Source organism: Molossus molossus, unplaced genomic scaffold (genome assembly GCF_014108415.1).
Source record: "Molossus molossus isolate mMolMol1 unplaced genomic scaffold, mMolMol1.p scaffold_m16_p_6, whole genome shotgun sequence".
In the NCBI taxonomy this organism is placed as follows: Eukaryota; Metazoa; Chordata; class Mammalia; order Chiroptera; family Molossidae; genus Molossus; species Molossus molossus.
Window position 1 is genome coordinate 56,426,305 of NW_023425399.1, and position 144,179 is coordinate 56,570,483.

A 144,179-nucleotide genomic window follows, 5' to 3' on the forward strand; every position below is an offset into this window, starting at 1 on the left:
GTTTACAAGAGACCCACCTCTCAACAAAAGACTCACATAGGTTGAAAGTGAAGGGATGCAAAAATTTTTCCAAGCAAATGGAAAGCAAAAAAAAGCTGGGGTAGCAATTCTCATATCTGATAAAATAGATTTCAAAATGAAGACCATAACTAGAGACAAGGAAGTCCACTATATAATTGAAAGGATCTATCCAACAGGAAGATATAACCTTGATAAACATATATGCACCCAACATAGGAGCACCAAAATATATTAAACATCTTCTGGAGGACTTCCAAGGAGAAATCGACAACAATACAATCATAGCAGGGGACTTCAACACCCCATTGACAGCACTGGATAGATCCTCTAAGCAAAAAATTAGCAAGGAAACAGAGACTCTAAATAAAGCACTAGACAAAATGGATTTAATAGGTATCTACAGAGAATTACACCCCAAAACTAAAGAATACACATTCTTCTCAAGTGCACATAGGACATTCTCAAAGATAGACCACATGATAGGACACAAACTAAATCTCTACAAGTTCAAGAAGATTGAAATCATATCAAGCATCTTCTCAGATCACAATGGCATGAAACTAGAAATCAATTGCAACAAGAACATGCAAAGACATTTCAACACATGGAGGCTAAATAGCATGTTATTAAACAATGAATGGGTCACCGAGGAGATCAAGGAAGAAATTAAAAACTTCCTGGAAACCACAGAAAATGAACACACAACAACACAAAATCTATGGGATGCAGCGAAAGCAGTTCTGAGAGGGAAGTTCATAGCACTACAGGCCTACCTCAAAAAACAAGAAAAATTTCTAATTGACTGTTTAACCTCACAACTTAAAGAATTAGAAAGCAAACAAAAAGAAAACCCCAGAGCAAGTAGAAGGAAGGAAATAGTAAAGATCAGAGCAGAAATAAATGACATAGAGACCAAAAAAACAATTCAAAGGATCAATGAAACAAAGAGCTGGTTTTTTGAAAAGGTAAACAAGATTGATGGACCCTTAGCTAGACTCACCAAGAATCAAAGAGAGAGAACCCAAATACACAAAATCAGAAATGAAAGAGGAGAAGTAACAACCAACACCACGGAAATACAAAAGATCGTTAAGAACTACTATGAACAACTATATGACAACAAATTCGACAATCTAAGCGAAATGGACAAATTTCTAGAAACACACAGTCTCCCAAAACTATTCCCGGAAGAGATAGAAAACTCGAACAGAGCAATAACAACAGAAGAAATTGAAGATGAAATCAAGACTCTCCCAGCAAACAAAAGCCCAGGCCCAGATGGCTTCACGGGGGAGTTTTACCGATCATTCAGAAAAGAACTAACACCCATTCTCTGCAAACTCTTTCAAAAAATTCAAGAAGAAGAAAGACTTCCAAACTCATTCTATGAAGCCAGCATAATTCTAATTCCAAACCAGAAGAAGACACTACAAAGAAAGAAAACTACAGGCCAATATCCCTGATGAACATAGACGCCAAAATACTGAACAAAATATTAGTAAATTGGATCCAGAAATACATCAAAAAAATTATTCACCATGACCCAGTGGGATTCATTCCAGTGATGCAAGTCTGGTACAATATTCGCAAATGAATAAACGTGATACACCACATAAACAAAATGAAGAATAAAAACCACATGATCATATCAATAGATGCTGAAAAAGCATTCGACAAAATCCAGCATCCATTTCTGATAAAAACGCTCAGCAGTGTGGGAATAGAGGGATCATATCTAGACATAATAAAGGCCATATATGAAAGACCTACAGCCAACATCATACTCAATGGACAGAAACTAAATCATTTCCATTAAGAACAGGAACAAGACAGGGATGTCCACTTTCGCCACTCTTATTTATCATTGTACTGGAAGTCTTAGCCATAGCAATCAGACATGAAGAAAAAATAAAAGGGATCCAAATTGGAAAGGAGGAAGTCAAACTGTCATTATTTGCAGATGACATGATATTATACATAGAAAACCCTAAAGACTCCATCAAAAATCTACTAGACTTAATAAATGAATTTGGCAAAGTAGCAGGATACAAAATTAACGTCAAGAAATCGACGGCATTCTTGTACACCAATGATGAACTCACAGAAAGAGAAACTGAAAAAACAATCCCATTTACCATCGCGCCAAGAAAATTACGATACCTAGGAATAAACTTAACCAAAGAAGTAAAGGACCTATTTGCAGAAAACTACAGGTCATTGAAAAAAAAAATAGAGGAAGATCTAAAAAAGTGGAAGCACATACCCTGTTCATAGACTGGATGAATTAACATTATTAAAATGTCCATACTACCCAAAGCAATCTATAGATTCAATGCAATCCCCATCAAAATACCAATGACATATTTCATAGAACTAGAACAAATACTTCAAAAGTTCATATGGAACAAAAAAGACCCCGAATAGCCACAGCAATCTTTAAAAAAAAAAGAACAAAGTAGGTGGGATCACAATACCAGATATCAGGTTATACTACAAAGCGACTGTAACCAAAACAGCCTGGTACTGGCATGAGAACAGGCATATAGACCAGTGGAACAGAACTGAAAACCCAGAAATGGACCCACGGCAATACGCTCAATTAAATAGAGTGAGAGATAAAAATCATATGATAATATCAATAGATGCTGAAAATGCATTTGACAAAATACAGTACTCATTTATGAAAAGTGGAAATAGAAAGATCACACCTCAACTTATTAAAGGCCATATATGACAAACCTACAGCCAGCATCATACTCCATGGGTATGAACTAACATAATTTTCTTTCAGAACAGAAGCAAGATGAAAATGCCCACTTTTACCACTCTTATTAAATATAGTACTGATGCCCTGGCCAGTTTGGCTCAGTAGTTAGAGTGTCGACCTGTGGTCCAGAAAGACCTGGGTTTAATTCCTGCTAGGGGCACGTAACTTGGTTCAGTTTGTCCCCAGCCCTGGTTGGGTTATGCAGGTGGCAGCTACTTGATGTGTCCCTTTCATGTCAATGTCTCTCTCTCTCTTCCTCTCTCTCCCTCCAGATGAAAAGAAACAATTAAAGTCATCCAAATTGGAAAGGATTATGTGAAACTACCATTATTTGCAGATGACATGATATTAAACATAGAAAACTCAAAAGACTTCATAAAAAAACTACTAGATTTGATAAATAGATTGGCAAAGTAGCAGGATAAAAAATTAACATCTAAAAATTGATGGCATTTTTATGCACCAATAATGAACACTCAGAAAGAGGAATTAAAAAACAATCACGTTTACCATTGCAACAACAAAAATCAGCACTGCTATGAACATAGGAGTGCCCATATTGTCGGGAATAAACTTAACCAAGGAGATAAAAGACCTGTTCTCAGAAAACTGCAGGACATTGAAAAAAGAAATAGAGGAAGATATAAAAAAGTGAAAGCATATACCATGTTCATGGATTGAAAGAATCAACATCATTAAAATGCCATACTACGCAAAGCAATCTATAGATTGAATGCAATCCCTATTAAAGTACCACCGGTATATTTCACAGATATAGAACAAATACTCCAAATATTTATATGGAATAAAAAAAGATCCTGAGCCCTGGCTGGTTTGGCTTGGTGGTTGGAGCATCAGCCTGTGGTCCAGAGAGACCCAGGTTTGATTCCTGCTAAGGGCACATTCCTCAGTTGCAGTTTGTTCCTGGCCTTGGTTGGTCATGTGGGTGGCAGCCACTCAATGTGTCCCTTTCATGTCGATGGTTCTCTCTTTCTCTCTCTCTCTTTCTTCCTCTCTCTCCCTCCCACTCTATCTAAACAAAAAATGGAAAAATGTCCTCAGATGAGGAAAAAAAAAAAAAAAAAGACCCTGAATAGCAACAGCAATATTGAAAAAAGAGAATGAAGTGTGAGGAATCACAATTCTGAATATCAGGTTATATTACAAAGCCATTGTAATCAAAACAGCCTGGACTGGCACAAGAACAGGCATATAGATCAATGGAACAGAAAAAGAACCCAGAAATTGACCCAAGGCATTATTCTCAATAAATATTAACAAAGGATGCAAGAGCATACGATGGAGTAAATACAGTCTCTTCAGTAAATGGTGTTGGAAAAATTGGACAGGTGCAAGCAAAAAATAAAACAAAACTAGACCACCAACTTACATCATACTCAAGAATAAACTCAAAATGGATAAAAGTCTTAAATGTATGTTATGAAATCATAAAAATCCCAGAAGACAATGTAGGCAGCAAAATCTCAGACATCACATGAAGCAGAATTTTCACCGATACATTGTCTAGGGCAAGAGAAACAAAGAGAGAAATAAACGAATGGGGCTACATTTAACTAAAACTTCTGCAAAACAAAAGAAGTATCAAAATTAAAAGTGAACCCAGTGTATGAGAGAACATATTTGTCAATGATACATCAGCTAATGGGTTAATATCCAAAATATATAAATTACTCATACAATTCAACAAAGGGAAAGCAAACAATCCAATTAAAAAATGGGCAGTGGACTGAATAGACACCTTTCCAAACAGGACCTACAAATGGTCAAGAGACATATGAAAAAAATGCTCAATGTTATTAATCATCACAGAAATGGAAGTTAAAACTATAAAGTATCAATCACTTCACACCTGCCAGGATGATTGCCATCAACAAATCATCAAATAACAAATGCTGCTGAGGATCTGAACAAATGGATACTTTATTTATTTTTTTAAACTTGATGTCACATGGGCTCTACTACAATTTATTTATTTATTTTTTGGTACATGCCCCTAGCGGGAACCAAACCTGGCACTCTCTGGTCCACAGGCCAACGCTCCAACCGCTGAGCCAAACCGGCCAGGGCAGTACTTTATTTTTTATTTTACTTATTTTTTAAAATTTTTTTAATCCTCACCCGAGGACATTTTCCCATTTTTTGTTCAGATAGAGTGGGAAGGAGAGAGAGAGAGAGACATCGACATGAAAGGGACACAACCAGGGCCGGGGACAAACTGCAACCGAGGTACGTGCTCTTAGCGGGAACCGAACCTGGGTCTCTCTGGACCACAGGCCAACGCTCCAACCGCTGAGCCAAACTGGCCAGGGCCAAAAGGGTACTTTAGTGCTGTATACTGGTGGGAATACAGACTGGTGCAGCCACTATGGAAAACAATATGGTGTTTCCTCAAAAAAATTAAAAATTGAACTGCCATTTGATCCAGTGATCCCTCTTCCAGGAAAATATCCTAAGAAACCTGAAACAGCAATCAGGAACAATACAGGCACTTCTATGTTCATAGCAGCGCTATTTACAATAGTTTAGATCTGGAAACAGCCCAAGTTCCCATCATTAGATGAGTGGATAAAAAAGTTGTGGTACATTTACAGAATGGAATACTATGTAGTTATAAGAAAGAAAAATTTCTTATCCTTTGAGACAACATAGAGGGATCTTGAGAGTATTATGCTAAGTGAAATAAGCCAGTCAGAGAATGACAAATGCCACATTATCTCACTTATTTGTGGAATATAATGAATAAAATAAGCTGGCAATCAAAATAGATCCAGAGACATGGAAATAAGGAACAGACTGACAAACCTCAGAGGGAAGGAGAATGGGTGGGAGGGAAGAGATAAAGCAAAGAACTTATATGTATATACGCATTATCAATGGACACAGATAATAGTGTGGAGAAGGCAGGAAGGCATGGGGGTGGGGAGAAGGGGTAAATGGGGAAAATAGGGGGACATCTGTAATACTTTTAACAATAAATATAAAACAAACAAAAAAACAAAAATACTCCTGGGATCTGAAGTACAGCAGAGCAAATATAGTCAATAATGTTGTAATAACTATATACAGTATCAGATGGGTACTAGACGCATATTAATGTCTAAACACCATGCTATACAACTGAAACTAATATAATATTGAATGTCAAGTGTAATTGAAAAAAATTAAAATCAAAATTGGTTTAAAAATCTTATATGTATATAAGCGTAACCCACGGACACAGACAACAGTGTGGTGCAGAAGGATGGCAGTGTTGGGCCGCAGGAGCAGCGTGGAGGGTGTCAATGAGGGTAAAAAGGAGGGACATTTCTAATAATTTCAACAATAAAGAAAAAAATAACTATGTATAGTACCAAGTGGGTACTTGAAATATCATGGATCACTTTATAAAACATATGATTGTCTAACCACTATGCTGTACATCTGAACCTAATACATAATAGTATGGAATGTAAAGTGTAATTGAAAAATACATTAAAAATTAATTATCTCAATCTCTGTTTATAATCATTTTTATTTAAAGAGACCTTTGAGAAACTAATATCTCTTCTGGAAAAAAATGTCTGAATAAGTAATTTCCACAGTTACAGTTTAGCTTCTTTTCTTAAAATTTCATTTTTCTTTAAAATTAGCATGACCATATATTAGAACAGTACCTCTCTATATATACTTCTATATATTTAAATGTTTATAGAGATATTTGAAATATGGGCATGATAGCTTAAAAATAATATTTTTACTAGACTTTGGGACGGTTATTATATTTAGTTTTATCCTGTCTACTTTTATGTGTTGCTTGATTTTTTTGTGTGTGTGGTTTGTTTTTTTTTGTTTTTTTGGCACGTGCCCCTAACGGGAACCGAACTTGGGACTCTCTGGTCCGCAGGCCAACACTCCAACTGCTGAGCCAAATGGGCCCAGGCTGCTTGAGTTTTTATGCAGAAAAATAATGAATATATATTATTTTTTGCTAAATTAATATTTATTTTAACAAATAATGAAGAGATACATGAATTAAATGTACACTTAAGGAATAGAAAAAGAAAAATGAACTCCAAGGAAAAAAAACAAAGGCAAAAACAGTTCCTCATTATGCGGGCCTCTTTACAGGTGTCTTGCTGGAGGGGGAACATCCTTAGCTGAGGATGCAGAAAATGCTAATTCCCTAAGGCTGAAATGGGTGTGAAATATCTGAGGCACAAGGACCCAGTGGGGTCAGGTTAGGAGATGACACCTGAGAGGGAGCAAGCCATGCCTGTTAGTCCTGTGGTTGAGCCCCTGTCTTTAGTGGGATTTCATGCATTTGCCTAGCACAGGGGACGGTAAGTCACCAAGACGAAGTTTAGCCCTGAGGTCCTCCACCTACCCACCCAACCATCCAAATAATGGCTATAGGATTGCTGTCTGGCGCAGATGATTTCAGGGTCCCTTTTTGGTAGGCCTTCGGAATTCTACCTATTGGGTAGGGGCTTAGAGGTAGTGATTTAGGAAACTCATTTGCAAACTGCCTTGTGATGAGGAATGTAGTATTTTTATTTAGTTTGTGGGAAATAAACTTTAAAATGCCATTTTTCCTAAAGATGGCTTTATTTATTCACAATTTCCATAAGATTCAGACATCCTCGGGGAAGATTATATCTACTTTTAAGGCTCCTGGAGATTACAAGGACTGGAAAGTCCCCTACGGGAGGCCCTGGGATTATGACAGCGATAAAGATGGTATGCAGCACCGACCCATTTTTTTTTTTTTTTTTTTTTTGTGGTTAATCTTCAGCGGAGGATATTTTTTCCCATTGATTTTTAGGGCGAGTGGAAGGGAGGGAGGGGGAGAGACAGAGATTGATATAAGACACCTCAATTGGTTGTCTTCCACGTGCAACCGGACTGGGGGCCGGGATCCAACCTGCAAGTCTGGCACGTGCCCTTTACTGGGTCTCAAACCCGTGACCCTTCAGTGTGCCAGCCAAGGCTCTAACTACTGAGAACACTGACCAGGATCCATGTTTTTTTAATTTTAAATATTTTTACTGATCTTGATTTGAGAGAGAAAGAGAAAGGGGGAGCTAGAAAGAGCGAGAGAGACACAGAGAGAGAGATCCATGCCAGATCCATAGGTTGCCTCCTGTACGCTCGCTACCGTGGATGTAGCCTGTGAGCACGAATCCGTGACCTTTCTGCGCAGGAAAGTGCTCTCAACCAACTGAGCGGCAACTGGCCACGGCCCGGTGAAGCCACCCACTTTGCAAGGGTGGGTAACTCCTGCGCAGTGGCCTACTTCACATGCGCATGCGCAGGAGGGGCTTTGCGGGGGGGGGGGGGGGAGGCGGGACAAGCGGCGGTGTTGGGGATTTGTTGCAGGTGCTTAGCTTGGGGGACGTTTGCGGTTCTTCCTTCCAACCTCAGGCCCTGCACTGCGGCCTGCATTTTGGTCATTCTGAGTAGGCCAGGCCTGACCCGGCGTAACACCGAGGGCCTGGCGCAACCGCCGCCGCCGCCGCCGCCGCCGCCGCCGCCGCCGCCGCCGCCGCCCCCGCCGCTGTCGCGGGCGCAGAAGTCGGCCGGATCCGCGAAGGTGGGCGCCGTTCCCAACCGCCGCCTGGGCGTTGTCCATGGCGTGCCCATGTCATCGCTGCCGGGGCGCCGGGCTCGTCTGTCATCCCCCGGGACCAGCAGCTTGTCCCCTGAGGCCCGCGAAGAACTACGACGCCGTCTCCTGGGCCTCATAGAGGGCAACCGAGTCATGATCTTCAGCAAGAGCTACTGTCCACACAGCACGCGGGTAGGCGGGGCGGGGGCGGTGCCAGCATGGGTGAAGCTGTGAGAGCCAGAGGGAGACCGGTTCTTCCGGAGCCCCGCCTTGTCCTACCTCCTGCGTCCCTGGACCTTCGGCCTAGCGAGGCCTGTCCGCCCTCTTGTGCATACCTGCAGGCCTGGACTCTGGACTCGTTTTCTGGGATGGTTACACAAAGCCAGGACCTGGACCTTTTGCTCGGCTCCTTAGGCTCCATTGGAGAGGTTGCCATTACAGTAATTAAGAAATGGTATTTCATTGTGACTTGAATTTTACATTTCGTGATGGAGTTGAATATCTTTTCATGTGTTTATAGATGCCTTGAATTTCCTTTTCTGTGAAACTTTCAGTCCATTTGCTTTTCTTTATCAGGTGGTTTTCTTTTTGTACTGTTTTGAAGGTGTTGTTGATATGTTCGGATATTAATCCTTTGCTTATATGTACTGAAAGATATCCCAGATTTATTTTTCCTTTTTACACTCTTTTTAAAAAAATTTTAAGTTTTTAAAATTAATTAGTTTATTTTTGTTACAGATGTTTCTCCTTTTTCTCCCACTGATTCTTCCCTCCCCCTCCCTCCCCTCCCTGTCCCCAGCTTTGTTGTCCATGTCCATTGTTTATGCATACTGCATATAAGTTCTGTGGTTTATCTCTCCCCCACCACCCCCTCTTCTAGGGATTGTCAGTCTGTACTCCACTTCCACGTCTCTGGGACTACCCCATTCCTCAGACTGTTATGTTCATTGTATTCACAAATAAGTGAAATCATATGATACTTATCTTTCTCCGTTTGGCTTGTTTCGCCTAGCATAATACTGTCCAGGTCCCTCCGTGTTGTCTCAAAGGATAAGAGATCTTTCTTTGTTATAGCTGCATAGTACTCCATTGTGTATATGTACCACAGCTTTTTTATCCATTTGTCTACTGATGGACATTTGGGCTGTTTCCAGATCTTAGCTACTGTAAATAGTGCTGCTACGAACATGGGGGTGCATATATTCTTTGTGATTGGTTTCAGGCTTCTTAGGGTATATTCCTAGCAGTGGGATCACTGGGTCAAATGGAAGTTCAATTTTAATTTTTTTGAGGTAACACCATATTGTTTTCCATAGTGGCTGCGCCAGTCTGCATTCCCACCAGCAGTGTACTAGAGTCCCCTTTTCTCCACATCCTCGTCAACACTTGTTGTTTGATGATTTGTTGATGGCGGCCATTCTGGCAGGTGTGAGGTGATACCTCATTGTTGTTTTAATTTGCATTTCTCTGATGATTGGTGACGTTGAGCATTTCTTCATATGTCTCTTAGCCATTTGTATGTCCTGTTTGGAGAGGTGTCTATTTAGTTCCTCTGCCCATTTTTTAACTGGGTTCTTTGTCTTCCTTTTGTGGAGTTGTATTAGCACTCTATATATATTGGAAATTAACCCTTTATCTGATATATCATTGGCCATTATGCTCTCCCATACAGTGGGTTGCCTTTCCATTTTGATGATTGTATCTTTTGCTGTGCAGAAGCTTTTGAATTTGATATAGTCCCATGTGTTCATTTTCTCCTTTGTTGCTATTGCCTTAGGTGATGTATCAGTGAAAATTCTTCTGCATATGATGTCTGAAATTTTGTTGCCTACAGTTTCTTCTAGGATTTTTATGGATTCTTGAGTCACATTTAAGTCTTTTATCCATTTTGAGTTTATTCTTGTGTATGGTGTAAGTTGATGGTCTAGTTTCATTTTTTTGCATGTAGCTGTCTTATTTTCCCAACACCATTTATTAGAAAGGCTGTCTTTACTTCACTGTATGCTCTTGCCACCTTTGTCAAATATTAATTGAGCATATTGCCGTGGGTCCATTTCTGGATTCTCTATTCTGTTCCACTGGTCTATATGCCTGTTCTTGTCCACTATCTATTGATTTTTTTTATGGCTTGTTTGTGCTTGGCTAAGTCATTTTCTGACCTAGTGTATCTGGAGACGCCCCACTGGTTTTAGGTCTGCCTCCTAAGCTTTCTTACCTGCAGCAGATCTCCCTTGCCCCATCAGAGAACCTGGATTATGAGTTCTCTCATAGGGCTATGAGTTCAGCCTTTTGGGAGAAGTTCCTCTAGTTAATGACGGTGACCAGATGATATAGTCCAGAGTTACTATTGCTGCTCCAGCATACCTGATTTCTTCTTGGACATAACTGCTCTCATCCATGAACAGTACCTCATCTGATGATGGCAGTGGGACATCCTTGAGGTCTGATGATGGCAGTGGGACATCCTTAAGTTCTGGGTGGCCCGTCTGCACTATGTCAGTTACCTCCAGGCAGTCCTATAGAGGTTTCTCTGGGTCATTGTCTGGAGGCAGGCTGGCAGGATTGATGGCTAATGTCTTGTGGATGTGGGGCTGGCCTGGAGTGGCAGTGGCCAGCAATTGAATGATCTCTGGAGGAGATGATGTCTGAGTAGGGGGTATGGGCACTCCTGCATGACCAGAAATGAATGAGTCACACTATTTTCTCCAATGTCTATAGTCCTCTTTGAAGTCCAGAGGTAGGTTAGGGCCCCATTGGCTTGGTCAGTACTGAGACTGCTGCGCCAGTATCTACCAGGAAATGAACCAGTTTGTCCCCTATTGTCTCATATTATTCTGGGCTCCAGAGCGCTCAGTTGGAAGGAGCCCTAGCACTGTTATTTTTCTAAGTTAAAGATGGCTTTTTACTTTGTTCCTCTACACCTGACTTTGCCCTTGTCTTTTGTATCCCTAATCGGGACCTAGGCCTGCTGTCCTGGCTCTTCCTCATGTTTCCCTTTCTAGGGTGATCCTTTTCTATGGTCCCTGTTTTCCTTAAGACTGTTATTACCTTTGCTATTCTTTTATCTTGTTTTTTTCCTAGGAGTGTCTCTATTATTATATCTCTTTTTGGGTTATTTCAACCAATTGGGCCTTTAGGCCTACCAGGAGAGCATGGTGAAAAGTGTCCAAGGAAGCCCCTCCCCCACCCCCAGTAGTGTTTGGGTCCCACTGTGGGCAGAGGGATGGGGAAATTTCCTCTGACCCTAGTTTTCAAAAGGATGCAGGAAAGGGAAGCATCATCCAGTTATCCCTAGTGCGGGGTAAAGTATTTTTTAACTCTCTCCAAGAGCCTTTCATGCCCGCACCTAATTCCCCAAAATTAACAGCTCCATAGGAAATGTGCATTGTTGCACTCACTGCGCCCAAACCTGTGGGTTCTCCTGGGCTGGCACAAAAGGAACATGCCCCTTCCGCGATCTGACTGCCTTCCCTGGGGCACCCTGTGGGCCCCTGTGGCCTCTGGGTGAGTGTCTGCATGCCTGCCCGCCATCTGTTGCTCTTGTTTTCTAGGACGAGGGGTTCTCCACATTGGACCCCAGTCTCGATGCATGTCAGGGAACTCTGCACCATGTGGGATTTGAACAGCAGCCCACTGGCAGGAATGGCCCCTTTCCGGCTGCTCCCCCTTCTTGGTACATCTGCTACAGCTGTTTGTGTGTTGTAGCCAGGGCGCATGGGGGAGTTTCGCATCCTCTGAGGGGGCAGAAGGAGGTGGTCCCATCCCTATAGATTAATAGGCAAATGATCTAAAATGTAGGATTTGAAAAAGACCTAGTGTTGCCCTCAGAATCTTTCTATTTGATAAACTGTGCACTTTGTTGGGGCCTAGAAACCTGTTCTATTCCTTATAAATCGGCTATAGAAACATCTGCTCCTGTATCTAAAATGACTTTAAATTCTCTTTATTTAAAAAAAAATTTTTTTTTATCCTCACTCGAGGACATTTTTTCCATTTTTTGTTCAGATAGAGTGGGAGGGAGAGAGAGGGAGAGAGAGAAATATCGATGTGAAAGGGACACATCAAGTGGCTGCCACCACCACAACCCAATCAGGGCCTGGGACAAACTGCAACCAATGTACATGCCCTTAGCGGGAACCAAACCCGGGTCTCTCTAGACCGCAGACCAATGCTCTAACCGTTGAGCCAAACCGGCCAGGGCAAATTCTAGTCTCTTTAAATTGAGCTCTATTCTAGGGTGACCTTGGGTAATTAATTGTGCCTAATAGGCTCCATTTGTGGAGTAGAATTCTCCCTCTCCCCGAGGTTCCTTTGATAGCACTTTAGCACTTTCCCAGCCACCTGATGTGGTAAAATTACAATTTGTGCTATCCTATTTTCAGGTAAGACTTATATAATGGTTATAGTGGTTTGGGCCATAACTTTTATTTCCCCCAAATAATCGGAATGAATAACTCTTGGCAACACTTGTAACATTTTCATAGTGAGACTAATCCTTCCTAAGATTAAACCTACTGTTCCATTAGGTAGTGGCCCATAGACCCCTGTTGGAATAGCCTGTGGCCCCATCTCTGGTGTTAATACCTATCGGGCAGTGGGGCATCAGTCTAGTTCTGCACTCCCTGAGGTGGTGTGGTAGAGATTCCGGATTGTAGTTCTGGATTCCACCCTGGTTGGAACACCTGAGCAGGGGTGACAGACATTTCCCCTACTGTATAATGGAGCTGGGGCTGGTTCTACTTGCTTTTTCCCTGACTGGTTGTGGGTGCTGGCATGCTGCTTGCGCTCCCTAGTAAAATTACCTGGCTTTCCACAAGTATCACCCTTCACCGCTTCCTCCTGCCTTACTAGGGAAGAGGACTTCTTTATGGTAAAGGCTCAGCGCCTCATTGCAGGGCTTATTAGCATTCTCATAGGCAAGCTGTTTAACTATTGATGTGCTGGCTCCTTAATCACTTATTATTCCGTTAACTGCCTGTAGCAACTGAGCTACAAAATCTTGATATGGCTCTTCAGGTCCTTGTTTGATGGATGTAAGATTTAGTAAATTCTTTTTGTTGGGAGCTCTTTCAAGGCTTTCAAAGCACAAATATTAATTACAGCTGTAGGGAAGGCAGTGGGGGAGTCTTTAAGGACTCATAACCTTTCTTGGCTTTTGTCAAGTCTTTCACTACACCCTTTTTTTCTACCTTATTAGCCTCCTGCACTGCATCAAGGCAATCTCTAATTAGGGACCAAAGAGTAAATATTTGTGCCGGAACCTTGTTCGGGCTTTTGCTGTATCTCTGCCTCCCTACCTTTTCCCAGGTTTCTTTTGGGGCCCATTATCAGTATTTGTGCCCTGGTCTGGAGTACTTGGCTCTTTAACAATGGGGGTAGATATCTCATTAAATCAAGCTATTGATCAGTATAGAGGAATGGTCTGGGTGTCCTTTCTCCCCTGTGACCTGATTCCAAATTGCCTGCACTAACTCAGGGTTAAAGGATCCCATGTCAGGCAGCCCACCCCGAATGTGAGTCAATTTAATTCACAGATGGTCCTTAACTTTCCTTTAGATATTTTTGCGCCTTAATTAGAACCGTCCTCAAATTCTTCTCTAAGAATGTTTACTATGCAACCCAATGAGGTCTTTTGGGCACTAGGGTTGCTATCCATGATTAGACTAACCGTAACAAAGTTGAGGGAGACACAGTAGGGAGGCAGACAAGGACAAACAAGGGAAGACACACAATACAGAAACTTTTTACTTCTTTCACCTGGCTGTTTCCCTCATGGAGATTTAGACACCTCTTGGCATTGGCAGGCTGGTATAACCCCCTGGCATGGATCAACTTTGCAGGTGGAGACCAGAATGTCCCCAAGAATCTGATACTGCCCTTAGCTTTATGAGGTCATCATGGGACCACAGGTAAGGACTTATACAGGCTCCGTAACGAGTGTCATGGAGCACAGTCACGCACACAAAGTTATATTTAGACAGTCACATTTCACACACCAGAAGTTCCTGGGGGGTGATCAGACTCCCCTTCTGCCCCAGTGGCCAGCCAAGGAAAATTTATTATCCAGAGGAAACAATGAACCCCACCTAACATCTTAGGGGGATTCCAGAGAGGAGAGGTATGCCACATTTGGCCCTCACTGTCACCCAGAAAGACCGATCACCAGAACCTATCTCCAGAGGCTTTTTACCAGGTCTCCTTCAATCCTTTGGGGGACGTCTTGGCATCTCCCAGCCACTCATCAGAAACCTAAGTAGGATCTTTGGGGCCCTAGAACATCTCAGGTGGTACCCCCCTGAAGAACTACAGGTATCTGGTGACCAGACCAGGAGAGGCCATTCATCCTAGTGTTGTAACCCAGGAGATCGACCACACTCAGACTCCATTTTTCAGTTTTTGGGGATGTTTTATTACCTGCGCAGGGACTGCAGCCAACCTACACAGAGGAGAACTGCAGCCCCGAGCTCAGGGGGAGGGTTGCTTATATAGGGCAGGGGTCATTCAAGAGTTTAGCAGAGCAAGCAAGCTGCTTGTACAGAAGCGGAGGCAGTTAGCGATAAGCAGGAGGGAACGGAGGGGGGAGGGAGCTGAGGCGAAAGGGAACTGGGTGAACTGGGTCAGCATACATCTGTCCTGCTATTCATTCCATTATCCAAGTTTTAAAAACTAACAAATTCGAGACAGATATCAGCGGTCAGTCAGGTGCAATACACACATGTTGAACAGTTACAGTTTTATGGGGTAAAGGGAGCTTCAGTTTCTCCCTATCAGTTTCTTTACAGAGCATGCAGGACACTCTGGCCTTGGGGTCGTTTGTGTCCTCCCTTTTCTTGAAGGATGTTGCTTTTCAAATTCCCAGTGAAGGTCAAACTAGTTAATTTTTATGGGGCTAAAGCCGTCTATAACATTCCCCATTGTTCATCTTGCTGTCTCTGAGGTTGTTAATTAGGGCAGCTTAAAGACAAGTTGGATTCTAAGGACAGTGAGCTACAACACTAGGTGTCTATACCCTGGTGTCATAAAGCACCAGGGATCTCGCTGGGGCCTCCAAATATTGTAAGGTGTCAGCGAGATAACCAGAGATGCACAGCCCAATTGTAAAGGAGCACTTCATTCACCGGTGGGCTGAAGTGAGGCTCTCCCCAAATCGACAACCCTGAACCTCTTTGTTGCCCACTTATGTAGACACAAACTACAGAAAAAAACAAAACAAAAACCTACACTCTTGGTACTGCTTTTGGCACTGTTAATGGGGGGGGGGGGGTGCTGATAGAAGGGGGAACAAGAGCAGGTGTTAAAGGTCAGGGCAACCATTAACCTCTTTCTTCTCATGGTTTTTCTGAGTTTTCCAAGGCCATTATTAACCTTATAGTTTTATTTGGGTTTCTCAAGGCCCTTTTGTTTACAAAAAGAAACTGCCAGGGTTTGTATGTGCAGTAACTGAGGGTCACAATAGAGTTATTATCGCACCAGAGTCCTGCTGAAGTAAGTCCTACTCTGTGGGTTTGGCCCTAGCACAGCTAATCTTCCAGTGTTCACATCCAGTCCTCATAGCCAGTAGTCCTGGGGGTAAATCTCTCCCACTGAAGTGCCAAAAGCAGTCAAGGCTCAACTATAATAGGAGGATGCACACAGCCCACATGAGGGGTGGGGAGCACCTGGAGTGCTCAACTAAGGTAAATGGGGAGGCTGTGCCACTGGACCCTACAGGACAACCTACTACATAAGGTTGTCCAGCCCAGGAGACATAGCAGCTTTACCTAATACATAAAAACAAAAACAGGGAGGCTGCCAAAATGAGGAGACAAACTAATATGTCCCAAATAAAAGAAAAAAACTCCAGAAAAGGAACTAAACAAAATGGGAGACAATCAATCTACTAGATGCAGAGTTCAAAACACTGATTATAAGGATGCTCAATGAATTAGGGGAAGAGTAGATGAATTTAGTGAGAACTTTAACAAAAAGAGAGAAACATAAAAGTACAGATAGAAAACATAAAAAATCAGTCAGAAATAAAGAATACAATAACTGAAATGAAGAATACATTACAGGGAATTAACAGAGTAGGTAAAGCAGAGGATCAAATCAGAGATTTGGAAAATAAAGAAGCAGAAAACAACTAGTTGAAACCAAGCGGCAGTGTTTGGGTTCATTGTATCGTGAAATTGAAGAATGAGTTCATGGACCAATAGTAAATGATAGAAAAGTTTATTTGAAAGACCGACAGACTCCACACAGTGGGGAGGGGACCAATGTGGATTGCCAGTACTGCTCTGTTGTCTACGGGTAGATATGTCTTGCTAGCCTCTGATTGGACCTTTCAAGGAATTCTGCCTTAGCAACATCTATACATCTTAAAGCTTGTGTTTCCTGACTGGGTTCAGTCCTAGGTTATCTATAGGGGCCTTAGTAGCTTTACTTTTTTGATAATGTCAACTTCTCCCAGACTATTAGTGAGGAGGAAGGAAGCACCCTTTGGCAATCCTATGCTTGCTTTTGGTTTCTTTTCTAAGTCCAATTTTGGTTTTTTATCATCCTTTTATGATGACCTGGCTTTCTGCAATAAGAACTCTATAGTTATGCAGAACTCATTTAGCAATTACTTTACCTTACTTGAAACCAGCCTTTCTGGGTTTTTTGTTATGTAATTGACCTGTGCTCCTTCCAGGAGCCTTTGCATTTCTATAAATGGGGGTTGGGAGTTTCCGGTCTGGGAGCACAATGTCCGTGTTGATTTTATTTTTATTTTGAGATATGAGGTCCAAATAAACCTCCAGATATGCTGCACTCTGGGTTGCCTTCCTGTGTGCTGAGCTCCATGTCATTTCAAACTTCCCCCATGTCTCAGCCTTCCCTTCCCATCGTCCCATTTCTCAATACTTAACTTACATCTATCTCCTCACAATCACAACAGCAAAAGGAACTGAAATCCAAAAAAAATGAGGATGGTATAAGGAGCTTCTGGGAAGATGTTAAGTGTACCAATAGTAATATCATGGCAGTGCCAGAAGAAGAGAGTGAACTAGGAGTTGAAAATCTATATGAAAAAATTATAGTGGAAAACTTCCCTAACCTGATAAAGGAAATAAATGTACAAGTCTATGAAGCACAGAGAGTTCCAAACAAGATGAACCCAAAGAGTCCCACACCGAGACACATCATTATTAAAATGCCAAAGGTAAAAGACAGAGAATCTTAAAAGCAGCAAGAGGAAAGCAGTTATCTACAAGGGAGCTCACATAAGACTGTCAGTTGATTTCTTAACAGAAACTTTGCAGTTCAGAAGGGATTGGCAAGAAATATTCAAGTGATGGGGGAAAAAAAACCAAAAAACAAGGACCTACAGTCAAAATTACCCAGCAAAGCCATCATTTAGAATTGAAGGACAGGTAAAGAGTTTCCCAGACAAGAAAAAGCTAAAGGAGTTCATCACTACCAAACCAGTATTACAAGAAATGTTCAAAGGTCTTCTTTAAGAAGAAGAAAAAGGATAAAGAATATGTATAAGAAAATGGTGATAAATACATATTTATCAACAATTACTTTAATTGCATGTGGATTAAATGCTCCAATTAAAAGACATATGGAGGCCAAATGAATAGCAAAACAAGGCCCTTACATATGCCGTGTACAGGAGATTCACTTCATATTGAAAGACACACAGGCTGGAAGTAAAATGGTGGAAAAGCTATTTCATGAAAATGGGAACAAAAATGCTGGGTTAGTGATACTTGTACCATGCAAAATAGACTTGAAAACAGTGGCTGCATAACAAGAGACAAAGAAGGACTCAGCAATTTCACTTCTGGGTATTTATTTAAAGAAATCTAAAACACTAAATTGAAAAGACATATGCATTTATATGTTTGTTACAGCATTATTTACAATAGCCAAGATATAGAAGCAACCTAAATGTCCATTAATAGATGAATGGGTAAAGAAGAAGTGATGTATATATACAATGGAATATGATTCATCCATAAAAAAGAATGAAATTTTGCCATCTGCAACGACATGGATGGACATAGATAGTATTGTGCTGTAAGTCAGACAGAGAAAGACAAATGCTGTATGATTGTACTTATATGTGGAATCTAAAACAAAAAATAAACAAGCAGCCCAGAAATAGACTCAGAGATAACAGAGAACATTTTGATGATTACCTTATGGGAAGGGGTTTTTGTGGGTTGGGTAAAAAACTGAAGGGATAAAGGAGTACAAATGGGTAGTTACAGAATATTCATAGGAATATAAAATACAGCATAAGGGATATAGTCAATAATATTCTAATAATTATATGGTGTTAGATGGATGCTTGACTTATTGGGGTGGTCATGAGGTTTATAATTATCTAATCAGTGGATTGTATATGTGAAACCATTATGTAAAATAGCTGTTTCTTCCAGTCTTAGCATACTGGCTTCATTCTGGGAAGGACTTAACTAATTAGTGCAGTGTGAAAGCTTAAGATCTTCTTAGTTCTTTTCTGAGCAGTTGTCTTCCCTGGGCATTTATTTGTACTTCTCACACATGGGCTCAAATCTCCTTTGTGCATGGCTGTTTCGAAATGTCTTAACTTTTTAAAAAGCCTCCACATTGCTTCTTTTAGTGGCCTTAGCTTTGTATTCCTCTGCCTGTAATCTCTTGTCCCCAGGTGTCTTCAGATTTGTAGTTTTCTCCTGGTTTTCACAAGCAGTGCCCACTGCTTCTCATGGCTTCCCCTAACCTGAGACCCCAGCCATTTTTGACTGTCTGAACTCTGAAATAGGCATCACAGGGAGCAATCCATCAGGCAGTTCTTGAACAGGCTAGAATGTTGCAAATTTGGTCTGTATGCTCTCTCTGTGTTGTCAGAGGGAACTGTGGTCTGGCCTGTTACTTTCCTCTTACTGTGGCAGGCAGTATCAAGGAGTCAATGGGGAAAGGGCAACTACAAATATACAAAATTGTCCACCATTCAAATGTGACATTTTCTTGATTGAGCATATACTTGGTTGTTGTAGACCTTTGACCACTTTCCAGAGCTTTTGTTAAGTTATCTTACTTTGAGGTCTTTGAGCTTCCTGGATAATGTAGATGTCTGTTTTTCATCAAATTTGGGACATTTTTAGACATTCTTGAAAACATTTTTTTCCTGCTCTTTTCTCCTTTTTCTGGTATCCATGCTATGTGTATGTTAGTGTGCTTAATGGTGTCCCATGTTTCTCTGAGACTATTTTTCTTCATTCTTTTCCCCCCTGCCTCTTAAGGTTACATAATCTCTATTGATGTATCCTCAAGTTTGCTATTTCTTCTGTCAGTTTGAATCAACTGTTGAGATACTTTAGTTAACTTTTCATTTTAGTTTTAGTAATTTTTAACTTTATAATGTACATTTGTTTTTGTTTTTTTAAATTACTTCTATCTTTATATTGATATTTTCTATTTGATTAGATATTATCATACCTTCCTCCATTTCTTGAAACAGTTTTCTTCAATTCTTTGAACATACCTACAGTGGCTACTTTGACTATTTGGTATGACATCTGGGCCCCTGAGAGAGTTTCTCTTGCCTGCTTTTTGTCCTGTGAAGGGACCCACTTACCTGTTTATTTGTATGTCTAGTAATTTTTTGTTGAAATCTGGACATTTTAGGTAATATAGCGTGTTTAGATACTGAACTCCTCTTTTACTATAGCTCTTTTTTATTTGCTTGTTTATTTATTTATAGTGAGTTGTCTGGATTATTTTAGGAAAGTTTATTTTCACCCAAAGATGAAGCCTTTGATGTCACTCCTCAGAGAGTACAGCCTTGAGTATATATACACAGTCCTATATACATAGTCACCCTGGGATGACAGGGATTTTAGCAGGGAGTGTATGTTGAATTTCTGTGTTATATTTGTTGTCTCATGCTGGTATCAGATGTTACGTGCCACTGATTTCAGGCTGGTTGTGTTATTCTTTTTGACCATGTCCTGGAGTATAAATTGTTCCATACTTTTATCCAGCTAAATCTAGACCCCTTAGCAGAGATAGTTTTCATGGTAAATTTGATACTTTTCTGACTCTAGAAGTAGTATTCTTAGCTCTCTTTTTCCCTGTTTTTTTCTTTTCTTTTTTTTCTTTTTTTTCTGGTGAATTCACTGGCTTACAGGTTAACTTGTTCTTCTGGAACTACTAGCCTCTTCTTTATTACTTATCACCAATATTCTCATTATTTTCAAGATACCCTTTAGATTTGAATTTCCCTCCAGTTTTAAATAAAGTCATTTCCTTTGGGTTGAGCTTCTGAGCTTTCTGATCTTATGGTTTACCTTTTTTCCTGAGCAAAATTGCTGAGACCTTGCTCCAGAGCTGGGGATGGGGACAATGACCTGATTCTCTTGGAGTAACAACCCTGCTTTATGGGCAGAGCTCTGGGTGGGGCAGTAGCTTATGGTCTTCTTAGTTTACTTCACCCAGACTGGAACTTCATCTTACAGGTGGGCTGAGGCAAAGGTGATCAGGTCCCCAGTATTTTTATCCTGGGGTAAAGCCTTCGATCTCTGAGTGTAGACTGGTGGAAGAAGGGAGCACCCATGTTTTTGACCACACTCATCAGGAATATAGCCTTTGCCACTCAGAGCTGCTGGGGAGACCGAAAAATGCTGGTGGTCCACCCCTTTTGGTGACTAGATTTCAAGGAGTAGGAAACCTCATTTCCTTGGCTGCTCACTTGAAGTGGAACTTCTGTCAAGTTGATCTACAACAGAGGAGGGAGGGTGTGAGTTTCGACTCCCTGTTTTTATTGATATCAAGTAGATTTTCTTGAATACATGTTTCTTCATTTGTTGTGTGCCCTTAGGACAATTTTCAGAGACTTTAAATGGTTGTTTTTTAAAATAATTTCATCAGTTGTGGATGTTTTGTTAGGGAGTGAATATTGCAGGCTCCTATGCCTCCATCCTAGAATCAAAACCTCTGGACTTTATCTTGAGGACAGAGGACCTTGAAGGGTTTAAGTAAATGGTGAAAAGTGGGTTTTAAAAGACCATGTTAGCTGCAAGTTAGAGAACTAGAAGGGACAAAGGTGGATGCAGAGAGAACTCCTAGAATATTACTAAGAAATTGCTCAAATTAAGATAGTAGCTGTTAGGAACTAGAAAGGTGAACTAGTTCAACATAGAGAATTGATAAGACTTAGTAATTAATTGGATAGATGGGGAGTTAGTTTAAGGTAGGAAGATGTTGCAAAAGAGGGAGGCATTAAAGTGACACATAGTTAGTGCTTCACAAAGTTGTCAAAATGCAGGTTCTGATCCAGGGCCAGATTATGCATGTCTAACAAGCTGCTAGGTGATGCTCATGCTGCTGGTCCTTTGTCCCCTGTTTGAATAGCAAGGCCTTAGAGTTTTTGTTCAGGCCACAGTTGAATGGCGACAATGTGAATTGTCCGTTTATTTGTCTGTTTCCCCTACTAGAGGTCAGGAATTGTGTTTTACTTATTGATATATCTTGACCACATAGTAGATATTCGATGGATAAATATTTGTTGAATGATTTAATGACTGTTTAAAGGAAACAGAGGGAAAGGTATGTGGAAAAAGATGAATTTTATTTTGGGCATGTTGTAGTTGAGGTGCCTGGGGACATTCAGGTGAAGAAATATTTTTGCCTATCTTGAGTTCAGAAAAAGGATTTGGGCAAAACTTATAGAGTTGAAAATTGAGGATTCAAATTGTAAAAGAAGGGAAGAGATAGGCTGAGATTATTCTGGGAAGATGTGTAGAGGAAGGGAATAAAAAAATATAAACCTCCTGGCTGGGTGGCACAGTTGATTGGAGCATAATCCCATACACCGAAAGCTGGAGAGTTTGATTTCTGGTCAGGGAACATACCTAGGTTTTGGGTTCAATCCCCAGTTGGGGCATATATGGGAGGCAACCAATTAATGTTTCTTTCTCACATCATTGTTTCTCTTTCTCTCTCTCTCCCTCTTCCTCTCTCTCAAAAAACAATCAATAAAAACATATCCTTGGGTGAGGATTAAAATAAAAAATAAACAAAAACATAGGCCAGAGCTCATAATTCTGAAGAACATTTATTTTGGACATCCTTTATTACTATATCTGTATTTCATAACTGTTGAATCCTTGTGAGAGTAAAAACAAGTAAATTTTTGTTACAGGTTAAGGAACTCTTTTCTTCTTTGGGAGTTGAATGTAATATCTTGGAACTTGATCAAGTTGGTAAGTGGAATGGTTAGTATATACTGTTGTTTCAATAAGGGTCAACAAGATAAAGTTCTTTTTATTTGCTTTGTTCAATTCAAAGCTCTAGTCTCTTTGGGTTAGATGAGCTGTTTATGTAGAACATGAGCCTCTATATGACATATACTTTAGTGTAGATTACTTTCATTTATATATTTTTGGTATTTGAGGAGAAGGAGTGGGAGGAAGATGTATAAGCTGCTAACCTTGAAGCACTTCATTCATTTCAGATGTATCTGACAACTTTCTAGCAAAATAGATTAAGTTGTAATAAATTAAAAGAATCTGCCCCTGTTTCGTGATTGTAGCACCGGAGCGAGAGTGCATGAATCTTTTAGCTTTATGCTTTGAATTCTTGTCAGACATGCATTAATTGATCTGATATTAATTGAGCACTTTACACATGCATGTGTTTTGCAGGGCTAGGCGACAAAGTGGTGTACAGAAAAAAAATTGATGTCTGCCTTTATAGGACTTTACCAGCTCCTTAGAGCCAGGCACCTTGATAAGTGAAATGTTCTTAAATCTTTGAGACTTGTCTAAAGAGTATACCAAATAGTGTTAGGTAGTTGTGGCCTGGTTTTATTTCTAGGGATAGAGGATAAATTTTTAGACTATGATCATAAAGATTTTTCAAATATAATTGTAGGAAATATTTTCTCAGTTACTACTATTGAAGCAGATTTCATCTTGATATTTACTCTTTAAAGAGGATTTTTATCTATTTCTCTGGCATAACCATTGAATTATAAATCAAAATCTAATTTACAAGGGTTTATTTAAAAAGGAATTAGTAGATTTATCTTTATTCTCTAAAGTTTCTCGTGGAAACCTCAATGTTTTTTCCTCTTGAATCATTATTTCATAGTTATATATTACACTGACCTTGTATGGGGTTATATATGGGAGCACTTGAGTGTTGTAATACTTTATTTTGACTCACAAAGGTTTGGAACCCTTTCAATGTTTTTATATATTTAATTTTTCATTCTTTAGATGATGGGGCCAATGTTCAAGAAGTGCTATCAGAGATCACTAATCAGAGAACTGTGCCCAATATTTTTGTGAATAAAATACATATGGGTGGATGTGACCGAACTTTCCAGGTAATAATGGTATTATGTGTTTTTTAATGCTGCTTGTTCAAGTTTTGTTTTCAAATATATTTAAAAGGGATTAAGTGGTTTTAGCCTTTTGGAAGTTGTAACATAGAAAGTGTATAGGATGGTTAGCAGATAACCTAGATTATTAGTTTGATGGGAATTAGCTTTTCTGCTGACTCAACCTTCAGAAACTGAGAAGGAGAAGGTTTTGAATGAGGTTTCCAACAACCAGGTGGGCCACCCTGGAAACCTAGGTCTCTTCCTTCTAATTGGAGGAAGAAAAACAAGCACTGTTCTTTCTTTAAGATTTATTAAAATGAGGTCCATGCTCACATTCTTAGAGTAAGTCAATTCCTGTCAAGGCTGCTAACCCTGGGAGCATTGCAAAGGCCCATAGACTTTGAATTTCTAAAAATCTTTATCTTTATTGTTGAAAGTATTACTGATGTTCTTCCTTGTTTTCTCATTGACACCTTCCTCCACATTCCTGCCTCCCCACCACCTTCACCCCAATGTAATCTGTGTCCATTGGTTATGCATATATGCATACAAGTTCTTTGGTTTGCCTCTTCCCTCCCCCTCTGTCCTTTGAGGTTTTTCAGTCTGTTCCCTACTTCCATGTCTCTGGATCTATTTTGATTGTCAGCTTATTTTGTTTATTATATTCCACAAATAAGTGAGATCATGTGGTATTTGTCGTTCTCTGAAAGTATTATTTCTCTTAGCATAATACTCTTCAGGTCCCTCCATATCATCTCAAAGCGTAAGAGATCTTTCTTACAGCTGCATAATGTTCCATTGTGTATATGTACCACAGCTGTTTTATCCACTCATCTATTGATGAATACTTGGGTTGTTTCCAAATCTTGGCTATTGTGAATAATGCTATGAACATAGGGGTACACATATTCTTTCTGATTGGTGTTTCAAGTTTCTTAGGATATATTCCTGAAAGTGGGATCACTGGGTCAAATGGCAGATCAGTTCTTAAACTTTTGAAGAAACACAATATTGTTTTCCATAGTGGCGGCACCAGTCTGCATTCCCACCAGCAGTGTACTAGGGTCCCCTTTTCACCAGCATTTGTATGATGATTTGTTGATGGCATTCATTCTGGAAGGTGTGAGGTGATACCTCATTGTCATTTTAATCTGCATCTCTCTGATGATTAGGGATGTTGAACATTTTCTCTTGGCCATTTGTATGTCTTGTTTGGAGAAGTGTCTATTCAGGTCCTCTGCCCATTTTGTAATTGGATTGTTTGTCTTTTTTTTGTTGAGTCGTATGAGTACTTTATATATTTTGGAAACTAACCCCTTATTTGATGCATTGCTGGAAGTTATGTTCTCCCATACAGTGAGTTCCTTTTTCATTTGATGTTGGTTTTTTTTGCTGTGCAGAAACTTTTTTGTTTGATGTAGTTCCATTTATTATTATTATTGTTTTGTTTTTCTTGCCCTAGGCGATGCATCAGTGAAAATTCTGACATAGGTGGTGTCTGAGATTTTGCTACCTAGGACTTTTATGGTTTCATGAGTCGCATTTAAGTCTTTTTTCCATTTGAGTTTAATCTTGTGTGTGGTGTCAGTTGGTGGTCTAGTTTCATTTTTTGTATGTACCTATCCAATTTTTCCACCATCATTTAATGAAGAGACTCTTTATTTTATTATTCTTGCCTCCTTTGTCAAGTATTAATTGAGCATAATGTCTTGGGTAGAAATCTGGGTTCTTTGTTCTGTGCTAGTAGCTGTTTGTAATCAATGGCTTTATAGTGTAACCTGCTATTTGTTATTGTGATCTCTCCAACTTTGTTCTTCTTTTTTAAGATTGCTGTGGCTATTCAGGGTCTTTTGTAGTTCCATATAAACGTTTGGAGTATTTGTTCCAGATCTGTGAAATATGCTGTTGGTATTTTAACAGGGATTGCACTGAATCTCTAGATTGCTTTGGGTAGTATGGACATTTTTGATATTGTTTCTTCCAATCTATGAATATGGTACATGCTTCTACTTTTATATTATCTTCCTTTATTTCTTTTGAAAATGTCCTGTAGTTTTCTGAGAACAGATATTTTACCTCCTTGGGTAAGTTTACTTGTAGCTATTTTAATTTTTGTACTGCAATGGTAAATGGAATTTTTTTTTAGTTTCTCTCTCTGAGCATTCAGTATTGGTGTATAAAAATGCCATCAAGGATTCCAAAATGTTGGCTGAGTGAATGGAAGCTATACAGACCATCTCTAGGCACAAACTGGAATTACAACTAAAGTAAGAAGAAATCATCAGGAAAAACCAACAGAAAAGCAGCTGGAGAGGACCCGCATAATCACAAGCCTGGTAGGAACTGTGGAGGCATGAGGGGGCAGGCTGAGAGTCCACGGACAGCAGCTCTTTTAGCTATGAGCAGCTCCCTCGGGGTTAGAATCCCAAGCTGGCTCTACAGCACAGAGGACTGGGACAGAACACTAAATTAGCTATAGCCACTCACCTGGGCTCTGGCAGAAGGAGAGCAGACTTGTTTGGAACTGTGTGGAGAGACTCGAGAGCTGGGAGAGCTAGAAGAGCTGGGACAGCAGTGAGTTTTTTTGCTGACTCACTCCCTTATTGGACAGTAGACACTTACTCAAAGAGCCCCTTCCCAGAGCCCAAGGGTGAAGTGACAGCCCGTCTCTCAAAAATTTAACACCACCCAGCCAAGCCAAAGAAATGCAAATTGAGGCTAATTAACAGCCAGCAAGCACCTGCCCCAAATCTGGAAATTCTCTTACTGTGAACACCTGAGGGCTACAACCAAAGGCTGATCAAGTAACTGAGACTAATATTTTCCAGGCAGAAAGCAATGGGATATCTAAACCTTTCCTGGGCTTGCAAAGCTACCCAGGAGAGTAAGACTTGACAGTGGTATTTAATGTGGGTCTTGCCACACTCATCCAAAACCAGTAGAGAGAGCCACTGCCAGTGGAACACCAACACCCACAGTGAAAATTAGTCAGGCTCAAAAACCCACTGAGATAGCCAGGATTGTGAAACAAATAAACGATTGCCAAATGAAAGAACAAGAGAATTCACAATGAAATAAATCAGAGGGAATGTTGCAAGATATCAGAGGGAGAGTTCAGAGTAATAATCATGAGGAAGCTCAATATCATGAGTAAAGATATAGAAGCATCAAAAACCAACCAACTGGAAATGAAGAATGACATAACAGAAATAAAGAACACATTGGAAGGAATAACCAGCAGAGTAGAGGAGTTCGAGGATCAGATCAGTAATTAGAAGACAAGGTAGAAAAAATCACCCAGTCAGAGAATCAAAAAGAAAGAACAATCGGAAAACAGGAAGACAGCTTAAGAGAACTCTGGGACAAAATAAAATGTAACAACATCCGCATCATAGAGGAGCCAAAGAAGAAAACGAGCAAGAGTTAGAGAATATACTTGAAGAAATAGTGACAGAAAAATTCCCTAACTTCATGAAGGAAAAAGGCATACTTGTACAAGAAGCAGAGAGTGCCAATTAAAAACCCAAACAGTTCCACACCAAGACACGCATTAATTAAAATGCCAAAAATTAAAGACAAAGAATCTTACAGGCAACAATAGATAAGCAACAGATAAAAAGATATCTGGAGATTCCAGGGTGGCATCGGAGTGGGTGGAAGCTGCACAGACTGGCTCCCCGGACCAAAATGGAATTACAACTAAAAAAAAATGGGAGAGAGAGAAACATAGGAATTACAACTAAAACACAGACAAATCAATGGGAAAAAGCAACTGAAAAGCAGCTTGCGAAGATCATATAACGAGGGACACTGACTCAATCCTGGTAGGATTGCGGAGGCATGAGAGGGGGGCTAGGAGCCCACAGACAGCAGCGGCCTTAGCTGTGAGCAGGACCCTTGGGTTAAACTCCCAAGCTGCTCCACAGCGCAGAGCAGGGACAGGAGCTAAAATAGCCATAGCCACTCACCTTGTGCTCTGGCAGAGGGAGGACAGACGGGACTTGAACTGTGTGGGGACACTCGGGATTTGGAGAGGGCTCAGAGCTTTTGCTGAGTTGCAGCCATGCACGACAGAGGTCATCTTGCTGCTTTCCACTGCTCTAGGGAGAGGCAGCGGCCCCTCCCTCAGAGATTCAACCTCACCCAGGTGGGCCATTGAAATGCAAATTGAGGGTAACTAACAACCAGCATCTGCCCTACCCTTGGGAAATCCCCTTATGCTAAGGGAGTTTTTCATTCTACTGACAACCTAAAACTCTTCAATTAACCGCTACTGATAGCCTCCAGGCAAAAAGCTAGAAAATAACTGTACCATTCCTGAGCTAGTAACTCTAACCGGGAAAGTAAGACTTGACAGTGTTGTTTAACGTGGGTTCTCCCTTGCTCATCCAAACCCAGGAGAGGGAGCCACAAAGAGCAGAACACCAATACCCACAGGGAAAAATTGGCAGGCTCCAAAGCCCACTGTGATAGCAAAAATGGTAAAACACAGATAAAAAAGCCAAATGAAAGAACAAGAGAACTCTACTGAAGATGAGATAAATGAGGTGCAGTTAAGCAACTTAACAGAACTAGAATTTAGAGCCATGATGTTGAGAAAGCTAAACAGCATGAGTAAGGACATAAAGATGTTGAAAATCAACCAATTGGAAATTAAAAACCACCATGAAGAAATCAAGAATGACATATCAGAAATAAAGAACACATTGGAAGGTCTAAACAACAGAGTAGAGGAAGCTGAGGACCGGATCAGTGAATTAGAACACAGGGTAGAAAAAAATCAACCAATCAGAAAAACAAAAGAAAAAAATGATTAAAAAACAGGAAGACAGCTTAAGAGAATGCTGGAAAGACTGGAAATGTAATATTTACATCACAGGAGCCCTGAAGAAGAAGAAAATGAGCAAGGGTTAGAGAATATATTCGAAGAAATAGTTACAGAAAACTTTCCTAACTTGATGAAGGAAGAAGACATTCAAGTTCAAGAAGCACAGAGAGCCCCAAGTAAGAAGAACCAAGACAGGCCCACACCAAAACACATTAAAATGCCAACAATTAAAGACAAAGAGAGAATCCTAAAAGCAGAAAGAGATAAGCAAAAGATTACCTACAAAGGAACCCCCATAAGGTTCTCAGCTGACTTCTCAACAGAAACACTGCAGGCTAGAAGGGAATGGCATGAAGTAATCAAGGTCATGAAAAACAAGGATCTGAATCCAAGACTACTCTACCCAGCAAGGCTGTCATTCAAAATAGAAGGTCAAATAAAGAGCTTCCTGGACAAAAAAAGGCTAATGGAATAAATTAGCACCAAACCAGCACTGCAAGAAATATTAAAAGGACTGCTGTAATTAGTAGAAGAAATAGGAAGAAAAATATAACCAAACTAAACAGAAATGGCAATAAATAAGTACATATCAATAATCACCTTAAATGCAAAGGGATTGAATGCTCCAATAAAAAGACACAGAGTAGCTGATTGGATAAGAAAGCATGACTCATCATATGTTGTCTACAAGAGACCCACCTCACAACAAAAGACTCACATAGGTTGAAAGTGAAGGAATGGAAAAAAAATTTCCAAGCAAACAGAAAGCAAAAACAACAACAACAACAACAACAACAACAACAACAACAACAACAAAAAACTGGGGTAGCAATACTCATATCTGATAAAATAGATTTCAAAATGAAGGCCACAACTAGAGACAAAGAAGGCCATTACATAATATTGACAGGATCTATCCAACAGGATGATATTACCTTGATAAACATATATACACCCAATATAGGAGCACCAAAATATATTAAAAATCTTCTGGAGGATTTCAAAAAAGAAATCGACAGCAATACAATCATAGCAGGGGAAATCAACACCCCTGTGACATCATTGGATAGATCCTCTAGACAAAAAATTAGCAAGGAAACAGACTCTAAGTGAAGCAATCAATCAAATGGATTTAATAGATATCTACAGAGAATTACACCCCAAAAATGCAGAATTCACATTCTTCTCAAGTGCACATGGGACATTTTCAAAGGTAGACGACACGATAGGACACAAACCAAGTCTCTACAAGTTCAAGAAGATTGAAATCATATTAAGCATCTTCTCAGATCACAATGGCATAAAACTAGAAATCAATTGTAACAAAAACATGCAAAGACAATTGAACACATGTAGGCTAAATAGCATGTTATTAAACAATGAATGGGTTACCATGGAGATAAAGGAAGAAATTAAAAACTTTCTATAAACCAATGAAAATGAACACACAACACAAAATCTATGGGATATAATCAAAGCAGTTCTGAGAGGGAAGTTCATAGCACTACAGGCCTACCTCAAGAAGCAAGAAAAATTTCTAATTGACTCTTTAACCTCAAAACTTAAAGAATTAGAAAGCAAACAAAAAGGAAACCCCAGGGCAAGTAGAAGGAAGGAAATAGTAAAGATCAGAGCAGAAATAATTAACATAGAGGCAAAAAAAACCCCACAAAAAACAATTCAAAGTATCAATGAAACAAAGAGCTGGTTTTTCAAAAAGATAAACAAGATTGATGAACTCTTAGCAAGACTCATCAAGAAACAAAGGGAGAGAACCCAAATACACAAAATCAGAAATGAAAGAGGAGTAGTAACAACTGACACCACAGAAATGCAAAAGATTGTTAACAGCTACTACGAACAATTATATGGCAACAAATCCGACAATCTAAGTGAAATGAACAAATTTCTAGAAACACACAATCTCCCAAAACTAGACCAGGAAGAGGTAGAAAACTTGAACACACGAAAAACAACTAAGGAAATTGAAGAGGTAATCAAGACTCCCCCAGGAAACAAACGCCCAGGCCCGGATGGCTTCACAGGGGAGATTTACTGAACATTCATAGAAGAACTAACACCCTTTCTCCTCAAACTATTTAAAAAAATTTAAGAAGGATGACTTCCCAACTTGTTTTATGAGGCTAGCATAATACTAATTCCAAAACCAGAAAAAGACAGTACAAAGAAAGAAAACTAAAGGCCAATATCCCTGATGAACATAGATGCCAAAATCCTGAACAAAATGCTAGCAAATCAGATTCAGCAATACATCAAAAAAATTATTCACTATGACCAAGTGGGATTCATCCCAGGGATGTACGGCTGGTTCAATATTTGCAAATCAATAAATGTGACACATCATATAAACAAAATGAAGAATAAAAACCACATGATCATATCAATAGATTCTGAAAAAGCCTTTGACAAAATCCAGCATCCATTTCTGATAGAAACACTCAGAAATGTGGGAATAGAGGTATCATATCTTGACATAATAAAGGCTACATATGAATGAACTACAGCCAACATCATACTCAATGGGCAGAAACTAAAAGCATTTCCCTTAATAACAAGACAGGGATGCCCACTTTCGCCACTCTTATTTAACATAGTGCTGGAGGTCTTAGCCACAGCTAAGAGATGATATTATACATATAAGACCCTAAAGACTTCATCAAAAATCTACTAGATTTAATCAATTAATTTGACAAAGTAGAATGATACAAAATTAACGTCAAGAAATCGATGGACTTTTTATACAACAAAGATGAACTCACAGAAAGAGAAACTGAAAAACAATCTCATTTACTATCACGGCAAAAAATATTAATATACCTAGAAATAAATTTAACCAGAGAAGTAAAGGACGTATTTGCAGAAAACTACAGGATATCGAAAAAAGAAATAAAGGAAGATGTAAAAACGTGGAAGCACATACCTTGTTCATGGATTAGAAGAATTAACATCATTAAAATGTCCATACTACCCAAAGTGATCTATAGATTCAATGCAATCCCCATGAAAATACCAACGACATATTTCACTGAACTGGAAGAAGTACTTCAAAAGTTCATATGCAACCAAAAAAGAACCCGAATAGCCACAGAAATCTTGAAAAAGAAGGACAAAGTAGGTGGGATCACAATACCAGATATCAGGTTATACTACAAAGCGGTTGTAATCAAAACAGCCTGGTACTGGCACAAGAACAGGCATATAGACCAGTGGAACAGAACAGATAACCCAGAAATGGACCCAAGGCACTATGCTCCATTAATATTTGACAAAGGTGGCAAGAGCATACAGTGGAGTAAAGAAAGCCTCTTTAATAAATGGTGTTGGCAAAATTGGACAGCTACATGCAAAAAAATGAAACTAGACCATTAACTTACACCATACACTAAAATAAACTCAAAATGAATAAAAGACTTAAATGTGACCTGTGAATCCATTAAAAATTCTAGAAGAAAATGTAGGCAACAAAATTTCGTACATCAACCGCAGCAGAATTTTCACTGATGCATCACATATGGCAACAGAAACAAAGAAAAAAATGAACACATGGGACTACATCAAACTAAAAGGCTTCTGCACAACACAAGAAACAACCATCAAAATGGATAGGCAACCCACTGTATGGGAGAACATCATTGCCAATGATGTATCAGATAAGGGGTTAATTTCTAAAATATGTGGAGTACTCATACAACTCAACTAAAGGAAGACAAAGAACCCAATTCAAAAATGGGCAGAGGAGCTGAATTGACACCTCTCCAAACAGGACATAGAAATGGCCAAGAGTCATATGAAGACATGCGCAACATCATATCAATAATTCTAAATGTAAATGGATTAAATGGTCCAACCAAAGGACAGAGTAGCAAATTGGATAAGAAAGCGTGACTCATATACATGTTGTTTACAAGAGACCCACCTCACAACAAAGACGTACATAAGTTGAAAGTGAAGGGATGGGAAAAAATCTTTCAAACAAATAGAAGTGAAAAAGCAGCTGGGGTAGCAATACTCATATCCAATAAAATGGATTGTAACTAGAGACAAAGCAGGTCACTACATAATATTGAAAGGATCTACCCAACAGAAACATATATGCACCCAACATAGAAGCAACAAAATATATTTAAAAACTTTTGGAGGACTTCCAAGGAGAAAGCAACAGCAATAAAATCATAGCAGGGCACTTCAACACCCTGCTGACATCACTGGATAGATCCTCTAGTCAAAAAATTAGCAAGAATACAAAGACTCTAAATAATGCACTGGATCAAATGGATTTAATAGAAATCTACAGAGAAATACACCCCACAACTGTAGAATTCACATTCTTCTCAAGTGCACATGGGACATTGTCAAAGATAGACCACATTTTAGAACACAAAACAAGTCTCTACAAGTTCAAGAAGACTGAAATTATATCAAGTATCTTCTCAGATCACAATGGTATGAAACTAGAAATCAATTACAACAAAAACATGGGAAAACATTTAAACACGTGGAGGGTAAATAAAATGTCATTAAACAATGAATGGGTTACCAAGGTAGTCAAGAAATAAATTAAAAACGTCCTGGAAACCAATGAAAATGAACACACAACAACACAAAATTTATGGGATACAGTGAAAGTAGTCGCCAGAGGGAAGTTCATAGCACTATAGGCCTACATCAGAAATAAGAAAAAAATTTAATTGACTATCTAACTTCACAACTTAAAGAAGTAGAAAGCAAATAAAAAGAAAACCCCAGAGCAAGTAGAAGGAAAGAAATAGTAAAGATCAGTGCAGAAATAAATGACATAGAGAGTAAAAATAATTCAAAAGATCAATTAAATAAAGAGTGTATTCTTTGAAAAGATAAACAAGATTGATGGACACTTAGCTAGACTCACGAAGAAACATAGAGAGAGGATCCAAATAAAACCAGAAATGAAATAGGAAAAGTAACAACTGACACCACAGAAATACAAAGGATCATTAACAACTACTATGAACAATTATACACCAACAAATTGGACAATCTAGGTGAAATGGACAAATGTCTACAAACACACAGTCTCCCTAAACTGAACTGGAAAGAGGTAGAAAACTTGAAGAAACCAAGAACATGTAAGGAAATTGAATATGTAATCAGGAATCTCCCAGCAAACAAAAGCCCGGGCTCAGATGGCTTCACGGGGGTGTTTTACTGAACAGAGAAGAAAAGCACCATTTCTCTCAAACTATTCCAAAAAATTCAAGAAGAAGGAAGACTTCCAAACTTACTTTATGAGGCCAGCATAATTCTAATTACAAAACCAGATAAAGACACTGCAAAGAAAGAAAACTACTGTCCAGTATCCCAGATCATCATATATCCCCAAATCCTTAACAGTATATAACAAATCGAATCCAGGAATACATCAAAAAAATTATTCACCTTGACCAAGTGAATTCATCCCCGGGGTGCAAGGCTGGTATAGTATTCGCAAATTAATAAATGTGATATGCCACATAAACAAAATGAATGATATCCATCTGATTATATTAATAAGTACTGAAAACTCATTCAACAAAATTCAGCATCCTTTTTTTATAAAAACGCCTAGCAGTGTGGAGCTAGAGGGATCATATCTCGACATAATAAAGGCCATATATGAAAAACCTACAGCCAACATTAGACCCAATGGGCAAAAATTAAATGCATTTCCCTTAAGAACAGGAACAAGACAGGGATGCCCCCTTTTGCCACTTTATTTAACATAGTACTGGAAATCTCATCCACAGCAATTAGAAATGTAGAAAACATAAAAGGGATCCAAATTGGAAAGGAGGAAATGAAACTGTCATTATTTACAGATGACATGATATTGTACATAGAAAGTTCTAAAGACTCCATCAAAAATGTACTAGATTTACTTACCAAATTTGGCAAGGTAGCAGGATACAACGTTGACATCAAGAAATAGATGGCATTCTTGTACACCAATAATGAACTCACAGAAAGAGATACTAAAAAAATCCTCATTTTTCATTTACGATTGTAGCAAAAAATTTAAGATAACTAGGAATAAACTTAACCAAAAAGTAAAGGACCTATTTGCAGATAACTATAGGACATTGATAAAGTAATAGAGGAAGATATAAAAAAAAAAGGGGGAAGCATATACCTGGTTTATAGATTGGAAGAATTAACATCATCAAAATGTCTATGTTACCCAAATCAATCTATAGATTCATTGCAATTCCCATAAAATACTACCAACATATTTCAGATAACTAGAACAAATACTTCAAAAGTTCATATGGGACCAAAAAAAACCCTGAATAGCCACAACAATCTTGAATAAGAAGAATAAAGTAGGAAGGATCATAATAGCAGATATACAAAGCCACTGTAATCAAAACAGCCTGGTCCAGGCAGAAGAACATGCATATAAATCAATTGAACAGAACAGAGTATCCGGAAATAGACCTAAGATCTTATGCTCAATTAATATTTGACAAAGGTGGCAAGAGCATACAATGGAATAAAGACAGCCTCTTTGATAAATGGTGCTGGGAAAATTGGATAGATACATGCAAGAGAAATGAAACTAGACCATAACTTACTCCATACCCCAACATAAACTCAAAATGGATAAAAGACTTAAATGTGACTCATGAATTCATAAAAATCCTAGAAGAATATGTAGTCAATAAAATTTCAGACATCACATGCAGCAGAGTTTTTCTGGTACAACACCTAAGGCAAGAGAAACAAAGGAAAAAATACATGAGACTACATCAAACTAAAAAGCTTTTGCATAGCCAAATAAACAACCATCAAAATGGAAAGGCAACCCACTATATGGGAGAGCATAATTGCCAATGATACATCAAATAAGGGGTTAATTTTCAAAATCTATAGAGTACTTGTGCAACTCAACAAAAGACAAAGAACCCAGTTAAAAACTGGGCAGAGGACCTAAGTAGACACCTCTCCAAACAGGACGTACTAATGGCCAAGAGACATTTGATAAAATGCTGAATATGATTAATCATCAGAGAGATGCAAATTAAAACAATGAGGTATCACCTCACACCTGCCAGAATGGCAGCCCTCAACAAATCATCAAAGAACAAGTGCTGGGTAGGGTGTGGAGAAAAGGAAACTCTAGTACTCTGCAGGTGGGAATGCAGATTGGTGCAGCCACTATGGCAAACAGTTGTTTTCTCAAAAAATTAAAAATTGAACTGCCATTTGACCCAGTGGTTCCACTTGTTGGAATATATTGTAAGAAGCCAGAAGCCTTAAAAACCAATCAGAAGGAATATATGTACCCCTGTGTTCATAGCTGCACTATTTACAATGGCTAAGATCTGGAAACAGCCCAAGTGTCCATCAATAGATGAGTGGATAAAAAAGCTGTGGTACATATACACAATGGAATTATATGCATGCATGCGTAACCAATGGATATAGACAACAATGCTTGCGGGGTCGGGATGGGGGAGGTCACATAGTGAGGAGAGTGTCTTGTGGGTAAAAGGGGAACCATTTGTAACAATAATAAATTAATTAATTAAAAAATTAAAAAGATACAAACTTGTTTACTTTTAAAAGAAAACACCACCCATTTCTGGGAGTTCATTTTGTATTCATCTGCTTTTTCGAATTCATTCATTAAGTCTAGTAGTTTTTTATTGGTGGAGTGTTTAGGATTTTCCATGTACAATATGATGTTATCTACGAATAACGACAGTTTCACTTCTTCCAATTTAAATGCCTTTTATTTTTTCTTGTCTCACTGCTAAGACTTCCAATACAATATTGAATAAGAATGGAGTAAGTGCATTTCCGTGTTTTGTTTCTTTTCTTAAGCAAAATGCTTTTAATTTATGCCCATTGAGTTGGCTGTAGGTTTGTAATATATGGGCTTTATTATGTTGAGGTATGATCCCTCTGTTTCACTTTACTGAGAATTTTTATCAGAAATCAGTGCTGGATTTTGTCAAATGCCTTTTTAGCATGTATTGAAGGATCGTATGATTTTTATCTCTCACTTTTTTTACGTGGTGTATCACATTTATTATGCGTGTCTTGCATCCCTGTGTTAAATCCCATTTGGTCTTGGTTAATACATATTTTGATATATTGTTGGATCTAATTTTCTGATTTTGTTGAGGATCTTGGCGTCTGTGTTCATCAGGGATATTGGCCTGTAGTTTCTTTCTTTTTTTTTTTGGTAGTATCTTCAACTGGTTTTGGGGTTAGGATTATGCTGGCCTCATAAAAAGAACTTGTAAGTGGTTCTTCTTCTGGAATATTTTTTGAATACTTTTAGGAGAATGGGTGTTAGTTCTTCTTTGAATGTTTGGTAAAACTGTGAAGCCATCCAGACCAGAGTTTTGTTTGCTGGAAGTTTATTGATTACTGCTTTAATTTTGTTAGTTTTTATTGGACTGTTCAGATTTTCTGACTCTTCTTGTTTGAGACATGGAAGACTACATAATTCTAGGAATTTGTCCATTTTGCCTAGGTTGTCCAATTTATATTTTGTTAAAAATTTTTTATATTTTTGTGGTATCAGTTGTTACTTCACCTCTTTTGTTTCTGATTTTATTTGGGTTCTTTCTTTGTTTCCTTGTTAGTCTGGCTAAAGGTTGATCCATCTTGTTTATCTTTTCAAAGAACCAGCTCTTGGTCTCATTAAACTTTTGTATTATTTTTTTACTCTCTATGTCATTTAGTTTTATTCTGATCTTTATTATTTCTTTTCTTCTTCTTGGTTTTGTTTTTATTCCCTTTCTAAGTCTTGAAGTTGTAAGGTCAGTAGTTTATTAGAAATTTTTCTTTTTTGGATGTAGGCCTGTAATTGTTTGAACTTCCTTCTCAGGACTCCTTTTGCTGTGTCCCGTAGATTTTGTGTTGTGTCTTCATTTTCATTTTTACTAGTTTCCAGGAAATTTATAATTTCTTCCTTGATCTCAATGGTAACACATTCACTGTTTAATAACATGCTATTTAGTCTCCATGTATTTGAATGTTTTTCAGTGTTTTTATTTGTTTGTAATTGATTCTTAGTTTCATGTCATTGTGATCCAAGAGGATGCTTAATGTGGTTTCAGTATTGTTGAATTTGTACAGACTTAGTTTGTGTCCAAAAATGTGGTATGTCTTTTATAATGTCCCTTGTGCACTTGAAAAGAATGTTTTGGGGTGTATATTCTGCAATTTTGGAGTGCAATGCTCTGTAAACACTGATTAAATACATGTGATCTAGTGCATTGTTTAGGTTCTATTTTTAATTTTTTGTCTAGAGTATCTATCATGTGATGTCAGTGGGTATTAAAGTCCCCTACTATGTAGATTGTCAATCTTTTTCTTAATGTTGTCTAGAAGTTTTTAATATTTTTAGGTGTTCATATATTGGGTGCCTTTATGTTTACCAGGGTCATATCCTCTTGTTGCATTGATTCCTTTAATATCATGTAGTGGCCTTCTTTGTCTCTTATTGTGGTGTTCATTTTGACATCTATTTTATCTGATATGAGTTTTGCTACCCCAGCTCTTTTTATATTTTCATTTGTATGGAAAAAATTTTTCCATTTCTTTACTTTCATCCTGTGTGAGTCTTTTATTCTGAGGTGGGTCTCTCGCAGACAGCATATATATGGGTCATGTTTCCTTATCCTTTCTGCTACCCTGTGTCTTTTGATTGGAGCATTAAGCCCTTTACAGTTAAGGTTATTATTGGTGGGTACTTATTAATTGACATTTTTATTCATTATGCCTATGTTTCTCTCTATATATTTCTTATTATTACAGCAGTCCCTTTGACATTTCTTTCAATGCTGGTTTGGTGGTAATAAATTCCTTTAGCTGCTTTTGATCTGGATAGCTCTTTATTTCACCTTCTATTTTGAGTGATAGCCTTGATGGATAGAGTAGTCTTGGTTTCAGATCCTTGGTTTTCTTTGCCTTGAATACTTCATGCCATTCCCTCTGACCTGTAATGTTTTTCTTGAGAAATCACCTGACAGCTTTATTGGAGCTCCTTTGTTGGTAACCTGTTGGTTTCTCTTGTCGCCTTTAAGATTCTCTCTTTGTCTGTACTTTTTGGCATTTTAATTATGATGTGTCTTGATGCGGGCCTATTTGGGTTCTTCTTGCTTGGGATTCTCTGTGCTTCCTGAAGATGTATGCCTTTTTTCTTCACCAAATTTGGGAAGTTTTCTTCCACTATTTTTCAAACAGGGTTTTTAACCCTTGATCACCTTGACCTTCTTCTTCTGGTACCCCTATGATGTGGATGTTGTTATGTTTCATGTTATCCCTCATCTCTCTTCACCTGTCCTCCTGTTTTTAAATTTTTAAAAAAATTTTGGTTCTGATTGAGTGTTTTTTTTTCTACCCTGTGTTATAATTTGAAGATCTTATCCTCAGCTTTCTGTAACCTGCTGATTATTCATTCCAGTGTATTCTTTGTTTCTGCTATATTATTGTTGACTTCTGTTGTATTTTATTTTATTATTCATTTTATTTTATTTTATCTTATCTTATTTAATTTTTTGTTTTGATATCTTTTCTCCTGCGGTTGAACATCCTTATAATCATTTCTCTGGACTCTATATCTGATAGCTTGCTTATCCCCATTTTATTTATCCCTTCTTCTGGAGAATTCTCTTCATTTGGGGTTTGTTTCTTTGTTTTGCCATTTTGGGTTTGTTTGTATGTATTACCTACAACTCTCAGTCTGTGTACAGTGATCTTATGTCATAGGTGACACAGTAGTGTAGTGTCCTTGATCACCAGACCTGGAAGCTCTAATAATGTCCCTTGTGTGCTTTGTGTGGGCCCTTCTTCTGTCATGGAATCTTGATTGCTATTGGCTCATCCATGCATGATCTCAACCCTCTGGCTGCCTGACAGTGATGCTCAACTGCAAATACAGCAAGCAGTCCTCTGTGCAGTTGCTTATCACATGAAGTGCAATTCATCTCATCAAGGTTTGGAGTCTACCAAGATGTCCTTCACAATATCAGTGATCCAGTTTGTGGCTTCCTCTGCTGGATGTGTATGAACTGGACCAAGCTGAGCACCCAAGATCTGGTTTTACTCTCCTATGAGGCCTGCAGGCTGGCTGTTAGTCTCTGTCACTTAATGAGCCCCAGGTTATAGCCCTCTGCTAGATGTAAACTCCACCTGGAAGTTGGGGCAATTGCTTCCTTCTGTGCCAAAGCTGCTTCAATGGGAAAACTTTGCTGGAGAAAGATGGATTCTGCAGCATCGGGTAATGCCTCAACACAAGGGCCCTGATTGTGGCCTTTGCAGCTCTGTCCCTAGAGCCATAATTTCAAAAGACCATAGGACAGGCAAAGATTCAAAGTGCCCAGAGATTTGTCTCTTGCTGCAGGCTGGCTGTTAGACTCAGTCACTTAATGAGCCTCGGGTTGTAGCCCACCCCTAGACATAAACTCCAGCCAATGGGTGGGGTGAGAGTAATTCCAACAGGTGGGACAATTGCTTCTACCCAGGCTAAAACTGCTTTGATGAAAAACTCTGCCTGTGAAAGATGGCTTCTACAGTTTGGGGAAATGATTCAGCATAGGGCTTCCAGGGATTGCCTTCCCAGCTCGCTCCACAGAGCCCTGAATCCCAGACTCTCCTCATATAGTTCTAGTCCACTCAGCCTCATCTGCCACAGCCCACATGAGTGACTGTAGATGAATTTAGTGTGCTGTCCCTTCAAGAGGGTGCCAGTGTTTCCAGCTGTCTTTCCCTGTCAAACAGAACATCTAGTGCTTTTCACAGCCAGATGTTATGTGAGCACCTTTCCCGTACTGCCACTCTGGGCTGGGGCACCCAGTGTGAGATTTAGACCCTAGACTTCTCACGGGAACCCCCTGCAACTTAGATATCGCTCTGGAACTTTAGCTGTTGTCGGTGGGAGTCCAGCCAGCCCTCTCACACCTCTGTACTTCCTACCAGACTTGATGTGGGCTCCTCTTTACGTCCTTGGTTATAAGAGTTCTCTCCAGCTGGTCTTCAGTTGGTTATTTTGGCTGGTTTTTCTTTATTTTAGTTGTAATTTCAGTTTGGCCTTGGGAGAAGGTCAGTTTAGCTTCCGTTCAACTACCACCATTTTTTTTTTTCCTCTGCCTTTGAATTTTTGATTCCTAGAATGCAGAAATGAACAAGACTCATTCAGTTAAGCAGTAAGATAAAAACTGATGTCTACTGAATAAGGTTCTTATTTTATAACTAGTTACTTAGTTTTATTAAAATTCTATTCTCTTGTATTCTTTATGTATGTTTGCAAATGATAGTAATCAGTGGTTGATTGAACACTTATATATGAAATTATAATTAAGAATTATATCTTTCTTGAGGGAAAAAGAGATGATTTGCATTGTATGTTAATCTATGATTAGTATTGTTATCTAGTGACAGTTTGCTTTTAGTCCAAGAAGCTGTTACTCAGTTCACATTGTGATAAATACTGTAATCATATTCCCTAAACACTTTCAGGAGTTCTGGTCTTGCCAACCCTAATGTAGAAAACAATGACAGAGGACAAATCTGGAGATGCAGAGATATTCACTCTATTTCCAGAATAAAAGGCATAGGAGACAGATGCTTAGGAGACAGACTTCTTTCTATAAGGGCACCTAAAAGGAACAAGGCCAAAGGAGTCCTTTTCAGAATGTGCCAAAAGCCTCCATGGGCATCCATTCTTCAGTAGGCCATGTGGCATCTATTAAGTCCTGTAGTTTCATAGCATGTCCATTGTGCTTCCAAGGATGAGCTGATTCCAGCATGGTGTTTCTGAAGCCAACATAATAGGATTGAGCAACTGACTTCGTATAAAGAAAACTATTGCTAAATCACATATTGAACCTCTAACCTCATCTAAGTTACTTCTGATCACAAGGAGGACCAAGTGAAAAAGAAAATATAGTACAGAGCAAGGCTCATGACCATTGCTGAAAAGAAAAAAGAAAAATGTTTATTTTATATAGGAAATTTATTAGTAAGCTGAAAATTATAGATCAACTTATGAGAAACCATGAAAAAGTTGAAGTGCATATCCTAATGATGATACATAAGAATTGTTTTCAAAAGTAATCCTGACACAGGTGAACAAAATGTAGAGGATTTTGAAAAATGGTATTTGGCTATTTTATTGTACTTGGGTATAATATTTTAATGATTAGACCAAGGGAAAGGCCCTCATCTGGCAAATATAAAGCCATGACTTCTGGGTTACTTGACACATGCCTACTTATCAGGAGAGAATGAACAGACATGTACTTTGGTATGTAGTCTAACTAGTTGGACCTTATTTGACTACCATTCAGATAAATTTACAATTACAATTTACATGAATTATAGATTGTTATTAAGATTTAAAAAAATATTTTTTCTCTATTGATTTTAGAGAGAGAGGAAGGGAGAGGAGAGAGAGATAGAAACATTGATGAGAGAGAACATCGATTGGCTGCCTCCTGCATGCCCCCCACTGGAGATTTGGCCCACAACTTGGGCATGTGCCTTGACCAGGAATCAAATTGTCAACCTTGTGGTGCATGGGTCCATGCTCAACCACTGAGCCACACTGACCAGATTTTTATAAAAGAAATCTATGCTGATTAAACATAGGGTAAAAAGAAACAGTCTTAAAACAAGCCATACCATATTCTTTTATCAAACCACAGGCACATCAGAGTGGTTTATTACAGAAGCTTCTTCAGGAAGATTCAACCTATGATTATGACCTCATCGTCATTGGTGGCGGTTCTGGTGGCCTTGCATGTGCTCAGGTATGAAACTTGAAGATAATTTTATTGATGATTGTCATAGAATTTCTTCTATTTAAAAAAAAAGGCCAATTTTGATGTTAAAGTCTAAGCTTTTATTGTAATAGCTGGTTTAATAAAGAGAGAAGAATATGTTATGACACAAACCCAGCCTTTTTATTTAGGGAACAGAAAAATTGAGGAGTGTCAGAAAAATGACAAAATCTTTATATGTCGCCTTTTTCCCTAGGAAGCTGCCATTTTGGGAAAGAAAGTAATGGTGCTAGATTTTGTGGTCCCATCACCTCAGGGTACATCCTGGGGTAAGCTGTTTGTTATTTTTTTTTTTTTTGTCGTTCTCAGCTCTTTAAATATATTTTTGGCTTTGTTTAATGTCATTTAACCTTCACAATAATCTCAGGAGGTATAACTAGCCTGTTTCATAGGTGAGGAAACTGGGTCTCAGTGAGGTGAAGTAACTGGCCTAAGACCATTGCATAGTTAACAAATATTGATTTGGAAAGATAACATAAAAATAATTAGGGAAGATTTTCCAAAAAAAATTCCATGACCTTGTATTCCAACACTTGTCATAATAATTTTTGCACACTTGCATTAATATTTTCACTTAGTTGTGGTTGTAGTGTAGACCGTGTCATGCTCACTTATGTTTGATGTAACAGTTTTTTGTGTTTCTGCATTGATTTCATAACTGACTTTCATGGCTGCATGATGGTCAAGTAAATAGTGTGTGTGCTCATTCCAAGTCAGTTAAATAAAATGTACAGTGAGCTTCCAGGCCTGTGACTTGGCTGTAGATGAAAGTGTTCACCTTTCCACATTCTTTTACTGTAAAATAGAACACATAGATTTTGTGCTGGATATTTTTTGTTTATGCTTCAAATACAATTTTTTTTTTTTATCTTCATCTGAGGACATGTTTCCATTTTTTTGTTCAGATAGAGTGGGAGAAAGAGAGAAGAAGAGAGGGAGAGAGAGAAACATTGACATAAAAGGGACACATCGAGTGGCTGCCTCCCGCACGACCCAACCAGGGCCAGGGACAAACTGCAACTGAGGTATATGCCCTTAGTGGGAACCGAACCCGGATCTCTCTAGACCGCAGGTCGATGCTCTAACCACTGAGCTAAATCAGCCAGGGATCAAATACATTCCTCATTGTCTCTATCCTGCTCTGTGTCCCAGAAGGCTGATAAATTGCTATCCTTGCCCTCTGGCTTCTGGTTGAAGTTATTCAGTTGGGGTAATGGGAGAAGAACAGAAGGAGGGAAGGGAATGGACTTGGGACTTTTCATTTTCTTGGCTCCTTCCCTGCTGGTTGCTGCAAGCTGGCTTCATCTCCTTTGGAAGGCCACAGCCCCTCTTTGGTCTGTGGCACCTACTCAGTATGCTTACCTCTGCACATGGGGTTTGTGATGAGCCCACTGTTGGTAGTTGTTATTGTTGTTTTATCCCTCCGTGCTTTTCTTGCCTATACCCTAGTAATATGTCTCTATAAACCTTAGTTACCTAGCTTGAGGTTGTCATCAGTTTCCTGTCAGAACCCTGACAAAATATGAAAATTATTTTTAAAAATTTGAACTTACTCAAAAAATTATAGCCAAGAGTTTCAGTGGACCTATTATTGACTCAGAAGATTTGGAGTTACATAGGGTAAAGGCTGAAAGTTGGGGTTCTGGCCATTGATATAGTATGTAAATAATCTAATACATTTCTGATCCCTTTGTAGGACAGACTCAAATGAAAGTTTTGGACACTGTTTCAAGAAAACTGTTCAGATACACATCCCTTTTATTCTCATCCTTGGGCCTCCTTCACAGACCTGTGGTTAAAATGTTTGGGTTAATCATTTGCATGTTATTGTGGCCTATGATGTTGACCCTACAACCATTTGAATTTGTCATTTTCACATTTTAATAACACTGACTGTGCATGTGTGTAAAACCACACACACATACACACACAAAACAATAAAACTATTTTTTTTCCTCAGGTCTTGGTGGTACTTGTGTAAATGTAGGTTGTGTTCCTAAGAAGCTGATGCATCAGGCTGCTCTTTTGGGACAGGCATTAAGTGACTCAAGGAAATTTGGCTGGGAGTATAATCAACAAGGTGGGTAATAGTATATAAAAATAAAGATTGGGAGAAAAGAAGAAAGAATAAGTTCTTTAGAAAAAGACTTGCTACTTATATTTGTTTTTATAGCTGAGTTTAAAATTTGTTTAGTAAACACTCATTAGGAGCTTTCTGTTTGTCAGGAACAGGGACAGAGGTCTCAGAAATGGTCAAGTAAACCTGGTGGTCCTCTCATGGGCCTTATTGCATAGGAGGGAATTGTTGCAGGTATAGCCATTAAAAAACCCTTAGAAGAATGTGAGAGAATAATCCCTATTTCCAGTTTTCTTTCAAGTATAAAGAAAATAGAATAGCAAGGGTCATTATTTAGATTCCCCCCCCCCATTATTGTGATAATATTTTGTTTTATCAGTAGTTATATATATTAGTTAATGAAAGATAACAAATTCATCCAATAAGCATTTACTGGTTAGGCTTTGAGGATATAGATATGAAGAAAATATAACTCAAGCAGCACATAGTCTATTTGAAAAGAGAAGTCATTCAGCGCACTGTATTTTATGGTGCTGTTTTGAGCATCAGCTTGAGGTGCACTTAATGTAGCCTTGATGGTTGGAGGTAGGGTAAAGTGATCCTTGAGCTGCACCTTGAAGCTCACAGGGAAGTAGAACGTTTAAGACAGGAAGCAGCTTGACCCAAACTATGGAGATATGAGAACACATATGTATGGGGGGTAAGTGATGGTCTGGAATAAAGAATGTAGGAGGGATGTTGGGAGAAATGAGATTAGAGAGGTAAGCAGGTTATGAAGGCTCTGAATGCCATTTGGAGTAGTTAAATTTTACCCCCCAAACAGCAAGAACTGTTGAAGAGTTTCAACAGGAGTATAAATCTTAGTTTGGATTCTGGATCCCTCTGGTGGCACCAAGGAATTTAGAAAGCAGGAGGTAGGTAGGGGAAGGGTCAAGTCCAAAGACAAGTGAAGTGGGGAACTGTTGAATAACCCAGAGGAGAAATAATGAGGCCTAGACAAAGACCATGAAGTTGACTAGAGAGAATATGAGATGGATTTAGAGGATTTAAGGCATGAAATTGACAGGTTAGATGTGGAATGGTGATTTGTATCATGAAAATGACATACGGAGTTTTTTTTTTTGGTTGTTTTTTGTTTTTAATTACAGCAGCTTGTCTCTTGCCCTAGAGATTTTGATCCAGTAAATCTGTACATGTACATAGAGTTTCATAGATGCTTCTGATACTTACAGGTGATTCTTCAAGGCCATCCAGGTCATTGGTAAGGTAGAGGGTGAGGGAGAGAAAGGCATCCAGGAAAGGAGGGTCTGGATGAAAATGTAATGCATTCATTGAGATAGAAAAACAGGCAGGTTTGCAGCATAATGAATTACAACCGGACATATACCCTATTGACAAATTTCCCCAGGCAGTCAACTCAGTGGAGAGCTTTTGGGCAAACTATAGTACCAACTGTTTGTAGATAAAATGAGATCTCTCCACTTGGCAGTTTAATTTCTGGGTAGTCTTCACTTTCAAGAATCCTTCTACCAGAATCTTTTATTTTTTATGGATACCACTTAAGGTTTCTTCAGAACATACTGGTGGAATAGATATTTAGGGATGGTTTGTACTCGAGAATTTTGGGAAAGTAATGGTTTTAGAGTCACAGCATTGTAGGTGATAGTTAAAGTCTTAGGAATTGCTGAGAGATAGACTGGGGAGAATATATGGATGGAAAATAATAGAAGACAGAGACCGAATCTTAAGATATGTTAATGCCTAAGGTAAGTAAGTGAGGAAGAGGAAGAAAAAACAGGAGAGTTGTACCATGGAAAACAGGAAGGATTAGATTTTTAAAACAAGATTTAGGGCTTAGGGAGTTTTCAAAGAGAACTAATTTGAGTGAAATGCTGCAAAAAGACTAAATGGAATAGGATTTGAAGTATGCACATTTTGAATTGGTAGTTGGGTAAGCTCAGAAATATCTTTTTAAAATTAAAAATGTTCATATTCTGTTTCTATAATAATCATGTCCAAGAGGGGAGAAAGCATGGAATGCTTCTTTGATGGGGAAAAGGGTCATGAAGAATGGACCTCTTTCTGTGATAGAGAGGACAGCAAGGCAAGGGTATGTGTGTATGATACCAGAGAGCAGTCTTCTCCTAATTGTTGAAAATATAGGAATTTTTAAATAGATTGGAAAAATTTTAATAGATAAAAAAAATATTGTATTTCCAGTCAAGATGGTGGCTAGGTAAATATGGTACTCGCATCCTACCACAACCACATCAAAATTACGACTAAACTACAGAACAACCATCATTCAGAACATAGGGCTTTCTGGAGTTCCAGACATTCTTCTTTAAGGGCCTGCACACAGACTTCCTCGGACTGTCACTCTGAGTTCCAGTGCTGGGGCACCAGAGACATATAGGAAGGAACTGAGTAGTCTGGCATTGGAGTGAGAGCTTGGAGGGGCAGGTTTCTCCCATAAAGAAGTGCTAGTAGAGGACATTGTGGCTTTTTTTAGGCCGGCACCTCACAGAGCCAACAACGGGGCACCATATCTGAGTCTCCATCAATCTGGCTAACACTGTTCACTCCACCCTAGTGACTCCCTGAGACCCTTCCCCACCCAGTTGGCAGGCCCAACCCAAGACATTTCCAGTGGGTTTTTCATATATACAGCCTGTCTTGGCTCATGCTTTGGATGTTTCTAAGATCAAACAAGTAGCATCTGGCCTCTGTGTGCCACATACCTCTCACTAAATGGCCCCAGACCTGGCACTAGCAGCAGCTGACCTTAGTTCACAGTTTGGCCTTTCCTGGGCACCTCAAAGGCCAGCACAGAAAGCAGTTATCTGCAGATCGCCTTGTAGCTCATGCCAGGCGGCCTCAGGCAAGGCACAGATTGTGGCTGACCTTGGCTTGCATCTCCTGGGAGGTCTCATGGCCAGTGTACCTGGTGGACAGCTTCAGACCATGTCAAAGCACCACCCAACCTTTTCTACAAGTTACACACTCAGGCATAGACTCAGCAGGCACCAGAGTCCTGTTAAAGTAAGTCCTACTCTGTGGGTTTGGCCCTGACACAGCTGATCCTCCACAGTGTTTGCAGCCGGTCCTCATAGCCAATAGTCCTGGGGGTAAATCCCTCCAACTGAGATGCAATAGCAATCAAGACTCAACTATAACAGGAGGATGCACACAGGCCACAAGGGAGGCACACCTGGAATCCCCAGGTTGGGTAAATGGGGGAGGCTGTACCACTGGACCTTATAGGACAACCTATTACATAAGGTCACTTTACCTCATACATAGAAACGAACATAGGGAGGCTGCAAAAATGAGGAGACAAACAAATATGTTCCAAATGAAAGAATAGAAAAAACTCCAGGAAAGGAACTAAACAAAATGGAGACAATCAATCTAATAGATGCAGTGTTCAAAACACTAATTATAAGGATGCTCAATGAACTTAGGGGAAGAGTAGATGAATTTAGTGAGAACTTTAACATAAAGGGATAGAAAACATAAAAGTATAAATAGAAGACATAAAAAAGAACCAGTCAGAAATGAAGAATACACTAAAATGAAGAATACATTACAAGGAATTAATAGTGAAGTAGAAGCAGCAGAGGATCAAACCCGAGATTTGGAAGATAATGAAGGAGAAAACACCCAATCAGAACAGCGAGAGGAACTAAAATTAAAAAAAAAAAAAAAATGAGGATAGTATAAGGAGCCTCTAGAAAAACTTCAAGTATACCAACATTTGCATCATGTGGGTGCCAGAAGGAGAAGACAGTGAGCTAGGAGTTGAAAATAGATGTGAATAAATTATGATAGATAACTTCCCTAACCTGGTGAAGTAAATAGATGTACAAGTCCATGAAGTGCAGAATTCCAAACAAGATGAACCTGAAGAGGCCCACACTAAGACACATCATATTAAAATACCGAAGGTAAAAGACAGAGAATCTTAAAAGCAGCAAGAGAAAAGCAATGATCTACAGTGGAGCTTCCATAAGACGGTAAGCTGATTTCTTAACAGAAGCTCTGCAGGCCAGAAGGGATTGGCAAGAAATACTCTAAGTGAGGAAAAGCAAGGACCTACAATCAAGATTACCTAGCAAAGCTGTCATTTACAATTGAAGAATAGATAAAGAGCTTCCCAGACAAGGAAAAGCTAAAAGAGTTTATCACCACCAAACCAGTATTACAAGAAAGGTTAAAGGGTCTTTTTTTTTTTTTTAATATTTTATTAATTTTTTTGGTTACAGATGTTTTTCCCTTTTCCCCCATTGACACCCTCCTCCCCATCCACCCTGCTCCATCCCCAGCTTTGTTGTCTATGTCCATTGGTTATGCATACATTCATATAAGTTCTGTGGTTTATCTCTTCCCCCCCAACACCCACTCTTCTGGGGTTTATCAGTCTGTATCCTACCTCTATGTCTCTGGGTCAGTTTTATTCATCAGTTTGTTTAATTCATTATATTCCACAAAAATAAATGAGATCATGTGATATTTGTCTTTCTCTGCTTGGCTTGTTTTGCTTAGCATAATACTCTCCAAATCCCTCCATGTCATTTCAAATAATAAGAGATCTTTGTTTTTTAAAGCTTCATAGTATTCCACTGTGTACATGTACCACATTTTTTTTATCCACTCATCTGCTGATGGACACTTGGGTTGTTTTCAGATCTAAGCTATTGTAAATAGTGCTGCTATTAACATAGGGGTCATATATTCTTTCTAATTGGTGTTTTAGGCTTCTTAGGGAATATCCTAGAATTGGGATCATTGGGTCAAATGGCAGCTCAATTTTAAACTTATTGAGGTAATACCATAGTGTTTTCCATAGTAGCTGCACCAGGCTTCATTCCTACCAGCAGTGTACTACAGTCCCCTTTTCTCCACACTCTCTCCAACACTTGTTTGATGATTTGTTGATGGTGGCCATTGGGGTAGGTGTGAAGTGATACCTCATTGTTGTTTTAATTTGCATCTCTCTGATGATTACTAACATTGAGCATTTCTTCATATGTCTCTTGGCCATTTGTATGTCTTGTTTGGAGAAATTTCTATTTAGGTCCCAGTCCTTTTTAAATTGGGTTCCTTGTCTTCCTTTTGTTGAGTTGTATGAGTACTGTCTATATTTTGGATATTAACCCGTTATCTGATGCATCATTGGCAGTTATGCTTTCCCATATGGTGGGTTCCCTTTCCATTTTGATGATTGTTTCTTTTGCTGTGCAGAAGCTTTTGAGTTTGATGTAGTCCCATGTGTTCACTTTTTCCTTTGTTTTTCTTGACTTAGGTGTTGTATCAGTGAAAATTCTGTTGCACATGATGCCTGAAATTTTTTGCCTACATTTTCTTCTAGAATTTTTATGGATTTACAAGTTACATTTAAGTCTCTTATCCCTTTTGAGTTTATTCTTGTGTGTGGTGTAAGTTGGTGGTCTAGCTTTATTTTTTGCAAGTAGCTGTCCAATTTTCTAACACCATTTATTGAAGAGACTGTCTTGACTCCACTGTATGATCTTGTCACCTTTGTTTAATATTAATTGAGCATATTGTCTTGCGTCAGTTTCTGGGTTCTCTGTTATGTTCCATTGATCTATTTACCTGTTCTTGTGCCACTACCAGGCTGTTTTGATTACAGTAGCTTTGTAGTATTACCAGATATTCGGTATTGCAATCCCTTCTACTTTGTTCTTTTTTTTCAAGAGTGCTGTGGCTATTTGGGGTCTTTTTTGGTTCCATATAAACTTTTAGAGTTTTTGTTCTGGCTCTGTGAAATATGTCATTGGTATTTTGATGGGGATTGCATTGAATCTATAGACTTCTTTGAGTAGTATGGACATTTTAATAACGTTAATTCTTTCAATCCATGAACAAGTATGTGCTTCCACTTTTTTATATCTTTCTCTATTTCTTTTTTCAATGACCTCTAGTTTTCTGTGAAGAGGTCCTTTACTTCTTTGCTTAAGTTTATTCCTAGGCATCTTAATTTTTTTGCTGTGATGGTTAATGGGATTGTTTTCTTAGTTTCTCTTTCTGTGAGTTCATCTTTGGTGTATAAGAATGCCATTGATTTCTTGATGTTAATTTTGTATTCTGCTACTTTGCCAAATTCATTTATTAAGCCCAGTAAATTTTTGATGGAGTCTTTGGGGTTTTCTATGTATGGTATCATGTCATTTGCAAATAATGACAGTTTCACTTCGTCCTTTCCCATTTAGATCCCTTTTAATTTTTCTTCATGTCTGATTGCTGTGGCTAAGACTTCCAATAATATGTTAAATAAGAGTGGAAAAAGTGGGCATCCTTATCTTGTTCCTGTTCTTAAGGGAAATGCTTTTAATTTTTGCACATTGAGTATGATTATGGCTGTAGGTCTTTTATATATGTCCTTTATTATGTCAAGATATGATCCCTCTGTTCTCAGATTGCTGAGCATTTTTATTAGAAATGGGTGCTGGATTTTGTCAAATGCTTTTTCAGCATCTATTGATATGATCATATGATTTTTGTCTTTCATTTTGTTTAAGTGGTGTATCACATTTATTGATTTGTGAATATTGTACCAGCAGTCTTGGGATGAATCCCACTTAGTCATGGTGAATAATTTTTTTGATGTATCACTGGATTCAATTTGCTAGTATTTTGTTCAGGATTTTGGCATCTATGTTCATCAGGGATATTGGCCTGTAGTTTTCTTTTTTTGTAGTGTCTTTTTGTGGTTTTGGAATTGGGATTATGCTGGCCTCATAAAATAAGTTTGGAAGTGTTCTGTCTTTTTGAGTTTTTTGGAATAGTTTGAGGAGAACAGGTGTTAGATCTTCTCTGAATGTTCAGTAAAACTTCCCTGTGAAGGCATCTGAGCCTGGGCTTTTGTTTGCTGGGGGTTTCTTAATTACATCTTCAATTTCCTTCATTGTTGTTGGTCTGTTCAAGTTTTCTTTTTCCTGGCTCAGTTTTGAGAGGCTGTGTGTTTCTAGAAATTTGTTCATTTCTCCTAGATTGTCCACCTTGTTGGCATGTAATTGTTTATAGTATGTTTCGATGATCCTTTGGATTTCTATGGTGTCAGTTGTTACTTCTCCTTTTTCACTTTTGATTTCGTTTATTTGGTTTCTCTCTTTTTGTTTCTTGGTGAGTCTGGCTAAAGGTTCATCGATCGTGTTTATATTTTATAAGAACCAGCTGTTTGTTTCATTGATCTTTTAGATTTTTTTTGGTCTCTATGTTGGTCATTTCTGCTCTGACCTTTACTATTTCTTTCCTTCTGCTTGCTCTGGGGTTTTCTTTTAGTTTACTTCCTAGTTCTTTAAGTTCTAGGGTTAGAAAGTCAACTAGGAATTTTTCTTGTTTCTTAATTTAGGCCGCTAGTGCTATGAACTTCCCTCTCAGGACTGCTTTTGCTGTTTCCCATAGATTTTGTGCTGTTGTGTGTTTGTTTTCATTGGTTCTCAGGAAGTTTTTAATTTCATTCTTGATTGTATTACTTGTTGTTTACTAACATGCTATTTAGCCTCCAAGTGTTTGAATGTTTTTGTGTGCTTTTATTGTAATTGAGTTCTAGTTTCATGCCACTGTGATCTGCGAAGATGCTTGATGTTATTTCCATCTTCTTGAACTTGTAGAGACTTGCTTTGTGTCCTAACATGTGGTCTACCTTTGAGAATGTCTCTTCTGCACTTGAGAAGAATGTAAATTCTGTAGCTTATGGGTGAAACGTTCTGTAAATATCAATGAAGTCCAACTGATCTAGTTCGTCTTGTAAGGACTCTATGTCCTTGTTAATTTTTTGTCTAGAAGATCTGTCCATTGTTGTCAGTGGCATGTTAAAGTGACCCACTAAGATTGTATTGCTATTGATGTCTCTCTTGATGTCCTCCAGAAGTTTTTAAATGTAGTTTGGTGCTCCTGTATTTGGTGCATATAAGTTTACCAGGGTTGTATCCTCTTGTTGGATTGATTTTTTAAAATATAATGTAGTGACTTTCTCTTCCTCTTATTATAGCCCTCATTTTGAAGTCTGTCTTGTCAGATCTGAGTATTGCTACACCAGCTTTTTAAATTTCCATTTGCTTGGAATTTTTTTTACATTTTTTCACTTTCATCCTGTGTGAGTCTTTTGTTGTGAGGTGGATGTCTTGTGGACAGCATATGTATGGGTCATGTTTTCTTATCCAATCAGCTACCCTGTGTCTTCGATTGGAGCATTTAAGCCATTTACATTTAAGATTATTATTGATATGGTTATTAGTTGCCATTTTAATTTTATTTCTGTGTTCCTCTCTCTCTCCCTCTCTCGGTTTCTTCTTCTTCCAACAGTCCCATCAGCATTTTTTGCAGTGGTGGTTTGGTGGTGGAAATTTCTCTAGCTTTTTATTATCCGGGAAGCTCTTTATTTCTCCTTCAATTTTGAATGATAGCCTTGTTGGATAGAGTAGTCTTGGATTCAGACCCTTGCCTGGCATTACTTTGTACACTTCATGCCACTCCCTTCTGGCCTGCAGCATTTCTATTGAGAAATTAACTGACAGTCTAGTGGGAGATCCCTTGTAGGTAACTTTCTGTCTCGCTTCCTTCAAGATTTTTTCTTTGTCCTTAATGTTTGCCATTTTTTTAATGGTGTGTCTAGCTGTGGGTCTTCTCGAGTTCACCTTGCTTGGGACTCTCTGTGTTTCCTGGACTTGTGTGACTTTTTCCTTTGCCAGGTTAGGGAAGTTTTTTGTCATTATTTTGTCAAATAGGTTCTCTATTCCTTTCTCTGATTCTTCTCCTTCCGGTACCCCTATAATGTGAATGTTATGTTTTATATTGTCCCACACCTCCCTTAAACTCTCCTCCTTCTTTTTAAACTTTTTTTCCATTTGCTACTCTATTTGGGTGTTTTCCTCTACCTTGTCTTGTAAGTCTCTGATCCGGTCTTCAGTTTCTTCTAATCTACTATGAACCCTTCTAAGGTATTTTTCATAACAGCTATGTCATTCTTTATTTTCTCTTGATTTTATGCATAGCTTCTACCTCTTTATGTGTAGCTTCTACCTCTTTTCTTAAGCTGAAGTAGTTCCCAGTGAGCTCTTCATAATTCTTATTAAGTTGCTTGTAGTTCTCACCAAATTGTTTGAGCACCCTTAAAATCATTGCTTTGAATTCTTTATCTGACAAGTTGGTTTCTTCCATTTTCTATATTTCTTTTCTATTGATTCCTCTTATTCTTTCCTTTGGGTGTTGTTTCTTTGTCTTTCCATTCTATCCATCTGGTAGCTCTAGAATCAGTGAGGGATCTTTGGATGTGTAGGCAGCTCACTGTATATCAAATAAGGCTACTGTGCCTCCCAGACATTTCTGTTGCATGTTGCCTCTTGCCTGTGTGCATCCTGGAGGACTGACTACTGGGGGCTGGTATTGGTGTGTCCTGGTAGGTGCTGCTGCTGAATTGCATGGGCCCCTCTGAAGCTGTGTTCCCCACTGGTCGCTGGTGCCACCTGTAGCTGTATTGCTCAGGCCCTGCTGGAGCAGCACTCCCTGACCTCACCTTAGGCGGCTGGGTCCTATAGGCCTCTCTTGAGGCCCCACTTCCCGCTGATCCCGTGGGGAGCTGGATGGCCCAGTCCCCTCTGGAGACTCAGCTACAAGTGTATCCTGTGGCTGGTGGGTCGCACTGGTATATCTGGAGCCCTGGTTCCACACTGCTCTTGTGGCCTGCCCGGTCCCACAGGTCCCTATGGATCCCAGGCTCCACACCGCTCTTGTGGGCTGCTGGGCTGCACAGGTCCCTCTGGATCCCCTGCTTCGCACTGCTCTTGTGGGCCACTGGGTCACACAGGTCTCTCTAGATCCCCGGCTTCCCTCTGCTCTTGTTGGCAGCTGTGTTGCACAGACCCTGATGCTGGTGACTGGGGAGTGTTGCTGCCCAATGAGGCACAGCTCCTGCTCAGCCTTTGCTGTAGTTTTTGAGGATGCTTCTCTGCTGCTGGTCTGTGCTTCTGTTGCCTGGGGATAGATGTCTGCTCCCCAGCCTCTGCTGCTGGGGGTATATTTCAACTCTGATCAGGCGTCTACTGTGGGGGATGGTGCTGGCCTACCAGCTGTTTGCAGTAACTGCAACCCGCACCTTGACAGCTCCGCTACTGTGCACTGATCTGTGTTCACACAGGGTGTCCACTGGTCTGATGGTGCCAGGTGCACTGGTGGGCTCAGGTCGCTGGGCCCTAACTGCTCCCACTGCCTCCTCCCAGGGAAAACCCGGGATCTTCCAAAATGGTGGGACCTCCTTGCAATGCAGGGAGAAGCTCCCTGAGGAGCTGCTTACCACAGTACTGGCTGCTCCCGTCCACAGCACAGGAACCTTCTGCTCCGTGTTTCTGCACTGCAAGAGTTTGGTCATCCACCTTCACGTCCACTCACTCTCTCTCAAACACTGGCTCACTCTCTCACACACTCATCCTTCCTCCTGTCCTGCCCACCATCATCTTCCTTTAAAGGGTCTTCTTTAAGAAGAAGAAAAAGAAAAAATAAACAATATGAATAATAAAATTACAATAAATATATATTTATCAACAATTACTTTAAATGCAAGTGGATTAAATGCTCCAATCAAAAGACTTATGCAGCCCTGGCCAGTTTGGCTCAGCAGTTAGAGTGTCGGCCTGCGGTCCGGAGAGACCCGGGTTCGGTTCCCGCTGGGGGCACGTGCCTCGGTTGCAGTTTGTCCCCGGCCCTGGTTGGTCGTGTGGGTGGCGGCTACTCGATGTGTCCCTTCACGTCGATGTTTCTCTCTCTCTCTCCCTTCCTCTCTCTCCCTCCCACTCTATCTGTACAAAAAGTGGAAAAATATCCTCGGTTGAGGATAAAAAAAAAAAAAGACTTATGCATGTTGAATGAGTAACAAAACAATATCATTACATATACTGTGTACAAGAGATACACTTCGGATCGAAAGACACACAGATTGAAAGTAAAATGATGTAAAAAGCTATTTCATGATAATGGAAACAAACAAACTAGAAAGCTGGGTTAGCAATACTTATACCAGGAAAAATAGAGTTGAAAACAAAGGTTATATAACAAGAAACATCGAAGGACCCAGCAATTCCACTTCTGCGTATTTATTCAAAGAAACCTAAAACAGTAAATTGAAAAGACATGCACATTCTTATGTTTATTACAGCATTATTTACCATAGCCAAGAAATAGAAGCAACCTAAATGTTCATTAATAGATGAATGAATAAAGAAGTGGTGCATATATACAATCGAATATGACTCAGCACAAAAAAGAATGAAATCTTGCCATCTGCATCAACTAGAGTGGACCTGGAGGGTATGGTGCTGAATGAAATAAGTCAGACAGAGAAAGACAAATGCCATATGATTTCATTTATATGTGGAATCTAAAACACAAAATAAACAAGCAGCCCAGAAACAGACTCAGAGAACATTTTGATGGTTGCCAGATGGGATGGGGTTTAGGGGGCTGGGAGAAAAAGGTGAAAGGATTCCGGAGTATAGATTGGTAGTTTGAGAATAGTCATGGGGATATAAATTACAGCCCAGGGAGTGTAGTCAATAATATTGTAATAACTATATATGGTGGTAGATAGATTTATTTGGGTGATCATTTAGTAAGTTATATAATGATTAATCGCTGGGTTGTACACCTGAAACTAATGTAATATTGTATGAAATTGAAAAATTAAAAATTACATAATGTCAAAAATAAAGAAAGAAAATGAATTAAAAATACATATATATGAGGGGCCCTGGCTAGTTTGGCTCAGGGGTTATTATGTTGGCCTGTGGACCAAAATGTCATGGGTTTGATTACCGATCAAGGGCAATGTACCTGGGTTACAGGTTTGTCCCCCACCCCCTTCAGGGTCTTATGGGAGGAAACCAATTGATGTGTCTCTCTTGCATTGATGTTTTTCTCTCTTTTTCTTTCTCCCTCCCTTCCACTCTATCTAAAAAATCAATGGAAAAATATTCTTGGGTAAGGATTAACCAATAAAAAAGAAAAGAAAAGAAAAGAAAAGAAAAGAAAAGAAAAGAAAAGAAAAAGAGTTATAAGGGAAGTGCAAAGCAAAATGATGGCAGTTAATACCAAATAGGTAGTCCACAAACCAAAAACAAGAACAAAACTTAGAAATTAATGAGTTAGCACCCCTTTCTAAAATTCAATTGATAAAAGGGTATTTGAAAATACAAGTAAAGTAGGCAGTCTTTTTGTAAATTTAGTCAAGAAAATAAGGAGAGAAAATTTGAACAAATATGAAACATTAGGCGTGGAAAAAAATATAATTACAGATTATAAATAAAACAAATATTTTATAAAAATTAGTGGTGAGAATGTTAAATATCTCTGTGCAATGGAGAATCTTCTAAGAAAGTGTGAATAACCAGAATTGGCTTGAATTACCCAAGAAAACATCTATGAACAACTCTTTCCCTAAGATAGCATAGATTTATAAGTTAATCTTTGCAAATATTTAAGGAACTCTTTCTCTATAATTTAAACAGTGTAGAGCTTAGGAAAAAATGTACAGGTTTTCCTTTTTTTTTTTTTTGAGGCTGATATGATGATACAAAAAATAGTGTAAAAATAAAAAACTATAGTTCATAAAGGTGACAAAATTCTAGAAAAACCATTAGCAAGTCCTCTCTAGCACTGTACTAAAAGAATGCACTGTGACGTATGAGGGTTCACGTTGGGAATGCAAGAATGAGTCAACATTAGGAAATCATGGTAGAATACATAAAATTCACTTGATGACCTGGATTTCAGCTCCAAAGGCATTTGATAAAAATCTCACATCCATTATTGCTTAAAAAAAAAAAAAAAACTGTTAGTACAATAAGCAAAGTAATGGACACTTTTTTGGCATGATGAAGAAAACTCAGAAACAGTTAATGGAGAAAATTTTGAGGCATTTGCATTCAAGTCAAGAGTAAGACCTGGTTGCACACTTCCATTTCTAATATCTGCATTGTTCTGGTGCTTCTGGCCAAAAAACAAAAAGGAAGACTAGAAAAGAAAAAGTGTACATATTTAAAAGGAAGAAGAATATTTTATAAATTTATAATATGAATTACATACACTATTCCTGGAATGTACAAGATATTGAACTAAAAAATATTAGAACCTGTAACATTTCAGTTAGGTGCTTGTAAACGTGCAAAAATCAATAACGTTCTTATGTAACAGCAATAATGTTAAATAGATAATGGAAAATTTTAACAAAAAGTGATAGGATAATATGGAATACATTTAATCAGGAATGTACAAAATATATAAGGAAAGAATATACAAGCATGAAAACTGTGATTTTGGATAGATATCAATATTTTGAAGCCATTAACTCAATATTAATTTGTAAATTTTATGTAAGTCCGTGAAAGATATCCAAATTTTCCTTTTTGAACCCTGGCCAGTTTGGCTCAGCGATTAGAGCGTCGGTCTGTGGTCCAGAGAGACCTGGGTTCGGTTCCCGCCAAGGGCATGTACCTCGGTTGCAGTTTGTCCCCGGCCCTGGTTCGGCCGTGAGGGTGGCAGCCAGTTAATGTGTCCTTTTCAAGTTAATGTATCTCTCTCTCTCGCTCGCTCTCGCTCTCCCTCTCCCTTCTCCCACTCCATCTGAACAAAAAATGGAAAAATGTCCTTGGGTGAGGATTAAAAAAAATTTCTTTTTGGAACTAATATATTGTTCTAAAGTATGTATGGAAAAGTACATAAGGATAGCTAACCTTTGAGAATGACTTTTCTCATTAGTATTTAAAATTATGATACTATTACAGGTCTACTGATTAACACAATAGCAGAGCAAATGGTTATAAAATGCCAGTCCATGGACTTGATATATTAAAATCTCCTGGGGAACCTTTTTTTTTTTTTTTTTTTCGTCAATCCTCCCTCAGAGATATTATCTTTATTGATTTTTTTTTTTTAGAGAGAGAGTGTAAGGGAGGGAGAGAGAGAAATATCGAAGTGAGAGAGACACAAGGACTGGTTGTCTCCTGCATGTGCCCTGACTAGGACTGGGGATCAAAGATGCAAACCAGGTACTCGCCCTTGGACAGGAATCAAACCTGCAACCTTTTGGTGCACAGGCCAACACTCTAACCATTGTGGAACATGGTCAGGGTGAGGAGGTGCTTTTTAACTGTACGGGTTCTGAGATCCTGCTCCTAATTGCATAGGTTTGAGGTGGATCCTAGAATCTGTGTATTTCAGCATGCTTCCCAAGGGTCCTGATGTGCAGCCCCTTGTGGGAACCTTTAATATAGAATGTCTTTTACAAGAACCAGAAACAAGGATATGAAGTGTGAATTTAACTCGCAAGGTCTTTGAGGGTTGGAAGAATAATTTTTCCAGCTATTGTGGGAGTGAGGCAGAGTTATCTTAGGATATGAGGGTATGTGCCATTGTGGAAACAGTCATCACTGCTGGGTCATAACTTCCTAGGATCATTGGGTTGAGGATCTGGTAATGTAGTAACCAGAATGACCCTCTGGATTGCAAAATCTTAGTTGACTTTATTAAACAGTGGCATCACTGGGCCATAAATGTTTACATTGGCCAAACCTTTCTGCACTGTGACCTATTTCCCTTGCCTGCACCATAACATCCCATGTTCCTAATGGTTAGTGGTGGGTCCTTTCTTGAGAGTGCTAAATGGGGTGAGTCTACAAATATGACCAGAGGGTGAACCCTCAGTTGGCTGGGTTTGGATCTCATCTAGTTTGATGGGAGCCCTGGGTTGGCTTCTGTGTCTTATAAACATGGTGATACATGGAGATGGTGTCTACTTTGAGAACCAGCATCAGCAAATAAAGTGAACTCCTGGAAATAAATTCCACCTAGAAAATAAAGGAATGATGAGAAATATGATTCCATCAACTCCCATCCCAACTTCAAAAGGAAGTGGGTAAACATTTTAATGCAAATAGTGTGCAATAGTGAATACTGTACTAACTACATCTATTGTAAACAAATGGATATTCACTATCATAAAAACATCACTGGGTGAGTCAAATGGGAGTAGCTGGAGCCTATCTGGGGAGATGAATATGCAGTGCTCACTGACCTGAGGCCTGCGTCCCTTCACATGCAGAAGGCCCACAATGTGAAAATGTCCTTGGGTCTCCTGAGTAGAGATGATCTTCTCGCCTCATAAGTTTGCCTACAGTGCTGTAGGAGAGCTAGTTTTCCCCATTCTGGCCTCCATGGATTTTTTTCCCCAGTTTTATTCTTTTCAGAACTACACTTTTTTGCATATGCTTTATAATATAAAAGAGGAAGAAGTATAAACCATAATTTGTATGAAAAAGGTTGAAGTTGCTAATTACCTTCTGTTCACTTCTTGATTTTTAAAACAATGTGTGACTCTTATGGTTATATATAATTTACCATTTACAGTGAGATTCACTTTATGACTTCACCCTGGTTATTATTTTCAGTGAAGCACAACTGGGAGATCATGACAGAAGCTATTCAAAACCACATTGGCTCTCTAAATTGGAGCTATAGGCTGTCTTTGAGGGAGAAGACTGTAGCCTATGTAAATTCCTATGGAGAATTTGTCAAACATCATAAAATAAAGGTACTCTTCAAATATTTTGTCTTGTTCATTGCTTTTTCTTTACTACTACTTGTACTTGCCTTGAATTAAAATTTTATGTCCATGTTAAGGACTACAGCTGGTGCATGCTTGGCTGTGCATGCCACGTGTATTTCCTCCATTGTTAGTGTGTTTCAAATGTCTAGATAAATTAAAGAAATACTTTTTTTTTTCTTTATTGATTTTGGATGGAGAAGATGGGAGAGGGAAGGGAGAGATAGAAACATTGATGGGAGAGAACATAGATTGGCCACCTTCTGCATGCCCCCCACTGGGGATTTGGCCCACAACCTGGGCATGTGCCCTGAATAGAAATCAAACCAGTGACCTCCTGGTGCATGGGTCGATGCTCAACCACTGAGCCACACCAGCCAGGCAAGATATAGCCTTTTAAAGAACTTTAAATTTAAAGTTATTTGCCTTTTAATTTTATTGCCATCTTAAAAGAGAAAATGTTTAAACGGTAAAAGAATCAAAATGTTAATAATGTTAATTCTTTTTAAAAGTGAAACCTTAATTAGAACTTTAATATATATTACTCATAAAAGTATTAATAACAGGAGTATAAGAATTAGTGTATTTTATACATTTGTTTATGTAATGTTTATGTATTTTAAGATCCATGTGTAAGGAAAATGAGACCATTTTGATGAACGCAAAACTTTTAAATTGGAGTTATGAAAGACAATGAGATATCATCCTTGACACCTTATTTATTTATTTATTTTTTAAAAGATGTTTTTATTGATTTTTTAGAGAGAAAGGAAAGGAGAGATAGAAACATCATTGTGAGAGAGACACATCGATTGGCTGCCTCCTGCACAGCCCCTGCTGGGGAACGAGCTGGAAACCTGTGCAGGTTCCCTGACTGTGAATCTAACGAGGACCGCTCAGTCCATGGGAGGATGCTCAATCCACTGAGCCACACCTGCTGGGCACCTCATTTATTTTTGTTCTCTGCTTTTGTAGTACAGTGTGCAATGATCTTGAAAGGATTTAAGCGTATCTTGTAGTCATTTCTTGTCTCTAGAAAGGTGTGAAGTGGTCCATTTAAAGCTCCCCCTTTAGAGCCATATATGGGCTAATTTGAATTACATGATTCACATGAAACATACTAGAAATACAAGTCAGTCAGTTTTAGTTCTTAAACTGTCATATGCCTGGTATAGTTGGTTGAATAAGCTGATTGTTCCTAGCCTGACCTGCCTCTCCTATGCTTCCTCATTTAGTGTCTCTCCAGTTACTCCAGCAAAAAAACTTTAGGCTCTTCCCACTTCACCCTCACAGCTTGCACTTGTTTGTCTGTTGCAAGTCCCTAACTTCAGGCTGCCCTCCCTCTATCCCACTGAAACCAACCCCTTGTTTAAACACTTTCATTGCTTTTTGAATTTTAAAAATATGAATATATTTGTGATATACTTGTATAATTGAAAATAAACAATGAATAACCTTTGTTGATACTCCATAGCCTAGCTTTTTAGGATGGCATAGAAGGATCTTTACATTTGGCGTTAATTTGTCTGACTTCACCTCTGACACATATCCTCCTCTTCTGTTACTTCTGGCCACTTGCTGTTCCCTCAATGCCAGCTGTTTTCAGGCATGTGTGCATTTTTATGTACTATTCTCTCTTTAGGTTTTCCTTTCTCTAAAATCTTTTTACTTTCTCATCTCCATTTGAAATGTTACCGCTTATGAAGCCATTTTTGCTTAGCTTTCCAGTTTCCTGCTCCACTCCCACTATGATCTTTTGGTTAATATTTTGTAAAGACTTCCATTTTCTATGGTGGTTCTTATCACACTGCATTATTTTTGCATGTTTGTTACTGTTGATGGGAAGCTCCATAGAGAGTGGTAACTAGTTTGTCCGTGGTTTCTGGTACTTTGTAACATTGATTGAAAAGTGAAGTTTACTTTTCTTTTCTCAAGGCAACCAATGGAAAAGGACAGGAGACTTGTTATACTGCTGCAAAATTTGTCATAGCAACAGGTGAAAGGCCACGGTATTTAGGAATCCAAGGAGATAAAGAATATTGTATTACTAGGTAAGGTTAAATAGGCCAATTAACTGTGAATTTTATTATGTTTATGTGTTTCCAATTTATTACCTGTCTTATTTCACAGAGATTTGAATTGATGAATAAAGGTACATATATACAATGCAAGAAGCTATGTAGATAACATACTGGAGTAAAGAGAAAATAAGGTTAGAAAATAAGGTCAAATTTACTCACAAAAATATATGTTTCTAGGTTATTGCCCTCAGAATTTGGCTATAAACTTCCTAGAGGCCAAAGAGAAGAAGCGAATACAATAACTTTAGGTTTTAGTCTAATATAATAATAATGAACCAGTTGATCAGGAGAATAATGGCTATTCCTAATACTGAGGTTTAATAGGCATCTCCCCTGGATCGTTATACAGAGGAGAGTATATAATGTACTACAATAACTTTCAAGCTTTTCTGACCAGATGCACATTGAGAAATATATTTTTTATTGTGCTGTTATTCAGATGAACACACACACACATTTAAACAAAATAGTATTTCTTTTTATCACTTATAATATAGTCTAACATATTCTGTTCTGTTTTTAAAAAATCTTTGCTATGATCCACTAATTTGATTTTGAAAAAACTGAGGTATACTTCTTCCTCCACAGAAGAAACTATTACAAACTCCTACAGGCTATTTCTTTCAGTGTTTCTTTATTCAAGCCCCAAATTGCAGTTCAGCAAACAAAAGACCATTGAAACCTAAGTAACTCATTTCATTTCTATTGCCTATGTATTCTTTTTCTTATTTTTATTTTTCAGTGATGACCTTTTTTCTCTGCCTTATTGCCCTGGCAAAACATTAGTAGTTGGTGCATCTTATGTGGCTCTGGAATGTGCAGGGTTTCTTGCTGGTGTTGGCTTAGATGTCACAGTTATGGTGCGTTCAATCCTTCTTCGTGGCTTTGATCAAGAAATGGCAGAGAAAGTGGGTTCCTACATGGAACAACATGGTGTTAAGTTCTTAAGAAAATTCATACCTGTAATGGTGAGTCTGAATAACATTTGGAATTCCTTTATTTACTTTTTACTCTCTCTTTAGCTTTTTATTTTACCCCTCCATTTTATTAAATAAATTGGTCTGTACTCAATAGAAAACCTTGAAAATAGTGTTCCCACCTCAAATCTACAAGATTGGCCCCCATTTGTCCCTGTCTTCTCCTCCTCTGATATGGAGGTGTTCTTGCTTCTTTCAGCTCATATTCCCTCTTCTCTCACTATTCCCCTTACCTTCTCTCACCTTTTTAGGAACATCCCATTTTCAGCTACTTGTCTTCTTTTTTCCTCTATCATTCTCTTCAGTGTCTCTCATCTTTAAACAAATAAGCCTTCCCTTCCCTTTCTGCCTTTATGGCTGGGTCCCCATTTTCTTTTCCTCTTTACAAGAAAACTTCTATCAATGCTACCTCTATATTCTTACCTCATTTCACACTGCCTCAGACTCTCAGCTGCTTCCTCCCCTGCCACTCTTTTGAAACTACTTGTCAGGTTCTGTATCCCTGTCATCAAAGCCAATGGTTGCATCTCTGTCATTATCTTACAAGGTGTCTGGCAACATTTGGTGAAGTTGACATTCTTTCCATTTGAAACACACTCCATTCTCTACTTCTCTGACCCATACCTATGGTTCCACAGGTGCTCAACTTCTAAATGTCAGAACACCTGGTCCCTCTTCACTTCACTGCCCTGGTTACCTTCTTTAGACCCACATTTTATCTTAATGCTAATGGCAATCAGACTTAACATATCCTGCTCAGACATCTCTCCTGAATCCCACATTCATTAGTGCAATTGCCTACTGGATATCTCCACTTGAATTCCTCAGTGCATTTCAGATTTAAAAGGACAAAAATGAAACTCTTGACTTTCTGTCTAAATATATTCCCCTGCTAATCTTTCTGGCTTTATCTCAGTCCTCATTAAATTATACTACAGTCCACACAGTTTATTAAGCCGACACCTTAGTAAGCATCCCTCCATTCTTCCTTTTATGCTACCTGCAATTAATACATTAACAGTTCTACCTTCAAAATGTATCTTGTGGCTGTCTTCTTTTTTCTATCTCTATTTAGCCCCAAAACCTAAATGTACACACACACACTTGCATGTATACACACATACATACACCTATTTATTTTCTGTCTTCTTTAGATAGAATCATTACATTGTTTATTCTTACTAGGTTCAACAGTTGGAGAAAGGTTCACCTGGAAAGCTGAAAGTAGTGGCCAAATCCACTGAAGGACCAGAAACTATTGAAGGAATATACAACACAGTAAGTATTTATTTATTTATTTATTTATTTATTTATTTATTTATTGTATTGATTAATTTTTGTTACAGATGATTCTCCTTTTTTCCCCCCACTGATTCCCCCCTCCCCCTCCCCTCCCTGCCCCTTCCCCAGATTGTTGTCCATGTCCACTGTTCATGCATACATGCGTATAAGTTCTGTGGTTCATCCCTCCCCCACCTCCCCACTCCTTAGGGGATTGTCAGTCTGTACCCTGCTTCTGTGTCTCTGGGACTACCCCATTCCTCAAACTGTTATGTTCATTATATTCCACAAATAAGTGAGATCATATGAAATTTGTCTTTCTCTGTTTGGCTTGTTTCACTTAGGATGATACTTTCCAGGTCCCTCCATGTAGTCTCACTTCTAGGAATATACCCTAAGAAGCATAAAACACCAATAAGAAAGAATATATGTACCTCGATCTTTGTAGCAGCACTATTTACAATCGCTAAGATCTGGAAAAAGCCCAAGTGCCCATCAGTAGACGAATGATCAAAAAGCTGTGGTACATATACACAATGGAGTACTATGCAGCTTAAGAAAGAAAGATCTCTTATCCTTTGAGACTACATGGAGGGACCTGGAAAGTATCATCCTAAGTGAAACAAGCCAAACAGAGAAAGACAAATTTCATATGATCTCATTTATTTGTGGAATATAATGAACATAACAGTTTGAGGAATGGGGTAGTCCCAGAGACGCGGAAGCAGGGTACAGACTGACAGTAAGTATTTATTTTATAAACGGTAAGTAGTTGAACACACTCATAAATTAGAATAGAAGAAACTTATAGGAAAATTATACCAGGCTTAACTTTCTTTGGATTCTTTGTAACAGTATAGCAAATATGGAAGGTAGTTAGTTGGTCTGTTGACATTTCATAATGTTATATGAAGAATGCCATGCTAAAATATATGTGTGTGTAACTATGCATAGAACAAAATCTGGAAGCAGATATACCTTACTGTTATTAGTACTTAGTTCAGGGGCATTAGATATCTTATACATTTCTGCATTTAGATATATTTGCAATAAATATTGAATTTATTTTATAATAAAAAAACAACAATATGTTTTATTTTCAAAAAACAAACTAATGTTACTTGCCCCTCCTACAGAAACCACACAGGTATTATCAGACAACTGTGTTGAAGGGAGAAAGCTGCACCCAAATTTGATTCTTCTCTTCTCATATAAATGAATTTAAATGAGAGACTTTAGATGAAAATAGAGATTTATTAAGAAAGTAACTTATTAAGAAAGTAAAACACGCAAAGTTATTAAAGAAGCAAGGCAAGCAAATCTATACATCTGGCTTATGAAGCACAGAGGGGCTCTCAGCTAATCTGAAGAACAAGTTGGGTAGGGGTTCAAGGCATTATATATCATTCTGCCTATAGGTTTAAAAATTCCTTTGCTGCCCTGGCCGGTTTGGCTCAGCCGTTGGAGTGTTGGCCTGCAGACCAGAGAGTTGTGAGTTTGGCTCCCGCTAGGGGCATGTACCAAAAAAAAAAAGAAAGAAAATTTCTTTGCTGAATATCTTGGTACAGATTAATTCTCAAGGTCCCTTTTTATTTTTCTGTGGCATTCCCAGAATTCATGAGAAGCACCCGGGCAATTAATTATATCTTGCCAAGCCTCGAGCATGCTGCCTTTTCTATTTAGGGAGTAAAAAAAATGAAACTGTCCCCCTTTTCTCCTTTCCTCTTCCGTAAAATGGCTGATTTCTTTAGCAGGTGAGCAAAACTGGTCTCTTTTCTCCCCCTTTTCCTCACCTTTGCTCCATTCTCTCCTTAGGGAAGCTTTTAATATTTTTATATGTCTATATCTTTTTAAAATCCTCACCCAAGGATATTTTTTCATTTATCTTCAGATAAAATGGGAAGGAGAGAGAGAGAGATACCAATGTGTACCACAACCGAGGTACGTGCCCTTGACCAGAATTGAACCTGAGACTCTTTGATTCACAGGCTGACAGAGGCTCCCGCCAGCCAGAGCTCCTTAGGGAAGGTTTTTAACCATTTGCTCTCAAGTGTCTTTGCTTTGGGGAAGATAATGGCTTTTTATTTACAACCCAGATGCCAGCTGTCCAAACTGCTTGACTTTGTTTAATTTTCTTGTCTCAGTTTCTCTATTCCTCTTGTCCGAAATTTTCCTAGCTTTTTATTGCCCTGTAACAATATGAATTATTGAAAAAGTGTGAATAGTCCATGGACTATTTTGGATGGCAAAAATTCTAATTTAAAAAAAATTTATTTTGTTGTTTACAGGATTATAAATATCTCCAATATTTTCCCTTTTGGCCCCCTCCACCCAACCCTCGCCCTACTTCAGGCCTTCCCCATGCTATTGTCTGTGTCCATGGGTTATACATATATGTATATTAGTTCTTTGGTTAATCTCTTCCTGTCCTCTCCTCCCCAACCCCCGCATCCCCCCAACTGATCTTTTATTCTGTTCCATGCATCTATACATCTGTGCCTGTTCAGGTCCTTGACACATTTTGTTTTTTTCTTATTCATTTATTCATTTATTTATTCATTTATTTATTTTGTTACAGATGTTTCTCTTTTTCTACCCATTGATATCCTCCTCCCCCTCCCTCCCCAACCCACCCCAGCTTTGTTGTCCATGTCCATTGGTTATGCGTACGTGCATATACCTTCTGTGGTTTATCTCTTCCCCCTCACACCCCCTCTTCTGGGGACTGTCGGTCTGTACCCTACTTCCACATCTCTGGGACTACCCTGTTCTTCAGAGTCCCCTTTTCTCCACACCTTTGCCAACACTTGTTGTTTGATGCTTTGTTGATGGTGGCAATTCAGACAGGTATGAGGTGATACCTCATTGTTGTTTTAATTTGCGTCTATCTGATGATTAGTGATGTTGAGCATTTCTTCACATGTCTCTTGGCCATTTGTATGTCCTGTTTGGAGAGGTGTCTATTTAGCTCCTCTGCACATTTTTTAATTGGGTTCTTTGTCTTCCTTTTGTTTAATTGTATGAGTACTCTATATATTTTGGAAATTAACCTCCTTATCTGATGTATCATTGGCAATTATGCTCTCCCATATAGTGGATTGCCTTTTCATTTTAATGATTGTAGCTTTTGCTGTGCAGAAGCTTTTCAGTTTGATGTAGTCCCATGTGTTTATTTTTTTTCTTTGTTTCTGTTGCCTTAGGTGATATATCGGTGAAAATTCTACTGTGTATGATATCTGAAATTTTGTTTCCTGCATTTTCTTCTAGGACTTTTATGGATTCACTGGTCACATTTAAGTCTTTTATCCATTTTGAGTTTATTTTTGTGTATGGTGTAAGTTGATGGTCTAGTTTCGTTTTTTTTTTTTTTTTTTGCATTAGCTCTCCCATTTTCTCAACACCATTTATTAAAGAGGCTTTTTTTTTTTTTTTTTATCCTCACCCGAGGATATTTTTCCATTTTTTGTACAGATAGAGTGGGAGGGAGAGAGAGGAAGGAGAGAGAGAGAGAAACATCGACGTGAAGGGACACATCGAGTGGCTGCCACCCGCACGACCAACCAGGGCCGGGGACAAACTGCAACCGAGGTACGTGCCCTTAGCGGGAGCCGAACCCGGGTCTCTCCGGACCGCAGGCCGACGCTCTAACCTCTGAGCCAAACTGGCCAGGGCTTAAAAAGGCTTTCTTTATGAGACAACATGGAGGGACCTAGAAAGTATTATCCTAAACAAAACAAACCAAACAGAGAAAGACAAGTATCATATGATCTCACTTATTTGTGGAATATAATGAACATAACAGTCTGAAGAACAGGGTAGTCCTAGAGATGTGGAAGTAGGGTACAGACTGACAATCCCCAGAAGGGAGGATGTAGAGGGAGAGATAAACTACAGAACTTATATGCATGTATGCATGACCAATGGACACAGACAACAAAACTGGGGACAGGGTGGGGAGGGAGGGGGAGGAGGGTGTCAATGGGGGAAAAAGAAGAAACATCTGTAACAAAAATAAATTAATTAATTTAAAAAATATTACATTGTAAAAAAAATAAAGAGGCTGTTTTTACTCCATTGTATGCTCTTGCCACCTTTGTTGAATATTAATTGAGCATAACGTTTTGGATCAATTTCTGGGTCTTTTGTTCTATTCCATTGATCTATGTGCCTGTTCTTGTGCCAGTACCAGGCTGATTTGATTACAGTAGCTTTGTAGTATAACCTCATATCCAGTAATGTGTTCCCACCTACTTTGTCCTTTTTCAAGATTGCTGTGGCTATTCAGAGTCTTTTTTCATTCCATATGAACTTTTGACGTATTTGTTCTAGTTCTGTGAAATATGTTGTTGATATTTTGATGAGGATTGCACTGAATCTATAGATCGCTTTGGGTAGTATGGACATTTTAATGATGTTCATTCTTCCAATCCATGAACAAGGTATTTGCTTCCACTTTTTTATATTTTCCTCTATTTCTTTTTTAATGTCCTGTAGTTTTCTGTAAATAGATCCTTTACTTCTTTGGTTAAGTTTATTCCTTGGTATCTTAATTTTTTTGCTGCAATGGTAAATGGGATTGCTATTTTAGTTTCTCTTTCTGTGAGTTCATCATTGTTGTGTAAGAATGCCATCAATTTCTTGACATTAATTTTGTATCCTGCTACTTTGCCAAATTCATTTATTAAATCTAGTAGATTTTTGATGAAGTCTTTAGGGTTTTCTATGTATAATATGTTATCTGTGAATAATGACAGTTTCACTTCCTCTTTTCTAATTTGAATCTGTTTTATTTTTTCTTCATGTTTGATTGCTGTGGCTAATACTTCCAGTCCTATGTTAAATAAGAGTGGTGAAAGTGGGTATCCTTGTCTTGTTCCTGTTCTTAAGGGAAATGCTTTTAGCTTTTGTTCATTGAGTATGATGTTGGCTGTAGGTCTTTCATATATGGCTTTTATTATGTTGAGATATGATCCCTCTATTCCCAGATTGCTGAGCGTTTTTATCAGAAATGGGTGCTTGATTTGGTTGAATGCTTTTTCAGTGTCTATTGATATGATCTTATGGATTTTATCTTTCATTTTGCTTATGTGGTGTATCACATTTATTGATTGGCAAATATTGTACCAGCCTTGCATCCTTGTGATTAATCCCATCTGGTCATGGTGAATAATTTTTTTGATGTATTGCTGGATCCAATTTGCTAGTCTTTTGTTCAGGATTTTGGCATTTATGTTCATCAGGGATATTGGCTTGTAGTTTTCTTTTTTTGTAGTGTTTTTTTCTGGTTTTGGAATTAGAATTACGCTGTCCTAATAAAATGAATTCGGAAGTCTTCCCCTTTTTTTTGAATTTTACGAATATTTTGAGAAGAATGGCTGTTAGTTCTTCTTTGAATGTTTGGTAAAACTACCCCTTGAAACTGTCCGGGCCTGGGCTTTTGTTTTCTGGGAGAGTCTTGATTACATCCTCAACTTCCTTCATTGTTATTGGTCTGTTCAAGTTTTCTCTCTCTTCCCAGTTCAGTTTTGGGAGACTGTGTGTTTCTAGAAAATTTCCTTGACACATTTTTAAATTTGATAGTTTATCTTACTGATGCTGAGGTATATTTTGTTCATCAGTTTATGTTGTTATTTAGATTCTACTTATAAGTGAGATTATGTGATATTTGTCTTTCTCTAACTGGTTTATTTCACTCAGCATAAGAGTCTCTAGGTCCATCCATGCTGTTTTAAAAGATAAGAGTTCCTTCTTTTTTCTTTTTTTTTTTACAGCTCAGTAGTATTCCACTGTGTAAATGTATCATAGCTGGCAAGTGTGAGATGATACCTCATTGTAGTTTAATTTGCATCTCTCTGATGATTAGTGACATGGAGCATTTTTTCATGTCTATTGACCCATCTGTATGTCCTCTTTGGAGAAGTGCCTGTTCAGGTAGGTCCTTGGCACATTTTAAAATTTGATAGTTTGTCTTACTGGTGTTTATGTGTATGAGTTCTTTGTATATTTTGGAAATTAAACCCTGATCAGTTGTATCATTGGTGAATGTTTTTTCATACAGTAGGTTGCCTTTCATTTTGTTGATGGTTTTTTTTTGCTGTACAGAAGTTTTTTAGTTTGTTGTCCCATTGAATAATTTTTTTCCTTTGTTTCTCTTGCCCTAGGTGATATAGTGATGAAAATACTGCTATGTGAGACATCTGAGATTTTATTGCATATGTTTTCTTCTAGAATTTTTGTGGTTTTGCAACTTACATTTAAGTATTTTATCCATTTTGAGTTTATTCTTGTGTATGGTGTACATTGGTGATCTAGTTTCATTTTTTTTACATGTACCTGTCTAGTTATCCCAGCACCATTTATGGAGTAGACTCTATTTACTCCATTGTTGACTCTTTCCTCTTTTGTCAAATATTAATTGGCCATATTGACATGGATGGATTTCTGAAGTTTCTGTTCTGTTTCATTTATTATATGCCTTTTCTTGTGCCAGTACCAAGCTGTTTTGATTACAATGGCTTTGTAGAATAGTTTGATATCTGATATTGTGATCCCTCCAACTTTATTCCTTTTAAGATTACTGTGGCTATTCAGGGTCTTTTTTGATCCATATCAATTTTTGGAGTATTTTTCTAGATCTCAAAATATGCTGTTGATATTTTAATAGGGATTTCATTGACTCTGTAGGTTCCTCTGGGTAGTATGACATTTTAATGATTTTATTTTTTTCAGTCTATGGACATGGTATACACTTCCACTTTTTTGTGTCTTCCTCTATTTCCTTTTCTAATCTTCTATATTTTCCCAAGTACGGGTCTTTTACCTGCATGGTTAAGTTTATCCCAGGTGTCTTACTTTTATTGTTGCAATGGTAAATGGGATAACTTTTTAAGTTTCTCTTTCGGAGGTTTCATTATTAGTGTATAAAAATGCCATCAATTTCTGGCTGTTAATTTTGTATTCCATTAATTTGTCTAATTCATTTCTCAAATGTAGCTCTTTTTTGGTGGAGTCTTCAGGGTTTTCTATGTACAATATGTTATTTGCAAACAAAGACAGTTTTATTTCCTCTTTTCCAGTTTGGATGCCTTATTGCTGTGGCCAAGAATTCCAGCTGAATAAGAGTGGTGAATGTGGACATTCCTGTCTTGTTCGTAATCTTAAGTGAAATGCTTTTGGTTTGTGCCCATTGAGTATGATATTGGCTGTAGGTTTGTCATATATGACCTTTATAATGTTGGGGTATAATCCCTCTACTCCCACTTTACTGAGGGTTTTTATCATAAATGGTGCTGGATTTTGTCAAATGCTTTTTTTGCATCTATTGATATAATCATATGATTTTAATCCTTTATTTTATTTATGTGATGTATCATGTTTATTAATATGTGAATATCGAACCATCATTGCATCCCTGGAATAAATTCCATTTGGTTGTGTTGTATGATCTTTTTATTTTATTGCTGGATCCAATTTGCTATTATGTTCAGGATTTGGGCATCTATATTCATAAAGTACATTGCTCTGTGATTTTATTTCTTAGTAGTGTCATTAAAAGAACTTGGAACTCTTCCATCCTCTTGAATTTTTTGAAATAGTTTGAGGTTAGTAGGTGTTAGTTCTTTGAATGTTTGGTAAAACTCCCCTGTGAATCTGTCTTATTCAGTCAGCTACTCTGTGTCTTTTGACTAGAGAATTTAAGCCATTTACATTTAAAGTTATTATTGATAGTTACTTATTTTTGCCATTTTTATTCTTTATGCCTCAGTTCTCTCTCTCTCTGTTTCTTCTTCTTAACAACATTCCCTTTAGCATTTCTTGCAGTGCTGATTTGGTGATAGTAAATTCCTTTAGCCTTTTTTGGTATGTAATGCTCTTTATTTCACCTTCATTTTTGAATGATAGCCTTGCTGGATACCATTGCTTTGAATTCTTTATCTAACAAACTGCTTGCCTCCATTTCATGTAGTTTCTTTTCTGATGATTCCTCTTTTTTTTTTCATTTGGGTTTTATTTCTTTTTCCTACCATTTTAGTAGTCTGTTAGTTAGGGGCCAGGTGAGGATTCAGATGCTTGCTTTTCATTACTTTGCATACTTCATGGCACTGCCTTCTGGCTTGCTCTGTTTCTATTGGGAAATCATCTGACAGTCTAATGGGATCTACCTTTTAGGTAACTTTCTGACTTTCTCTTACTGCCTTAAAGATTCTTTCTTTGTCTTTAACACTTGCCATTTCATTTCTGATGTGTCTAAATGTGAGTCTTTTGGGGTTCATCTTGATTGGGACTTTGTGTGTTTTCTGGACTTGTGTGACTTATTCTTTCACCAGGTTAGGGAAGTTTTCTGTCATTATTTCTTCAAATAGGTTTTCTTTTCCTTTCTTCAATTTTATTTATTTGCTGCTCTAATTGAGTATTTTTTCTACATTGTCTTCTAACTCACTGATTCAGTCTTCAGCTCTTCTAATTTACTATTAAATCCTTCCAAGGTATTTTTTTATATCAGCTATTTCATTCTTCATTTCTACTTGATTTTTATTCATAGCTCTACTTCTTTTTTTAATGCTGGTGTGGTTCTTATTAAGTTGCTTATAGTTCTCACTAGGTTGTTTGAGCACCCTTAATACCGTTGCTTTGAATTCTTTATCAAACAAACTGCTTGCCTCCATTTCATGTAGTTCCTTTTCTGATGATTCCTCCTTTTCTTTTATTTGGGTTTTGTTTCTTTATCTCACCATTTTAGCAGTCTGTTAGTTAGAGGCCAGGTGAGGCATGTTGGGACATGTAGGCAGGCAGGTATGTATCAGATAAGACCGCTATGCCTCCTAGTCTGTTCTGGTGTGTGTCCCTCCATCTCATCTGCTGTGGGCTCAGGAGGACTGTTGGCTGGTGGCTTGTGTTCATCTGTCATCATAGGCCCTTCTGGGGTATGTGTGTTCAGCAGGTGTGCTGCTGGGTGTGCAGGTCCCCAGGTATCGCTGCTGCCTGGTGGGGCTGGGCTCCCGATTTGTGTTGCTGCTGCTGCTGCTGCTGCTGCTGCTGCTGCTGCTGCTTCTGCCTGGGGATTTGTCTCAGCTCCTGAGCCTCTGCTGCTTCTGGGAGTGGGGCTCCACTTCTGATACACTGCTGCTGCATCGGGGGCAGGTTGGCTCCTGATCCCTGTCTCCTGAGCCTCGGTTCTGGGGCTGGGGCTCCACTCCTGATCAGCTGTTGCTGCTGCTGCTGGGATTGAGTCTCAGCTCTCTATTCTCAGCTGCTGCTGGGGTGGGGCTCACCTCCAGATCCTTGCTGCTCCTGTTGCCACTGTCAGGGTGTGTCTTGGCTCCTGAACTCACTATTTCTGGGAGTAGGGGCTGTGCTTAGCTTCCACAGCTCTGCTGCTGCTGGGTGCAGGTCTCTGCTCCCGAACAGCCAGTGTTGCTGCTGAGGCTGGTCTCAGCTCCCAAGCCTCCACTGCTACTGTGGGTAGGGTTCTGCTCCCAAACTGGCTGCTGCTGCAGTTGGGATTGGTGCTTGGCTCTCAAGCTGGCTACTGTTGCTGCTTGTTGTGGTGTTTAGCTCCTGAGCCTCACTGCTGCTGTCAAGAGCAGGTGCCTTGACAGTGTGGCTCCTGTGCATTGGCCCAGTAGGGTCCACTGGTCCAATAGTGCAAGGCACCCTGGTGGCCATGGTACACTGGACCCAAACCACTCTCTGCTGCTTCCTCCCAGAGAGGACCCAGTGCATCTTCCAAAATGGTGGAGCCTCCATCTGTTGTAATCCAGGAGAGTCAACCTCACTTGGACACAAAGTTGGGTGAATTAGAGGTGAGCTTTATTACCTGTGCAGGGACTGCAGCCAAACTACGCAGGGACTGCAGCCAAACTACGCAGAGAACTGCAGCCCTGAGCTCAGGAGGAGGGTTGCTTATATAGGACAGGGGCATTCAAGAGTTTAGCAGAGCAAGCAAGCTATGTGTACAGAAGCGGAGGCAGTTAGCGATAAGCAGGAGGGAACAGAGGTGGGAGGGAGCTGAGGCGAAAGAGAACTGGGTGAACTGGGTCAGCATACATCTATCCTGTTACTTATTCTATTATCTAAGTTTTAAAAACTAACAAATTCAAGACAGATATCAGCGGTGAGCCAGGTGCAATATATATATTTTTAACAGTTACAGTATTACGGGGTAAAGGGAGCTTCAGTTTCTCCCTATCAGTTTATTTACAGAGCACGTAGGACACTCTGGCCTTGGGGCCGTTTCTGTCCTCCCTTTTACTGAAGGATGTTGCTTTTCAAATTCCCAGTGAAGGTCAAACTCTGGTTAATTTTTATGGGCCTAAAGCCATCTATAACATTCCCCATTGTTAATCTTGCTGTCCCTGAGGCTGTTAATTAGGGCAGCTCAAAGACAAGTTGTTTCTCTTTAGTGAATTCCAAGGATAGTGAGCTATAAAACCATCCCCAACCAGGGAGAAGCCAAGCAGCTCATAGTGGTAGCCAGCTGTTCCTCCTTCCACAGCACTGGAACTGTGTGCCCTCAGTTTGTTTACTGCTATGTGGTTGCTCATCCACACACACATCCATTCACACACACACTCTCACACTTGCTCACATTCTTACACACTCACCTGGTTTTGACCCTGCCCACCGCCATGTTGGAGTGCTCTAATTGGGAGTTTTTTCTACCTTGTCTTCCAAATCACTGATTTGGTATGCTGCCTCATTTAATATGTTTGTGATTCTTTTCTGTATATTTTTATTTATTTATTTTTATTAATTTGTCCTTGTTACAGATGTTTCTCCTATTGCCCCCATTGACAATCTCCTCCCCAACACACCCTGCCCCATCCCCAGCTTTGTTGTTTATGTTTATTGGTTATGTATACATAACCTCTTCTGAGTTTGTCAGTCTGTACCCTACCTCTATGTCTCTGGGTCAATTTCATTTATCAGTTTGTTTAATTCATTATAGTCCACAAATAAGTGAGATAATGTGGTATTTGTCTTTCTCTGCTTGGCTTGTTTCTCTTAGCATAATATTCTCCAGGTTCCTCCATGTCATTTCAAAGGATAAGAGATCATTTTTTCCTTACAGCTGCATAGTATTCCATTGTGTACATGTACCACTGCATTCTTATCCACTTATTCACTGATGGACACTTGGGTTGTTCCCAGATCATAGCTATTGTAAATAGTACTGCTATTAACATTGGGGTCACATATTGTTTCTGATTGGTGTTTCAGCTTCTTAGGGTATATTCCTAGAAGTGGGATCACTGGGTCAAAAGGCAGTTCAATTTTTAATTTTTTAAAGTAACACCATAGTGTTTTCCATTGTGGTTGTACCAGTCTGCATTCCCACCAGTAGTGTACTAGAGTCTCCTTTTCTCCAGACCCTCACTAGCAATTGTTTGATTATTTGTTGATGGCAGACATCCTAACAGGTGTGAATTGATACCTCATAGTTGTCTTAATTTGCATCTCTCTGATGATTAGTGAAGTTGAACCTTTTTTTTATATGTCTCTTGGCCATTTTCTTAATTAATTAATTTATCTCTGTTAATAGATGTTTCTCCTTTTCCCTCACTGATTCCCCCTCCCCCCCCCCCCGCCCTGTCCCTAGCTTTGTTGTACATGTGCACTGTTCATGCCTACTGCATATAAGTTCTGTGGTTTATCTCTCCCCAACCATCCCCTTTTCTAGGGATTGTCAGTATGCACCCCCCTTCCACGTCTCTGGGACTACCCCATTGCTCAGACTGTTATGTTCATTATATTCCACAGATAAGTGAGATCATATGATACTTGTCTTTCTCTGTTTGGCTTGTTTCGCTTAGGATAATACTTTCTAGGTCCCTCCATGTTGTCTCAAAAGATAAGAGATCTTTCTTTCTTACGGGTGCATAGTACTCCATTGTGTATATGTACCACAGCTGTTTTTTAAAAATTAATTAATTTATTTTTGTTACAGATGTTTCTCCTTTTCCCCCCACTGATTCCCCTCTCTCCCTCCCTCCCTGCCCTGTCCCCAGCTTTGTAGTCCATGTCCATTGTTCATGCATACATGCATATCAGTTCTGTGGTTTATCTCTTCCCTACCACCCTGTCTTGTGGGGATTGTCAGTCTGTAACCCACTTTCACGACTCTGGGACTGTCACACTCCTCATACTGTTATGTTCATTATATTCCACATATAAGTGAGATCATATGATACTTGTCTTTGTTTGGCTTGTTTGGCTTAGAATAATACTTTCCAAGTCCCTTCATGTTGTCTCAAATGATAAGAGATTTTTCTTTCTTACAGCTGCATAGTACTCCATTGTGTATATGTACCACAGCTTTTTGATCCATTCGTCTACTGATGGTCATTTGGGTTGTTTCCAGATCTTAGCTATTGTAAATAGTGCTGCTACGAACATGGGGGTACACATATTCTTTCTGATTGGTGTTTCAGGCTTCTTAGGGTATATTCCTAGAAGTGGGATCACTGGGATAAATGGCAGTTCAATTTTTAATTTTTTGAGGTAACACCATATTGTTTTCCATAGTGGCTGCACCAGTCTGCATTTCCACCAGCGGTGTACTAGAGCCCCCTTTTCTCCACACTCTTGCCAACATTTGTTGTTTGATGATTAGTTGGTGGCGTACAGTCTGACAGGTGTGAGAGGATACCTCATTGTTGTTTTAATTTGCATCTCTCTGATGATTAGTGATGCGGAGCCTTTCTTCATATGTCTCTTAGCTATTTGTATGTCCTGTTTGGAGAGGTGTCTATTTAGTTCCTCTGATCATTTTTTAATTGGGTTCTTTGACTTACGTTGAGTTGTATGAGCCCCCTATATATATTGGAAATTAACCCTTTATCTGATATATCATTGGCAATTATGCTGTGCCATACAGTGTGTTGCCTTTCCATTTTGATGATTGTATCTTTTGCTGTGCAGAAGCTTTTCAGTTTGATGTAGTCCCATGTGTTCATTTTCTACTTTGTTTCTGTTGCCTTAGGTGATGTACCGGTGAAAATTCTGCTGCGTCTGATGTCTGAAATTTTATTGCCTACATTTTCTTTTGGGATTTTTATAGATTCATGTGTCACATTTAAGTCTTTCATCCATTTTGAGTTTATTCTTGTGTATGGTATAAGTTGATAGTCTAGTTTCATTATTTTCTATGTAGCTGTCCACTTTTCCCAACACCATTTATTAAAGAGGCTGTCTTTACTCCATTGTATGCTTTTGCCTCTGTTGCCACATATTAATTGAGCATAATGTCTTGGGTTGATTTCTGGGTTCTTTGTTCTGTTCCACTGGTCTATATGCCTGTTCTTGTGCCAGTACCAGGCTGTTTTGATTATAGTGGCTTTGTCGTATAATCTGATATCCAGTACTGTGATCCCACCTACCTTGTCCTTTATTTCAAGATTGCTCTGGCTATTTGGGGTCTTTTTTGGTTCCATATAAAGTTTTGAAGTATTCTCGTTTTCTGAAATATGTCGTTGGTATTTTTATTTTTATTTTTATTTTTTATTTATTTTTTTTATCCTCACCCGAGGACATTTTTCAATATTTTGTTCAGATAGAGTGAGAGGGAGAGAGAGAGAGAGAGAGAGAAACATCGACGTGAAAGCGACACATCTAGTGGTTGCCACCCACACGACCCAACCAGGGCTGGGGACAAACTGCAACCAAGGTACGTGCCCTTAGCGGGAACTGAACCCGGGTCTCTCCGGACCGCAGGCCTGCGCTCTAACCACTGTGCCAAACCGTCCAGGGCGGTATTTTTATATTTTTATCCTCACCCTGGGATATTTTTTCATTTTTTTGTTCAGATGGAGTGGGAGGGAGCGAGAGAAAGAGAAACATTGGCATGAAAGGGACACATCAAGTGGTTGCCACCCACACAACTCAACCAGGGCGGGAGACAAACTGCAACCAAGGTACGTGACCTTATCAGGAACCGAACCTGGTTCTCTCTGGACCACAGGCCAATGCTCAAAGTGCTGAGAAAAACTGAACAGGGCTGTCATTTGTATTTTGATGGGGATTGCATTGAATCTATAGATTGCTTTGGGTAATATGGACATTTTAATGATGTTAATTCCTTCAATCCATGAGTAAGGTATGTCTTCTACTTTTTTATATCTTCCTCTATTTCTTTTTTCAATGTCTTGTAGTTTTCTGCAAATAGGTCCTTTACTTCTTTGGTTAAGTTTATTTCTATATCTTAATTTTTTTGCCACAAAAAAATGGGATTGGTAAATGGGATTGCTATTTTAGTTTTTCTTTCTGTGAGTTCATAATTGCTGTATAAGAATGCCATCAATTTCTTGACATTAATTTTGTATCCTGCTACTTTGCCAAATTCATCTATTAAGGCTAGTAGATTTTTGATGGAGTCTTTAGTGTTTTCTATGTATAATATCATGTCATCTGCAAATAATGACAGTTTCACTTCCTCCTTTCCAATTTGGATCCCTTTTGTTTTTTCTTCATGTATGATTGCTGTGGCTAAGGCTTCCAGTACTATTAAATAAGAGTGGTGGAAGTGGGCATCCCTCTGTTGTTCCTGTTCTTAAGGGAAATGCTTTTAGTTTCTGCTCATTGAGTATGATGTTGGCTGTAGGTCTTTTATATATGGCCTTTATAATGTTGGGATAAGATCCCTCTATTCCCACATTGCTGAGCGTTTTTTTATCAGAAGTGGATGCTGGATATTGTTGAATGCTTTTTCAGCATCTATTGACATGCTCACGTGATTTTTATTCTTCATTTTATTTATGTAGTGTATCACATTTATTGTTTTGCAAATATTGTACCAGCCTTGCATCTCTGGGATGAATCCCACTTGGTCATGGTAAATACTTTTTTTGATGTATTGCTAGATCCGATTTGCTAGTATTTTGTTCAGGATTTTGGCATCTGTGTTCATCAGGGATATTGGCCTGTAGTTTTCTTTCTTTGTAGTGTCCTTTTCTGGATTTTGAAATGAGAATTATGCTGGCCTCATGAAACGAGTTTGGAAGTCTCTTCTTGAGTTTTTTGAAATAGTTTGAGGAGAATGGGTGTTAGTTCTTCTTTGAATGTTCGGTAAAACTCCCCAGTGAAGCCATCCGTACCTGGGCTTTTGTTTGCTGGGAGAGTTTTGATTACCTCTTCAATTTCCTTAGTTGTTATTCATCTGTTCAAGTTTTCTATCTGTTCTCCGTCCAGTTTTGGGAGAGACTGTGTTTCTGGAAATTTGTCCATTTTGCTTAGATTGTCGAATTTGTCACCATATAATTGTTCATAGTATTTTTTAACGATCTTTTGTATTTATGTGGTGTCAGTTTTACTTCTCCTCCTTCATTTCTGATTTTGTGCATTTGAGTCCTCTCTCTTTGTTTCTTGGTGAGTATAGCTTAAGGTCCTTCAATCTAGTTTATTTTTTCGAAAAACCAGTTATTTCCTTGATCCTTTGAATTGTTTTTTTGGACTCTGTCTCATTTATTTCTGCTCTGATCTTTAGTATTTCCTTCCTTCTACTTGCTCTGAGTTTTACCTTTTGTTTGCTTTCTAGTTGTTTAAGTTTTGAGGTTAGACAGTCAATTAGAAATTTTTCTTGCTTCTTGAGTTAGGCCTGTAGTGCTATGAACTTCCCTCCCAGAACTGCTTTTGCTGCATCCCATAGATTTTGTGTGGTTGTGTGTTCATTTTCATTGGTTTCCAGGAAGTTTTTAATTTCTTTCTTGATCTACTTGGTAAGCCATTTATTGTTTAATAACATGCTATTTAACTTCCATGTGTTCAAAGGTCTTTGCATGTTCTTGTTGCAGTTGATTTCTAGTTTTATGCCATTGTGATCTGAGAGATGCTTGATATGATTTCAATCTTCTTGAACTGGTAGTGACTTAGTTTGTTTCCTAACATGTGGTCTATCTTTGACAATGTCCCATGTGCATTTGAGAAGAATGTGAATTCTGCAGTTTGGGGGTGTAACTCTGTGTAGATATCTACTAAATCCATTTGTTCAAGTGCTTCATTTAGAGTCTCTGTTTTACTGCTAATTTTTTGTCTAGACAATCAATCCATTGATGTCAGCAGGGTGTTCAATTCCCCTGCTATGATTGTATTGCTGTCGATTTATTTTTTGAAGTCCTCCACAAGATTTTTAATATAATTTGATGCTCCTATATTCAGTGCATATATGTTTATCAAGGTCATATCTTCCTGTTGGATAGATCCTTTCAATATTACTTAGTGGCCTTCTTTGTCTCTAGTTATATCCTTCATTTTGAAATCTACTTTATCAGATATGAGTATTGTTATCCCAGCTTTTTTTTCCTTTCTGTTTTCTTGGAAGATTTGTTTCTATCCCTTCACTTTGAACCTATGTTAGTCTTATGTTGTGAGGTTGGTTCTTTTTAAACAACATATATGTGAGTCATGCTTTCTTATCCAATCAGCTACTCCGTGTCTTTTTATTGGAGCATTCAATCCATTTATATTTAAGGTGATTATTAATATGTACTTATTTATTGCCATGTTTCGTTTAGTATGGTTATATTTTTCTTCCTATTTCTTCTACTAATTACAGCAGTCCTTTTAACATTTCTTCCAGTACTGGTTTAGTGCTATTGTATTCCCTTAGTCTTTTTTTGGTCTGGGAAGTTTTTTATTTGGCCTTCTATTTTGAATGATAGCCTTGCTGGATAGAGTAGTCTTGGACTCAGATCCTTGTTTATCATGACCTTACTTCATGGTATTCCCTTGTGGCCTGTAGTGTTTTTTGTTGAGAAGTCAGCTGATAGCCTTATGGTGTTTCCTCGTAGGTAACCTGTTGCTTATGTCTTGCTGCCTTTAGGATTCTCTCTTTTCTTTAATTTTTGGCATTTTAATTACAATATGTCTTGGTGTGGGCTGGTTTGGGTTCTTCTTAGTTGAGGCTCTCTGTGCTTCAAGATCTTGAATGCCTTGTTCCTTCATCAAATTAGGGAAGTTTTCTTTCACTATTTCTTCACATATATTCTCTAACCTTTGCTCATTTTCTTCTTCTTCAGGGACTTCTATGATGCAAATATTATTACGTTTCCAATTGCCCCACAGTTCTCTTAATCTGTCTTCCTGTTTTTTTAATTGTTTTTAACTTCTGGTTTTCTGATTGTTTGATTTTTTTTCTACCCTGTCTTCTAATTTACTTCTAATTTACACCTTCCTTTACTCTGCTGTTTAGTCCTTCCACTCTTTTTTTTATCTCTGCTATATAATTCTTTATTTATTTTGGTGGTTTTTAATTTTCAGTTGGTCCATTTTCAATGTTTCTGTGTCTTTACTCATGTTGTTGATGTTTTTACTCATGCTGTGGAGCTTCCTCAAGATCATGGCTCTGAATTCTAGCTCTGTTAACTGCATTTTATTGATCTCATCTTCAGTTCTTTCATTTAGTATTTGTTTCTTTGTTTCACCATGTCGGCTCTCTCAGTGGGCTTTGGCGCCTGCCTAATTTTTCCTGTGGGTGTTGGTGTTCTGCTGTTTGTGGCTCTCTCTATAGTATGGGATGAGCACTGGAAGACCCATGTTAAACACCACTGTCAAGTCTTACTTTCCTGGGTGGAGTCACAAGCCCAGGAATTGTTCAGTTATTTTCTAGCTGTTTGCTTAGGGATATTAGTCGTCGTTACTGGAAGAGCCTGTGGTTCTCAATTGAATGAAAAACTCCCTCAAGTGTTCAGCATATGGGGATTTCCCAAGGGTTGGGCTGATGCTGGTTGTTAATGAGCCTCAATTTGCATTTTAATGGCCCATCTGGTGAGGCTGAATCTCCAAGGGAGGGGCCACTACCTCTCCCCAGGGACCTGGGAAGGAGTAAGATGACCAGTGTCCTGTGTGGCCACAACTCAGCAAAAGCTCTGAGTGCCCTTCAAATCACAAGTGTCCCCACACAGTTCTAGTCCTGTCCGCCTTCCCTGTGCCAGAGCCCAAGGTAGTGGCTTTGGCTATTTTAGCGATCCTTCGGCTCTGTGCGCTGTGGAGCAGGCTTGGGACTTTAACCCTGGGAGAACTGCTCACAGCTAAGACTGCTGCTTTCTGTGGGCTCCCAGCCCCCCTCTTGTGCCTCTGCAATCTTAGCAGGATCAATTCAGTGTTCCTGGTAATATGGTCCTCGCAAGCTACTTTTCTGTTGCTTTTTTCCAACGATTTGTCTTTATTTTAGTTGTAATTTCCGATTTGGTCCTGGGAAATGGTCTGTGTAGCTTTCATTCACTCTGATGCCATTTTGAAATTCCCTGTATGGGTCATGTTTTCTTATCCAGTCAGCTACCTTATGTCTTTTGATTGGAGCATTTAAGCCATTTACATTTAAGGTTATTATTAATAGATAGTTATTAGTGTCCATTTTAATTTTATTCCCATGTTCCTTCCCCTCTCTCTCTTTCTGTTTCTTCTCTTTTTTACAACAGACCCTTCAGCATTTCTTGCAGTGCTGGTTTGGTAGTGGTAAATTCCTTTAGTTATTTATTTTCCTTGATACTCTTTATGTCACCTTCAATTTTGAATGATAGCTTTGCTGGATAGAGTAGTCTTGGATTCAGACCCTTGCCTTGCATTACTTTGTACACTTCATGCCACTGTCTTCTGCCCTGCATTGTTTCCATTGAGACATCAGCTGACAGTTTAATGGGAACTCCCTTGTAGGTAATTTTCTGTCTCTATCTTGCTTCCTTCAAAATTCCTTTTGTCTTTAATGTTTTCCATTTTTATTATGACGTGTCTCGCTGTGGGTCCTCTGGGGTTCATCTTGCTTGGGACTCTCTGTGTTTCCTGTACTTGACTTTTTCCTTCACCAGTTTAGGGAAGTTTTCTGTCAGTATTTCTTCAGACAGGTTCTCTATTCCTTTCTCTGATTCTTTTCCTTCCAGTACCCCTATAATACAAATGTTGTTATGTTTTGTATTGTCCCACAGCTTCCTTAAACTCTCCTCCTGCTTTTTAAAATTTTTTTCCATTTGCTGCTCTATTTGGGTGTTTTTCTCTACCTTATATTCTAATTCACTGATTCAGTCTTCAGTCTACTGTTGAACCCTTCTAAGGTATTTTTCATATCAGCTATATCATTCTTTATTTCCTCTTGATTTTTATGCATAGCTTCTATCTCTTTATGTGTAGATCTTACTCTTTTTCTAAGCTGAAGTAATTCCCAGTGAGCTCTTCATAATTCTTACTAAGTTGCTTGTAGTTCTCACCAAATTGTTTGAGCACCCTTAAAATCATTGCTTTGAATTTGTTATCTGACAAGTTGCTATTTTCCATTTTCTGTAATTTTCCGATGATTCTTCTTTTTCTTTTGAGTGTTGTTTTTTGTCTCCCCATTTTAGCTGTCTGGTACCTCTAGACCCAGTGAGGGATATTTGGATGTGTAGGCAGCTCACTGTATATCAAATAAGGGTGTTGTGCCTCCCAGACTGTTCTGTTGCATGTCACATCCTGCCTGCGGTGGATCCTGGAGGATTGACTACTGGGGGCTGGTTTTGGTGTGTCCTAGTAGGTGCTACTGCTGGATTGCCTTGGGCCCTCTGAAGCTGTGTTCCCCACTGGTCATTGGTGCCACTTGTAGCTGTATTGCTCGGGCCCTGCTGGAGCCACACTCCCAGCCCTCACTGTGGGCAGCTGGGTTGCACAGGCCTCTTGGAGCCCCAGCTCCCCACTGTTTTCGTGGGCCGCTGGGTCACACAGGTCCCTCTGGAGCCCCGGCTCCCCACCCATCCTAGGGGCAGTTGGGTCACACAGGTCCCTGTGGAGCCCTGGCTCCCTATTGCTCTTGTGGGTACCTTTGTAGCACAGGCACCTGTGGAAATCCAGGTCCCATGACAGCAGTCAGGGGCGCTGCTGCTCTCAGTTTTTAAAGGAAGGGAGGGAGGGAGGAAAGAAACCTGTTTCTTTATATCCAACCGGTTCTGGTCTCCTTGGTGGCCAGAAGCCCTGCTACTTTTCAGGGCTAGATATTACATGGCTACTGTTTTCAGCTCTGGTGCTCCAGGCTGGGAAGCCTAGCCTAGGATGGGCCCTCAATCCTCTTTGCAACTAATTCCCTTCCCCATGCAGCCAGGAGATTTCTCCTCTCTAGTCTCCTGCCACCCGTGGAAGCTGAGCCAGCCTCTCTTGTGATCTTGCTCTTCCCACCAGTGTCCAGATGGTTTCTGTTCTTCCTTTTTATAAGTCTCTTCCTCAGCTAGACTGCAGATGGTAATTCGGGGTGAATGTTACCCGTTTTAGTTTTATTTCTAGTCCGGCCCTGGGAGAAGTTGCAAGAAAGGTCTGTCTATTCAGTCATCTTCTCCAACAATTCTAATTTAAATTGCTGATTTGGATGCCATCATTTCCTTTGTAAACTATAATTTATAGTTTTAGCAAAAACTATACATTTATGTTTTATATACTCTTATACACATTATTTTGGTTAAAAAAGGAAATGTAGAGTCAACAAAGTAAAAATATATTAGAAAAAAAACTCTTGATAATCTTTTCTTAGATTATTTTGAATTTTCTTTGCACATATTCATATTATTTGTGAATAATAACAGTTTTGTTTCTTCTTTTCCACCGTCGTCTTCATTACTTCTTTTTCTTGCACAAGTACACTAACTAGGACCTCCAGTACAGTGTGAACCAGAAATTGCCATGGCAGCCATTCTTGTCTTGTTCTCAATATCAAAGGAAAGTTTTCAGTGTTTTATTATATAAGAATAATTTTTTCTGTAGGGTTTTGGTACATATTCTTAATCAAATTAAAGAAATTCTTTTCTGTTTCCTGTTTGCTAAGGGATTTTGGTTATGTGGGTGTTTTTTAAAAATCATGAGTGTATGAGTTCTGTTGTAACAGTTCCTTTTGTAGCCGTCTAAGATCAAGATTTTTTTCTTTAATTTGTTAATGTGTTGAATTATATTGATTTTCTAATCTCAGTTGACTTTTTACTCCTGATATAAACCTGACTTGGTAAAGGTCCTATTTATATACTGTTCGATTCGCTTATTTAGAGTTTTTGCATTATATTCATGAATCATATTGGCTAATAATTTCCTTTTATATATTGAACTTTTCAGATTTTGGTACCAAGATTATTCTGACTCTGGAAGGATTGATGTAGTATTAGAACTTTCTTTGTATGTTTGATAGAATTCACTGATGCAACCATCTGAGTCTAGAATGTTTTATGGATATGTATATTTGACCACTGATTTGCTTTTTTAACAGTCAAAGGACATTTAAGGTCTTCTGTTTTCTTCTTGAGTTACTTTTGATTAATTACAGTTTCCTAAGAATTAGTCCATTTCATCTAACTTCTATATTCTAACAAATATATTGGTATAAAGTTCACAATATATAAATTTGTAAATTGCTTAATTTTGTAATGAGGTATAATTTACATGTAGTGAAATGCACAGATCTTAGATGTACAGTTCAATCAGTTTGACAAATGTACATGTTTGTGTAATCTACACTCCTTTGAAGGTAAGAAAACATTTCTGTGAATTTAGAAAGTTCTCGTGTTCTTTCCCACTTCCTGACCCCAAGGAACCCTATTCTGATTCTGTCACCACAGACTAGTTTTGCATATTCTAGACATCACAGAAATGGAACCATGTGGTAGATACTCCTCGATATCTGGCTTGTTTTATTCAGGATACATCCAAGTTGTTGTGTGTACCATGAGGTCTTTTTTATGTGAATATGCAGTTGTATAACTGTATCATAGTTTATTCATTTTTTTTTATTGATTAATTTTTGTTACAGATGATTCTCCTTTTTTCCCCCACTGATTCCCTCCTCCTCCTCCCCTCCCTGCCCCTTCCCCAGATTGTTGTCCATGTCCACTGTTCATGCATACATGCATATAAGTTCTGTGGTTCATCCCTCCCCCACCTCCCCACTCCTTAGGGGATTGTCAGTCTGCACCCCGCTTCCGCGTCTCTGGGACTACCCCATTCCTCAAACTGTTATATTCATTATATTCCACAAATAAGTGAGATCATATGAAATTTGTCTTTCTCTGTTTGGCTTGTTTCACTTAGGATGATACTTTCCAGGTCCCTCCATATAGTCTCAAAGGATAAGAGATCTTTCTTTCCTACCGCTGTGTAGTACTCCATTGTATATATGTACCACAGCCTTTTGATCCATTCGTCTACTGATGGGCACTTGGGCTGTTTCCAGATCTTAGCGATTGTAAATAGTGCTGCTACAAAGATGGGGGTACATATATTCCTTCTGATTGGTGTTTCAGACTTCTTAGGGTATATTCCTAGAAGTGGGATCACTGGGTCAATGGAAGATCAATTTTTAATTTTTTGAGGTGACACCACATTGTTTTCCATAGTGGCTGCACCAGTCTGCATTCCCACCAGCAGTGTACTAGAGTCCCCTTTTCTCCACACCCTCGCCAACACTTGTTGTTTGATGATTTGTTGATGGCGGCCATTCTGACAGGTGTGAGGTGATACCTCATTGTTGTTTTGATTTGCGTCTCTCTGATAATTAGTGATGATGAGCATTTCTTCATATGTTTCTTAGCCATTTGTATGTCCTGTTTGTAGAGGTGTCTATTTAGTTCCTCTGCCCATTTTTTAATTGGATTCTTTGTCTTCCTTTTGTGGAGTTGTATGAGCACTCTATATGTATTGGAAATTAACCCCTTATCTGAAATTAACCCCTTATCATTGGCAATTATGCTCTCCCATACAGTGGGTAGCCTTTCCATTTTGATGATTGTATCTTTCGCTGTGCAGAAGCTTTTGAGTTTGATGTAGTCCCATGTGTTCATTTTCTCCTTTGTTTCTATTGCCTTAGGTGATGTGTCAGTAAAAATTCTGCTGCGTATGATGTCTGAGATTTTGTTGCCCAGAGTCTCCTCTAGGATTTTTATGGATTCATGAGTTACATTTAAGTCTTTTATCCATTTTGAGTTTATTTTGGTGTAGGGTGTAAGTTGAGGGTCTAGTTTCATTTTTCTGCAAGTAGCTGTCCAATTTTCCCAGCACCATTTATTAAAGAGGCTGTCCTTACTCCACTGTATGCTCTTGCCATCTTTGTCAAATATTAATTGAGCATATTGCCTTGGGTCCTTTTCTGGGTTCTCTGTTCTGTTCCACTGGTCTATATACCTGTTCTTGTGCCAGTACCAGGCTCTTTTGATTATAGTGGCTTTGTAGTATAACCTGAAATCTGGTATTGTGATCCCTCCAACTTTGTTCTTCCTTTTCAAGATTGCTGTGGCTATTGGAGGCCTTTTTTGATTCCATATGAACTTTTGAAGTAGTTGTTCTAATTCTGTGAAGTGTGCCATTGGTATTTTGATGGGGATTGCGTTGAATCTATAGATTGCTTTGGGTAATATGGACATTTTAATGATGTTAATTCTCCCAATCCATGAACAGGGTATGTGCTTCCATTTTTTTATATCTTGCTCTATTTCTTTTTTCAAATGACCTGTAGTTGTCTGCGAATAGGTCCTTTATTTCTTTGGTTAAGTTTATTCCTAGGTATCTTAATTTTTTTGCCGCAATGGTAAATGGGATTGTTTGCTTAGTTTCTCTTTCTGTGAGTTCATCATTGGTGTATAAGAATGCCATCGATTTCTTGATGTTAATTTTGTATCCTGCTACTTTGCCAAATTCATTTATTAAGTCTAGTAAACGTTTGGTAGAGTCTTTGGGGTTTTCTATGTACAGTATCATGTCATCTGCAAATAATGACAGTTTCACTTCCTCCTTTCCTATTTGGATCCCTTTTATTTTTTCTTCCTGTCGGATTGCTGTGGCTAAGACTTCCAGTACTATGTTAAATAGGAGTGGTGAAAGTGGGCATCCTTGCCTTGTTCCTGTTCTTAAGGAAAATGCTTTTAGTTTTTGCCCATTGAGTATGATGTTGGCTGTAGGTCTTTCATATATGGCCTTTATTATGTCTAGATATGATCCCTCTATTCCCACACTGATGAGCATTTTTATCAGAAATGGATGCTGGATTTTGTTGGCTTTTTCAGCATCTATTGATATAATCATGTGGTTTTTATTCTTCATTTTATTTATGTGGTGTATCACATTTATGGATTTGCGAATATTGTACCAGCCTTGCATCCCTGGGATGAATCCCACTTGGTCATGTTGGATAATTTTTCTGGTGTATTGCTGGATTCGATTTGCTAGTATTTTGTTCAGGATTTTGGCATCTATGTTCTTCAGGGATATTGGCCTGTAGTTTTCTTTCTTTGTTGTGTCTTTTTCTGGTTTTGGAATTAGAATTATGGTGCTTCATAAAACGAGTTTGGAAGTCTTCCTTCTTCTTGAATTTTTTGAAATAGTTTGAGGAGAATGGGTATTAGTTCTTCTTTGAATGTTCGGTAAAATTCCCCCGTGAAGCCATCCGGGCCTGGGCTTTTGTTTGCTGGAAGAGTCTTGATTACATCTTCAATTTCTTCTGTTGTTATTGTTCTGTTCAAGTTTTCAATCTCTTCCTGATCCAGTTTTGGGAGACTATGTGTTTCTAGAAATTTGTCCATTTCGCTTAGATTTTCGAATTTGTTGCCGTATAATTGTTCATAGTAGTTGTTAACGATCTTTTGTATTTCTGTGGTGTCAGTTGTTATCTCTCCTCTTTCATTTCTGATTTTATGTATTTGGGTTCTCTCTCTTTGTTTCTTGGTGAGTCTATCTAAGGGTCCATCAATCTTGTTTATCTTTTCAAAAAACCAGCTCTTTGTTTTATTGATCCTTGAATTGTTTTTTTGGTCTCTATGTCATTTATTTCTGCTCTGATCTTTACTATTTTCTTCCTTCTACTTGCTCTGGGGTTTTCTTTTTGTTTACTCTCTAGTTCTTTAAGTTGTGAGGTTAGGTAGTCTATTAGAGATTTTTCTTCTTTTTTGAGGTAGGCCTGTAGTGCTATGAACTTCCCTCTCAGAACTGCTTTCACTGCATCCCATAGATTTTGTATTGTTGTGTCCTCATTTTCATTGGTTTCCAGGAAGTTTTTGATTTCTTCCTTGATCTCCTCGGTGACCCATTCATTGTGTAATAACATTCTATTTAGCTTCCATGTGTTAAAATGTCTTTGTATGTTCTTCTTGCAATTGATTTCCAGTTTCATACCATTGTGGTCTAAGAAGATGCTTGTTATAATTTTAGTCTTCTTGAACTTGTAGAGAATTAGTTTGTGCCCTAACATGTGGTCTGTCTTTGAGAATGTTCCATGTGCACTTGAGAAGAATGTGAATTCTGTAGTGTTGGGGTGTAGTTCTCTGTAGATATCTATTAAATCCATTTGGTCTGGTGCTTCATTTAGAGTCTCTGTTTCCTTGCTAATTTTTTGTCTAGAGGATCTATTCAGTGATGTGAGCGGGGTGTTGAAGTCCCCTGCTATGATTGTATTGCTATCGATTTCTCCTTTGAAGTCCTCCAATAGTTTTTTAATATATTTTGGTGCTCCTATATTGGGTGCATATATGTTTATCAAGGTTATATCTTCCTGTTGGATAGATCCTTTCAATATTACGTAGTGGCCTTCTTTGTCTCTTTTATGGCCTTCAATCTGAAGTCTATTTTATCAGATATAAGTATTGCTACCCCAGTTTTTCTTCTTTTCCATTTGCTTGAAACATTTTTTTCCATCCCTTCACTTTCAATCTATGTGAGTCTTTTGTTGTGAGGTGGGTCTCTTGTAAACAACATATAGATGAGTCATGCTTTCTTATCCAATCAGCAACTCTGTGTCTTTTTATGGGAGCATACAGTCTATTTATATTTAAGGTGGTTATTGATATGTACTTATTTATTGCCATTTTTGTTTAGTGTGTTTCTATTTTCCTTCCAATTTCTCCTGGTAATTACAGCAGTCCTTTTAACATTTCTTGCAGTGCTGGTTTAGTGCTAATGTATTCCCTTAGCCTTTTTATGTCTGAAAAGCTCTTTATTTGACCTTCTATTTTGAATGATAACCTTGCTGGGTAGAGTAGTCTTGGAATCAGATCCTTGTTTTTCATGACCTTGATTACTTCATGCCATTCCCTTCTAGCCTGTAGTGTTTCTTGTGAAAAGTCAGCTGAGAGCCTTATGGGGTTTCCTTTGTAGGTAACCTGTTTCTTATCTCTTGCTGCTTTTAGGGTTCTCTCTCTGTCTTTAATTTTTGGCAGTTTGATTACTATGTGTCCTGGTGTGGGCCTGTTTGGGTTCTTCTTACTTGGGGCTCTCTGAGCTTCTTGAACTTGAATGCCTTCTTCCTTCACCAAATTAGGGAAGTTTTCTGTCACTATTTCTTTGAATATATTCTCTAGCCCTCGCTTACTTTCTTCTGCTTTAGGGACTCCTATGATGCGAATATTATTCCGTTTCCAGTTGTCCCACAGTTCTCTTAAGCTCTCTTCCTGTTTTTTCATCGATTTTTTCCTTTTGGTTTTCTGATTGATTGATTTCTTCTAGCCTGTCTTCTAATTCACTGATCCGGTCCTCAGCTTCCCCTACTGTGCTTTTCAGACCTTCCAATGTGTTTTTCATTTCTGATATGTCATTCTTCATTTCTTCCTGTTGGTTTTTCATTTCCATCTGGTTTATTTTCAGCATTTCTATGTCTTTACTCATGTTGCTCATGTCCTTACACATGCCGTTGAGCTTCCTCAACATCATGGCTCTAAATTCTAGTTCTGTTAACTTGCTTAACTGCACCTCATTTATTTCATCTTCTGTAGAGGTCTCTTGTTCTTTCATTTGGCTTTTGTTTCTGTTTCTCACCATTTTGGTTATCACAGTGGGCTTTGGAGTCTGCCAAGTTTTCCCAGTGGGTGTTGGTGTTCTGCTGTTTGTGGCTCCCTCTCCTGGGTTTGGATGCACCAGGGAGGACCCACTTTAAACACTACCGTCAAGTCTTAGCCTTTCTGGTTAGTGTTGCACGCCCAGGGAATGGTAGTTATCCTCTAGCTTTTTTTTTTTTTTTTGCCTGGAGGCTATTTGTAGAGGTCACCTGCAGACCTTTGGTGTCTGAGTTGCCTGGATAACTCCCTCAGGTGCTCAGTGTATGAGGATTTCTTGAGAGTGAGGCAAGTGTTCGTTGTTAATGGGCCTCAGTTAGCATTTCAATGGCCACCAGGTGGGGTTGAATCTCTGAGGGAGGGGCCACCACCTCTCCCCAGGGCCCTGAGAAAAAGTAAAATGACCACAGTCCTGCGTGGCTGCACTCAGCGAAAGCTCTTAGCACCCTCCAAAACCCGAGTGTCCCCACACAGTTCCAGTCCAGTCTGCCCTCCTTCCGCCGGATCCCAAGGTGAGTGGCTGCTGCCAATTTAGCCTCCGTCCGGACTCTGCGTCCTGGAGCCACCTGGGACTTTTAACCCGAGGGCACTGCTTCCAGCCAAGGGCGGCTGCGGCTGTGGCACCAGCTGAGAGGGTTGCACTCAGCAGAAGCCCCAGGACTGAGCCGCGGTAGCGGGACACTGCAGAGGTGGCAGTAGCGTCTAGCACAGTCCCCTGGTCCAAGCGAGTTCGCGCGGCCCGCTGAGGGCTTAGCACTCAGAGTTCGCAGGACTCAGCCTTGGTAGCAGAATCCCGCCAAGTCCCCTGTTCTCCAGGAGTCTGTGTGGCTCCATCCGAGAGCTTAGCAGGCTACAGCGTTCCCCGGGCCCATGCAGGGTGGCAATGGAGGCGGTGGGAGTAATTTCCCGCCGAGTTCCCTGGCCCCCCCTGGTCTTCGGGAGACTGTGCGGCTCCAGCCGAGAGCTTAGCAGGCTACAGAGTTCCCAGGGCCCATGCAGGGTCGCAAGGGAGACGGTAGGATTAATTTCCCGCCAAGTTCCCTGGTCCCGCCGAGTTTCCTGGGGCCCTCATGTCTGTGCGGCTCCATCGGAGAGTTTAGCAGGCTACAGAGTTCCCAGGGCCCATGCAGGGTCGCAAGGGAGATGGTAGGATTAATTTCCCACCGAGTTCTCTTGTCCCGCCGAGTTCCCTGGTCTCCGCGAGTCTGTGCGGCTCCAGCCCAGCAGAGAGTTTAGCAGGCTGCAGAGTTCCCAGGTCCCATGCAGGGTGGCAAGGGAGACGGTAGGAGTAACTTCCAGCCGAGTTCCCTGGCCCCGCCGAGTCTCCTGGTCTTTGGGAGACTGTGCGACTCCAGCCGAGAGCTTAGCAGGCTACAGAGTTCCCAGGGCCCATGCAGGGTCGCAAGGGAGACGGTAGGAGCAATTTCCAGCCGAGTTCCCTGGTCCCACCGAGTCCCCTGGTCTCTGCGAGTCTGTGTGGCTCCAGCGGAGAGTTTAGCAGGCTACAGAGTTCCCAGGGCCCATGCAGGGTGGGAAGGGAGGCGGTAGGAGTAACTTCCTGCCAAGTTCCCTGGTCGCACCGAGTTCCTTGGGGCCCGTGAGTTTGTGCGGCTCCAGCGGAGAGTTTAGCTGGCTACAGAGTTCCCAGGGCCCATGCAGGGTGGGAAGGGGGGCGGTAGCAGTAACTTCCAGCCGAGTTCCCCGGCCCCTGCCCAGGCCGCTGCGGACCCTGGGCTCTCGGTCCCCTCTCGCGTCCTCGCAAGCCTACCAGGATTGAGTGGGTGTTTCTGGTTAAGTGGTCCTCCAAGATGTCTTTTGGCTGCCCTTTCCTGACGATTTGCCTTTATTTTCGTTGTAAATCCAGTTTGGTCTTGGGAGATGGTCTGTGTCGCTCCATTCACTTCGCCGCCATTTTCTAGATCTAGTTTATTCATTTTCCTCTGGCTGGACACCTAGGCTTTTTTCAGTATGGGATAAGTGTGACTTAAACTCCTATGAAGATTTCTGGAATAAGGCCTTTTATGGACATGTATTTTCATTTCTTATGGGTAAATAAATAGCTAACAGTGAAACTGCTTGGTCCTAGGATAGTTTCTATGTTTATCTCTTTGAGCAACAGCCAAACTTCTAATTGATTGTATCACTTTATATTTCCACCAGCCATGCCTGAGAGTTTTGGTTGTTCCATATCCTCAACAACATTTGGGGTTGGTTTTTCATTTTAGCCATTCTGATACATATGTAGTAGTATTTTATTATGGTTTTAATTTGCATCTTTCTGATGACTAATGTTGAGCATATTTTTCTTTTTTATTGTTTTTTAATATATTTTCCCATATGATTTTTCTGTTTGAGTCTTTGGCTCATTGCCTGTTGGGTTATTTGAACTTATATTCTTGAACGGCAGGAGTTCTGTATATATTTGGGTATATTCCTTTTTTTTAGATATATGTATTGTGAATATTTTCTTCCCAAAATAAATTTATTTTTAAGGCATATTTTGATGAGCAGCAATAGTTTTAAAACTTTTTATAAAGTCCAGTTTATCAAGTTTTTGTTTTATGGTTAATGCTTTCTGTGTGCTTATAAGAAATCTTTGCTTGCCTAAAAGTTGTGAAGATATTCTCCTATATTTTCTTTGTGAAGCTTAATAGTTTTATCTTTTATGTTTAGGTCTGTAATCCATCTTGAATTAATTTTTGTTTATGGTGTGAGGTAGGAATTAAGGTTATTTTTCTTCCATATGGGTATTCAGTACCATTTATAGCAAAGACTTCCCTTTCTCCACTAAATTGCTTTGGTGCCTTTGTTGAAATTTGACCGATTAGTTTTCAGTCTGTTTCTGCACCCTTTATTCCACTGATCATTTGTCTCCTCTAACCAGCACCACATCGTTTTGATTATTGAAGCTTTACAGTAAATCTTGGACCAGGTTCAGTAAGTCCTCTAACTTTGTTTAGGTCCTTTACAATTTTATATAAATTTAAAACGCAGCTTGCCAGTTTTTTAAAAGACTTCAGGGATTTTGATTGACCTTGCAGTGATTACACAGATCAGTTTGGAAGAATTGACATCCTAGTGATATTGATTTTTCTAATACATGAATATCCTATATCTTTTTTTACGTATTCTTTAGTTTCTCGCAGCAATATATTATCATTTTGCTCTAGAAGTCTTTTATGTACTTTGCTAAATTTATCTTTAGTTTTTTAAGCTATTGTAAATGGCATTGGAACATTTTAACTTTCAGTGGTTAGTTGGTAGTACATAGAAATACAAATGACTTTTGTATATTGACCTAGTGGATTCTTAGGATTTATGTCTGCATATCAAACCTGTTGGTTTCTTCTTTCCAATCTACATGCTTTTTATTTCTTTTTCTTGCCTTATTGCACTGGTTAAGACCTCCAGTGCAGTGTTGAATAAAAATTGTGAGTACACATCCTCACCTTACTCAGATCTTAGGGATGTCCTAGGCATTCAGTTTTTTATGATTACTAGGATGTAAACTGATGTTTGTTTACAGATGCCTTTTATCAAGTTGGGGAAGCTCTCTTTTATTCTTAATGTGCTGTGGATTTAATTAAAATCGTCAAGGATGTTCTATCAAATGATTTTTTCACATCTGTTGGGATGATAAAATTGTTTTCTTCTTTATTGTGTTAATATGACAAATTGCATTGATTTATTTTTGTATGTTAAACCAAATTTGTATTTCTTGGACAAACCTCACTTAGTCGTGATCTGTTATCCTTTTTATATATGGTTATATTTGATTTGATAAAATTTTGTTAAAGATTTTGCATCTATGTTCTTGGGGATATTGGCTTATAATTCTATTTAAATATTCTTGTTTGATTTTAGTGTCAGATGTTTATGCTGGCCTCATAAAAAGGGGTTGGAAAGGCTCCTTTCTCTTTTTTCTGGAAGAATTTGTATACCACTAATGTTAATTCTTATATGTGTTCAGTAGATTTTATAAGTGAAGTCATCTGGGTCTGGAGTTAATTAATACAAAGTTTATAAATTGTGAATTCAGTTTCCGTAATGAGTGTAGGGTATATTAGTCAACTAGAGCTGCCATAACATAATACTACAGATAAGGTAGCTTAGGCAAAGGAATTTAGTTTCTCACAGTTCTGGAGGCCAGAAGTCTGAGACCAAAGTGTCAGTAGATTTGGCTTCTTCTAGGCCTCTCTCCTTGGCTTGCAGATGGTTGGTTGCCTTCTTTCTTTGTCTTCACATAATTCCTTCTCAGTCTACACTGTGTGTGTTCTAATATGGACACTAGTCATATTAGATTAGGGCCTATCCTAATGACCTCATTTTTCTTAAAGGTCCTGTCTTCCAATCAGTCATATTTTGAGGTTTTGAGGGTTAGGTATTGTGGTGATCATTTTGCAGTATATACAAATATCAAATCATTAAGTTGTACACCTGAAACTAATGTTATATATCGGTTATACCTCAATTTAAAAATGCATCTTGATCTAAATAAAAAACAGAAATCTATTTAATCTAAGCTGTAAAATTTATTGGCATAGAACATTCATAATAGTTATTAGTATTTTAATGTCTGAAGGAACTATATTGATGTTTCTTCTTTAATTCCTGATATTGATAATTTGAGTGTTTGATCTCTCTCTCAATATAGGTTTTGTTAGCAATTGGTCGTGATTCCTCTACAAGGAAAATAGGGTTGGAGAAGATTGGTGTCAAAATCAATGAGAAGTATGTACATGTGGGATCATTACATTATTGATGCACAAAGCAAAATGTTTCTATAGGTCACCTCTTAGTTTTCTCATTTAATTACTAAGATGTAAAGTGTTAATGCTTTAAATTTATTTCATAGTAATTATTGTTCCAACTCTGTTACCAATTTTTCATTAATCAGTAACTCTTTGTTGTGTGCCTTAAAGAGCTCATGCATGATTAAAAAACAACTGTGGAAATGTATTCACCTGCTATCTGATTTAGAGTGAATTTTATATCCTTGGTCAGGCAAGGAGAAAAATTGCAAATCTCTAAGTGCAATTCTGGGGGAAATCTGTGACTATCCTCAACATCCAAAAAACAAGCTGGGTCTGGCACGTGTGGCTCAGTGGTTGAGCGTCCACCCATGCACCAAGAGGTTGCCGGTTCGATTTCTGGTCAGGACAAAAAACAAGCTGGTTCATAAGCCAGCAAGGTATTTTTTGGAGCTACAGAAACCTTTGTTATTGTAAGCCTTTGATCTTACAGACAGGTAATGACCCTGAGGTATATGAATTTTTAGAGGGTGGTTTTCTTCTCTGTGTATTTAGTTCTCTTAGAATAGTGTTAGTCATCCAGCAGTATAGAGTTTGTCATAATACTTGTTTTTTTCCTTTCAAAATCTAATAGGAGTGGCAAGATACCAGTAAATGACATGGAACAGACCAACGTGCCCTATGTTTATGCTGTTGGAGATGTTCTGGAAGGTAAACTTGAGCTCACTCCCGTCGCCATACAGGCAGGCAAGTTGTTGGCTCGAAGACTTTTTGGGGGTCGTTTAGAAAAGGTAAGTTTTTACTGTTGTTTTTGAGATAATATCTAAATAAAAATTATGACTTAAAAAAATCAGTACAAATAAAACTTGTGTGCTTATTTTGCAAGTAAAGGGTTTTGCACAAATAAATCATTTGTAGTTGACGTATTTATTATTTACTAATGATTTTCAAAAATATTTTTTGAATATCTGTATGTGCAAGATTTTGTGCTGCAAGATATACAAAGGAACTGGCATGGTTCCAGCATCAGTGGGCTTACTAGGTAGGTGGGGGTCATGAGTAAGAGGAGGAGCAGTTGACTCTGACTCAAGAGATCCAAAGAGGACTCCCCGGTAGACGGTCGCACTGTCACAGGAACACTCAGAGGGGATGGGGATGCTGGCTCTGGCTTTAGTGCCTGCTTAGTGTGTCAACCTCTTCAAGTCATTTCCCTTTTCTTCAACCTCATTTTTACCATCTGCAAAGTTTATGGTTTGAATCAGGTGATTTCTGCAGTCTCTTTCACCTTTCATATGGTCTTTGGTAAAAGATTTGGGATGGGTTTTATAAGATGAACAATTTAAGATCAGAAAAAGAAAACAAATATGACAATAATAACTCAGAAATCTGAGTCAAAGGGTAATATGAGTGATTGTTACTATTTTTTCTGTGGTTTGACATTTAAGATTGAGGAAGCAAAGGGCTCTTGTAATAATTAGACAACTCAAAAGCCCAGAGTTCTGCAATGCTTGGTTTGTTCTAAGACTATGAGCACTCTCTCAGGAGTTCCTAGCTGGGGTTAGTCATGCTCTGCTCCATCAGGAGCACTGTGGACATGCAGAAGTGTTGGCAGATGAAGAGTGACCAGGGAGGTGATTTTACTAGATGGGTGTCAAGAATGCTAATAGTTCTGTCACACACAAAGAATTTTATTATCAGTAATACTTAGAATATTTTGAGGTGTATGTAGGCAGAGCAATTGGTGACAGAGGAGTGCAACTGGAAATGAGGCTGGAAAATTGATTGATATCAGATCATCAGAAGTCTGTGATGGCACAGTAAAAAATTAGTAGGGCTTTCTTTAGGCAGTGGGAGTGGTTGAAGATATTTTCCCCAACTTTTCATATAGAAAGATGTCAAACCACAGAAAACCACTCATATTAATTACCCTTTCACTGAGATTTTTGAGTTATTATTCTTTTGTCATATTTGTTTTCTCCTTTTCTGAAGATGTGTGTGTGTGTGTATGTGTGCGTGTAAAATTCACGTACATCTTTTTCTGCAGAGCTATTTGAAATAAGTGGCAGATATCAATGAAGTTATGCTCCTAAATAGTTCAGCATGTATCTCCTAAAAACAAGGTATATTCACCTACATAACACAGTTCCATTACTGTGGCTGAGAATTCAACAAAAATGCAGTAATATTCACATTTCCTCAATTGTCTATTAGAATGTTTGTACGTGTTTTGATAAATACAGTACATCACTCTTCTGACTTTTAAGTCTCTTAATCTACTTTGGCTCTCTGCCTTGATTTACCTGTTTGCTTGTTTTACTTTTCATGCTTCAACTTTTGATGAATCCAGGCTACTTTTCCTGTAGAATGTCTCACATTCTGAATTTCTGATTGTTTTTTCATGATTAGGTTAAGGTGAAAAGTTTGGGGCACATATTCTTCATAAAGGATACTACATGCTGCTCATTTGATCACCCTAGGTGCCTTGGAAGGTCATGAATGAAAACCCTGTACATATGTGGGGATGTGGCACTGCTGACATTAATGGGTGGGGCCAAGAATGCTAACTGTACAAAGACGAAATTATCCCATCCAAAGTGCAATAGCATTTCAAGATGTATGGAAGCAGAGTAGTTGCCTAATGCTTTAAGAAGTTAGTCATGGTGGCAGTGGAATAGAGATTAGAAGACAGGTGTGTATGTGTGTGTGTGTGTGTGTGTGTAAAAAGTGAGAGGTTAATGGTACAGGACTGAAAGGAAAGCTACATGTAGGGCAAGATGAAGTCAGGTTCAGGTGTAGGAGATAGTGTAAGATGTGGAGAAAGTGTTGATTTTTCTTAATATGAAACGGGACAGAGGCATCTATTGAGGATGAGACTTCCACTGTAAGCCATAGGATATGGGATCGCTGCTGGTCAATAAATGGATTGATGAGCATTTGATGGCCTAAGAGAAGTCAGAAAACCAGGCAGTCCACATGGTTATGTGATTTTCTCTAGTCATGTTGGAAAAAAGAACACAGATGCTTTATGATTCACAGGGTAGCAAATGAAACATGGGATGGGAGCATATTTTCAGTTAAAGAGTCTAGGCTGATGCATATTGTACACAAATTACCTCATTTATGCAAGTGTACCTGGTGATGTTTTGATGTGTTTTTATTTTTGGGTAAAACAGAAAGTCACTCAAACTAGGTAAACGGGGAGTTTCTTATAAGGATCACACAGATGAATAAGTAAATTGCACAGTGACTTAGAACAAGGATCGTGCTAGTACTGGGCCTCACTGCAATTGGAACATGACTGGGTATGGGTGTCACAGTTGCTCTGGGGCCGTTGTACATGGATGGGGGCAGAGGGCTTCACAGGGTTCCCTTCCATTAGCCTGACTTGGCCATAACTCTGTTTTTTCCTATCACACTACCACCTGGAGAATCCTCTCTTTGTTCCTAGTTCATTTTCCTGCAAAAAAACAATTTGATGCAGCTCACTTTTTCCTGCATAGGTTTCTGACCAGCTTATGGATTATTTTTCTTTGGGTTAGATGTCACCCCTGACCTAATCTGTAACTTGTTGGCTGGGGTTTGGGGAGTGCCACCCCTTGAGGAGCTGTGGGTGGTCAGGCACAGAGACGTTCATCCCTGGTTATACCCTCCATTCTTTGTCCTTGCACACTATTTTCTCTCCACATACACAGTTTTAATGATGCTTCTGCCAGCGTGTTACAACTTTTCTCTATACGGTCACAAACACACTGTCTTCTCCAGGCAGGGATGCCACCTTCCCTCACACTCCCTTTCCCATGGGCAGATGCATGGAGCTTCTGGAAGGTTACATGTAGGGTTCAGAGTCCCAGTCTTCCTGTGCTGTCCACTTGTGCTGTGTCTTTCAGATAAGGGCTCTAAAGGTTTCCGTTGTAACCATGGGACTCATACAATCCTGGCCCCCAAGTACACATATGCCATCTCCCGTTGATGGTCCAGGGCAGTCACTAATTCCACACTATTGGGCTGCTTCTTTGTTCATCATCTCAGTGACACCATTAAATAAAATGGCCAAGCATTGGCTAAGCTTCAGGTGAAATAGTGTAATTCTTTGTCACCTGGTAGAGGTGGTCCAGGGTCATGGTGATGGAATTTAAAAAATTTATAAAGTGTCTGTAGGGGCAACAAAGTGTATGACCTTCTCTACTGAGTGGTTTTTCAGACCAGAAGTCTGAAGTTGGGGCACTGGGAGAGCCAGTCCTGTTCACTGGTCACTGGCCAGCACGTGGTATCTGCCCTGTGATCAGGGGATCACCCCATCTCCTTTAGTGTAACTTAGAATTCCCTGAAATGGTAATGTGTCAGAATCAGTCACACTGAACTGGACTTACTTAGTTTCCTTTTATAAATGTATGTAATAGAGATTTTTGTTGTAAAAAAAAAAAAGTGTCACAAAATAAGAACGTGTAATTTGTTTATCTTTCAGTGTGATTATATTAATGTTCCAACTACAGTGTTTACTCCTCTGGAATATGGCTGCTGTGGATTATCTGAAGAGAAAGCTATTGAAGTACATAAAAAAGAGAATCTAGAAGTAAGATGGTGTTTTGTTTACTTTTTAAGAATCTCTCTTTTAATCAGCTGTCTTCTCAGTCACTTTATTTTCATTTTGCAAGTTATTATAATGGTTATAGTGTAGGAAATCATCCTATTTTAGGAGAATTAGAAATTAAATAATTTAAACTCTGTTTCTCTTGCAAACTAATACAGTTTGGGAAACAGAAATGTATAATATATACATTAAGACTTTTGAATTACAAGTAACAAATATCTACTTGAGTAAGTGTACCACAAGGAAGCACAAGTTATTATTAGATCTTTTGGGAATGCAGAAATGTATCAAGGCCTTAGCAAGAGCTAAGAACCAGAAATTGGAAGACTTTAACTTGCTTGGGTTTGTATGTATGTTTGTGTGTGTGCATACAGTCCATTCTTCTGCTCCTGCACATACTCTATTTGCTCCTATAATGCACATGACAGCCAAAATATGACATTTCTTTTGCTCCTGATAGTTTATCTAATAGTTTTGGTCTTAAGAGGAACTGATTAACTTACTGTTTCTAAATCTCAGTTCGAAATTGGTCTGAGTTGGGTCAGTCATTCAACCACTTCCATTCAGTATGATAGTAGCCAGACTCCTGGAGCATCACATCAGCATGACTCTGGGAACCTACACTATCAGTGGACCCTAGGTGGGGAAGATGGGCAGTTCCCAGGGTTTTGGTGGACTGTGGACCATTCAGATTCTGACAAAGATATCCTCTCCATGTTTATTTCCACCTCCACTTCACCACTCTGCCGTTTAAACACAATAATCTTATATTTTCTTACATTTTGGTGAATAGCTTGAGTGTTTTTTCTGCACACCCTCCCAACATAAGAGGGATAGAGAGAAAAAAAAAGAGATGGAGGATTATTACTACTTCAGGTTTTCAGCAAAAGAGAGTTGAAATTTCAGTTCTCTCCCTTAATGACATTTTAATTTATTACTGGGAATTTTTTTAAATCATAGCACTGGTATTCCCTAGTTAAATGGCCTAATGACTTTTTGAAATTCTTACTTACACTTCTGGTGTTGGGAAATGTACGGTTAAAACTTTATAGTGTTATTTTAGGTGGTTGCTTTCAATGAGACATTTATGTTTTAGAGGATATTTTTTGATCAGTGTTTATAATTGACTCCTTTTGATAATGAACCTTCCTTTTTGCAATGGTGAATTTTCACTGAGTTTTAGAAAATTGATGGTAACAATTATGGACTTGAAACTTAGTTGTAAAACTGTTTGATATAGTGAGAATTAAAAGAGAGGCAGGAAGAATGTAGAAGGCCATATCCTAGTTAAAAGAATATCTTTGTGGGAAAAACATTACCCAAGTTCGTGGGGTTTCTTTAAGGTCTTCATCCTATGGTTCATTGTACATTATCTCACCTACTTTATTTATTTATTTATTGCATTTGACAGGATTGATAATTTGATGTATTAGTATTTTTTTTAATTCCTATTATAAAGAAATTGGAGGAAGTCTCAAAAATACATATGTGATATTTTTAAAGTGAAGAAATCAAGGTAAAAAGAGAATGGGGGTAGAAAAAATAAGATGGTGTTAGAAGAAAGATTAATTTGTTAGTTCACAAAATTAATGCTATAAAGTCTAATAGACTTGTTGTAGGATTAAGCTGAAAATTGAATTTAACTCTAAGCTTCCTACTATGTGACTAGAAGAGGGAGAATTAAGAAATATTTCATGTTCTTATAAAACGGGCAGTGAGATAAGGTGACTAATATCCTTAAAATATCTCATTAGTAAATACAATGATGGGTTTTACAGGAGTGTTTATTAGATCCAGAACTGCAGTCTGATGGCATAATGGCAAAGCAAAGTATAATAAAAAAATAATTTCTGGTGGCCTGACGTAATACAAAATTTTAGAGTACAGGCATATCTCAGAGATATTGAGGGGTTGGTTCCAGACCACTGCAATAAAGAGAATATTGCAACAAAGCGAGTCACATGAATTTTTTTTGCACTTGTTTCCCAGTGCATATAAAAGTTATGTTTACACTATACTATAGTCTGTTAAGTGTGCAATAGTATGTGTATCTTAGGGAACAGGGAGGCCCAAGGAGAGGGAGAGAGAAATGGGGGAACACCTGCTCGCTGGAGCAGTGAGAACACACATTTATCAATTAAGTTTGCCATCTTAATATGGACATGATTCATAGCACTCCAAAGCAATTACCATAGTAACATCGAAGATCATTTATTATCCACAGATCACCATAACAAATATAATAATGAAAAAGTTAGAAATATTGAGAATTACCAAAATGTAACACAAAGTGAGCAAATGGTATTGGAAAAATGGCAGTGATAGACTTGTTCTACCCAGGGTTGCCATAAAACTTCAAGTAAAATAATGCAATATCTGTGAAGCACAATGAATTGAAGCATCATAAAATGAGGTATGCCTGTGCAGTTGAGCAAAATTCATCTCGCTGCCGCTTCCCAGCATCTCAAGAGAGTATCTTACTGCATATTGCTAGCCCAGGAAAAGATCAAAATTTAAATTTTTAGTACCATTTCTACTGAAGGAATATCACTTTTGCACCACTGTAAAGTCAGAAAATTGTAAGTTGAACCATTGTACGTCGGGGACCATCTGTAGATCAGAATACATTTTTTATCCTGACACCAAACATTAATCCATTGTCTTCTGTAAGGAATGATTAGAAGGAACAACACTGGGAAAATGTAGCTTCCATGAGCAGGACAGAGGTCACATTGTGTTTTGCTCTGGGAGTTAGATGATTGAGATAGATTGAGGAGCCTGAGCCATGTATTTGGGGTGCTGGAATGAGGGCTTTTGAGTAGCATAGGTAATATTCTTAATATCTTTTCTTACAGTTGAACTGTTTTCTGTCTTCTGCTTTTCCTAGGTTTGGTTTGAAAATGAACCTTGTAGACAGATTGTAAACTTGTCAAAGGCAGGATCTAAATCTTTATCTTTTCAATCCACAAATAGCCTAGTGTATTGCCTTGGATGGCAGTACTCTGTGAATGTTTGAAAATTGAATTTAGTTAATAGATTGTCTTGGATTAACAGTAGAGCAAAACAAAGGTCAACATACTTGTGCAGCCTGAATTTTAGGAGCTCTGGCCCAGATGCTCCAATGGGTTACATAAGGTTGGGATCATGAAACTTTAAATTTCTGAAAGCTATTACAGAGACTATCATGTTTACATAATTAAAGATCATATCAAGAAGTGATTTTCATATATGCTAATCTTGGTCTCTTTTCCTCTCTTCTTGTCTTCCAGGTATATCATACTTTGTTCTGGCCTCTTGAATGGACAGTAGCTGGCAGAGACAACAATACTTGTTATGCAAAGATAATATGCAATAAATTTGACAATGTATGTAATATCATTGGAAGCTGAAATGCTGTAATTTTAAAATGTAGCTTTTATTCCAGTATTTGGGTTTTTAATGTGAATCTTGCTTTCCGTTTCAGTGGTCTGCTCATCACATGTGCCTTGCACCTTCCAACATGCAGTGTTGAGTGTTGGGGGAAAGCTCCCCCCACCTCAGCTACTTCTGATTTTCCCTTAGTTACATTAGTAGCCAGGCGACTTGCTTCCTGGACCAGGAATCACTGCAGTGCCTGTGAAACCTACTGCCTTAGAATTATTTTAGTGTTGGACTTTAATTCAGATTTGTGTGTGTTGTTATTTAGCACTATCTCAGCATAATTTAGAAATGTCTACCATACATACTAATGAGCTCCTTCATGCATTGGGTAATTTGCTTTTTTCTAGTAAATTTGAGTGCAGATTACCTTGGATGTGCATTTTTTGGCTCATTTAACAGGTTCTTACAGTGGCTCAGTTTCATGGTAATATTCTATGCTGAGTTCAACATTGGTTCTTTTTCTGTAGTAGTTACTGTCAATTTGAACTGTGAACTTGAAATGATTAGATTTCTGTTCAGATCATTAACCTACTGGGCCTCTTTTTGTTTTGTTTCTTTGTTAAAGAATCGGGTGATAGGATTTCATATTCTTGGACCGAATGCTGGTGAGGTTACCCAAGGATTTGCAGCTGCAATGAAATGTGGGCTCACGAAACAGCTACTTGATGACACTATTGGAATTCACCCTACATGTGGTGAGGTACAGAAATGGCAGGTTTAAGTTGACTTCAGTTGGTGTAGTTTGAAAAACTTATGAAGCACACTGTCAGAAAGTTTTTGTATTAGTAACTAATTTGAATATTTTAAAGGAGAATAGATGTAATATTCAGAATGTGTTTTCTTAAAGCAATACTGAAATTGCTTTATTTATATTGTTGGCTAAACACAAATTTGTTTTTTTTTTTTCTTTCGAACAGGTATTCACCACTTTGGAAATAACAAAGTCATCGGGACTAGACATCTCCCAGAAAGGCTGCTGAGGCTAGACCTGCTGCTATCTAGTCTCCCTTACTTATTTCCATTTCTTTCAAAGATAAGAACACTCTCAGATCAGTAAGTGTGTGATCATGGCACCTGCTCTGTTGTGCAGGGCTTTCTTCACAGAAAATAGATGAAAATGTAGATAAGGAAGACAGGCAGCAGCGGGCATGTGCTCAACAGTCTCAGCTGACTGGGAGAGGCAGTTACACTGCTTCCTTGACGTCTTAGCTTAGAACCCCATGTGAAGTGGGCTGAGACCAATACTCTTCCAAGTCAGAACTGAGCTTTCCTCTCAAAGACCTTTTAATCACATAACTAATCTAAGTCAACTTTTCTGGTTGCATGTATTTTTATCTCCTTGCTTGTTGTTTCTATGAAAATATTTTCTCAGTTATGAAACTATAAAATGGTAATTTTCCAGTGTGTTGGTGTGAAGTTCACACATGGTCACTGGTGAGTGGTGTCTGTGGAAATGCCCTCAAGTAGTTGGCTGCAGAGGACTGGGGTGCATTAGTAGAAAGTTGCACACACTAAATAGAGTTTAGTTAGCTGTTTTCTCCTTCAAGTGCATTTTTACCCACTGTCCAAAACCTGTCTCACACTCCACCTTTTCCTGGTTTCCCGATGATAACCACCTGGGAGTCATTCTCCCCTTAGTGTCTCTAGACTGAGCAGAGTATTTCATGTTAGAGAGATGCTTGTAATTCTTTTTTTATGTTGATCTTAAGAGTAATATTAAAAAGTTTGAATTGTATTTAACTGTATTTGAACTGTATTTAAAACTTTAAAATGATTCAGTCTATAATTTACTTAATTATAGTCAAGTTCAGTAAATGAACGGTTGATATTAGGAGATTCCATATGAATTTATATACCTGTCAGCATCTAAAAGGCCCTTGCAGTGGGAGGCCTTTCCATGATCCTTAGGAAATCTTGTTTTCTTGAGGAGCATAGAACACAGTGTGATAATTACTGTAACTGAAGATAGAAACAGCATAGAGGGAAGCAGGAAGGTGTTACTAATTTCATTGGATGTGAGGTAGGGGTGGGATAATTGAACAGAGTTTATTGGAAGCAGCTATATTTTAACTGAATCATGAGGAATGAATAGTATTTGAAAGATATGGAGAAGGCTCTGAATGATACTTTCAACAAATTCAACTTAAACACTGAATACAATCATTAAAAAAAATTCATTCCTGTATTGCTGAGCTGTGGCTCATATACACATATATACACATGCACATATACAACCAAGGGTTTCCAAAAACCCAAATGAAATGAAACCAAGAACCATGGAAGTCTTGAGTTCTGCTTTGCACTGGATAAAGGAAAGTAAATCTGAAACTCAAACCTGCACCACGTGGACTTTCTAATAAGACCTTTGCATAAAGCTGGGGCCCCAGTGGGCTATACTCCTTGGAAGGGTGATTAAAATGTACTCTGCCTTACAGAAAGAGGCAAAGAAATGTGCCTGTCTTCTCACTGGCATAGGTGGGAGAAAATAATCCACCCAAAGAATCTGTAACCACTGTGCACGTTATAGAACATTGGAAAGGCTAGTTATCTTCTCTTAGGAGGAGAGAAGGCTTGGATATAAACCTATCTGTAACTGGCTCTTCCATACACTTCTCCCCTACTCCCTGCCCACCCGCCCCCTCCCCACTTACTCTATTTTTTTGTTCCCCTTTCTCTTTTCTCCTCTCTTGGAGTAAAGATTGGTTCAATATAATGGTGAGAGATCCATTTTTGCTGGAAGATAAACCTTGTATGCATCTAATAACAAACAGATGCATACAGATCTACAAGGAAATATTAGCATCCATTATGGTAAGGATTTTAATATACCTCACTAATTTATTAGATCAAACACACACAAAAAAAAAATCAGTGAAGATACAGTTTTGAATAGCACGGTTTACAAACTCAGATGAAGAAGACTTTAACATGAATACTCATTTCAAGTGCACATGGAATGTTTATGAAATTTACTGTGTAGCAGCTCAACAAATTTCAAAAGACTGGTATGATATAGAGATTTTAACTGTGGGACTAACACTAAGAACCCAGAGACCTTAAAATTATTGCGGTATGATGGAAAGTGCAGTATGGAAGTATTTATTGTAACGTGAGTAAGGGGTTGATGGGAGGTCAAGCTAAAAAGATCCAGGTTATTGCCAGTCACAAGAAGCAGAGAATTGTGGAAAGATCCTAGATTTTGAAGAATAATAGACTTATGAATGCCTGGTCTCACAACTTATGTGTGAAAAAATAAATTGCTTAACTTTTCCTGTTCTTCATTTATTAAGTGTTGACAGTATTGGCTGCTTCATAGATTTATAACAATTAAATACATTTATTAAGTTTCCAACACATAGTATATTGGTGTAGAGTATATTGGCTTCCGCATGATGAGTAGCGGCCTTATTTAAGGAAAGCTCTCATAGACACACAACAGTATAGCTAATAGATAAGAGACCTACTGACAAATCTGTGCTTTGGCAGACTTCACTATATTAGGCAGACTCTGAGTTGGGTCCCAAATTGGATTCTCTAACTATGGGTAGTCACATCTTGTGTCATTCCCTCCTATAATGTATCAAGGTTGGTCTGTGTGACCAGTAGCATATGGTAAAAGTGATGATTTGTCACTTCTAAGATTAGGTCATCAAAGGATGGCAGCTTAAGTTTTGGTCACTTTCATGCACTCTCTTGGATCATTTGTTCTGTGAGAAGGCAGCTGTTGTATCATGAAGACTCTCAGGAATCCCATGGAGAGGCTCAGATGGTGAGGAACTGAAGTCTTCAGCCAACAAGAAACTGAGGTCTGTAAGCATACATGTCAATGAAGTGAAGTGAACATTTTCCCAGGCAAGCCTTTCCCTAGCCAGAGGCTTGCCTGCAATCTCTTGAAACACTATGGACCAGAACAATTCAGTTAGGCCACTCCCAGATTCCTGACCATAAGAAACTAGGATAATATTTTTCAAGTTACTATGTTTTGGAGTAAGGTGTTACATAGTAATAGATAATATATTCATGGAAAATTAAAATTAGTACAAATTTCATGAGATTACTAGAATGCTTTGGGTTCTTTTCCTGGGACAGATTTGGGATTTCATCAAAAAGGGATTGGAGCTGAGATTTAGCACTGAATTTTTTTCATAATTGCAGGAAACCCTAAGCAGGGAAGCTTAAGGGGCCTTAATGTAGAACCTTCTGAATTCCTGGTCCTGGGCTTTGGTTGTGGTAGTTCCCTACTGAACTTTCTTAGATTATCAAAGCTCATGAAAGATTGCTTGGGAAACCATTCAACTTAGCAAGGGAGAGCAATACCTTCACAGTCTCATCTTAAATAGGAGTTAGGGAAGGGTACCTCAGAATATTCATGGGGAGAGGCTAGGGTTGTTCAAGAGGTGGTTATATGGCAGCGGTAGGTAAGTGGGTCTGGGCAGCAATTAATTAGAATTTGTAAACTTGTTGCTGGAACAGTGTCAGTATTCTTTAGGATTTAGGATATATAAGACCATATTGAGTTCAGGTTACTGTAGTCTTTTGGAACATATAGATCTGAATGACCTAGTGTTAAAACAGCTCAAGCTTTGGTAATTTGTTGTATGATGTGCTCTAGTATACTTTATAGAATTTTGAGTAATAGCAGTTTTTCAAATTGTGGTTTTATTTCCCAATGGAGAACCATCCGGTGTATCTAAGAAGGGATTGACAAGGAAACTTATTAGGAATTTATTACAAGAGACCATCAAATATTTATTGAGACATACACTTTCACCCATGCTAGAGTAACAAGTACTAGACTTAACATTTGTTTAAAAACAAACCGAAGGAAATGTGGAACTGCATTCAGGCAAGGAACAACATATAGTGCAGAACTGTGATTTCTGAGAGAAGGGAAACAAATGAAGTGATTCCCTACAATTGCCCCAACTTTCTGCATGAAAGTAATTTTCTGACTATAAACATGAGGAGAATGCAAACAGAACCTGACAAATTTGCTAAATTGAGATAGAAATTGTGAGTTCCGGGAGGCTGAGGCAACTGTACATTGTGTGGGAGACATAGGTGGGAGCTATGTAAAGAAGAGGTCCAGAAATCTACAGCAGGATCCTCTGAGTCTGCTGAATTCTCTGACATCCTCAGAGTAAAATTCAAGAAGGTCAGTCAAAAAAATGACAGAATAAAAGCTGAACAATTGCCACAGAACTCAGAAGGTGAAGAAATATTTTAACTGACCAGCAGAGGAGTGCCCTCAGTAATACCCCCAGGAATTAAGTGGGTCCCCTAAGGAGTTATGCTTCAGTAGTAGAATTGAACTATCCCAGGAGGAAAGTCTACTGTAGACTCATCCTAACAAAGTCTAGAAACAGAATTTAATTGGATTAATATTATTCAGGTGTCACTGCCTATAACAGAAAGCACAACACCCATTAAAGGAAGACAACACAATACTTGAAAATATAAAAACCATAATGTCTTAATACCTAATCAAAAATTGGCAGGCATGCCAAGAGTCAGGAAAACGAGACTCTTAACAGTGAATAAAAATGGACCCAGAGCTCGGTTGGAGTGTTGTCCCATACACCAAAAGGTGGTGGGTTTGATTTCCAGTCAGAGCACACATACAGGAGGCATCCAATCAATGTTTCTCCCCCTTTCTCTAAAAATCAATAAAATCATATGTTTGGGTAAGATTTAAAAAAGAAAGAATGACTACATGATTGAAATAACACACAAGGGTGTTATAGGGAAACAAACATAATAAAATGAAAGATACTTAAAAGCACCAAAACAATTTGTAGAGATGAAAAATATAATATGTTTCAGGACCAGTAGCTAGTTTGGTGATTTGCTGGAAGGACTCACATGACAACATAAAATCATACTCATGCCTAAGGTTTATTACAATAAAGGGTAAAGTGCAGAAACAGGAAAAATACCCCCCCACACACACACAGCTACCTGTCCAGATCCAGCCTTCCACTACCTCCTCACAGTGCACTTGGACAAGCCCAAGGCCCCCACCACTGTTCCAGCACCCACCATGACAGTGACCACATCCATCTTGCAGGTGCACTAGAACTACAACCTGGAGCTCTATGCTTCCCATCTGTGTCTTACTACTTTGACCATGATGATGTGGCATTGAAGCACTTCACCAAATATTTTTTCTTCAATCTCATGAGGATAAGGAACATGCTGAGAAATTGATGAAGCTGCAGAACCAATGAGGTGGCCAAATCTTCCTTTAGAAGGATATCAAGAAACCAGACCATGACAGCTAGGAGAATGGGCTGAATGCAATGGAGTGTGCATTACACTTGGAAAACAGTGTGAATCAGTCACTACTGGACTTGCACAAACTGGCCACTGACAAAAATGACCTTTATTTGTGACTTCATTGAGACACACTATCTGAATGAACAGGTGAAATCGAGCAAAGAATTGGGTGACCACGTAACCAACTTGTGCAGGTTGGGGGGGGGGGGGTGCTGAAACTGGCTTGACAGAGTATCTCTTTGACAAGCAAATCCTGAGAGTCAGTGATGAGAGCTAAGCCTTACGCTGACTTCCCATAACCCTGGGGGCAACTTCCCTGGTCACCAAAGCAGTATGTGCATGTTGGAGTTACCTTTTTTACAACTTGTACCAAATCACCCACTTACGTTTTTTTATTTCTGCCATTCCTTCAAATAAAGTAATTTGGTACAAAAAACAAACAAACAAACAAAAAAAGCAGTTTCAAATTAAAATGCTAAGAGAAGAAAAGGAAGGAAAAAGAAAACCCATCCAAGAACTCTGGGACAATTTTGAAATATACAACATGTAATTTAATAACAGAAAGAAAAGAGAGTAAGAATGAAGCAGACGAAACATTTGAAGTAATAATGTTTACGAGCTTTCTAAAGTTAGTTACTGACACCAAAACCAAGGTCAGAGAACACCAAGGAAGGAAAGTACACCCACCCCAAACTACACCTAGACATACCATGTTCAAGAAAGAAGCCACAAGGGAGGAAAAATCTTTACTTATTGAGGAACAAGGATAAGAATTACAGCAGACTTTTTTTCAAAAATTATAAAAGCAAGAAGAGAGTGAAGTAAAATATTTTAAGGAAAGCTCACAATCCTGAAATTCCATATCGAAATTGCTTTTCTAATATGAGGAAGAAATAAAGATTTATAAGACAATATGAATCAATATAGTGTTATTTGAAAGTTTAAAATCTATATTGGAAACTCTAGGGCAATCACTCAACTTCATGAAGAAGTATAGCCTGACCAGTATGGCTCAGTGGCTGATCATTGACCCATGCACTAAGATGTCACTGGTTTGATTCCCAGTCAGGGCACATGCCCAAGTTGGGGGCCAGATTTTCAGTGGGGGGCATGCAAGAGGCAGCCAATTGATGTTCTCGCTCATCGATGTTTCCTTCTTTCTTTTCCTCTCTAAAATCAATAAAGAAAAAAAAAATTTTTTTAAATAACAATGGTTAAAAAAAAAAAGGTATAATATGTGAAAAGAGTTAAAATGTCAAAACCAGAAAAGAAAATCAGAAAAGGGGAAAAAGAAATAATAAATGCAACAAAAAAGTTATAAACATGATATTAATTTATATCAATAATCTATATCAATAATCACTAAAAATATGAAGTGTCTAAACACTAATTGTACTAAAATGACTTCATTTTTTATGATTGCCAGTGGCTTCCAAAGCCTCACTGACCTCTGTTTTTCCCTTTTGTCCACATCTGAAAAAGCTGATAAGAAAGCCTAGGTGTTTTCTCTGTTGCCAGTGGGAAGTTCAAACTGCAAACCCTAGCCCGTATATTCCAGCCCATGACCTAACCACCTCTTTTTTGCTTTCTCAAGTCATTTTTGGAAGTCTGCTCCCTTCTTCCAGAAAACCTCAGTATGCGAGTAATAAAGCTTTTTATACCTTCTTGTGCTGTGTGCGAGGTCATCAGTCTTGACAACTAAACCATAATTTGTGTGTGTGTGTGTGTGTCCATCTGTCTTTCTGAGGAAGCCACAATAATTGTTGCAGCAAGCTGGGCGTCTAGACAATGACCACAACCACCAGGAGTTCTTCTGATTTGGCTTGCTAACTGGCTAAGTTACCCACTGGTGAGCATGTACTTTGAGTTGCTGCTTGCTGGTAAGGTTGCACTTTGAACTATGCTGCTTTGTGTTGTATTTGCTTAATTTTCATAGCCTTTGTTAAAGATTTCATTGAGCTAAGTCAGAAGTTTGATTACTGGCATTTAGGAACAGGAGCATGGGATTGGGACTCTCTTTAAAGTAGCTCTGCATCAAGTCTATTAATCTGGATCTGAGTATCTTAGATTGAATCATATGTGTCAAACATAAGCCATAATTGAAGCTAGACTCGGGACAATGACCTGTAACCACTGGTTGTATGTTTTAAGGAGGAATTGACTTTTGCAATATATGGAGCTTTGAATTTGGTTGCTCATATGGAGGAATAACAATTACTATGTGGCACTTGAGGTTCTACTCACACACTAAGTAATGCCTTTGCTGCTCCTAAGCTTCTACAACCAAAAAGGATATTGATCTTAAAGGTTATAGGATAAAACCACCCATGGCACACCTGGGGCAGAGCCAATGGTTTATTTCCACTATTGTCTGTAACCCTAATGAAACTGATTTGAGACTCTTGCAGTGGTTCTCAACCTTGCTAATGCCGAAACCCTTTAATACCATTCCTCATGTTGTGGTGACCCCCAACCATAAAATTATTTTTATTGCTACTTTATAACTGTAATTTTGCTACTGTTATATCTTAGGCAACCCCTATGAAAGGGTCATTTGACCCCCAAAGTGATCGCAACCCACAGGTTGAGAACCACTGCTTTAGAGGAAGAACCATAAATAAGCAGGATAGGGAAGATCACTGAAGTAACCACTAAATAGAAGGAAAAGGAAGGAAGGAAGGTGGGAGGAGGAGGGAGAAAGAAGGGGAGACAGAAGGGAGGGAGGGGAGGAGGGAAGCTAAATATAAGAAAAGAACAAAACTAATCTAGAGGTACAAAATTTGAATCAATTGGAAATCTAATGTTTACTAAAAGAATTTACACAACTAAAATGTTATAGGGCACTGGTTGGCTTTTTTCTTTTACTATTTTAACCATTTTTAAGTGCACAATTCTGTGGCAATGAGTACATTTGCAGTGCTGTGCATCAAACACCGCTATCTCCAGAACTTTCTCATCATCCCACACAGAAACTCTAAACCAATTAAATAACTCCAGTTCCTCTCTCCCAAGCCCCTGGTAACCTCTTTTCTACTTTTTGTCTGAAATTGCTTATTTTTGTACCTCATATAATTGGAATCATGCAGTATTTTTCCTTCTGTATCTGGCTTATTTCACTCAGTATAATGTGTTCAAGGCTCATCCATGTTGTAATATATATCAGTATTTCATTTCTTTTTATAACTAAATAATATTCCATTCTATGGATATACCACATTTTGCTTATCTATCCATCTGTTGACATTGGACTTGTTTCTACCTTTTAGCTATTGTGAGTAATATTGCTATAAACATTATCTGCGTGAGTCTCCACTTTCAGTTCTTTTGGCTATATACCTAGGGGTGGAATTGCTGGATCATATGGTAACTCTATGCTTAACCTTTTGAGAAACTGCCAGACTCTTCCACAACATTTTACAGTCCTACTAGCTATTCACAAAGGTTATAATTTCTTCTTATTCTCACCAGCATTTATTTTCCATATTTTAACAATAGCTACTTTACTGGGTGTGAATTGTTATCTTATTGTGGCAGTCGAAGTACTTACTACAAAATACCTCAAAACTGTCAAGGTTATGAAAAACAAGGAAAGTCTGAAAAACAATCCAACCAAGAGATGGCATGACAAATAAATGCAATGTGGTATATTTGGACAGAAAAAAAGACGGATTAAAAAAAAAAAAACTAAACCAATCTAAATAAAGTATCATCTTTATTTATAAAATGTATCAAAGTTGGTTCATGAATTGTAATGTGTGCCATACTAATGAGAAAACTGGATGAGGGGGTGTATGGGAACTCTGAATTATCTTCTACTTTTTAGTTTTTGTAAATCTGAACCATTCTAAAGTAGTTTATTTTTTTTGTAAAATGAAAAAGATCCTATAGATATTAAAAAGATAACAGAATATCTTTGGCCAGTATGGCTCAGTTGGTTGGAGTGTCATCCTGTGCTCCCAAGAGTTGTGGGTTCAATTTCCAGTCAGGGCACATACCCAGGTTGCTGGTTTGATCCCCCATCAGGGGTGTGTATGGGAGGCAACCAATTGATGTTTCTCTCTCTCTCTCTCTCTCTCTCTCTCCCTCCCTCCCTCCCTCCCTCCACCTCCCTCCATCCCTTTCTCTTCTCTGTCTCTAAAATCAATAAAAACATCCTGGGGTGAAGATTTAAAAAAGAACATAATATTTTGAACAACTCTATCCCAGCAAACTCAACATTGAGAGAATGGACAAGTAACCGGCAAGACACAAATTACCAAAACTCATTCAGAAACAGAAAATATGACTAGCACTGTATTTATTAAATAAATAGAATTTACAATTTTAAACTTTCCTACAGTGAACAATCCAGGACCAGATGGTTTTGCTGTCAAATGCTATTGAACATTTAAGGAAGAAAAAACAAATTCTACATAAATTTGTCATGAAATGTATAATACATCATGACTAAATTTATTTCAGGAATGCAGGATTGATTCAACATATAAACAAGGAGAAAAAATAGTTACCTCAGTAGATGCAGAAAACAAAATTTAATACCTATTTATGATATAAACTCTCAGCAAAATGGGAATAGAAGAAAACATCCTCAATCTAGTAAAGGAACTCTATAAAAGAAGCAAGGGAAGGATGCCAACCATTAATAGCATTGCAGTAGAGGTCATGGGCAATCCAACAATGCAACAAACATAAGTAAAAAGCAAACAAATTTTGAAAACTGTCTTTATTTGTATAATGACATGATTGTGTAACAAAGAAAATCTTAAGAACACAAAGCCAATATACAAAATCAATAGTATCTGTAAGTACTAGCTGCAAATAACAGTGAATTGAAAATGAGATTATAACAGCATATAAAAAAAGAGATAATTAGGGACATGTTTAACAAAATATGTATAAGACATGTATACTGAAACTATATAACATTGCTTAGCAAAATTAAAAATCTAAATGAATAGAAAGATACAATTTTCATAGATCAGAAGAGTCAGTATAAGTCATTCCTTTCTCTTCAAATCAATTTGTAGATTCCATGTAACCCTAATAAAAATTTCAGCAGATCTACTGGCAAAATAATTTTCTTTCATCAGAGAATGTCTTTATTTTATTTTCATTCCTAATGGATATTTTTGCTGTATAATTTTGGGTTAACAGTGCTTTTGTTTCAACATGCTATGCTGGAATCCAAGAAGGTGGAGGCGTAGGTGCAAGCTATACTCACCTTCCAGGACAAAACTGGAATTACAATTAAATTATAGAACAATCATACTGAATAACCAACTGAAGACTAGCTGAAGAGAAGTCTTATAACCAACTATTTACAGAAGAAGCTACAATGAAATTGGTAGAAAGGGCAGAGGCATGAAGAGGGCTGGCCTTGCTCTCATGGGTGGCAGCTGAGGTTCTGGGGGATATCTCAGATGTGGGAGTTCCCTATGAGGAACTTGGGGTTTAAACTCCATGGCAGTCTCCCCAGCCCAGACCACCAGAGTCAGGAAAAGGCACCCATATAACATTTGACTGTAAAAGCAGTGGGGTTTCTGTTCTTCAGGGAGAGACAAGTCCCCAAGAAATACATGTGCCCCTTGAAAGGGACAACACACAAAATCTTGTTTGCAGCCACTTACCCTGGACTCTCACGGAGGGAGGGTAGATCAGACTAGAGTCACATTAGGAGAGTCTGGAGTTTGGGGCTCTAGGGAGAGAGCTGAAGGTACAGTCACCAGGATCCCTGTGCTGAATCATTCTCCCATACTGCAGATGCCATTCTTCTTGGGTGAAGCACTCCCCTCCATGTGGTATCAGCCTGGGGAAAAGCAATAGGCTCATCCTCTGGACTCACTTTTGCCTCATTCTGTAGAGCTTACACTCTTCTGAGGAGTCTGCTGCATTGACAAGGTTGTAGGTTACTGGGCAGACTCAGGGGATGTCAATAACTGAGTTGAGTGGCTTTGAGGCAGGGGCTATTTTTCCCACTCTTTCATGAACCTAACTGGTTCTTCCTCCTCATGGGAGATCTAGAACCACACTCTGGGCTTCCAGCAGACCTCTCCTCTGGGCTCTGGAAACCCCACTGCTAGTGGTTGCTCCCTGTTGAGGTTTGGGGCAACATATGGGAAAGAGTTCTGTGGCTCTGGGCAGGAGCCACACACTCACCTTCCCCAAAGCCTAACCAGTACTTACCATTCATGGGACAACCAACTGCCTCTACCTGGTGACTGTGAACCTACCTCATATAACTGGAGTACTGCCAGAGGTTCTTTTATGACTGAGCCTAACAGGCAGCCAGTTGGCAAAGACAAGGGAAGGCAGATCTCAGGTTGCCTTGGGACATTTGCTGATCTGCCCCTGGGCCTGATGGTAGTAGAAGCCAGACTTGATGAGCAGCTTGGACATTCCCATGTGCACCCAAGCCCAGCAGAGGCAGTCACAAACTGTGGGTCACTTTCAGCTCCAAACAGGTTGCCCAGGACCAATTACAGGCAGTGTCTGACATTGACCTGCACCAGAGTTCCTCTTAGAAATTCAGAAACAACACACCCAGTGGTCAGCTTCATATAGTATCAGAGCAGGATCCAATAAGCTTCACAAGTGGCATATCCAAAGGGAGATCTTGGCAGGCACCAACCCCTGCTGAGGCAAATTCTTTGTCATCTAATCATCAGCTCACATGCTGTGGTCAGGGTTGAGCCTCACAGTCAGCCTGAGGGTCAAAGCTAGGCACAAACAGGCCAATAGCAATCAAGACTCAATTACAACAGGAGAACCCACAAAATCCACATAAGAAACATTCCTGGAGCTACAGCTTATTCCTGGATGCACCATTGGACCCCAAAGGACACCTGCTACAGAAGGCCACCCCATGAAGACTGAAAGTCATAGCAGATCTATTTAATACATAAAAACAAACACAAAGAGACAGCCAAAATGGGGAGACAAAGAAACAGTTCCCAAATGAATGAACAGGAGAAATTTCCAGAAAAAGATCCTGCACTAGAGAACCTCAATGGAGACCCAGGATCAACAAACATAGGGTCCAGATTCAACAGCATCAGGGCAAAATCTAGTGAACTCTACAAATAGCAGATCCAAAAGGTTTCTGTTTGTTTTTGTTTTTTTCTTTCTTTTTTTCATAGGCTCTTATTTCTATCTTTCCTTTTAGTTTATTCTTTTTTCTCTTTACTTTTTTTCCTTTTCTCATTTCTTTTCCCATTTTTATTTCCCAATTCTATATTTTATTCTATTCTCATTGTTCTTACTTTTAAAAATTATTATTTTACTTATTTTTACTTTTACATTTTCTTTTACATCTCTCTCTCTCTCTCTCTCTCTCTCTCTCTCTCTTTGAGAGATAGAGGAAGGGAGAGATAGAAACATTGATATGAAAGAGAAACATTGATCAGCTGCCTCCTGCACATCCCCCACTGGGGATTGAGCCCACAACCTGGGCATGTGTCCTGACAGGGAATCAAACTGGGATCTCTCAGTTCATGGGATGATGCCTCAATACACTGAGCCACACTATTATATATATATAATCTTTTTTTTTGTCTTCTCTAATTCTTTTGGTCGAGTGTCATTATTTTTTTAGATTTTTGTTGTTGTTGTTGTTGTGATTGCTATTCTTATTGTTGTTGTTCTGCTTTCTTTGTGTCTTGTTTTTGGTTTGGTCTGGTTTTGTGTAGTTTTGTACTGTCAGTACCTGTATAACAGTTGGCATGATGTGGACAGGGTTGAGACTCACAACAAGCCTAAGGGCTGAACCCACCCCAGAACAGACAATATCAATCAAGGCCCAAATTCAAGAGGAGGATCCATATAACCCACCAGAGACATTCCCAAAACACCCAGTTCAGAAGGAAAAAGAGGGTACACCACTGGGTCCTACAAGGAAGGTCATCCCATCAACAATGGGAAGCATAGCAGTCTTATCCAACACACAGCAACAAACATATAGAACAGCAAAAATTGGGGAAACAAAGAATCAGGTCAAAATGAAATAACAAGAGGAATCCCCAGAAAAAGAGCAAAATAAAATGGAGGCAAGCAATTTATCAGATATAGTTCAAAATAATTATTTTAAGAATGCTCAAACACCTTAGTGAGAGCTACAACAAACTTAATAAGAACTCCAAGAAACTTAGTGGAAATGACATCAGCATTAAAATGGACATACAAAGCACAAATAAGAACCAGTTGGAAATGAAGAATGACATAGGTGAAATAAAGAATACCCTGTAAGGAATTAACAGAAGGTAAGAAGAAGCTAAAGATCAAATCAGCAAATCAGAAGACAAGGTAGAACAAAAACATTCAATTAGAGCAGAAAAAAGAAAAATCAATAAAGCATGAAGACAGTTTAAGAGAATTTTGGGACACAATGAAATTGAGCAACATCTGCTTTATAGGGGTACCAGAGGAAGAAGAAAGTGAGCAAGAGACAGAGAACCTGTTTGAAGAAATAATGACAGAAAACTACCCTAACCTGGTAAAGAAAAAAATCACACAAGTTCAGGAAGCATAGAAAGTTTCAATCAAAATAAACACAAAAAGGCTCACAGCAAGACACATCATACATAAAATGACAAACGTTAAAGAGAAAAAAAAAATTTAAGGGCAGCAAGAGAGAGACAGTAAGTGACCTACAGAGAAGCTCCCATAAAACTATCAGCTGATTTCTCAATAGAAACACTACAGGCCAGAAGGAAATGGCATGAAGTATTCAAAGTAATGAAAAGCAAGGATCTGAAACCAAGACTACTCTATACAGCAAGGCTATCATTTGGAATTGAAAGTGAAGTAAAGAGCCTTCAGGACCAAAAACAAACAAACAAAAAACTAAAGGAGTCCATTACCATCAAACCAGCATTGCAGGAAATGCTAAAGAGATTGTTGTAATAAGAAATGTATATAGAGAGGAACATAGATATAAAGAATTAAAATGTTAAATACATACCTATCAATAATAACCTTAAATGTAAATGGATTAAATGTTCCAGTCAAAAGACACAGGGTAGCTAAGTGGATAAGAATACATGTCTCGTATCTCAGCTGTCCGCAAGAGACTCACTTCAGACCAAAAGACTCACACAGGATGAAAGTAAAGGAATAGAAAAATTTTTTCATGAAAATGGAAACTAAAGAAAGCTGGTGTAGCAATACTTATATCTGACAAAATAGACTTCAAAACAAAGTCTTCAAGAAGAGGCAAAGAAGGTCACTACATAATACTAAAAGGATCAATCCAACAAGAGGATATAACCCTGGTCAACACACATTCACCCAACACAGGAACACCAAAATATATTTTTAAAAATCCTGGAGGACTTTAAGGGAGAGATTGACAGCCATACAGTCATAGTAGAGGACTTTAACACCCCATTGACATCACTGGATAGATCTTTCAGACAAAAAATCAACAAGGAAAGGGTGATCTTAAAGGACACACTAGATCAAATGGATTTAATTGGTATTTTAAGAACTTTTCATCTCAAAGCTGAAAAATATACATTCTTTTCAAGTGCACATGGTACATTCTCAAAGACAGACCATATATAGGAAAAAACACAAGTCTCTACAAGTTCAAGAACATTGAAGTCATATCAACCATCTTCTCAGATTACAGTGACATGAAAATTGAAATCAACTACAATAAAAAAAACCTCAAAGACATTCAAATATATGCAGGTTTAATAGCATGTTATTAAAGAAAGAGTGAATAGATTACCAATGAGATCAAGGGAGAAACAAAAAATCTTTCTGGAAAAAAATGAAAATGAACACACAACAACCCAAAACCTATGGGACACAGAGAAAGCAGTCCTGACAGGGAAGTACATAGCGTTAAAGGCCTAACTCAAGAAACAAAAAATAGGTCAAATAATCTAACCCAACAACTGAAATAATTCTTAAGAAAAAAGCACAAGCTCAGAGTAAATAGAAGGAAGAAAATAATAAAGACCAGAGTGAAAATAAATCACATAGAGACTGAAAAAACAAACAAACAAAACATCAATGAAACCAAGATCTTGTTCTTTGAAAAGATAAATAAAATTGATGAACCTTTAGCCAGATTTATTAAAAACAAACAGAGAAGGCACAAATAAATAAAATCAGAAATAAAATATGCTAAGTAACAATTGATATCACAGATATACAAAGAATTGTAAGAAAATACTATGAAAAACAAAACTATATTCCAACAAAATGGAAAACCTGGGTGAAGTGGACAGATTCCTGGAAACATGAAATCTTTCAAAATTGAAGCAGAAAAAATTCAGAAAAGGAGAATAGGTTGATAACAACTAATGAAATTGAAGAAGTAATATAAAAAACTTCCAGCGAACAGAAGTCATGGATGAGATGGCTTCATAAGTGAGTTTTACCAAACTTTCACAGATAAATTAACAACATCCTTCCACAAACAATTACAAAAAATTGAGGAAAGACTTCAAATCTCTTTGTATGAGGCCAGTATTATAATAATTCCAAAACCAGAAAAAGACACTACAAAGAAAAAAATTAAAGGCCAATATCCCTGATGAACCTAGACACTAAAATTCTCAACAAAATATTAGCAAATCAGCCCTGGCCGGTTTGGCTCAGCGGTTGGAGCATCGGCCTGCGGTACAGAGAGACCCGGGTTCAGTTCCCGCTAAGGGCACGTACCTCGGTTGCAGTTTGTCCCCGGCCCTGGTTGGTCGTGCGGGTGGCAGCCACTCGATGTGTCCCTTCACATCAATGTTTCTCTCTCTCTCTCTTCCTCTCTCTCCCTCCCGCTCTATCTGAACAACAACAACAACAAAAAATGGAAAAATGTCCTCGGGTGAGGATAAAAAAAATATATATTAGCAAATCAGATCCAGCAATACATTTTTTAATTTTATTTTATTTTTCATTTTATTTTTGTTACAGATGGTTCTTCTTTTTTACACCATTGACGCCCTCCTTCCCATTGCCCCCCACCCCATCCCTGGCTTTGCTGTCCATGTCCATTAATTATGCATACATGCATATAAATTCTGTGGTTTATCTCTTCCCTCCCCCCAAACCCCCTCTTCTGAGGGTTGTCAGTCTGTACCCTACTTTCATGTTTCTGGGTCTACCCTATTCCTCAGACTGTTGTGTTTATTATATTCCATAAATAAGTGAGATCATGGGGTATTTGTCTTTTTCTGCTTGGCTTGTTTCACTTAGGATGGTATTTTTCAGGTCCTTCTATGTTGTCTCAAAGGATAAGAGATCTTTCTTTCTTACAGCTGCATAGTACTTCACTGTGTATATGTACCACAGCTTTTTTATCCATTCGTCTACTGATGGACACTTGGGCTGTTTCCAGATTTTAGCTATTGTAAATAGTGCTGCTATGAACATGGGGGTACATATATTCTTTCTGATTGGTGTGTCAGGCTTCTTAGGGTATATTCCTAGAAGTGGGATCACTGGGTCAAATGGAAGTTCAATTTTTAATTTTTTGAGGTAACACCATATTTTCTTTCTTTTTTAAAAAATTTAATTTATTTTTGTTACAGATGTTTCTCCTTTTCCCCCAAAGACACTTAGCCATTTGTATATCCTGTTTGGAGAGGTGTCTATTCAGCTCCTCTGCCCATTTTTTAATTGGGTTATTTGTCTTTCTTTTGTTGAGTTGTATGAGTACTCTATATATTTTGGAAATTAACCCCTTATCTGATGTATCATTGGCAATGATGTTTTCCCATACAGTGGATTGCCTTTCCATTTTGATGATTGTATCTTTTGCTGTTCATAAGCTTCTTAGTTTGATGTGGTTTCAGTATTCATTTTTTTTCTTTGTTTCTATTGCCTTAGGTGATGTACTGGTGAAAATTCTGCTGCATATGAAGTCTGAAATTTTGTTGCCTACATTTTCTTCTAGAATTTTTATGGATTCACAGGTCACATTTAAGTCTTTTATCCATTTTGAGTTTATTCTTGTGTAGGGTGTAAGTTGATGGTCTAGTTTTATTTATTTTTTTGCATGTAGCTGTCCAATTTTCCCAACACCATTTATTAAAGAGGCTGTCTTTACTCCACTGTATGTTCTTGCTACCTTTGTCAAATATTAATTGAGCATATTGCCTTGGGTCCATTTCTGGGTTTTCTGTTCTGTTCCACTGGTCTATATGCCTGTTCTTGTGCCAGTACCAGGCTGTTTTGATTACAGACACTTTGTAGTATAACCTGATATCTGGTATTTTGATCCCACTTACTTTGTTTTTCTTTTTCAAGATTCCAGCAGCACATTTAAAAAAATCATACACCATGACCAATTGGGATTTTATCCAGGGATGCAAGGCTGGTAAAATATTTTTAAGTCAATAAACATAATACATCACAAAAACAAAATGAATGATAAAAATCATAAGATCATATTAATAGAGGAAGAAAAAGCATTTGAAAAAATCCCACATTCATTTTGCTAAAAACTCTCAGGAAAGTGGGAATACAGAGATTATACCTCAACATAATAAAGGCCACATATGACAAATACACAGACTCAATAGGCAAAAACTAAAATTGTTTTATTTAAGAACAGTAACAAGACAGGGATGTTTGCTTTCACTACTCTTATTTACATAGTATTGAAAGTCCTAGCCAAAGAGATAAGACAAGAAGAAAAAATGAAAGATATCCCAATTGGAAAGGAGGTAATAAATTTGTCATTATTCACAAATGACATAATATTGTACATAGAAAACCCTAAAGACGCCACAAAAAAAAAAATCTACTAGATTTATAAAATGAATTTGGCAGGATACAAAATTAATCCAGAAAGTGATGACATTTTTATACACCACTAATGAACTCTCAGAAAGAGAAAGTAAAAAAAAATAAAATAAAATAAATAAATCCCATTTATCATTGCAAATTAAGACACTTAGGAATAAATTTAACCGAGAAACTAAAACACCTGTATTTGGAAAACTATAGGATATTGAAAAATGAGACAGAGGAAGAGACAAGTGGAAGAAGTGGAAGAATATATCATGTTTATGAATTGGAAGAAACACCATTAAAATGTCCATACTACTCAAAGCAATCTGTAGAATCAATTCATTCTCTATTAAACTACCAATGGCATATTTCACAGATCTAGAACAAATACTCCAAAAATTTATATGGAACCCAAGAAGACCCCAAATAGCTGTAGCAATCTTGAGAAAGAAAAACAAAGTAGGAGTGATCATGATACCAGATATCAAGTTATACTACAAAGCCATTGTAATCAAAACAGCCTGGTACTGGCATAATAACAGGCACATAGATCAATGAAACAGAACAGAGATCTCAGAAATTTACCCAAACCATTATGTTCAATTAATATTTAAAAAGAAGGGGAGAGCATACAATGGAGTAAACACAGACTTTTCAATAAATGGCATTGGGAAATTTGGACAAGTACATGCAAAAAACAAAGAAACTAGACCATCACCTTACACCCTACACAAAAATAAACTCAAAATGGATAAAATTGTTAAGTGTAAGTTGTGAAACCATAAAAATCCTAGGATAAAATGTAGGCAACAAAATTTCAGTCATTGCACTTAGCAGAATTTTTACCAATACATTGCCTAGGACAAGACAAACATGGGAAAAAATAAAAAATGTGACTACATCAAACTAAAAAGCTTCTGCACAGCAAAAGAAACCAGTATTGAAATTAATAGGAAACCCATTGTTCAGGAAAACATATTTGCCAATGATACATCTGATAAGGGGTTCATTTCCAAAATATATAAAGTGCTCATACAACTAACAAAAGGAAGACAATCCAACTAAAAAAACATGAGTGGAGGTCCTGAATAGACATTTCTCCAAAAAGGACATACAAATGGCCCAGAGACATGAAAAAATTCTCAAATTAATAATCATCAGAGAGATGCAAATTAAAATGACAGTGAGTACCACCTCACACCTGCCAGAATGGCTACCATCAATAAATCAACAAAAAGTGCTGGCGAGAACATGGAGATAAGGGAACCATAGTACACTGCTGGCAGGATTGCAGATTATACAACCATGAAGACATCAGTATGGAATTTTCTCAAAAAATTAAAAATTGAAGATCTATTTGACCCAGTGATCCTACTTCTAGGAATATATCCTAATAATCCCAAAACACCAATCTGAAAGAATATATTAACCCTTATGTTTATAACCATGCTATTCACAATAGCTAAGACCTGGAAACAGCCGAAGGGCCCATCAGTAGATGAATGGATAAAAAAGCTGTGGTATATATACACAATGGAATACTATGCAGCTGTAAAAAAGAAGGATCTCTTACCCTTTGATATATCATGGAGGGACCTGGAGAGAATTCTGCTAAATGAAATAAGCCAGTCAGAGAAAGACAAGTATCACATGATCTCACTTGTGGAATATAATAAACAAAATAAACTGATGAATTAAATAGACAGAGACATGAAAACATGGAACAGACTGATGTATCTCAGAGGGAAGGGGGAAGGGGGCAGGAAGAGTAATTTATATCCATATATGCATTACTCATTGGACATAGACAATAGGGTGTTTAAGGCTGGGCCAGGGCAGGAACAGGGAAGAGGGGGACAGTAGGGGAAAATGAGTGGACATCTATAATGATTTCCACAATAAAAATTTTTTTTAAAAAAGATACCAATGGCATAATTCACAGAAATAGACTAAATACTCCAAGAATCTTATGGAACCAAAGGAGTTTCTGAAGAGCCACAGCAATCTTGGGAAAGAAGAACAAAGTCAGAGGAATCACCCTACCTGATATCAAACTACACTACAAGGCCATAGTAATCAAAACAGCATGATACTGGCATAATACTGGCATAATATAGATCAATGGAACAGAATAAGAGCCCAGAAATAAACCAATGGCTTTATAGTCAATTCATATTTTACAAAAGAGTTAAAATATACAATGAGCTAAAGATAGTTTATTCAATAAATGGTAACAGATCTGACTAGAATTCAGAGCAGTAAAAAGGGCCTATATAAATGATGATATGGTGGATGGCAACCTTAAGTTCTTTCACTTAAAAATAGTTACACCAGGAATGTATAAAATTACTTTTATTGAAAGGAATTAAAAAATATCTAGAATAAATTGTAAAAATACCCCCTTACTATCTTCCCACTTCCACTTCTCTTCCCAGATTGAGGCATTTCTTGTTAGTCCCTTTTCTGTGTATTTTCATACATACAGAAGTACATAAGTACATTACCATACAATCTTTTATAGTAGTTTAGCATAAATTATTTGAAATACATGGATCTGTGAATTCATCATTTAATAAGGTCTCTTCATGTCAGAACATACAAATCTATCCATTTTGAAGTCAGTATAGTATTACTACCAAATACATTTTAAAGTACATTCTACAAAAGAGGTTGTAACAAAACAACTAGGTTCTAAAACTTTTGATTGGAAAATACTCATGATTGTATTAAATTACTTCCATGCTTAATTACATATTAATGAAGACAAAGTCTCATAGAAATTTTCTCTTACCTTTTATTCTTTTAGAAACAGATTTTATGTATTGTTTGATCTATGAAAGGCCAAGTGTTCTTAAAAGAAATACTTAGGTAGAAAATACTGGAATACCACCTAACAAGCATATATTATTGAATGCTTGGATCCCATAAGAAAGAAATAGAACTAAATTTTTTTAAAAACTTATATATCTAAAGATAATGGGAATTCGAAATGACAGTTCTGTTTAAAATTTTAGTTCTTTTTTCATTGTTGTTAAACTGATAACTAACAAAATTAAACACTAACTACATCTTGTTTAAATGTATTTGTACACACAGACGTACACAAACCATGTGTATTTTTTGAGAGTAGGTATCTCTGGATGGTGGGATATGTTCAAGGTAATTCTTATTCTTTTGTGAAATAATCCAATTTTTAAAATAATGCATACATATTAGTTTTCTTCATTAAAAAATTGAAGCAATAAAATGCATTAATAAATGGGGGGATGGGGAGAAAGAAAAATGATATAACAATTTCTTTTCGCTTCCATGGTTTCTAATGAAAGATCCCCATAATGTGAATTGTTGTTCCTCTACAGGTAATATGTTGATTTTCTCTAAAACTTTGTAGTTTTTGTTTTTTTTTAATATTTTACTTTTTGAAAATGAGGATTAAGTATCATTTTATTATTTTTTAAATTTTAATAATTTATTTTTGTTACAGATGTTTCTCCCTTTTCCCCCATTGATACCATCCTCCCTACCCCCTCCACTTCATATCCAGCTTTATTGTCCGTGTCCACTGGCTATGCATAATGCATATAAGTTCTGTGGTTTATCTCTTTCTTCCCCCTACCAAAATTGTCAGTCTGTACCCTACTTCCACATCTCTGGGTCTACCCAATTCCTCAAACTATTATATTTATTATATTCTACAAATAAGCGTATCATGTGATATTTGTCTTTCTCTACTTGGCTTTTTTTGCTGAGGATAATATTATCCAGGTCCCTCCATGTCATCTCAAAGGACAAGAGATCTTTGTTTCTTACAGCTGCATAGTACTTTATTGTGTATATGTACCACAGCTTTTTTAGCCAGAGCAGAAATAAATGACATAGAGACCAAAAAAAAAACAATTCAAAGGATCAATGAAAAAAAGAGCTGGTTTTTCAAAAAGATAAACAAGATTGATGGACCCTTAGCTAGACTCACCAAGAAACAAAGAGAGAGGACCCAAAAACACAAAATCAGAAATGAAAGAGGAGAAGTAACAACAGACACCACAGAAATACAAATGATAGTTAACAGCCACTATGAACAACTAAATGGCAAATTCGACAATCTAAGCGAAATGGACAAATTTCTAGAAACTCACAGTCTTCCAAAACTGGACTGGGAAGAGATAGAAAACATGATCAGACCAATAACAATTAAGGAAATTGAAGAGGTAATCAAGACTCTCCCAGCAAACAAAAGCCCAGGCCCAGAAAGCTTCACAGGGAAATTTTATTGAACATTCAAAAAAGAACTAACACCCATTCTCCTCAAACTATTTCAAAAAATTTAAAAAGAAACCTGGAAAGCATCATCCTAAGTGAAACAAGCCAAACAGAGAAAGACAAGTTTCATATGATCTCACTTATTTGTGGAATATAATGAACATAACAGTCTGAGGAAGGGGGTAGTCCCAGAGAGGCGGAAGTGGGATACAGACTGACAATCCCCTAAATAGGGGGGTGGTGGGGAAGAGATAAACCACAGAATTTATATGCATGTATGCATGAACAGTGGACATGGACAACAAACTGGGGAAAGGGCAGGGAGGGAGGGGGAGGGGGGAATCAGTGGGGGTGAAAAGGAGAAACATCTGTAACAAAAATTAATTAATAAAAAATAAATTAATTAAAAATAAATAAATAAAAAGAAGGAAGACTTCCAAACTCGTTCTATGAGGCCAGCATAATTCTAATTTCAAAACCAGAAAAAGACACTACAAAGATAGAAAACTACAAGCCAATGTCTCTGATGAACATAGATGCCAAAATACAAGCAAATCAGATCCAGCAATACCTCAAAAAAATTATTCACCATGACCAAGAGGGATTCATTCCAGGGATGCAAGGCTGGTACAATATTTGCAAATCAATAAATGTGATACATCACATAAACAAAATGAAGGATAAAAACCACATGATCATATCAATAGACGCTGAAAAAGCATTTGACAAAATCCAGCATCCATTTCTGATAAAAATGCTCAGTAATGTGGGAATAGAGGGATCATATCTTGACATAATAAAGGCCATATATGAAAGACCTACAGCCAACATGATACTCAGTGGGCAGAAACTAAAAACATTTTCATTAAGAATAGGAACAATACAGGGATGTCCACTTTTGCCACTCTTATTTAACATAGTACTGGAAGTCTTAGACAAAGCAATCAAACATGAGGAAAAAAATAAAAGGGTTCCAAATTGGAAAGGAGGAAGTGAAACTGTCATTATTTGCAGATGACATAATATTATACATAGAAAACCCTAAAGACTCCATTAAAAATCTACTAGACTTAATAAATGAATTTGGCAAAGTAGCAGGATACAAAATTAACATCAGGAAATCGACAGCATTTGTATACACCAATGATGAACTCACAGAAAGAGAAACTGAAAAAACAATCCCATTTACCATCACAGCAATAAATAAATAAATAAATAAATAAATAAATAAATAAATAAATAAATAAAATACCTAGGAATAAACTTAACCAAATAAGTAAAGGACCTATTTGCAGAAAACTACAAGACATTGAAAAGAGAAATAGAGGAAGATATAAAAAAGTGGAAGCACATACCTTGTTCATGGATTGGAAGAATTAACATCATTAAAATATTCCTACTGTAGATTGAATGCAATCCCCATCAAAATACCAATGACATATATCACAAAACTAGAACAAATACTTCAAATGTTCATATGGAACAAAAAATGTTTCCAAATAGCCACAGTAATTTTGAAAAAGAAGGACAAAGTAGGTGGGATCACAATACCAGATATCAGGTTATACTACAAAGTATCTATAATCAAAACAGCCTGGTACTGGCACAAGAACATTCATATAGGCCAGTGGAACAGAACTGAGAACCCAGAAATGAACCCAAGGTAATATGCTCAATTAATATTTGACAAAGGTGGCAAGAGCATACAGTGGAGTAAAGATAGCCTCTTTAATAAATGGTGTTGAGAAAATTGGACAGCTACATACAAAAATATGAAACTAGACCATCAACTTACACCATACACAAAAATAAACTCAAAATGGACAAAAGACTTAAATGTGACCCGTGAGTCCATAAAAATTCTAGAAGAACATTGTAGGCAACAAAACTTTAGACAGCATATGCAGCAGAATTTTCACCGGTACATCACCTAAGGCAACAGAAACAAAGGAGAAAATGAACACATGGGACTACATCAAACTAAAAAGCTTCTGCCCAGCAAAAGATCCAATCATCAAAATGGAAAGGCAACCCACTGTATGGGAGAATATCATTGCCAATGATATATCACATAAGGGGTTATTTTCCAATATATAGAGAGTGCTCATACAACTCAACAAAAGTAAGACAAAACACCCAATTAAAAAATGGGCAGAGGAACTAAATAGATATCTCTTCAAACAGGATATACAAATGGCTAAGAGACATATAAAGAAATGCTCAACATCACCAATCATCAGAGAGATGCAAATTAAAACAACATTGAGATAACACCTCACACCTGTCAGAATGGCTGCCATCAACAAGTCATCAAACAACAAGTGTTGGCAAGGGTGTGGAAAAAAGGGACTCTAGTACACTGCTGGTGGAAAGGGGACTCTAGTACACAGACTGGTGCAGCCACTATGGAAAACAATATGGTGTTACCTCAAGTAATTAAAAATTGAACTTCCATTTGACCCAGTGATCCCACTTGTTGAAATATATTCTAAGAAGCCTGAAACATCAATCAGAAAAAATATATGTACCCCCATGTTCATAGCAGCACTATTTATAATAGCTAAGATCTAGAAACAGCCCAAATGTCCATTAGTGGACAAGTGGATAAAAAAGCTGTGGTACATATACACAAGAAAGTACTATGCAGCTGTAAGAAAGAAAGATCTTTTATCCTTTGAGATGACATGGAGGGACAAGGAAAGTATTACCCTAAGTGAAACAAGCCAAACAGAGAAAGACAAGAATTATATAATCTCACTTATTTGTGGAATATAATGAACATAACAGCCTGAGGAATGGGGTAGTCTCTGAGACATGGAAGTGGGGTACAGACTGACAATCTTTAGAAGAGGGGGTGGTGAAGGAGAAATAAACCACAAAACTTATATGCACATGTGCATGAACAATGGACATGGACGACAAAGCTGAAAACAGGGAGGGGAGGGATAGGGCAGGGGAAATCAGTGTGGCAATATCATGTCATCTGTAATAAAAATAAATGAATAAATCTAAAGAAAAGAGAATGCCACCGATTTCTTGACGTTAATTTTGTATTTTGCTACTTTGCCAAATTCATTTTTTAAGTCTAGTAGATTTTTGATGGAGTCTTTAGGGTTTTCTATGTATAATATCATGTCATCTGCAAACAATGACAGTTTCACTTTCTCCTTTCCAATTTGAATCCCTTTTATTTTTTCTTCCTCTCTGATTGCGGTGGCTAAGACTTCCAGTACTATGTTAAATAAGAGTGGTGAAAGTGAGCATCCATGTCTTGTTCCTGTTCTTAAGGGAAATGCTTTTATATTTGCCTATTGATTATGATGTTGGCTGTAGATTCTTTATATATGGCTTTTATTATGTCAAGATATGGTCCCTATATTCTCAGATTGCTTAGCGTTTTTATCAGAAATGTGTGCTGGATTTTGTCAAATACTTTTTCAGCATCTATTTATAGAATCATGTGTTTTTTTTCCTTCATTTTGTTTATGTGGTGTATCACATTTATTGACTTGTGAATATTGTACCAGCCTTGCATCTCTGGGATGAATCCCACTTGGTCATGGTGAATAATTTTTTTGATGTATTGTGTGATCTAATTTTCTAATACTTTGTTTAGCATTTTGGCATCTATGCTCATCAGGGATATTGGCCTATAGTTTTTTTGTTTTTTTTTTTGTAGTATCTTTTTCTGGTATGGGAATTAGATTTATGGTTGCCTCATAAAAGTTTGGAAGTGTTACATATTGTTGACTTTTTGAAATAGTTTGAGGAGAATGGGTGTTAGTTTTGTTTGTTTGTTTGTTTGTTTGTTTTTGAATGTTCAGTGAAAGTCCCCCATAAAGCTATTCGGGCCTGGGCTTTTGATTGCTGAGTGAGTCTTGATTACCTCTTCAATTTCCTTAGTTGTTAATGGTCTGTTCAAATTTTCTTTCTCTTCCCAGTCCAGTTTTGGGAGACAATGTGTTTCTAGAAATTAGTCCACTTTCCTTAGATTGTGAAATTTGTTGCCATATAATTGTTCATAGTATTTGTTAACAATCCTTTGTATTTCTGTGGTGTCAGTTGTTATTTCTCCTCTTTCATTTCTGATTTTGTGTATTTGGGTTCTCTCTCTTTGTTTCTGGGGGAGTCTAGCTAATGGTCTATCAATCTTGTTTATCTTTTTGAAAAACCAGCTCTTTGTTTGATTGATCCTTAGAATTGTTGTTTTTTTTTGGGGGGGGGTCTCTATGTCATTTATTTCTGCTCTGATCTTTACTATTTTCTTCCTTCTACTTGCTTGTGGTTTTCTTTTTCTTTGCCCTCTAGTTCTTTAAATTGTAAGGTTAGATAGTTTTTTAGAACTGTTTTTTGTTTCTTGAGGTAGGCCTGTAGTGCTATGAATTTCCCTCTCAGAATTGCTTTTGCTGCATCCCATAGATTTTGTGTTGTTGTGTGTTCATTTTCATTGATTTACAGGAAATTCTTCCTTGATCTCCTCGGTAATCCATTCATTGTTTAATAACATTCTATTTAGCCTCCATGTGTTCCAACGTCTTTGCAGGTTCTTGTTGCAATTGATTTCTAGTTTCACGCCATTGTGATCTGAGAAGATGCTTGATATGATTTCAATCTTCTTGAACTTGTAGACACTTAGTTTGTGTCCTAACATGAGGTCTATCTTTGAGAATGTCCCATGTGCTCTTGAGAAGAATGTGAATTCTGCAGTTTTGGGGTCTAATTCTCTGTAGATATCTATTCAATCCATTTGGTTTAGTGCTTCATTTAGAGTTTCTGTTTTCTTGCTCATTGTTTGTCTAGAGTATCTATCCAGTGATGTCAGCAGGGTGTTGAAGTTTTCTGGTATAATTGTATTGCTGTTAATTTCTCCTTTGAAGTCCTCCAGAAGATTTTTAATATATTTTGTTTCTCCTCTGTTGGTTGCATGTATTTTTACCAAGGTTATATCTTCCTGTTAGATAGATCCTTTCAATATTATGTAGTGGCCTTCTTTGTCTCTAGTTATGGCCTTCATTTTGAAATCTATTTTTTCAGATATGAGTATTGCTACCCCAGCTTCTTTTTCCTTTCCATTTGCTTGGAAGATTTTTTTTCCATCCCTTCACTTTCAACCTATGTGAGTCTTTTGTTGTGAGGTGGGTCTCTGTAAACAACATATATATGAGCCATGCTTTCATATCCAATTAGCTTTTCTGTGTCTTTTTATTGGAGCATTCAATCCATTTTCATTTAAGGTGATTATTGATATGTACCTATTTATTGCCACCATTTGTTTAGTGTGGTTATATTTTTCTTCTTATTTCTTCTACTAATTACAGCAGTCCTTTTAACATTTCTTCCAGTGCGGGTTTGGTGCTAATGTGTTCTCTTAGCCTTTTTTTTTTTTTTTTTGTCTGGGAAGCTCTTTATTTGACCTTCTATTTTGAATGATAGCCTTGCTAGGTAGAGAAGTCTTGGATTCAGATCCTTGTATTTCATGACCTTGATTACTTCATGCCACTCCCTTCTGGCCTGTAGTGTTTCTGTTGAGAAGTTAGCCGATGGCCTAATAGGGGTTCCTTGGTAGATAACCTGTTGCTTATCTCTTGGTGCCTTTAAGATTCTCTCTTTGTCTTTAATTTTTGGCATTTTAATTACTATGTGTCTTGGTGTGAGCATGTTTGGGTTCTTCTCTCAGGGCTCTCTGTTCTTGAACTTGAAAGCCTTCTTCCTTCACCAGATTAGGAAAGTTTTCTATCACTATTTCTTTGAATATATTCTCTAACCCTTGCTCATTTTTTTCTTCTTTGTGGACTCCTATGATGCAGATTGTATTACATTTCCAGTTGTCCCACAGTTCTCTTAAACTATCTTTCTGTTTTTTTAATTGTTTTTTCCTTTTGGTTTTTTGATTGGTTGATTTTTTTCTACCCTGTCTTTTAATTCAGTGATCTAGTCCTCAGCTTCCTCTCCTCTGCTGTTTAGTCCTTCCAATGTGTTCTTTATTTCTGTTATGTCATTGTTCATTTCTACTTCATGTTTTTTCATGTCCAATTGGTTGATTTTCAACATTTCTATGTCTTTACTCCTTGTGCCGATGTCCTTACACATGTTGTGGAGCTTCCTTAAGACCAAGACTCTGAATTATAGCTCTGTTAACTTTCTTAACTGCATTTCATTGATCTCCTCTTCAGTAGGCGTCTCTTCTTCTTTCATTTGGCATTTGTTTTTGTTTTTCTTTGTTTTACCCTTTTGGCTATCTCAGTGGGTTTTGGAGCCTGCCAAATTTTCCCTGTGGGTGTTGGTGTTCTGCTGTTTGTGGCTCTCTCTCTACTGAATTTGGATGAGCCTGGGAGGACCCATGTTAAACACCACTGTCAAGTCTTACTTTCCTTGGTAGAGTTGCAAGCCCAGGAATAGTTCAGTTATCCTCTAGCTTTTTGCTTGGAGGCTATTAGTAGCAGTTATTTGAAGAGCCTTGGGTTCTCAGTTAAATGAAGACCTCCCTCACATGTTCAGAATAAGGGGATTTCTCCAGGGTAGAAAAGATGCTGGTTGTTAATGGGCCTCAATTTGCATTTCAGTGTCCCACCTGGACGGGGTTGAATCTCTGAGAGAGGGGCCTCCACCTCTTTCCAGAGTCTTGGCAAGGCGTAAGATGACCACCATCCTGCATGGCCACAACTCAGCAAAATCTCTGAGTGCCTTTCAAATCCCAAGTGTCCCCACACAGTTCCAGTCCAGTCCACCCTCCCTGTGCCAAAGCCCAAGGTGAGTGGCTGTGGCTATTTTAGGCTCTGCACTGTGGAGCCCCTTGAGAGTTTAACCCCAAGGGCACTGCTCACAGCTAATATCACTGCTGTCCGTGTGCTCCCAGCCACATTCTCATGCCTCCACTATTCTACCATGATCAGTTCAGTGTCCCTGGTTATATGGTCTTCACAAGCTGCCTTTCTGTTGCTTTTTCCTTAAAATTTGTCTATATTTTGGTTGTAATTCCAGTTTGGTCCTGGGAGATGGTCTGTATAGCTTCCGTTCACTCTGCCACCATTTTGGAATTCTCTCTGTAGTTTTTAGACTCTTGAGATGACATGGAAGGACCTGAAGAGTGTTATGCTAAGCGAAATAAGCCAATCAAAGAAAGAAAAATATCACATGATCTCATTTATTTTTGGAATATAATGAGCAAAATAAACTGACAAACAAAATTGATTCAGAGACATGGAAGTAGGGAACAGGATGACAGACCTCAGAGAGAAGGTTTTGGGGGGGCAGGAAGAGATAAACCGAACTTGTATGCATATATGCCTAACTAATGAACACAGATAACAGTGCAGTGAAAGTGGGAGTGGGGGATACAGTGAAGGTGGGCAGGGCAGGAGTGGGGAGGAGGGTCTCAATGGGGGAATAAAAGAGGGACATCTGTAATACTTTCAATAGCAAAGATAAATTTTGGAAAAATGAATGCAGTACTGACAAATGCAACAACATGGATACATTTTAAGATTATATTCTGAGCAAAAGAACCTAAGCCAAACAAACAAACAAACAAAAAACTAAATACATATTGCATGTTTTTATCATGTGTATGAAATTCTAGAAAAGACCAATCTAATCTATGGTAACAAAAAATAAATCAATGATTCCCTGGGGATAAGGGTTATTTATTGGGAATGAACAAAAAAAGGACTTCTTGGAGTAATGGAAAAGGTCCAGATCTTGGTTGTGGTGGTAGCTACGTGATTGTACAAATTTGTCAGTTCATCAATCAGTCATAAGTCAAAATGAATACTTAAATGAGTACATTTTACTGTATTTAGATTACACTTCAAAATTGATTTTTGTTAATGCCTCAATATTTAATGAGCATGTACTAAATAGTAGACACTGGTTGGGTGAGAAGAATGTGTGTAACAAAAGGAACTAAGGATGTCTCAAATGTTTCTAACTAAAGTGACTGAGAGGAGGATGAATCAAGGAAGATAAAGATTGAGGTAGAGGGGCAGGTCTGGAGAGGGTGTGTGTGTGTGTGTGTGTGTGTGTGTGTGTGTGTGTGTGATCCTGAGTTTGCATCTGTGATACAGTTCTCAGAATTTGCCAATTAGTAGACTGGTAATTTGATTTTATGAATTCCCCTGATTAATCAATAATGTGTGCCACTAGCACTGACAGATTGCCCTGGGGTTTAATTTTTCAATCACAGTGTGATAATCCCCTGTGTGAACAGCATCTGGGAAGGGACATGTGGGATTAACACCCAGCTGTAGTGGCAACTTTATTTTTGCTATTTGTACCACCTGCTCTGAGCTCCTATGAATTGAACCAGGTGACCCAGATTTCTTCTTTCCTTCCATTTTCCCCTCAAATTTAAAGAAGACATGTGATTGTCACAATTTGGGGAGTGATGAACTTGGTTTCAACACTTCATTTTTTCAGGCCATCTGCTAATTAAGTGGGGGGAAAAATTAAATTTGTCTTGGATTTTCCAGGAAGAAGTTCTACCTCAGGGACAAATGCAGGATGGCATTTTTGTACTTGTTTGTTCAGTGATGTAAACCTGGTGAAATCACTGCTGGGTGTTCGTGATGCTGTACAGTTCAAGTGGGCTGTATAAGAAAACACACTCAGTGTACTCACCCATGGCAAACATTTTGTAACTTTATTATTCAAAATTGCCTTTAAAAAATTTTTTTTCTTTTATTGATTTTAGAGAGAGAGAAAGTGAAAGGGAGAGAGACATAGAAACATCCATAAGAGAACATTGATTGGCTACCTCCTACATGCCACTAACTGGGGATTGGGCCCACAACCAGGGCATGTGTCCTGACCAGGAATTGAACCAGTGACCTCTTGGTGCATGGGTCAATGCCCAACCATTGAGCCACACCGGCTGGACCAAACTTGCCTTCTTAAAACACAACAGTTTTCTCAGTCTGTTTCCTTTGTGTAATATTAATAACCACAGACTATAGAATCAGCTCTTTGTTGGAGGTGGTCTCATTATACTGGTGGAGAAAGTTTTCTGTACTAACTTGCCTTTATCCCCTTCTAAGGCAGAAGCCCACCAAAAGCCTGTGACTTTGTAAGGTAGTGTATAAATGACTTAAACTAAAAGCTAGTGAATTTATTCACCATTATTGACAACCATTAGCTAGTCCTGTGAACTTGTGAAGTTAAGTGACCTGTGTAACTGCTACATTGTTGTTAAATCACTGTTGTTTATTCAGCCTTTGATGGGACACACTGTGGCATCAGACTCAGTGGTGCATGGACGTCTGTGTCCTCAGAGTTTATAATCAAATGGAAATGCCAGACAGATAGTCAACTATAAAATTATTTATCTACAGGAAATGGAATGAATATTGAATTCTGTAATAAGCCAGAGTTATGCTTGGCTTATATATTTATCTAATCTAATAATCTCAATAACAGTAAAAAGTACAGGTGAAAAAACTGTGTCCACAGGGAGCCAGGTTTTACCCCTAAGCCTGCTGACTTTAAATACTACTTTTTTCCACTTCATCAAAGCAGCAGGAAAGAATGTTAATAAATTCATAGATTAGGGCTCTATTTATGTTTAGTATAATCAGGATGTTTTACTTTTTTGAGAGAAGAGAACATAAGTTGTCTGATCTCTTTCATTTATTAAAAGTGACATAAAAATAACACTGGCCAGTTTTGCTCAGTGGTTAGAGCATCATCCTGGGAACCAAAGAGTTGTGGGTTCAATTCCAGTCAAGGGCGTGTACCCTGATTACAGTTTGTTCCCAGCCTGGTTGGGGTCGTGTGAGAGGCAACCAGTCAATGTGTGTCTCACATTGATGTTTCTCTCTTTCTCCCTCTCTGCCTCTCTCCCTCTTTATCTGAAGATAAATGGAAAAATATCCTCTGGTGAGGATTTTTTTAAAATGCCATAAAAATAAACACTTATGTTTGAAAGATGTACACATTTAAAGGCAAAGACCCATATTCACTTAGAATTTCCCTTCCAGTGGGTGATCAGAGAACATGTTAGAGTTTTTAAAGCAGTTCAGGCAAAGCCCTCAACTGCAGTCCCTTGTGTGGTCATCAACATAAATACCCAAGACTCAGGCTTTTACCCAGCTAACTTTAATATGGTTTATTTGGGAACGTAAGGCTTTGTCTCATCTGCTCTTGAGACATTTCATGCTGCAAGTAGCTGTTTGACTCTATCTGCCTTTTTTTTTGGAAATGCCTGGGCCTCAGATTGCTCCCCTGCTATTCTCTGCCTGTTTCTGTGGGTCACCTCTCTAATTTCTTCCTAGGGAAAGCTACATGTCTCCAAACTAGGCTCTGGAACTCACATAATATATTTTGATTTCTAGAAATTTAAGCCATTTTCCATTTGTGTTGCAAATGACAGAAAATCCAACTCAGTTTTATCTGTTTTGAGAATGTCTTTAGCATTTCTCACAGTTCTAATAGAGACTAGTTTTCTCACCTTTGTCTACCCATAAATGCCTTTATTTCAATTTCATTTTTGAGGGGTATTTTTGCTGGATAGAGAAGTCTACTTTGACATTGTTTCCTCCTTTTAGCAGTTTAAGAAATTTCCACTACCTTGTTTCCATTGTTACTGATAGACCTTAATTGTCACCCTCATTGGTTGCCCCTGTATACAATGTACCCTTTGTTCCTCTCACTGATTGCTTTCAAGATTTTTTCTTTATCTTGAATTTTCAGCATTTTTGGTCTTATATGCCTACCTATGTTTCTCTTTGTACTATTCTGCTCAGGCTTTGCTTTGCTAAACTTCTTTGATCTGTGGATTGATATCTTAAACCAATTTTGGAAACTTCTCAGCTATTATCTCCTCAAATATTTCTTCTATCCATTCTGTTTCCTCTCTTTCTGGAATTCCAATTATAGGTGTATTAGACTTTTCATTGTTCTACAGATATGAGATCCCCAGTATTTTTCCTCCCTCTATTCTGTTTGAATCATTGTAATTCAGTTTGGATAGACTTGTCTTCAGGTTCACTGATTCTTTACTCTGCTGTACCCAAACTGATGTTAAACTCATTAAATAGATTCTTAGTTTATGGTTGTATTTTTTAGATTTTCACACATAACATCCACATTTTCCTTTAGACCGTTTAACATATTTACCATAGTTTTAGGCCTCTTTCTACCTGAGCCATTTCTATGTCTGAATGAGCTTAGTCTACCCTACCTTAAATGTGCCCAAATGTAAGCTAATATAAGTGTTTCAAGCATGTTTAAGGTAGACTAGATTAAGCAATGACATTTGGTGGTTTAGGTGTATTAAATGCATTTTCAAATTACAATATTTTCAACTTATGATGGGAGAACTGAATCCTTTCCTGCAACAGACACTAATAAATGGTAAATGAAATAGAATTGATGGATAGCACTATTTGCTTAGCAATATTTTGATGCAGAAATGCTGAAGAAACAGATAAACCAAACAAGAGACACTGCTCTGAGAAGGGGCCTTGGGGAAAGGGCAAAGCTCTGCAGAGAACTGTGGTATTTTGTGTAAACCTCTGAGGGCTATGATTCTTTAAAATGCATGCTTACATTACTTGTGAAAAATAATGTACCAAGTCCAACCAGTGTGACTCAGTACTTGAGCATCAACACATGCACCAAGGTCACCAGTTCAATTCCTGGTCAGGGCACATACCTGGGTTGTGGGCCAAATCCCCAGTGAGAGGCACACAGGAGGCAGCCAATCAATGTTCTTTCTCATTGATATTTTCATTTCTCTCACTCTCCCTCCCTCTCTCTCTAAAATAAATTTAAAAATTTTTTAATAATAATGTTACTTATTTGTGGACTATAATGAACAAAATAAGCTGAGGAACAAAGTAGACCCAGAGACACAGAAGTAGGGTACAGACTGACAAACCTCAGAAGAGAGGAGTAGGGGGGGAGATAAACTTATATGCATGTATGTGTAACCATGGACATAGACAATAATGCTGGGGGGTAGGGGGATCAGGACAAGAAACATCTGTAACAAAAATAAATTAATAAAATAAAAATAATGTTCCAAGTACCAACAGTAACATACAAGTACTATGTATAAGATTCACAAACATGTTTAGTTGAAAATAATTTTCTTAGAGAGAAGGATGAAAGTGCCTCCTTTAACCAGTGAGAGAGGGGCATTTGACAGGGCATTGCCTGAGATGGTCAAGGAAGACCTTTAACTCAGGTCTGGCCTTTAGTTTTCAGTTGACCAGCAGGGAGAACCCAGCCTCATGTGTCTAATGGAATGTGTGGAACATACCTTCCTTTCTGCTGAGGTTGAGTCCAACAAAGTAAGTCCCAAAGCAAAATAATGGTGTGTCTCTGTTTACCCTAGAGATGTCCCTGATCCTTCACCTGCTCTATGTCCCATCACTAGGACTCAAGCCATGGTTTCCTGCTTCGTCCAACCCATGGTGGGTGCCAGCAGGAGGTCAGAGGGAGTGGGCCTCCTGTGGGGTTTCCCAGACCCAATGGAGTCTACAGTCCTCAGATAGCCCCTCTTTCACAGCTGCAGTTACCCCCTGCCCTCCAACTCCAGGTGCTATTAGTGCCCCATTATGACTTTTCCCATTGTGACATTCCATCCCTTCAGCATGCCTTGCCTTCATGAGGGGTCTCCTCCTGGCACCTGGAGTGGGTGCCTTGTGATTTCTGCCAGAGCCTGACTGATAGAGGGTGAGTGCCCTTGGCTCCATGGTGCTCCCTGTCAGGAAGCCCTCTACTGTGAGCTCTGGCCTCTGCTCTTTCACACGTGAAGTTGTTCGGTATTATTCACAATGTGGAGGAGAGGGATTCCTTAATCCATTGACGCTGCAGAGCAGTTTAAGAGGAGTCTGAGGAGGACCTGTCAGCCAGCTTCCCAGTACCTCTCTCAGTGTTTTGGCCCCCCAAGGTTCCTGAGGGCAACCTCAGACAATGGAGAGGTCTTTGATGTTTGAAATACTAGGCTCTTTACACCAATCATCCTTGCTACTTGCATAAAATAATGCAGTAGCAAACCCTGAAATGCAAATTGCGTCTCCTAGATCTGCAAACACAGATAGGATGAAATGTGCTGACTACTACCAGACCCACAGCTGGGCCCTGCATCTGTAACCTCACCTACTCTTCAGATGACCCTAGCAAGCAGGTGCTGCTAGAGTTCCCAGTTTACAGCTGGAAACAATGAGGACCCCTCAGAGAGGGCCAGGAGGTGCCTAGGGGGTAGCAAGAGTTTTGGGCACTCACCAACTCTCGGTGGCTGAGCCCCTTTGCCTCTGTGAACCAAGTCTGAACTGGTGGCCACAGCTCTGCCTCCATCACCCCAGACTGCTTTCACAACACCTGCCTTGGCTGCCATCGTCTGTTCAGACATTCCTGGCTCCTCCCCACACCCACTCCTGCTAGCTTCTTGAATCACCACCATGCAAGGATAGAGCAGCCAAGTGCAAAGATGACCCACCTGTTTCTTCTTACCTCAGAAAACACGTGCAGCATATTTCAACCCTTTCAAGTGCCATCTAACTCTAGTGTGTTGGAAAAAGAGATGTAACTCCTCCCTTCTCACACAGTTGGCTATCTCTGCAGCTGGGACACTGGTCTCATCACCACCCTTTTGAGGAGGCAAGGTCTCGGGACCACCATACTCCCCACAGAGGATACAGCCTGTGGCCCAGGGCCTCACCAAGCACTGTGAACATAGACCCGAGTTTTGAGTCCATAAGAGGACTTCACACAAGGAAAATGTCAATAATATCAAATGTCCCTGCTTCTGCAGTCACAACCAGACTGCAGGTTAGGAGGGGTTCTCTCACTGGCTCCAGCTTGCTGCCTGTGTGGTCTCCTTCACTGCAAATACAGTCCTACCTTCAAAGTTGAACTTGGATTTCTGGTTTAACAATATGAAGTTTGAGCTGTCTCTTTAATGGACTCTCAGGCCCCAGATTAGAATTTTGGGCAGGAGTCTAAGTGTGACTACATTTCTGGCAGCCTTTTAGTTGGGGGGCGGACAGGAGGGTTGAATTCTCTCTTGGTCTTCTCAAAACAAACCTCATAACCCAGGCAAAGTCTTGGCTCACAATCGTAATGTCAGGGGAAAATATTGAAAGGAAAAAATACTGAACAGGACAAAGAGGGTTTTGACCACACTAGAAATGTAAATTCTGGAAACTCTTTGCATCTGTATGGGATATGAAGCTTCAGAAACTCTGAGGGCACATGTGGTTTCAGCTCCTACAAACCCAGTTCATCCTGCCAGTCAAAATGCACCTTACCAGAAAACATGGGCTTCCTGAGCCATTGGGATGCCCATCTCTGGACGTTCAAAATCTCAAAGGGCTGTGAAGTCCCAAAAGGAAATTATTAACTCTCCTGGGAGTACACTGATGCTCTTCCCTCTAACTACCACACAATGGCACCAGGGAGCCAGCTCCACCACTGCAGAAAAGGGCTAGCTAGGTAAGGCTTTGGCTGTCACAGGAGCTCCAAGTAAGAGCTGTGACTCACACAGTTGGCTGGCATTAGCCTTAGGGAAGGACACTACTCAGTCCCAGCACTGCTTCACTTTTTTTTTGTCCTTGAATCCATTTGGGAGTCAGGTAAAATTCTTTATAAATCAAGGGTCTCAAACTTGGATGCCTTTGGGACCAGGTGCTAACACAGACTCAGGAAAACCTAGCCTATGCAAAGGGCACCCAGGCAAGGAGGCAGGCTCTACTCACCGTCCACTGTTGCCACCTGGTAATGTGGGCACTTTGGGGGCCAGACATTCCAAATAGTTTAGAGAAAAGGAATTCATGTTTCTATGTGACTCTCAAACACATCATTTTTTTATCAGCTTTATTGAGATAGCCACTACCCTAATCATTTTACAGAACAATTCCATAATCCGCCAAAAGTTACCTAGTGCCCACTTGAAGCCAATTCATTCATCTTAAGTACTGACTCCTGGCAATAACTGCTCTTTTTCTGTCAACATAATTTTGCAAATGGAATCATGAGGTACCTAGTCTTTAGTGGCTCATTTGTTCATTTAGCATGATGCGTTTGAGACTTATTGTTATGGATCATTCCTTTCTATGACTGAGTAATATTCCATTGGACTAACAAAACACATATTGTCCTCAGTTTAACCACTTCAAGCTAATTTTATGGCATTTTGATATGTCCTCATCATTCTTTGATCACTTCCTTGCTTTCTGGCAACCAAGATGTTCTAGTCTCGTGTGTGTGTGTGTGTAAATTCATATAACAAAAAGTAACCATTTTGAAGCATACACTTCAATGCCATTTAGTACATTCACAATATTGTGCAACCACCACTCTATCTAGTTCTAAAATATTTCATCACACTAAAGAAAAACCCTATATCCATTAAACAATAACTCCCAACTTTGCACCCCCTCCCCAGTGTCTGATAACCTCTATTCTACTTTTGTTTCTATAAATTTGTCTTTTCTAGATATTTATATAAATGGAATCACACAATATTTATCTTCTTGTATCTGTTTTATTTCACTTAACCCCGACGTTTTGAAGTTCACTCATGTTGTAGCATGCATCAAAACTTTACTTCTTTTTATTGATGAATAATATTTTATTGCATGGATATACCACATTGTGTTTATCCACTCATCTATTTATCTACTGTTGGACATTTGAGTTGTTTCCATCTTTTGGCTACTGTAAATAATGCTACAATAAATATTGATGTATAAGTATCTTTTTGAGTTCTCAATTCTTTGGGGTATATACTTAGGAGTAGAATTACTGGATTATATGGTAATTCTATGTTCAACTTTTCGAGGAGCCACCAAACAGTTTTCCAGAGTAGCTGTACCATATTATGTTCCCATCAGCAGTACAGGGGTTCTGATTTTTCCACATCCTCACCAGCATTTATTTTTCTTTTATTGATAATAGCCATCCTAATGGGTGTAAAGTGGTATCTTATTGTGGTTTAAATTTGCATTTCCTAAATATCTAATGATGTTGAGTATCTTTTTATTTGCTTATTGACCATTGTATATCTGCTTTGGTGAAATATATGTTCAAGTTCTTTGCCCATTTTTAAATTGATATTGTCTCTTTTTTAATGTTGACTTATAAAAGTTCTTTGTGGATATTAAACCCTTATTAGACATGTTTTGAAATATTTTCTCTCATTTTGTGGGTTTTTTTTTTTTTTTTTACTTTCTTGATAGTGTCCTTTGAAGTATAAAATGTTTTAATTTTATTATTTTTTATTTATTAATTTGTTTTTGTTACAGATATTTCTCATTTTACCCCCATTGACACCCTCCCCCGCCCCACGCCATCCCCAGCTTTGTTCATTGGTCATGCTAAAAGGTTTTAATTTTAATGTGGTCAAAATTATCTTTTTATTTGGTTGCTTGGGCCGTTAGTGTCACATTTAAGAAGTTTTGCCTAATTCAAGGTCACAAAGATTTAAACCTATGTTTCCTTTTAAGAGTTTCATAATTTATAAGCCTTTTTATAAGAGTCTTATATTCAGATTTGGAACCTGTTTTGAGTTAATTATTGTGTATCATGTGAGGTAAGGGTCCAGTTTCATTCTTTTGCATGTAGCTATTCAGTTGTGCCAGCACTCTTTGTTAAAGAGACTATTCTATTTCTGTTGAATGGTCTTGGCACCCTTGTCAAAAAATCAATTAACTATAAATTATGGATATAGTTCTGGATTCTCAATTCTATCTCATTGAGCTCTGTTTGTTTGGTACCACACTATTTTTATTATTGTAATATGTAACAGTTTTAGAATCAGGAAGTGTGAGTCCTTTAACCTTGTTTTACTATTTCAAGATTATTTTGACTAGCTATTTTTCCATTTCTGCACCAGACCAGTGGGATTTCAACAGGGATTGTATTGAATCTGTAGAACAATTTAGGTATATTAAATTTTCCAATCCATAAACATAATTGTCCTCTCCCCCCATTTATTTAGGTATTATTTAATTTCTTTCAGGATAGCAGAGGAAACAA

At 38.4% G+C, this 144,179-nt stretch overlaps 1 protein-coding gene across 6 annotated transcripts; it reads left to right on the forward strand.

Annotated features, from left to right (window-relative positions):
• Nucleotides 1-8,363: 8,363 nt before the first annotated feature.
• On the forward strand, nucleotides 8,364-105,630 carry TXNRD3 (thioredoxin reductase 3). Of its 6 annotated transcripts, none has more exons than XM_036245424.1 (16): nucleotides 8,364-8,585; nucleotides 22,546-22,606; nucleotides 23,624-23,733; nucleotides 42,256-42,360; nucleotides 42,587-42,659; nucleotides 44,351-44,470; nucleotides 59,929-60,071; nucleotides 62,019-62,134; nucleotides 62,907-63,132; nucleotides 64,327-64,419; nucleotides 95,824-95,900; nucleotides 96,555-96,711; nucleotides 100,386-100,493; nucleotides 103,781-103,876; nucleotides 104,497-104,631; nucleotides 104,849-105,626. In XM_036245424.1, the coding sequence occupies exons 1-16, from the start codon at nucleotides 8,427-8,429 to the stop codon at nucleotides 104,909-104,911; spliced, it is 1,842 nt and encodes a 613-aa protein (XP_036101317.1). In that variant the 5' UTR covers nucleotides 8,364-8,426; the 3' UTR covers nucleotides 104,912-105,626. The 6 variants fall into 6 exon arrangements, with proteins under 6 accessions (XP_036101317.1, XP_036101311.1, XP_036101312.1 ...); XM_036245418.1 differs by having other exon boundaries at nucleotides 8,388-8,585; nucleotides 22,546-22,618; nucleotides 104,849-105,627; XM_036245421.1 differs by lacking the exon at nucleotides 8,364-8,585 and adding an exon at nucleotides 8,706-8,847 and having other exon boundaries at nucleotides 22,546-22,618.
• Nucleotides 105,631-144,179: the final 38,549 nt, after the last annotated feature.

Excerpts from the sequence above, each read along its gene's own strand:
- TXNRD3 (XM_036245418.1), top strand. The coding sequence starts at position 8,427 with ATGTCATCGCTGCCGGGGCGCCGGGCTCGTCTGTCATCCCCCGGGACC. Across the intron at positions 96,712-100,385 it reads TTGGGGGTCGTTTAGAAAAG|TGTGATTATATTAATGTTCC; the intron begins GTAAGTTTTTAC and ends TTTATCTTTCAG. Across the intron at positions 104,632-104,848 it reads TTCACCCTACATGTGGTGAG|GTATTCACCACTTTGGAAAT; the intron begins GTACAGAAATGG and ends TCTTTCGAACAG.